Genomic DNA, 115,976 nt, shown 5'->3' with positions numbered 1-115,976 from the left:
TCTTTCAACGTGCCGGGACTCGGATGGATCGTAAAGGAATGTTTGAAAAATACGCGTGGAACGATAGTTAAAACGGCAGCTTTTCCGCTGCGCTGGCGTATCTTGTCGAAGAGCGTCGGTATATTTTTCTTCCATAATTTAGTTCACCAGACGTTGCAGTTCTTTTAATCGACGCCAATTTTGAGCCCGAAATACTGCTCCAGTTTCATGGAACATGGAACATGCAACGTGCAACTCCCCCACTGATTTTTACATTCTGGAACGTATGTTTTCAATCAGTGGTACTTGGCGCGGATTCTATAAAACCCGGGCCGTAAATATTTATGTACAACATAAAAAGAAAATCGATGGACGCGATGCGAGCCGAATACGGTTTTATTTCGTTGGATAATAATATTAGCATACATCGTTCGACGATATAACCGCGTACGTGCGATCGTCGATACACAATTTAACTACCGTTACAAGATACTCCGGGGAGGAGGTTATGTCGGTTGAACGAGGAAGGGAAAAAAAATAGAGGAGAAGAAAATGCATGCAGAAGCGCTTGCACTAGAAACAAAATGCACGCGTCAAAACGTGTTACAATTTCACGCACGAAAAGTTTCAACGAAAGGTTCGTAGAACGCGAACACGGGTTCAACGGATTACGGGTCGTGTACGAGGCGCGAATCGATCGCGGATAACGAAATCGCAGCACAGTGTTTTAAGTACGGATCGCGTCGTTGCTGGGAAATTCGAAAGAAAGTAAAGCGGTAAGATAGCAGCGGCGGGGAAGGAAGAAAGGAAGGAAAGAATGGAATTTTATTCAAGAAACGCTCTAATACGGGAAGTCCGAGTTCGGTGATTTCCGGATGCGATCGGTTGTTTCCGGCACGGCCGCCCTCCCGAACTAAACCATTCATTCGACGGAGCGAGAGACGTCCATTCGACGAAGAGGAGGCTAGGAAGGCGGTGGGTACGAGAGAGAGACGTTGGTGGAACGAGAACGGGAATATAGAGCAAGCGAGCAAGCGAATGAGAGATGCACCGAGGGAACGGGACGAGGAAAGGAGAAAGAGAGCGACAAAGCTAGGAGGGGCAAAGGGGGGGGGGGGGTAAAGAGAATACACGAGAGGTAGGCACGGCCGATTCGAGAAGGCTGGCAGACTGGTAGGCTGGCAGGCAAGAGTAAGAAAGCGAGGGAGCAATACTGACTGGCAGGCAGACTGGCCGGCCGCGCTGTAGTTCGCAGAGCACTCCCAGCGAATCGGCAGCAGATGTGGCCAGTTAGCTCGGTGCTGTATGCTCGTCCGGATCTCGGAGTGCCGTGGATTTTGATGCACCGACCGAATCCGCAGTCGACAACAGCGACAACGATCAGTTCACGAGCGTGACCCTCGCCGCGCGACGAGGGTTGAAAGAGATGCGAACGTAAACCGCTTCGAGGCCGGTGACAAGTCGTTGCGAAACGGAGAAACTCGTAGCGGAGGGCATTGACGTAGTTACGAAAAGGTGACACGGGGTAATAAGGACGGTGTCGAGGACGATTACCGGAGGAAGAAGAGGAAAAGGAATCGAATGGAACAGTCGGTCCCGCGCCAGATCCAAGAACGCAGTGACCGTCGTACCTGTCCGTCGGTGGCCGAAGACTTGCCCGATCGAGACTCGGTAGTAGTGATGTGGCAACGTTGCTGGTGGCTCGCGAGCGGAGGAGTCAGTCGTCGTTCGACTGTTCTGTCGTAGTCCGTGTCTGACAGTGCAGTGTCGCTGCCAATATAACCGCGAGGGCCCGTCAGGGCCCACGAGCAGCGCGAATACACCGCGGTGTCACGATGACATATTTAAGAAGATCGCGTACGAGCAGCACGAGCATCGCAGAGACACGTACGTTGCTGCTACGATAGCGCGTTCGTATCCGTCGGGCTCGATATCGTTGTTAAATAGCCCATGGGAGAGGAGAGAGTTGGTTCGCTCGTGAGAGCAGTAACAGTGTCGAAGCGTATAATCGTCGCGCGGTTGTGTCCATTTTCCGAGCTTTTGCATCGTAAACAGTTCCTAAAGTGCCGCGCGTTCTACGCGTATATCTCGCGAACGTCGAGAAACGAATGAGTGCGTGAATCGTGACAACACGTCGTGTCGGAGTGTGTACGACGAGAGAGAGAATCTCTTGGTCTCTTTCGCTCTTCCCTGGTCGGACTTTACGCCGTCGTACGCGCTTCACCCCCCTCCCCTCGTGCGGTTGTTCCTTTCTCCTTCTCCCTCGCTCTAAGGCCCATTTATCTATCCCGTATCGGCCGTACGTCTGCCTCTCGCAGCCTACCAACATTCCGTCTGTGTGTGCGCCTGGTAGTTTTCACTGGCGCGACACGGCACGCGCGCACGCCGCACCACCACACGACCACACGACGACACGTAAACGGAACCGATTGTCGGAGAGACGAGAACACAGGAGTGTCAAAGATCCGAGGAAAAATCACGGGCATGGGAACAGTGTGTGCCGTGGACTGAAAAACAGTGCGCGACCGACCGGTTGTCCCGTCCGTTCGCGGTGGATATCTTTTGCTCGCTCGCTCGCTTGCATTTCATCCGGTGTGCCTGTGTGTCCCTTTACCGAAGGAGGAAGAGAGGTTAGGTTAGGCTAGGACTCGCGTCACCCCCGGCACCTATATCCGTCCTTGTCTCGCACGCTCTCACTCCTCTTCCCCCCTCTTTCTCTGACATACACGAAGAGGAACGCAGCAGCACGAGAGACCGACCGACTACCACACGCAGGACAATCGGTGAAAGAGAAGGAAAACACAAATGCCGATCGCCGGTGGAATTCTGGTCGCTGGAACCGCGGCTCATTGCCTGTCTTCCGCCGCTGGCATGCTTCGATTCCTCGCTAGACTTTCAGGTTAGCACGCAATCATCTCTTACAATGCTCGACCGTAAAGTCTGGTCGCACACGGCCGCGTAGTCGACCTTTTTTTTTTTCCATTGGGAAAAGAACGGTGCATGGGAATAGTGGATCGCGATACGCGTATCGATGCCACGAACTATTCGTCAACGAGATCGTACTATCGATAGTGCGTCTCTGATCGTCCGAAGTTTGACCAATGGGAATAGAAATGTATCGCTTTTCGCCTGTTTCCATGACGTTTCCTTACCATTTATTTTTCGCAGACTCTCCCCTCGCTTTCTCAGGCATATTTTTTTTTCCCCCCCCATCGTCGACGTCGCGTGCCGTTTCCGAGATTCCTCTCGTAAATATCGCAATATTCTCGACGGCGTCTAGACGCGGGGTGTCGGAGAATCCGTGCGGTTTCGATTCTCAGACTTTCGAGTCGGTGCACCGCTACTGCTAGCCGTTAAATGTAAGCGTACAGCAGCGGACGACGTAGACAGAATAAGAGGAACAAAAACGAGAGACGGCCTCGCTCGTACGCGCGCGGTATTATACGAGTCGCGTGTATATCCCGTGTAGAGAGGATTGACGCGTATCGACTCGGATTTCCACCGTGTCGTGTGAAATTAACCTACCCCGTTGCCCCTCTGTAATCCGTGTCTGTCTAGATCGTCGCTAATACGGCCTCCTCGTATTTCGCGAATTTTTTCCGCGACGAACCTTACGTGCCCTCTTCCGAACAATTATAATCAATTTTAACGCGTTCACTGCCATGTCGGTCACTGGTTACCGACACTTTAAGTCTACACGTATCAATGGTGTTTACAATAAAGAGAACACCGATACTTATAAAAATTGTAAATTACCCTACTTTGATCCTCGTACCAAAAACGGGCTACCTGGGTTCATATTTCATTAAAGATCTTTTAATTTTCTTGTCAACGCGTTAAAGAATTTTGCCGACAGACGATAAAAACATATCGAAAGCTTTCGCAAAATTCGAATTAGGAAACATTCCAATCCCGTTGCGATGCAATTTTCGCGTATCCAATGCCGATAACGATTCGCGTTTATTGGGATTAACCTTATCGTTGGACGATTCTCAGTAAACAGAAAGAAAATCTTGATTACCCCGTTTAGTTATTTATATCGATTACCTGCATTACTTTTCGAGCGATCAGAGTGTACGTTGAGCAATTGGTTTTTTATTTGCGAATTGATCAAAGCCGGATAACATGTAATTCGAATAATTTTTATTTTAACAGGTAAAGGGGGAAAAAAGCAATCGTTTGGCTTTAGCTCGATATTCGGTATCTTATCAGACGGTCTGGATAAAAATTTTTCGTATCAAATTTGAACTCATTGACGTTAAAATAGAACGTCTTGCACGCATTAACGAATATGCCCCGCACAAAATAAATAAACAGCGATTCATTCAGCCTCTCGTAGTCCTCGAACGCGAAACATTTTGGTAACAAGTTCCAAGTTTACACGCGTGTGTTTCGAATCGGTTCGATCGAGCGTCGTGAGAGACAACGCCCGAGTCTCTCTCTGTCGCTCCGTCGTGTATTAATTCATCGACCGGTGAATGAGTAAGCTGCGCGCAAAAATCGGGCGCAAATACATCAAAATATAAATAGAAGTGTCCGAGACACTCCGGCGCGGTGTCGACGTGTCGCCGTTACGGGCACGGAACGAGCCACCAAGAATTTACCGTCGGGTTCTCTCGAAACTCGCGAAACGCAGTCAAAGAGAGAAAATTGGTGGTCTCCTAGCACGGATAGCGGGGTCCGCAGCGTCGAACCAGGGCGGTTTGCATCGCCGGCTGGCGCATCCGTGATATCGTTCCGCGCTTACCGAGCGCATTTTGTGCATTCGACGCGTATCGGCGAGCGCGGCGAAATATATGGAAGAGATTCGATGCAAATCGCGGCAAAAGTGAGAGTAGCAATGAGTCAACATCCGCGTCTGTTATTTTCCAGCCTTCGTTATATTCCGAATAGAACCGAAGTCGACCGCATTTTTCAACGTTTTTGTTTTCTTCTCTTTTATCTTTTTTTTTTCTCTTCTTCTTCTTCTTCCACGTCCTCGTCTCTCTTTTGTCGGGGCTGTCGACGCGAATCGAATCCGATAGAGCGGATGCATAGCGAGCAGAAGGCCGATTTTCTTGTTAAATCGCTCGCAGACGCTTTATCTTTAGAAGCCACGGAGACAGACAGTGCCACTGGTTTTTTTCTCCTTAACGGAAATAGCTATCATTCTATGCGCCTTAGAATGAACCGGCAATACTCCGCAAAATTTATTTTCGTGTAGGTTTACGTATCCGCCGTCTGGCCGGGATATCATCAAAGGGGCCCCGATAAACGGGGAAATTTGCCGAATTTCGATTCTCGCGCGATGTCGTCCACGCTCGAGAGCGTTGTAACTTTATTGCCAGTCGGGGCACGAACCGTTCGATGAAACGAACGATCGAAATATCATATTTGCATATTCATTTGTCGTCAATTATCAATTTCTTTCCAAGAGTTGCAAAAAATTTGCTCGTATTGCGAAAATATATGAACGAACGATCTTTTTTTTTACAATCGTTGTATTTTGCTCGGTGCCTTATCGCTGGACGGACGAATCGTAAAAATATGGGCGCGTCTCCGTTCGCGAACCCGAACGTATCGCGTATCTCGGCGGATCGAACGGTTATTGGCGGTCGCCGTGTGATCTAGAAAGCCTGTTTCGTCGATATGATTCACGGTGTTCCGGTTAATCGATCGCGGCGATTAACCACGGTTATACGGACCGCGGACGAGCGAGCTTTATTCGACGGGTTCGCGCGAGCGGCATATGAAATTTCGCGGCGTTAGACGTTCAAGAGTATTTCTGTCCCCATTAGCAAATAGCACATGAATTATACATGGCGGTCTGTTAATTAGCGGCGATGTGTTATGTGTCGGGTTTATCGAGTTGGAAAATGAAATGGTTCGATACGCGCGCGCGTATAGAAACGAAGAGAGGTTTGAATCCGCGGTATGCATCCTGGCGTAGGGAATCCCTTTGCTTGGATTTCCATTGTCCGATCGTTTCGAAATTTCTGTCGAATTAAACCACCTCGTTCCTATGGTTCGCCTGGAAGCCACGTGAAATAGATCCACCAGCGTTTCGTTGCTAGAAACTTCAAAATTTCAAACGAGACGATCGTTTCTCTTTGATGCGCAAAAGAACAACAAGATCTCGCTTATTAAGTAGACTCGATTCGCGAAAGAATCCACTTTCTAAGTGTACGGACTAAGAAGATTGCACTGGCACAATGAGGCTCGTTAAATATCTACTCCCGCAGAAATTAAAAAATTCTTCGAGCGATCGTGCATCGTCGGTGCACAAAACATCGTTTCCCTTGTTGTGGAAATCCAACGTAGACCCACATTAACGGGAAAAACATCACCGCGGGGCCTGGTAGGGATTGAAATCTCTGGAATTTCATCGTTTAATAAAAGTCATCCTGCACACGGTTGCATCCGGCTGTGGTGCACCATTCAGGTCTCGTGCGTACTTACACTACCGGCCATATGAATGACGACTCTATATTTTGCATTTATTGGACGTTCTCGCGAGACTATGCACGTTCTATACATAGAACGACGATGGAATCGATTTATATAGAGTAACGTGCAGTGGTTGTAACTGCATCGAAGTATCTTTATCTTAATCTTAGAATGTCGGTGTCTATATTAACAGTATATTCGATCTCGTTAACCAGGGGGGGTAGGATCCAAGGGCGACAGTTCATTTTCCCAAGCACAATTACGATTTCTGCTTTCCTCTGAAAGTCGACGTAAAGCCTGTTTCTAAATGGTCGAGACGGGCGTGGGACTCGTCGATACACCGAGTACCGTTATTATTAGGTTTCCTGGACAAACAACTGTCCACCAGTCGAGATCCGTCCTCTTTCGTGCAAATCGTCCATCGAACGCGAGGGCAAAAGCCTGGATTTCCTTGCATTGTGAAAGGCTTGGAGCCTTCGTCTCGTTGCTCGTTGTTTGTCCCTTCGTTTCTCGAATCTGGGGGATTCTCGAGTCTCTTTTTGTATTTTCGAAACTGCCCGGAAAACGACGCTCCAATTGTGTAGGGAGTAATCGTCGACAGATCAGGATCAGGATCAGGATCTCGAACCTGAGCGTTCGAAACTTCTCCTGTTTGCGCTCTTCGCCGTTAACAACGAAGATTAATTCAGTGGCTAGGTTCCAGCGAGGCAAAATTTTTTCAAAATTTATTCGAGTATTGTTAATTGGATTATATGCGTTGATTACTGTTACTCCAGATTTCGAATGTTGCGTGTTCCTTATTAGAAATTACGATCATGAATTATTTACTTAAGTAGATCAACGATACGTCGGATAGCGCGCGTTGAGATAATCGGTGTGGTTATTCCAAGTATTGTAATCAGATAACTTTGTTTACGATATTATATTAGTAATGAAATAGAATAAAATGTAGGTTCACGAGGAAACGAACGTTGTAACGACGCGCAGGATCGTTGGAATAATCATGGACGGGTACCGTTGTCCGATTCGTTGGCTCTCTATTGGCATTTTGACCGATTCGAGAGCCGCTCGATCCGGAATTCACGAGGTGAAAGGGCGATTTTGGTGTTCGTTGTCGCTAACGAGGATGCTTCTGTGACTATGCTAGCTGTGTATCCGGTATCGTGTCCGATCTCGGATGGTGAAAATCGTCGGCGTTAACGGTGGACTGCGTCGCATACGCGACTGTGTCTCTACCTGCTTGCCAAACAGGAGGTCGTAAAATCCAGTGGAAACCGCGCTCGCTACGCTGAAAAGCCTCTGTCGGGATGGATTTGGTAAAATACTTCCCTTCTGTCTGGTACAGACTTGTTCGAGGACTCCCTGCCCCCTTCGAGAAGCTCTAGCTCGGAAGACGTTTGTTAGAAAAAGTCATGGCTAACCTATTTAATAAAGGATAAAAATAAAATAACACCTTATCGGTGCAGAGATTGAAAATCTCGAGATTGTCGAGTGCTCGACCCCGTTTTAATATTCGAGCCAGGGTTCGTTTCCGAGTATTCGAACAGGTTTGCTCGGAAAGGGCGTTTTACGTTAATTTGTCGCCAAGGCTGGTTCGTAGCGGAGAAGAAATTTTGTCGGTACGCGTTAACTTCACGAGCTGCACGGGTACAGTCCTTTCCCCATGAATATTAACGTATCCTCTTCGGCGAACGATTTTACCGCGGCTCTTCGATTTACGTCCGGTGTGGCACGTGAAAGGACGATCAATTATTCGGGCGCGCGACACAAATGTTATTCGGTGCATCGCGCGGTGCTTTTAGCGTCGATCGTCCGCAGTTGCAGAAATACGCGACGCGCGTCACGTCACTTTTATCCACTCTCGTTTTTTATTGTTCGCCGTCGCTTCCGCGCGCAGCTTGTTCGAACGAATTCATTTGCACGATTGGCCCCAAGTACTGTTTGATTTTCACGATGGATTACGATCGACGCCCGGTGAAAGGACGATCGATCACTGGATCGCACTGAACGCGCGACGATTAGCGATTAGACGCCTATAATTTATCGATGATATCATTCGAACGCCGACAGTGCGAGCCGGAGATTAGCGAGGCGAGGTATTTTTATCATTTCCGTCGTCCTTATGACATTTACAAAAACCCAGCGGAGGTTCTTCACTCCCGTTAACCGGTACACGTCCGTTGGAAACAATTCCGGACGATGTAAGTTACTATCGTGCATCGATCGATGTTCGTACAACATTATATAATGGTGCCTCCGAAGCATTGTTATTCGGTGCATCAGGTGCAGTGGGCCGCTGCACTGCGTCCATTGCAGGAGTCCCTGGGGGTGTAAAAGCCGCGGTCGGTTGCGGAAGTCGTGGCTTCGTGGAAATAAAGTCTCGTGCAGGTGGGCATCGCGAGGTTAAGAGCCACGATATATCGCCGCGGCCTGATTTCATCGTGGCACGAAAATCAACGTTTTCTAGCCACCGAAACTTGCATACAAAGCGGCTCTCGTTAACCGATCGGCACCATTGCACGGAAGTTTCGGAAAAAGTCGTATCTGGGTGGGATCGTTTCCAAGAGCGCCGGTTATTGAATTATTTTTAATCGTTCGATGAGTTTCCTCGAGGTGAAATTTGTTCCTGTATCCTCGAACTTTCGATCACTTAACGAGGGAATCGGCCTGTATGCGCGAGCGAGCACCTGCAGCGTGAAGTTATGCAAATTCGCGGCGTTCGTGTGTCAGGTGTCCGTGTGTCTTTCGTTCGTTCGCTCGATGCAGTGGACCTTCCACGATCCCCATTCGACCGCCACGCCACGAACTATGTGGCACGAACGCCGCCACTTTTTTTCTCCGCCGAAACGACGCTAATGCTAAATTACCACTCGCGATCACGAAACCCAATGGCCGTAGCGCGGGACCAGAGTTGCGCCATTATAGAGCGTTTATCGAGCTTGCGTACGATTCTTCTCGCCGAGGGGACAGAAAAGTAGGGTCGCGAGCCTGCGACGGGCGTTATTACGAAGGTGCTACATTGTTCGAGAAATTGCGAACGTAAAATTTATAGTAATTTGGTTCCTCGAATCCAAGGTGTTCAGGTGTCGCGTTTGGGACCGGTCACGAGCTCCCTCCCGCCAGGGCTTAATGACCGTCCCGAAGATTTCGGCAAAAAGAGTCTAGGGAAGTCGGCGGGGGGAAAAAATTTGCAACCCTTTTATCCCGGGATCTACCCCTCGACGGCGGACAAAAGCTCTTTGTCGTCGTACGGGACGATCACGCGAATAGCTCGTAACGCGACTGCATATTCGTGAATATATTAAATTTAGGCCGTCGTTCCAAGGATATTGACTTTTTTTTCTTTTCTCTCGTAGCGCGTGCACGTGAACGCGCGCGATACATAAAAAGGCATGGAATTGCATTCAATTAGCGATACGTAACGACCCGTCGAAACGCGAGCGACAAATTGTCGCGGTGACGACGGTTTTGCGAAACGCTCGCCGTACTCTGTCGGGAAGTTTGCTTTCACCGTCGAATCGCGGGGTCCTAGATGCGCAGAGTGTGAAAAATTAAGTCCAACGGCCTTGAGAAATCGAGAATTAACTAGCGTCACACATGCGAGTACAACGGCGTTGTACGCGACTGATGTGTCTACTGCGGTTTTCTATTTTTAAAGTTTACGCGGAATATTTGTCGCGCAACATGTGTTTCCCATTTTGCGCCAGTCTGGATTATAAACTTGAAAAAAAGTATACGGGATGAACATTACCGTTCGTAGCTTCCTGTAACGATACCTTAACTTCGAGACTGTTTTGAAATATTTATGCAGTTGTTGAAGAACTCTGATATGTATTAGGGCACTCGTGTGAAACGTTGCCAATCTTTGGTCTATCGTGATCTGCCTGAAATTTATTTTAAGGGTTGAAACATCCACGTCGACGTTTCTAAGTTGAATTTGCTCTAGGATCCTTTTAGACGAGGATATTGTAAGGAAGGGTTTAAAAATAATAGAGTTACGTGTCACGATGCTGAAATTTACAACTTCGTAAAAAGGAATCTAGTCCGGTGGATGAATTATGGCCGAGGGACGTTTAGTAGCTTCCTGGTTTGGGTTAAATTGCCTATGTCAAGAGATGCACGCTCCGCATCAGTGATTTTGCGGGCAGAAAATCGCAGTTGCACGGGGACGAAGGGGATGGAGCGGGGGTCGATTGCGGCGAGAGCTATGCTAATTAAGCCGTTGGCGGTACGTCTAATTGCGAGCGACTAATGAGAGGAAATTTCGGTTGGAAACGTTCGCCAACCCCTTATCCCCGTACAGTATATTTCATTCGATCTTCGATCGTGATTCTTCGATGAAAAATTGGATAGTAAAATGGGGTTACTAAGAGACTTCAATGCCTGTAAATAGCATGCATTTGGAATCGTTCGCGAAGCTATAAAACCTAATGGTTAAAATCACGCAATATCTGCCTCGATCTGTTCACGATCAACGCGACAAAGAATTCGTTTCCGGTACCACGGTGGTTTCGTATCGTGTAAAAAGCGTAGTCTAGCGAACGCATGCGAACTTATAATCGCGAATGCGCGTGTATCGTTGCAAGGAGCCGTAATTATCGACCAAAATGATAAAGACAAGCGCGTAATAACGATGCACGGTTCGTAGCGAAGGATTTAATGAGTCGTTAATAGCAGGTCCTTCCGTTTCGCGTGGAAATTAATAAGCCCGACGTATCGATAGGTCTCTCTCGAGGTAGTCTTAACGAGCTTACAATCGTAAACGGACGGTATTTATCGTATCGCGTATCATTTCCAGCAGAAAATTGAACGTCGGTATTTTTGCGAGTACCGCATCGACTCGTATTCTTCGCTGGTGTCTCCTCTATCAGCGGTTACCAGGTAAATTTCACTCGTCGATAAATATCGATAACGGTATCGTTAGCAACACCTCTAGTCGCCGGTAATCTATTCCCGAGCACCGTAATTGCGATGAGTCTCGCGATTGGAGCCGCTCACGGTTCCTCGATCGGAGATTATATTTTCATCGGGCAATTAACCGTGCCGCGCGAGTCCTGGCGCGTTCGCCTCCGTTCCCGGTCGACGATCGAGGGATCCCCCGGGAGGCGGAGTCGATGGCTCGCGAAACGTTCGTCGCCCGGTTGAGGCCGAAACCCGGTGAATGTCAGTGCCCTTATTTTCGCGGTTTTAAGTAGGATTCTATTTACGCCCAGCCGGGGCAGTTTTTAGTTGGCCGCCGCGCGTCGGCCCCGGGGGTATTGGTGAATCGCGGCGAAGGCAGAAAAGGATAGCTGGATAAAGAAAGACGCGGGGCAGAGACGGAAGGAGGAGAGAGGACGGTCTTACGAGCGTCTCGCGTCTACGAGCGTATCCCGCCTTGCCGGCGCGTATCCAGGAAGTGACGTCAGCCGACGACGTTCTTATGAATTAATTTGCGGAAATCAAGCCTCCCACCTACCCCTTTCTCCCGCGTTCGCCGCGTACAGATCCTAATCCTTGCGGTTGCGCAATCCTAATACCGCCTACACGCGGCAAAAAGTGTACGCTACTAAACGCTCTTTGTGCGATTCGTTCCTTCGTTCCTAGTTCGTTTCCATCGTGTCGAGAGTAGGTGCCGATAGATCCGTCGTTTGTCATCGCCCCTTCGTTTTTCCTCGACCCCTTGCCGCGTCGTATATCATTTTTTCCCTCCATCGATCGTTTCCCAACGATCTCCGCCGTTCCGCGAGCGCCACGAAAAACTGTTCGCATTGTCTAGCTCTACCGTTAGGATAACCTACATCGATGGAATCGGCACCGGCGGTTTCCAAGAAAAGATTTTGCATCGCAAATGACCGGTCGAGGACCGGAGAAGCCTCTCGACGTCGATGACTGTCTTCACCCACGTACCTCGACGAACAATACCTTAAATTCGACGATACTCGCCTCTTGGATGCTATTTTAGGACCGTTACCGAACGCGACCGTGATCCTCCGATCCGAAAATCGCTGCTTCGTCCCGAGCTCGTCTAGTCTGCCTCGCGAATCGATAGCCTGTTCCCTGCAGAGGTTGTCGGTCGCGAGTCACACCTACGCTCGCGTTCCTAGTCGAAGCGCCGAGAGAACTCCGAGCCGGGCGTAATTAGCGGTTTGCTATAGACGCGATCGTTTCGCGGTGAGTCAAACCCAACCGCGAGGGTGTCTGGAACAGTCGAACACTACGGGTTTTCGGTGACTCCTTCCTCTAAATTCATCTTTCGGGCAACTAGAAAGTACTTTGAAGCAAGGAAACTCGAAATGTGTTGAAAGTTTTAGTAGCGTTCGAACGCTATCGTGAGTCACGACGTCCACACCCTAGCCAGAGAACATCACCGATTCGTGACACGCGTCTATCGGACCTGATGGTTCTAGGTAGACTGTAACGATCCACACCTACGTACGTCGAACCGTATACTCGTAGATCCTATCGCTACTTTTCGCTCTTTCTTTCGAAAACTGGATCGGGGTCTATTGAGCGAGCGTCCCCGAACGGGGTGAAAGAAGCTAGAGTTTTGACCGTTGCCAGGGCTCGAGATTCGATTCCGTGGACCGATAGCATCCACGGTTTGCCCGGCCGGCAGCACCTGGATCAATGGAGCCAGCCAGTACTGTCCAATCCGTCTCCTCTTGTCGGATATAGATATTTTGTCCGGCGCATAACAAGCTGCTTGACGTGCAAAGATGGCCCTTGGCGTATGGGGCTAGGGGGATGCCAATGCAGTTTAGGATAATGTGACGAAGATCGGTAGCACGGGGCAGACGGGAGAGCACGGGACAGCCAGAGAGGAGAGCCAGGTGTTCTGATGGGGTACCATAGAACGGAACCACCCCCTGCTTATGCTCCCTCCTTGCGGCCAGAGACCGCACGCTCCCTCTGCCTCTTGCCTCTGCTTCTTCGACGCACCCTTTATCCCTCCTTGTTCCTCATCCGTTTCGTGTCCTTTCTCGCCACGTCTCCGTCCCTCTTTTTCCTATCCCCTAGCTCGACCTCCCACCCTGTTCCCTCTCTCGCTCTCTAGTTTCGATTGCTCCTCGTTATACCGGGTGTCGCGTGACGAATCCTCGCCAATCCGACCGCTAAACGGCTCGAAATGAACTCGTTTGCCACAGCGTCTTCGAGACGGGGCCTGAACATCGATTGTACGAAACGTAGATTTTTGACTCGTGTACTTTTTACCTCCATGGGAACGGTTGCTCGTAGGATCCCTTCGAACTCGTATTCCCGTCTTTTGTCGAAGGGGACTCGTCTCCGGGACCACCGGCGAGACGAACGACCCCCCTCGTTGACCAATTTTTCGCAATCCCGAGCCGTAGCGCACAATGACCGTCTAATATTCCTGTTATTGCCGCGTAGGGAGCCGTGCACGGTTTGTAAAGAGCCGTAGGTCGTGCACACGTTGCTCGTCGCGCTCTTATTGATCAGCGGATAGCTCGAACAGGATCGAACGGGAGCAACGACGCGCTCGAAACTAGCCGACAAAGGCGAAATCGATATATTTCCGTCCGGCGTTGGCGGGATCGATCGAAGCCACCCGGTATAGCAGGCGAGCAACGAACACCCAGAAGTAGAGTCCTAGTGCCTCGAGCCCTGTAATATTATACCGCCCGGACTCCCATGCGCGCCAGTTTGCGTTTCTGCGTGCGTGAATAGACGCCACACCGTGGCTCGTCGTCGTCTTCGTCGGCGTCGACCTCGACTTTCCGGCTCCTCCGTTGCTCCTCTTCGTCGTCCAGCTTCCATTCCTGCCTCGTCGGTCCTTCCGCGAAGTCGAACGATGACCACATCGACGTCGTGTCTCGATCCTCCAGCCTCGATCACGCGAATCCACGGTAGACGACGATCGACGCGGTTAAATTGGCGTCGAAATTAGCATGCCTAGAAGCAGACGTTTCATCGTCGATGATATCATCTTTTTTATTGCAAGTACGCCTGACCTATTGCACCGCGACGCCCGTCGTTGTCGGTCGCGGCGTTTAAGCGGCAATTTGCACCTCTTTTACGCCGCGAGATACGACGGGCGTCGAACAACGATGTTCCCCGGTATCGTTCGGTCTCGCGCGTAGATCGTAGATACTCGCGATTTTTGTTTACAATATTTTAGTTTGAAACTACGTTCCGAATCTCTATCGTTTCGAGCGAGATAAGGTTTTATCGCATCACGCGCGGAGAAGCCGTTCATATGCTTTCGAGTTAACACCTTTGCCATCAAATGTAGCGTCCCCTTCGCGAACAAGGTATTTCGGGCTTTCATGCGGCTTACAGAAGTAGAGATAAACGTTATCGTATCGAGTGTCTGTAAATCCTTGGTCGGAGCGCCATCGAATGATGATTCCTGGGCCGCTGGGACTTGTCGCAATCGCGAGACAAGAGCCAACAAAAGTTCGTTTCCTTTGGAAATCTTTGGTAAATGAGAAATGTTTAGTCACGCAGATCCGCGAGATAAAGTCCACCGGTTGTTCGAAGTCAAATTTATATCCGAGTCACCGTCTTTTTATTTGCTTGGACTCTTATCGTGTCACGTAAATTCGTAACGATAGAAAAAGTGCCGTGAAAACGCTTTACTCGGATCGGCCGTTATTAAGTCTGATCCGCGATTACGGTTCTGAGCGAATCGATCGAACGCTCTGGCAATCGAGGACATTTCCTTATCGCGTACCGCTGACCGATCGCGATGCCCCATTTTTAACCGTGTCGTGTAATTTTCCGCGCGTTCGGAAAAACCACGCGTTATCGACGTGGCTCGTTATCGTCGAATTACGATTCGAGGACAAGAGGATTCTCCGGCCTGGAGCGTTCTATTTTTTCCGCTTGTTCTTTTCGCTCGAACCTGTTTCGACGGGAAACTCAGTCGACATGGAGGTCGATTAGTTTGGAAAGGATCGCGCGATGTCCGAGGAAAGCTATCGATGCTAGTTCCTCGCAGCCCGCTAGAAAATTCCAACATTCTTCGGGCTTCCATATCCATTTCGAGTTTAGCGAGAATCGATATTTGGCGTGGCCTTCGTGGCCCGGCCAGGGTGTAGGTACGCATGAGGTTACACGCGTGTGTCGTACTCGACGGATTTTCTTTCTACGCCGCGATGGGACTGTAAAATGCCACGAATTCGCCATTGCGCAACGAACGTTTAACGCCTTCGGTGAATCTGTTAATTGAAGGTGTTCCAGTTTCGATGCCCCGGAGAACACTTGGTCGCCTCTGTTTCGAAACGCCTCTGCTTCGTTTCCACCCAAGTTTATTCATCCCTAAAGTTATTTGGTTTAGGCAATAAAATTTTAGCCATTGCGTAGAAATTAAAAACAATTAATTGCTACAGTCTCCTGTGATTAATATGCGATTATCAGTCGCTATATTGGTACAGTGTTCCTCGATTAGGTGTCGATGAGGTTTTCCAAGGGAGAGTACGGGTGATCGATTCACCGATTGTCGCGGTCAGTTCGGTTGCCATTCGTTTTCCGTTACAGATCAATAACGGTGTGCGTGTAACGACGGAACGGTTCGTAAATTTTCCCTTATCTTCGGGCAAAAATCTGTCTCGTGCCGTTGGCTAATGCAGACATTTTTTTATTATGCACGGTGAGCCGCGTCGCCGGGACGCGGACACACGTAGGCATGGCGCTTTTACGGTCGTCGCGTGAACGTGTCCGTCTCTCCAGGAACGGGAGCCTCGTAGATTTTGGCGATCGATAATTTCTCGAATTTAAAATGGAAACGATACGTCCCACCGTTTTAACGGGCACGAAAATGCGCCAGATTTATGGCCCCGTAGATTAGATTCCGCGATTCTCTTTGTCCCGGTTGTCGTATCCGCGACTCCACCGAATTACATTTTTCATCGGGCCATAAATCGCGTACACGCTTCGCGTTTTCAACAGTTCCGCGAATCGTGCTTCGTGATCCGACTGCGTTTTTATCGCCATCGTCCGAGCGATACGTTTGCGAGCTAGAAAATAAGTCATCACTGGTCTCTCCATTTTCGAGTCTCTAGAGGCAACAATTACAAAAAAAAAATTGTTTCCCAAACGTATCGATCTTCAAATTATCGACGTATCGTCGCCGTCTTAGATCCTGGAACAATGTAACCTCCCGGGACGTTTCGTGGACGTTTGTTTTGTCGTCTGGCGGGAAAAATGCACGGATTTCGGGCGGCATCGATCGCGTGCACTGTACATTCTACGAGGCAGACTGCGGCTGCTCCTTCATCTCGTTACATTTATAGACTTACGGAGAAGACTTTCGTACTTTCGAGACACGTCTCGGCTCGAGCGCGTGTCTCGCGCGCGTCGCGACGCGGCTTACATATTAGTCATCATCCATATTTCCGATTAACGAAACGCGTCTACGTCGGTGGGGAAGTCCGACGGCCGGCTAAAAATACACCGGGGGAACGATACTCGGAAACGTATGCAAAACCACCGGGCGTGTTCCCGCGGCCAGGTATCCCGGCTGCACACCTCTATTAACGCAACTGGGTCAATGGCGTTACTGACCGTTTTGATTTACGAGCCAGCGCCGCGGCGGCACTTCTGGGTGGGGGTCAGGGACACCGCGGCAAACGTTGACCACCCAGAAACAAATCGAGGGGGTGCGAATTTTTTCGGTCCCCGCCGCGCGTCGTTTTCTCGACGACGTGTTTCCAGTTCTGTCCCCTTTTTTTCTTTACCCCTCGGTCCCGACCAGGCACAATTAGCGCCCACTCTTGGCTCCGCGAGCCTAGACGCTCGAACGAGATGCTCGTTGGCCACTTCCGAAACTTTTAGATACAAAGAACAAGAGATAACCGATGTTCATGAATTTGAAATTATCCTCGGTATTTAACCGAATGGGTCGTTCGTCTGACCGAGAACCGCAACGACTACTCGGGGAAGTCTCCGAGCGAAAGTTGATCTCGCTTTCGTTTCCCCCAATATTTCCCCCGGATCGTGGGAGGCTACTTTCGACGTCCCAACGATCGAGGAGCGTCGGTACGCTTTTACTCGTGGTATATGTCGCGCGCGAGGTAGTAAGAAAACGAGTCTCGCGTGGGAATTTCGAGTCCGAAGGGCGTCGCGCGTTGCATAATTTATGGTAAATCGATGCCGGGTCGACAGAGCTAATATCTGGTGGTATCGAGGTGGCCAGGGATCGACGTGTTCGCTCGTTAACAGTCGCGACGCACGGGCCACGGGAAACCATAATTTCCGCCGACTATGTTATTAATATTATCGTCCACGAGGAACGGTCATTGCGGAGGAATTATAAGATAGACATCGATAAGGATTCCTCGGCTTATACTTTGGGGGGTTAATATTCATGAGTCGTTCAACCTCTCCCCCGTCGCCACTGCCGGAATCGAGCTTAATCCTTGCACCGATCGATGATAAAGCGGTCGATTCTCTGCCGAGAGAAACCAGTCCCTTCCATCCGGACGCGAGCAAGGGATACTTTGTATGCCCGTGACTGACAATGACTCACGGGAGGACGAGCTTGTTAAGCGCCTTCTCGTACGCGCGACACCGATTAGTATTAATCCGTGAACCGCACCGAGAATAAATCCCCAGGCTCCCATAGCCGATGTTAATCCCATTTCATTCGATTCCTCTCGTAAGAACCGTCATTACGGTCGCTCTTTACGAGTCCTCGTAGCATTTATTGGGCAATCAAATTCCCCGGTGCACTCACAGAAAATAAATATTTGATTTCGTGTTCGCTATTCATCAAGTAGCTTAGGAAATTGGACGTTTCTTTGTTCCTTGGAGAGTTCGATGCTCGTTGAACGACCCTCGCGCTTGGTCTGCAATCTCAGGGTCGTGTCGCCGAAATTCCACGGTTTAGCGGTCGGTCTCGTTGCAGACAGTACTTTTAATTGGACTTCCGAGAGGCGGCTCGCTTGTGGGTCAAGCATCTCTCGGTCCACGGTAATTTGCTTCTCCTCGTTTCGAAGGGAGGCCGAGATCGGTCGCGTTGACGCTCGGGCCAGACTGGTCGAGGCTCGGGGATCCGCGGTAGGTTTCGTCGGAAGGTACGAAAAGGGCATTTCGGAGGAAAGACCGGCGGGAAAGAGAGAGCGAGAGGGAATGACCCCCTTAAGGACCTAATCTCTTAAAGACAAGGCAGATTATTCCGCCTCGTTCCGCTCGCTCCGAAGAGTCAAGAGTCTCTCGGTGGCTCCCTTTAATTTTCCCGCCGTCCAATTATCTCGGCATGGCTGCCTGGTAGTAATATCCATCCGTCGGCTGTATACACACCGGACCGATCGAACGTTTCAACGACTTCTCGGTTCTGGTGCTCCTTTTTTCCACCCGTCGCTCGGATCAAGATGGATCTATGCTCTTAAGTATACACCGCGTCTGTACGAATGCCGACCCCGTTGCGTCGAGCGTTTTCAATTAATTGGATCGCGATTATCTCGTTGGAAATCATGGAAAAGCCAGTTTCCGTCCGTGGGACCCCTCGGACCACGGGTTTCGCGTACGTTGGACGCGAACAATGGACGAAACGAGTACCCGGGGTACCGATTCCCGGGGGTTTCCCATGCGCTCCGGGCGTGCATCGTCGCGAAACGGGGAGTGGATCGAGAAGAAAAGGTGAGCGGCGAGAGGCGATCGGATCGGTGCATCGTCTCGTCGTTGGGTCCCCCCTTCCCCCACGATTAGCAAGAGAAAAGCCTAAACGAAAAGTAGATTAGGCTATTGAATTGGGTTACGCGGACAATGAGGAATAATAAACCGGGCGCGCGCGGACACACACCGGTGCGGCCAAGAACTCGCAATCGGCAAATGAAACGGAATAAGAGGATTGGCTCGTCGGCAGTCATCCCGAACAAGATTGGCCGGGTCCGTAGGGGGTGGCCAGTGGGGACAACGAGGGTAGCCCCCGAAACGAGACGAGATGGGAAGAAATAAGGAAGATTCCCTCCCTTTTTCTCTCGCTTACCGGTCGCTGGTGCCTTCTCTTTCTTCGATCTGTGTGTCCTGCCGGTTCTGTATTGTCGCGGGCCCACCGGAGCGGGATGGTGGAGCATAATGCCGTCGTTTGTCAGTTCGCTCCGTCTGTCCGGCTCCTCCGGCTACGTGATTAGTCGCAGCCTCGACCAACGGCATTGAAACGCGCACAAACACCAACCGACAGGGCCCCGCAACAAACTACATACCAGACGACGCGCCAATTACTATCGGGGACGGTCTTTGAGCGCGCTTTTCGGAGCGGATTCGCGACCCTTAACCAGCTTTCGCCGTGATTGACGCGACCGTTCGGACCTCGTTGCGTCGCGCCTAGCCTTTCGATCGAGTTAATGGCCCTCCTCTATTGTCCGGACGAGGCTGCACCGGCCAAACAACGATTCCATCGTCCGAGACTTTGCAAACACGACCCCAATTTCGATAGAAACTCGAGCTCCTCTCGATCTCTCGTTGTTATCGAACCTCCACGGACCGTCAAGCTTTTCAATTCGCTCCTCTGGGCTTTCCCGCTGCGAGGAAATTGGATTTTTTTTATTTCAATAGGAGAGGTGTATAGGCTTACTCCTACACATTGCGTGCGTCGATCTGTCCTACATTAACTTACAGCGACTGGTTTCTGCAATCTTTTCAACACCTGTAATTCTCTGTATCTCTGTCCAGCGAATAAACGAATAAAATAGATAGGTTTTAATGGGTGGAAGAAACAATTTGTAGAAAGGCAAACGCGCGCGGTTCGGTGGAGTGTGTGTACCTTCGAGCCGTTTCTCGGTTGGATTGAGCAGCCTCGGTCGCTCGTCAATTTTGCGGCGAAAATTGATCGAGAAATACAACGTGCCCTGCCGCCTGCTCCCGGCATGCTTGACAAAAAACCATAATCGTGTGCCGCAGGAGGAACCATCTGTGGCTTCGAAAATCATGATGCGGACCATGTGCCGCCTGCCAACGATACCCTTCCAACGCAAGGGCTCCTTCGTAACCTGGCTGCTCTCGTATATTTCACGCACCTACGTGTTCCGTCGCGCGTGTGGGTGTCCGTACATGGCTTTTTCGCCCGCGCGAGCACCGTGCCTCCGAGCCAGGAGGCTCACCTCGATGCCTTCGAAACCGCGGCGAAAAATTGCCCCGATAATCCTATTCCAATTTTTTGCTCGATTCCTCCCGCTCTCGATGGCTTAAACAGCGACCTCGGGCGTCTTTGCTGAACTTTGCCTCGAGCAATTTCTAACGCGTCGGAGGGATTAGCCTCCGCAATTTTCACAAAACCGTGATCGAAATTAATATTTGGAAGTTCAACTCCCAGCGACTATATTCGTATCGAATATAACGATCATTGTTCGAAGTAAAGATGCACTTGTACTCTTCGCTAGAAAATAAAAAATTTGGGACCTTGTGGAAGGTGTGTTGTACGCTAAATTGCATCAAAGAAACCGCGATTGTTGCGTGAATATCATCGCGATAACACCTGGAGTAACAGACGAGCGGTTGAGCTTGGAGAAAGGTAAAGTGTAAATTTATGCCCCGGGTAATTTGAAAAGGTACTCCATTCGCAATTTAGCGACAGACACTCTCGTTGTTCCGTTGTTTCGCGGGGTGCACGGCGGTTCAATAGCGAAATTGTACGATGACGCACCTGTCGTCGCGTCGCGTGGCACTTTCCTACATCCTTGAGGGCCCGAGATACGCCCGATAGCTTATCGCGAAGATTCCACATGGCGGATACAACATAGAGAACGAGCAAATAAGATAAACCAAACGCGAATGGGCACCTCGTGCCTCGTGCGACGCTCGGAATTCCGCTTCCACGAAGTGGAACATCGCCGCGTACGCGAAGTTTAGGTTTCAGGACGAACGACGAAACCGAGGCTCGCGTTACCGCGCAGCGTGCGTAATCCCCTTGCTAATTAAACCATTTACATCCGTTATTGTTAATTAGGGGGACACACGGCACCGCGATACCGTCGTTTCGCGTTGATTCGACCCGTTTGGAAGGACCTCGTGACCGGTGCTCGTGAAAATTCCGTGTCGCTGGTCGATTTAGCGACCGCTGTGTGTCGAGTCGCTGATACGCTTAATTACGAGTCGATAAGCTTATGCTTTTTATACTTATTCATAGCGTTTACTATGTAAAAGTACGAAATTGTTGGGGAACAATGAGCAATAATAGGCAACAACCTCCTCCTGTGAAATAGAAACGAGACTAATGCACGTATGGCCCTTCTCGAGTTCAAGGGAAACAATAAGGCTTCCAGGCGTACAGTATTGCGGCGATGCGTCGAATGAGAGTAACAAAAAGGGACCCGCTCATTATACCGAAGCAATCGAGGCCTTGCTTCGGGAAAGAGTACAAGTGCCAAAATAATAAGCCCTTTTTATGCTACGAACGCGATAAAAATGAGTATCCTTTTTTACCGAGGAAACGAACCGATACATTTTAGCGTCTTTCGGGGAAGTACGAACTCAAGTATAGCGTAACCGATTTCGACCGCGAACTGATAAAATTCCAAGCATCGACGCGACGTAAATGGAAAGTTTGGAATCGTTGCCCGATGACACGTTTAATGTTCCTTTTGCCGGGTCGACGTTCTCCATCATAGATGCGTCAGGCAACGAAAATAGAGCCTGATGGCGAACGACGATTCCGCAACGCGTTACAAAACTCCCGGAATCGTCTTCCGCGCGGGAAAGTAGGGCGACAAAGTACACAGTTCGTATTGTTTCCCGTTTCGAGCGATCGGTATGGAGCGAGAGTCGTTGCGGAATTCGCAATTTCCTACGTCCGACTCGTTCTATCCGAACGTTCGATAGTCGTACGCGGTTGAAAAAAAAAAGGAGGAGAAAGAAAGGATAAAGAGACAAAATGCCGCGGTTGTTGTCCGCGGGTCTGTGGAAACGGGCCGCCGTAATGAATAGCGGTTCGGATTCTCTCTTTCGTACGGGACAATGAGTTTCTGAAAAACCGAAAGAATTCTTACGCGACCGCGGAAACAATAGGGACGAGATTGTCGGCTGTAGGCGCCCCCCTTCGCGGCGTATTAATTTCTATGGCCTCTTTCGAATTGCGACATAATTAACGGCCACGCCAGCCGAGCACAATCGGGACTTTTGTCTCGCGTTGAAAAGGACTCGAATCGAACGTCTTCGACGCCCTCGATCTTCGATCTACGACGATCGACACTTGTTCCACCAAAGTTGAAATGTAAGAAGCCTCGTATCTTCCATTGAATTGCAAATGTGTATTGAATATGGCGCAATCGTCATGGAATTCCTAAAGTCAGCTAGCGATGGTCAACGATGACCCCCGATTGAACTGTTTTGGCACATCTGGCGCGCATCTGTTGAAAAAATCTCGGTTTTACGAGCTCTCGGTAATAAAACAATTTGTCGGGTGCGAAGGTTTTCGGTTTTCGGTGGTCTTTGGGCCGCAATATCAGGCAACCTTCGGTCGAAACATTATTCAATGGGCTTTGTACCGAGGTTTTTGCACTGCTGCGACTCACTCGGAGGAACGTTTCGTCGCACAGCGGGGTGAAACGGTCAGAATTCAATTTCTCGGAGTTACAACGCTATTAGATAACTCTTTAGAGTGTACAGAACAGTAAAAATTCGTGGTATAAAATTGAATCTCTTGTCGTTGATTTCGGTGGACTCGGGGTGGATTTGGTTCCATGCAAACCATATCGTTGTATTATATTTAATTGAAACCGCGATATGGGTCATTTTTGCTATGTTTGGCCAGTTGAGTCGTATTTTGGGGTGTCGTCTGATCGAAACGTTGATCGTTCCGGCGTGGAGGAAGCTGTGGAAATCGGGGGTTAAGTTCGTCGAAAAGGTGGCCGCAGCCTCGGACACCCGGAAGCCTTATTATTCCGTTGGAGTGGTCGAGCGAGCGAGCCCTTCGGCACGCATTAGTCCCGCCTCGATTTCGGGGTACATTTCGTAGTCGGTCGGTCGCGCGCTCGCCGGGCGCGTGCCCAGACCGGGCGTAAACGAGCGAGCGTTGCGAAAAACAGGTAATGGCGTTGAAGTGCATTCGGCAGCTGCACGCCATGAATACCGGCATGAATACCCTACACGAGGTGAAGAACATGTGCGGGCCCGTCTTCTTTTGGACCCATGGTCGCACACACGACGCTTCGGGCCCGAGCCCCGGCCATAGGGCTCTCCTCGAGCCCTATCAAGTGGAAAAGATACGTCCTGCTCGTCTATCCGCCCCGGTATTATGCTATCGAGAGCTCGTCGTTTTTTATCTCTTCATCGATCGTTCGCCGGCCGACACGTCCATCTCGTCCCGTCCCTCTCTCCCGAAAACGCTTCTTTTTCTCTTCTCCGGTCGCGCGTTTGCGACCCTTCGGTCACCTCGATGGATCTTCGTACGCTCGAGGGCCGTATAATGTTTCCCGCTTTTGCGTCGCGTTGGGTTTCTCGTTTAATTTCATTTCCCGCGGCCCGACATCTCCGCCCGAACGATTCCACGAGTCCTATCGTTGGTGCACCGAATATGGCGGACGCCTCGACTTCCGGTTCGGTGGAACGCGTTCAGTCCTCCAAATCGTTCGTGGTAGATTTTATTTTCTCCTCCTTGTTGGTCACCTTGTTGAATCTTCATACTATCGGTAAAAATAGCATCGACCCGACAGTCAGTGTTGGTCCAAATCGTGGATTCGTTGCATTTGTAATTTCGAGATTTACGACGTAAGATTCTATTTAGATTAATTTGATTTGGATGTAACGCGGTGCCCCGAAGGGTGAAAGGAAGACAGTAATCTCCTTAACGGGACGATAAATGTCCTCGTTGGTCGGCCACGATGTTTTTTATACCGTGGCACGAACCCTTCTTCAACCCTCTCTCGACGCGTCCCTTTTTTCTTCTTTATATCTCTCTAGTGGGCCACCTCGTTGATCTTCCTTCGGTGAAGAGGCGTGTAAAGCATCCCTCTTGAGGATAATCTGCGTGATATATCGAGATTATCCTATCGTCGGATGTTCGTACGAGACGAGACACGGTCTCTCTCCTAAATTGATTTCGATCTGTTTTTAACAGAAGCCCTCGCGCCACCAGCATTCTCTTTGAAACGATGCTCCTTCTTGGTCTCTTCTTTCCACTCGACGCGATCCTCCTTTCCCCTTACCTTTTCTAGTGGGCCACCCCGTCGATGTCGTCAAGACATCCTCGTCGAGACTCACCGTGATCCGCTGGTGGTCGTCGTTCCCGGCGTCGATTTCATTTTCAATATCCGTTTCGCAACACGCCCGAGACCGCGAGATACGACGATTTTATTATCGCATTTAATTGCGTTTTAACGATGAGAATCGGCTTTAAAGCCGGCCGAGACCTGTAATGCGCGTGTCGTTAATTTAGCGCCGTTTCCTGAACGATCGAAATCGGGATATGAATTATGAGCGGCGTGACGAAAGGTTGCATCGCGGCGTGAAAAGTAGGATAATATTACCGGCGAACGGCGATTAACCAGCCATCGATTTCTGTCGATCGTATCGCCGCGCCTCGGAGATCCATCCGCCAGCTGGTCGAACCGTCTGCTCGCGCGCCCTGCGCCCGTTTTTCGTATATTAAGAATCGCGATGCGCAGTTGGCGCAGTTTCCCTATTGGGAATTATAATCGATGTAATTTCTGTCGGTCTTCGACCAGCTCGTTGAGTGACTTTGCGTTTTAAAGTTGCTATTAGCGATGGACTGTAAATAAAGCCTAGAACACTTGATAATCTTCGATATCTTGATGGATTTGGGATCAATGAGAGTCGATTGAAATATAGAAAGTCTGTAGGTCGTAACGTTTAAGAATGCAAGGCGGATACGAGTTTGGAGGATCGAGAGTCAGAGCCTGTTGGTCGTTGAGATGTTTGTGGAGGTCCAGACGAGGCTGAGAGAGGAGAAGAGAGAAATTAAGATCGGGGGGTCGAAGAGATTTCGGGCAGAACGACACGGGGCAGCTGCTCTGTCTGCCAGGACGCTCACCCCCGACGACGCATGCAAATCGGGCAGCGATTCTCGTCCAACGTTCCTGGTACTCGTCCTTGCTCGTAGATAATGCAACGGTAAAGGGACGAGGAAACGCAGACGCTGGGGTAGGGTAATTAAAAAGCAGCTCGAGGTATTTAACCGCGGACGTTCTGCCCGGTCGACAGCTGAGGGCGTCCCCGGACGAGAGGGTGGCCTCTCCGGGTGCCTCTCGAAAACGCTCATCGCGTATTGCCGCATCATCGGCCGTAGTTGAGACGCACGCGAGGCGAATTTAATTTCCGAACACCGAACACCGAACACCGAATACCGAAATTCCGAGCAATTTGCGGACCGACGAAATTAGAAGAGGGAGAGGAAAACGGGCCGATGGACAGGGATGAAAGGAGTCTAGGAACGAGCGAGAGGAGAGAGAGAGAGAAAAAAAAAAGTAGACTGTCCGCCGCGTGCACGGCGGGGAGGAAAGGAGGAAGAAATGGGTCTCTCCTTGAGCCTGGTTCCGAGGGGAGCGGAATTTTGAAAACAGGTTATGGAGGCAAGAGGCGCGTGCCTGCCGACGTGTTCCACGAGTTCGGCAGCTGCGACCGTCTGAATGGGACGTGCCCCGAGCATGTGCGATCCACGGTTTTCTACGGAGGCATATGCGTGTACGGCTCCGTGAACCGGTGGTGGCTCGAGCCAAATCGTACGAAAGATTATGAAAATATACACGACTCTCTGCCTCTTTTTCTCTCTCCACGCTGCTCCACCCTCTCAGCCTCTCGCCCTCTGACCCCGCTCCGCGCCCCGCTGCACACTGTATACTCTATATTGTCGTGTCGGTCTAGGACGTTATGAAATCTGCACCTCCCACTGCTCAGGCTTTTCTCCGTCTTATTCTCTCGCTCTATCGGTCGTTCCTTCCATTGCTATGCCTCCCCTAGACTGTATCCGGACGCTGGCTTAGCGCCTAGCCGCACCAGGGGCAGCTGGCCGCGCTCGCGGGGGTGGCAACCACGACTCGAGACACGATCTTCGGGTGGCATCTTCCACCGTTTCATTTCCATCGATTCCCCTGCCCTTTTACCAGTGCTTCTCAAACTCCATTCTCTTTTTTTTATCGTTATTCAACTCCCTGCGCGATTATCTATGCATACGGATTGTTACATAGATGCAAGATACAATAACAATCAACAGGCAACCAACAATAGAGAAGTCAGATATAGCAGACATGATCGTAGATTAGGAACGGTGATTACTTTTGATCAATTAATTGTTACTAGAAATTATCTACAATGTTGTACCTCGTTTCCTCTCGCCCGGAGCACAGCAGCGACAAACTAGGCGTGTGCAGTTGCCGTAACCTCCCCTCCCCGCCGATGAGGTCATATTTTACCGCCAGAACAGTCATAAATGTCGCCTCAAAGTATAAAGTTGCGGATTAGCGAGCTACGCAGTTGCCGCGTGTGTTCACCAGCTTCGAATTGATTCCTCCCGAAGATTAAGTCGAATGAAAATTAAAGTCACGGACGCGTTGCTATTGCTATCATGCAAATTTTCGAGAAAATTAAGCCACGACCACCCGCTTGTACGGAACCAGCGGATCGTACTCTGAGAATGACTGATATAAAGCAATCGAAATTGGAATCTTTGGGGGTTGCTGGGCTCTGGGGGTCCTGGTAACCCCTGCAGCGAATGAATATTTTCTTCGGGAAGTGGATTCGTCTTGGGGTGTCGTTTCTGGGACGCTGGGGACACGCGAAGCGTCATTGATATTGATGGGAATGACGCGAAGCGGATTATTGATCCGCACGATAGTTGGGAGTTATTACGAGGGTTGTTTGGACCAAAAGCCAACTATTTTCAGTTTTAACTAACTTCTGTATTCCATATTTGACAATTAAGTATAGTAAAATTCCAATTATCCAGCATATTCGCGACTGGGGCTGAAAAATCAATTATGCTGGATAATTGGACCATGCCTGGGGTAAAGAATTTTTTTCTCGAAACTGTGTAGGAATTCGAGGGTATGTCTATAGACAAAAAATAATCGTAATGGACCTCTGCAACTGAAAATAATTTTTTTAGAACGATTCAAAATTTTTTAATTTTGTCGAAAAATTTCACACCTACTCGAATTTTTTTCTCGAAAGTGGATAGGATTTTGGGGATATGTCTATTCACCAAAAATTATTATAATTGACCCCTGCAACTAAAAATAATTTTTTCAGAACGATTTGAAACTTTAATTTTGTCGAAAAATTTCGCACCTACTCGAATTTTTTTCTCGAAAGTGAATAGGATTTTGGGGGTATGTCTATTCACCAAAAATTATTCTAATTGACCCCTGCAACTAAAAATAATTTTTTCAGAACGATTCGAAATTTTTTAATATTGTCGAAAAATTTCGCACCTACTCGAATTTTTTTCTCGAAAGTGGATAGGATTTTGGGGATATGTCTATTCACCAAAAATTATTCTAATTGACTCCTGCAACTAAAATAATTTTTTCAGAACGATTCAAAATTTTTTAATTTAGTCGAAAAATTTCGCACCTACTCGAATTTTTTTCTCGAAAGTGGACAAGATTTTGGGGATATGTCTATTCACCAAAAATTATTCTAATTGACTCCTGCAACTGAAAATAATTTTTTTAGAACGATTCAAAATTTTTTAATGTAGTCGAAAAATTTCGCACCTACTTGAATTTTTTTCTCGAAAGTGGATAGGATTTTGGGGGTATGTCTATTCACCAAAAATTATTATAATTGACCCCTGCAACTGAGAATAATTTTTTTAGAACGATTTGAGATTTTTTAATTTTGTCGAAAAATTTCGCACCTACTTGTCGATTTTTCTTAAAAATTTGTTTTGTCGTAAGTATTGTATGCCAAGTTTCACAATGGCGACACTACACAAAGGACTTAGAATTCTAATACTGGCTATCATAGTCAACGAAGAGAAAGATTGATTAAAGGCAGTCAGTCTTGTGGCGAGTCCTCAGGATGTAGCCTTGTGGCCAGGCTGTTTCGAGTTCAGCTGGTGGCTGGGAAGGAGGCGCACGGGGGTGGAGATGACGGGGTTTCGGAGGGGTCTGAAGTTGGCTCAGACGCGATCTCTCCTGTCCTATCTCGCCCCCTTGGTTCCCCTTTTGCTCGCAGCAGACAGGACGTTTTTTCAATCTCGGGGGGCACAACATACTCGGACTTATGAATTTCCGTGTTTAAACGAGGCGCAGCTGATACCCGGACCGGTCCCGGAAGGACCAGGGGGCTCCTCCCGTTGGAAAAGTTGTCTCTCTCCTCCCTTTTGCCGTTCCCTGTCTCGCCGAAACGGAGGCTGCAGCTTTTCGGAGACACGTGACCGGGCACGCCCAGAATTTCTTGTATAATTCGAGAATCGCTGTCGGTGCCTGTCTCGATACATTTATCCCGTCTGCAGGAGGGTTGGCCCTCTCTTTTCACTCGCTCTCCCTCCCTTCGAAGAGGCGCGCGAAGAGGCCCTTTGACGCGTACCCGCTTAACAAATTAGGGGTTCGCGCGGAAACGTTAAGTCGAAAACAGGACGCCACGTTTTAAACGTGGTCGCTCGTAATGGAGATCTTCTGGTTTCGAGGTCGAGAAAAGCGATCTTTCGGTCATTCTTTCTTCCGGTGTTTCTAATCGTGGTCAGCTTTTTTCGACGTTTTGGAACACTGACGGCGTCGGGAAAACCCGCGAGTAGCAATTAACAGCGTATCGTGTGATTACGTAACGTCTCGTTGAATCAATCGATATTTCCTCGGTATTCTATTTATACGCGCGAATTTCTCAATACTTATCGGCTTGTGAAACTCTTCTCGAAGGGAAATCTCTCTCGCCAACTCGCCGATATCTCCAGGTTATCGGTCTTAACGCGAAATTCAAAACACATTGTTTACTTAGTTCCCCTCGCGATTATTAAAGTATCTATATCCGCGAAGCGTGTTGCGCAATGGAGGAAATCGTCGATCCGTGTAGGTATTTTTATCCGTTTGTTCATCCTCGGAATGATTTGTTTTCTCCATGCATGCGATAGCACTTGGAATCAAGGTTGGATCATTTAAGTGCCCTTTTCCTCGATGATACGGAAAAGGTTAAAGGGGCAAGTAATTCTGGGTCTAAACCCATTGGTGGCGTAGCGACCAGGGGGTAGATTACATGCTTGTGATCTCTCAGATCACGTTAATTGTATAATGTAAACAATGACAGACCACGCTTACATCGACATACAGAAAACAGTTATAAAACGTGGGGGAGGAATAATAATGTCAGTGTCCGATTCAGGACACTTTCCAGGACGTCTGGTTACTTTATTGAAACAGTATATGTTAGCATCGGCGCCTTTTTGAAAAGAATACCAGCGGCGTAAATTTCTTCTTAAGAATAGCTTATCTCGACGAGCCTGAACTATAAATATGTCATCGAGGTTTACGTTCAACAGCGGCGATACTCTGATACGTTATAATTTCGGCGCTAACAGTATATACAACACCGATGATCCGATTTCATCGATGCCTCGTAGCACAGCGTTCAGCGATTCAAAACAAACGATCTACAAAGCACCGAAACGATGTTCTAATTAATACAAATGGTAATCCAATATCGGTTCTAAGTAAATTCTGAAACGGTTCTATATCTATTCTATAAGAGTTACGAGCCATGGATAAATTTCTGTAACAGTTACTCGAAATAAAAGTTTTCCATAACTGTTTTACAAACCGGAATCGACAGTATAACAGTTTTCGATCCTAGCTAGGAATCCACCTTGAATAAAAACACCAGATAAGATTGCAATCCCTCGAGAAGAGTTTCGAGAAACTTAGAGAACTGGATTTATCGAGGGTCTGGTTCTCCGAGATCAACTTTCATTCCGTAATACCCGATAAATGTCAAAGACTATCACGCGTCGCGGGAACGCGATCGCGTTCCTCCGCAAACGGTCGAAGAATGTCGGCGATAGAATCGTTTCCACCAGTTCGTCGCCTTTGCGGGCATCGAAGTCACTAATTACCAGCGTGACTGGCCGCTCGCGTGCACACGATTTCGTTGGTTCGATGCGCTTTCCGATCGAATCTCGGGGAAAGAGTCGCGCGAACAGAGGGGAAATAATGGTTTCCATCGACGTCCAGAGACGAAATTTTATTTGTAACTAGGTGACACGTCGGTTGCGTTGCACTGACCGGTGACTTAAAGTACGGCCCACGTGGTCTGCTCTTGATAATTGACCATTTCCCTCCTCGACGCGCTGTTAAACGCTTCTGCTCGCTCCTCTTTGCCTTCCTGGCGAGATCATTCTTAACACGAATCGCGAACTGCCTTGAATTTAGGTTATTTTCTAATTGCACGCACTTTACCGTAACTTCCGGCCTCGCGGTGCGGCGAGCGCGAGCTCTCGCACGGTTGCAGCTTTTTTCTGCGATTTTCGTCGCCTACCAGTAAATTTCAACGGATCGGAAACAAGATACGCGCCGGGGTACCGTTCCACGTATTTATCGAATGTTTTTGATGCACCGCGATCGGACGGGATACGCGGTTTCTCCTTCGATGCACATGGTGGTATCAAAATTCTGCTGGTATTTATTGTTTCGAACGAACAACTGTGGCCTCTTTCCTACAGAACATTCGGAAACGAGGTCTATTATTAGGCTGAATTCCGAATTTAAATTCCGTATCTGTTGCAGAGGACAATGCACGATAGTTCTTCGAAATAGTATATCCTTAGAAGAGTCTTCCATTTGAATGGTATTGTTGCAAGCGTGAATTAAAATCCGAATCTTTTTATTATGCAAATGGCGAGGTGGACGGTTTCGGTCGCCGATATCTCTCCAAGACACGATCGTCAAAGGACGTCGTCGATCCCTCCACATTGCGAGAGTACGATAGTTGATTGTGAATGTTCCAGCGTCGATTGACGTCACATTTGACGCAAAACGTCAGTTTTGTGTGTCGCGTTTAATATGGTAATCGAACCGGAGCGCCCGGAGACTCGAGTTCCGTGAAAATGTTGCGATATTAAACGGTGCTAATTTCCCCCCTGTAACGGGCGCGTATCGATTCTATGAATCACGATAACGTTGATAGGCAATTAAATCGGTCGTGTCGTTTCGTCGTGTTTCCGTGGCGATTCTTTTTAAAATTTTATCGCCTCGATTAACGCGAGCGCGATCGTTGCGGGTATATTTAGAGTTTTCCTGAATAGACGATAGAAAAATCCACGGCAATTAACCAGATCTTTGTCGCGGCGCGATATCGTACGCAGCTTACGACACGGCTGTTACTGGGACAAGGTCGTAGCGAAGTCTGGAATGTCTCCTGAAAAACAATTCCGCGGTTTAAGATCGTATCTCGATCGAGCGCGTTGCTGGTAACTCGTTTTCGATCTGAAAATCGATCGACGATGCGTTTAAGAGTAAGAGACAGATTGTTCTTTTTACGTAATGTCGTTGGTCGCGATTCTTTTCTAAAGATACGTAACAAAGTAGGTCGTAGGTAGCCATAAATTACCCTAGATTTAATTCTTGGCCGCTGCAGGGCAATATATTTAAAAATAAAATAAATTGCCGGGTCGTGGCCGGATCCAACCCTTATAAATAAAGGGTTGGAATGTAGGTCGCGGTGTCGTATTGTTCGTGCAGTGGACGATATCGTGGCGCACGCTCTCGATATGATGGCGGAAGTCGAATCGCGTCACGAAATCTCGCGAAAAAGCGGAAACGAGAGCGGACAGAGTCTGCAACCGGATCCCGATCGCGGCCGGGAAATAATCGACGACGGGGTAGCAGATGGCACGAAACAATTTCTCTTGGTGGCAAATATTTTACCTTCAAACAGAACGCACAATGGCGGCCGGGGGTACACAATAGTTCGCGTTCCTAACAAGGAAAAGCCTGCAGTTTTTGGAAACTCTGTTGACCGGTGTTCGAGGGGGTTGCCCCGACCACAAAAGTATCGCATTCGCGCGGCCGTATTCTGGTTTACGTACCACCCCCGGGCCAGAAAAGGCGACAACCCTCGAAGCTGTGCTATCCGTCGTACAATATTTGCTCGTCGATATTTACACCGGCCCTCTCGACGTTTGTTCCGTTGTTGTAGACGTTTGTCGGGATATTTATCGAATCTTCAATGGCGCTTTAATAGCGTAGGGGCATATTCAACGGTACTTCTAATCGTTTTAACGACGTAACAGAGGAAACCGGGTACAATAACACTTTTACTTCAGAGCACGATCAACGCAAAAACTATTCCGCTAGCAACAATTTCGAAGAAAGTAAATAAAAAAAAAAATAAAATGTGTTTTTGCACAGTTGGTATTTGCTGAACGGATACCGTGTACAAGTATAAGGGATCCCTTCTTACCACGCTACTCGTAGGATAACTGACCAACCTTTTCAACCCTCGTGTCAATAATCAAAATCTCTACTGATCAAACACCTTCCGTTTCTCATCCTTGTACTCAACGTAAATTGTTATTGTCGAAAAGAGCAAATAACGGGGATTCGATGCGTTTGCGCGTGAAAAGTTTTTTTTCAACGATACATGGAAAAGTAATTGACGCGAGGGTCGAAGAGAGCTGGCCAAAAGCGATTGGTACATTTTACCCCCGGAGGAGGGGGGAAAAAAAAAATGTCAGGCGTCGCGTGGCTGCTCGAGCCAGCCAGGATTCCTTAGGAAGAGGGATATTATTCGGTTGCGGAGTGGGGTCGCGCGTGGCCACACAGTGTGCGTTTAACTACCCTCGGCGGCGGCGTGTGTGGGTGTGCGGATGTGTGCGTGTGTGGATCAGCCGGCTAGATGAAGTAGAGACCGGCCGAGATAAAACACACTGTAAACGGCCGGGTCTGGTCGGATATTTGGTTACAGGGAGGCGGCGGCACGTGCGTCGGAGCTCCGGCGGGCCAGGTGGTGGAGCTCGTGCCGTTGAAGAAACAGAAGAGGTCGCGGGGGTGGGAGGTTTAGGCGACGTCGGCGCCGAAGGAAGGGGAGTAGGAGGATGCGAAGCGGTAGGAGCGACCGTAATCGAGGAGGTTAGTTCACCGGTGGCGGATGGCGAGGTCTGCTGCAGCGACAGCAGTACCACCAACTACCACCACCGACGTCACCATCACCTCCATCATATACACCGTCGCCATAGTCATCGTCACCAGCAGCGTCGCCGATGTCACCAACGAAGGGACGGCGTAGCAGCGGCTAGCGACGAGCTCGTCGTCGACGAGGAAGCCGACGATGAGGCTACGTGTAAGGGCCAGCCTGCCGACGCTCGTCATCGGGACATCCACGAGCTACGTCATCTTCATCATCATCACCACCATCACCTGCGTCACCTTCACCAACGGCTGCGGGACGACAGACCTCCTTGCGATCGGAACGACGACGACCGCGCCGTCGATCGCATCGTGCGAACCACCGACCGTCACGCGGATGGTACCACCGCCACCGACAACCCTGCCACCGTCACTGCCATGACGAGAGGATGCAGGATCCCACCCTACCTCGCCACTCTGCTCATCCTCTCTTACACTCTCTTCGGTATAGCAGGTTAGTGAATTTATCTTTAACATTTCGTGACCCCCGTGTGCTCTCCTTTATTCCCTTCTCTTGACAAACAGTGGCAAGTGATATTGTGCACACTGTCCGTAGATACGGTTCTCGATTCCATGATCAATAGTGTGAACTCGTAATCATTCGCGCCTGGAGGCGACTCGAGTCCGTCAACCACTTGACTTTTAAGTGCTACTAGCTCTTCGTACGTGTTTAGTGTACAGTGTTCTTGTAGAAGTCAGCCATAGATCGTGACAAGTCAGTCGATACGTTTCGATGGAGATTTTTGGTCGCCCGTGTGACTTCATTCTTCTCGTCGGAGCATGAGTCAGCTCCTCGACGATGATATTTAGCCGCTCGAGAACGGAGGAATTAAACGCTGTAAATGTTCGCGCCTCGAGTTGTCCTAATTCCTTGATCTACTCTAGAAAGTTGTAGACTGTAGGTGGTGTACGCGTCTCGTTTGGAATATCAGCGATAGAGGATTTCAGGTCGGATTTGACACAGTGTGATATAGACGTCTCTGTTCAAACTTAATTTAAAAAAAATGAATTTGTTAGGAATAGTTTAGAAAGGATAGAAGAATTTCTGATCGAACAAAAGAGAAAAGTAGTCTTTCGACGATGAACTTGTCTCGTCCCAAGGTATAATATCGCTTTGAATGGCAAAATTGCAGTACATGTACGCGAAAAAGGATCCCAAACGCGTCGAGATAAATCGCCACCGTTTTCGTTCGTGAGAAACAAGTCCATTGTCCGTGTTCCTAAAACACGATCTCGATCGAGCGTGTACGGCGACAGATTGTAAGACTTGCCACACGTGCGTCGTTGAAACACCGATGACCGGTGACGATTACGTGCATACCGGGCGAATTATTCGCTCGAATTTGAACACATGGTACTGAATGGCGTCGAATCCCGCGCGAAGGGACAAAGGGGGCCGCAAAGGGACTCCGACGAGGGAAGGAAAAGCAACAATTCGGACGAATTACAATGCTAGCTGCTGTAACGTTGCTTCTTGAAATAACCGGGTACCTCAGGATCGATTAAACGAAACTGCGTTATTAACAGTTATTTCTTTTCAAAATTTCAGTATAAAATTCGAAAATATTCAATAATCGTTCTAATGACACTGAAATTATTTGGAAATCTATAAATATTTAAAGGAACGTTTGTAAACTTGCAAGTGCAGAGATCATCGCTTCAGCTTATAGTTTGAGAACTGTCAGGTGGTTCTGTATAAAAAAAATCATGTAGCTTAATGGGATTACCTGTAAATGGCGGTGGCCAAGTTTCGAACCGATATCGCGAGTAGTTTGTAGTTTTAAAAATGGTAAAAATGGTCTAATTCGGATGATAGGGTTAGAAGGGCTTAATCCTGAGGCACGCGTAGCATCGTGGAACGTTGATCCCCTTCGGGCCGTACGGCAGATTGCAAAATTATAACAGGTGACAGATAGCGAAGTCTCGCACGGGCGGCTGCAACGAGCAGCAGCAGTGTTGTGCACAGGAACGTCGTACTCTCGGGCTAATTCTCCTCTCTCGTGTTCGCGCTTGACATGTGCAAATATTTCGGTGTTTCGTGTTATTCGATGGGATGCCCGATTAACAGGATGATTTCAGGTGCCTGGCATTCCTGCGACCACTTTTTACTCGTCTGAATTTCGGACATTTGCAAAATCTTACCGAGGCGGGACAAAAAAGGACACACTGTCCGTTAAAGTATGTCGATCACATCTTGACTCGTGTCTTTGAACAGAGGGTACCGGAGTACACGTGTTAGAAGAAAAGACAATTCGATTTTCGATTGGACAAACATGGAATAACGCTCGAGCAAATATTGAAAAGTTCGAAGCAAGAAGGAGGAAGAATCTGATTAAAAAGTGAAAAGTGTTGGAGTTAATGGCACTAACTTAAATTAACGACGAAGGGAACGTCATAAAAGGTTGGCAAGGATAACGGAGGAATGCGGGAAGAAAAGAAAAAGAAAGAATGGTTTTAGAGTTAAGTTTTTAAGGTAGAGGGGGCGAATCGAGCACGAGCACTTAGGCCAGCCCTAAAATACGGCCGCCCTTTGTGTTTGGTAAACCTGGAAGCCGTCGGAATTTCTAAAGCACCCATTCGACAATTCGCCTCTCCCTCGTGCCGGTAATGGGATAAATGATGCTTGGCCTTTAGTCGTTACACAACTTAATCGAGCAAATTTGCCGCTCAGCCGCTTTCGCGCCGAGCTTTTATCGATCTACGGTTAACAGGACGATTGTGATTTTGCATGGACAATAGGGGGCTCTTTTCAGCGCGGCGACAAGGTCCGTTTTTCTCACGAAATCCCATCTTACCGAAAATGTTTGCACAAACCACCGCGTCTGATCGACGGTTCGAATTTTTCTATGGAAGTCTAATTTCCTTTGTGTTTTTGTCAACAGACGCCTGTTCATCGCGGTCGACGCCGAAGCCACGGCCACCGACGCCGACGCCTCGACCAAATATCACATTCCACATGTACACGTGTCCACCGGATTATGCGGAATGGTACTGCCTGAACGGTGCCACATGTTTCACTGTCAAAATCGTCGATTCCCTCCTTTATAATTGTTTGTGAGTACCGAACGCCGCTCTATCTTTCCTCTTATCTCGTTGGTGTATCGCGGAAGTTTAATTTGCTTCCGATTAAAAAGACGAATCCACGTTGAAGGCTGGATTTAATCGAACCGAAGTCCCGCTGCTCGCAATTGTGCGCAAAGTGTACGCACGCATGGGAACGCAGACGTACTCGCATACTAACGCGCACTTGGCGCAATTGCGGATATTTAAATCATGGCCGCGTTTGACTCGCGTGTTTTCGTGACCAATAAAACAGCCGTTAACCGATTATTGCTATCGCATCTATCTACCATGCGACGTTCCTGTTCACTTTAGAAATCTACCGTGAATAATAACCGCGAGTTCTCTCGGAGACTGGCCGAACGGTATTTGTTGTATCGAGCTCTTGAACTTTAATTTATGCCGCGTTTAAATGTTCCTTCGCGTGATCGTGACGGGGAAAAACGGATTTCTCTGTTCATCGACTGTACCAATTTGCAAGCTTCGGTGTGCCTAATCGTACTCGACCACACGTCTTGCTTTCAAATTCTAATAATTTCGGTTTACACGTTCGGATAATCGTCGACATTTGAAAGACAGTTTCCGCGTAATCGACGATGTCCCGGATAATCGGCCTTTAACCGCCGACTTTCGACGATTTAGATCGGCCGCGATAGAGACTCGTTGCGTTCTTTCGCTCAAAGTACATTTTAGTGTCGTTTTCGCTGATAATCATCGAACTGCCCACCCCTACGTTTCAGGTAACCCGGGTGTACTCGTACCTGTGTTTCGAAGTCTGATTCCGTATTTTCGAAACGACCGCGTAAATCGTGGCTCCACGGAAGATTTACGAGCTCGTAAATACACCGACGTTCGCATAAATGTTTTCGATACTCGGTGTTCGTCTACGCGAGCACACGATCCCGCTAATGGTTTCGACGCTCGAATTCCCCGTAGGAAGCCTAGAGTTTCGGTTCGCAGAAAATTGATCGAGGTTTCGCGAGTTTCACGTTTCCGCGAACGAATCCGGATTGCGCAAGATCGTTCCGCCCTGTCGTTTCACGTTTAAAATCGACAACGTGGCTCGCGGAGATAAGATACGGGTCCTATGAATCGACGATCGAAGCAGAAAAACCCGCTTCGTAATAGAACGATTACGACACCTCCGCATTATGCCGGGAATTTCAACGTCGCGAAGACGCTTTGGAATCTTGCGTAATGAGAAGACACTCCCTTTGTAAATAAGAGTCGGTCGGGCATATTAGACGAAAATACTCGGCCAGCAGAGACAGCTGATCGTGAGAATCGAACGCTCGCTACTACGAAACCTGAATCTCACGAATTCTTAGCGCAACTCTATCAAAGAGCATGCAAACAACCTCCACGGTAATTTATATACAAGACGATCCGGGAGAAAGCACACCCGGGTACTATGTCAATGAATTCTATCGGATAACTAACTTCAAACTATCAACCGTTTGCAATCGACTTTCACACGAAATAATCGCATTCTCGTCGAAAGAAACGCGCGCCGGTGGACGGATTCCCAGAATTTCCAAAATGTCCCGGACGAATGCCCGGCCGCGTATACGAGTCAAAAGGTGTACGAGGCCGGGGAACATTAGACGAACCGACTTTTTTCTCGCTCACGCGCACCCTCCGTGACCCCCCATTGCCGTGGGGTTGAATCCGTCGACGTGGGTGGAACAATCGCGAACGATACCGGGGCGAGAAGGTCGAAAAAGGGACCGACCTTTCGCCCCTGCCGACGCTAATCCTCGGTTGCGCCTCGTCGACACGTACGCCGAAATTCCTACGGGTACCACCACCATTTTCCCTTGGTCCCGTGATCATGGGTCGACACGTCCCTGGACCACCGTGTCTAGGTCGATTCCGTGGCCTTTGAAGGGACAGGGACTCGAGAATTTGTCGAGTCGTTGGAATTCCTGAAGGACGTAGGAGACTGATTCCTCTCGCGAGGCATCGTGCGTGCCACTTTTTCCTCGTTCGCGCTCCCATAATTTCCGCGTAGCGAGCACACACCAGTATTCCGCGAAACGGACGGAGAAAATTCTGGTCGTGGAAAGTGCTGGATAATAAGCGTTTCCACTTTCTTGCGTCCCTCGTGCTCGACGAGGACATTTGCCAACGATTCCGTAGCGATCGGGGGTCGCGATACGGCGGTCGTCGCGAAAAATCGCGATTTTGCGTAAGTTTCCTTGCGTCGAGCAATGACGTCAAAAGTGAGAAAACGCTATGGAAACTAGATTTACGCGATCCGGACGCGAGTAAATCTCTTTTCATCATCGACACCCATATTGCTATAATTAAGCGTAGACGGCTTGGGAAATGTACTGGAAGGTCGTCGATCAGATCGATAAACAGTACTGAAAGTAAGCCAACGGTAAATCATTGCGCCACGTACTCGCAACTGAATTGTCTACCTACACGGTATTCGTTCGTTTGTTTATTTACGTTGACACGCGTTGCCCGTAAAAAACTGTGCCTGCGTGCAAGGCTCGGGTATGCATACTGTCGTTTTATCCACGCTTCCGGCTTGCACGCCGTTCTCATTTTCTTTAACGATCTATCAATTTCTCTTCGGGCTCTTTCGCATCCTCCAAGCGTTTCTGTAATTAGCAAAGCGATCTAGATTTCCATTTCGCGATTCAACCCTTAAGTGGACTCTCAATCTCAACCGAATTATTTTACTTTCAAATCTACCAATGGAGGATTACATAATTTTTGAAATAATCACGTTCACATATACGATATTAGTTTAAATTTGTGAAGGAGCTCCGATAATCCACTCAAGGATTAAATAATATTTCATGTACAGTGTCATCGAGCTGGGTTCTTGTATTTGCTCTGGTCCGGAAAAGTGTGTATTTACGTGAAATCCGTTGTAAAAGCACGGTTGGAGAACGGGGTCTCCCGAGATCGGTGACGGTTAACGTTTCGTCGCGTGGGAGTAACGGAAGCGTCGCTCAAGTGCTCGGTTCCGCGAGCGAAAGAAGCGAACGGTCAGAAACTCTCGGCGAACGAAAACGATGGAAAGCCACGTACGTACGTGCCGGTTACCAACGGACGCGTCCGTGAAAAAACAATTAAGCGTGAATTCGCTCGAATACCGGCGCGGCGCGGCGCGGCGTTCCCGCTGGTTCGACGGCGATTTAAATTAATCGTAAATCTTTTCGGGTTCTCCGCCGACCCTTGTTGGAACCGTGCGTTCGGTTAATTATTCCGCTCGAAGGGGGCCATCATCGCTGCTCGGTACCGTTCGGGCGAAATCGACCGTGAGAATCATTTTAATTATCGCGTAATTACGGGGCCCTCTAAACCGATACGTTTATAGGCAGCGTTTTCTTCGCCTTCGTCGACGTGTTCCTTCGTTTTAATAATAATTAAGTGTACTAATTGGGTGGTTCGAGCGACGGCGTACCTATCTGATTAATGCCCGATACTAAAAGCGGTTCGTGCCTAAAGAGCAGGTTTTATAACTTCCTGGATTTCGCGCGGCGGTTTTGCGGAAGCGCCGCGGAGGAACAATAAAGTCGGGCCGCTCGCGATCTAGCGCAACACCGGCCGACTTTAATCGTTCATTTCTCTCTTTTCTGTATTGCAGATGCGCCAACGGTTATATCGGGCAGAGATGCGAGTTCAAGGATTTAGATGGTTCCTATTTACGTAAGTACCATACACGCCTCGATAAGATACGTATTCTCTACGTTGTAACGAGATATACCCCCGGGGGCCGTTCTCGACCCGGATTCACCGGATCGTTCGTGGCTTCCTGGACGCGAGCTTTGTCCCGATCCAGAAATCACGGAACGCCGAACGGTTTTCGAAGTTGAAAGGGACACCGACTGCACCCGGAAGCCCCGAACAGTGTCCACTTTGCATACGTTTCGTGAAATGGCAGCCGACCTGGCGTGGTCACGATCGTGGAATTAGTTCGCATTCAATCCGAAAGGCATTAGGGCTAGTCTGAGAAACAGGAAACCGTGTCTGCTAGCTAAGAACCCTGATCTTGTGTTACAGCTTCCCGGCAACGTGTAATGTTGGAGACAGCCAGCATCGCCGGCGGTGCCACGATAGCAGTATTCCTCGTCGTTATCATTTGCATAGCGGCTTACATCCACTGTAAGCGAAAGCAAAAGGAATTGCGGTCGAGGTATGTATCTCATCCGCCTTCTTCGTTCGGGAGTTTCCAAACTTTTTTTCTATTTACGTTCGAACGTTGTTTGTTCCTCGTCTTGTTGATTAAAAATTGCATAACTTCGTCCCTGAGCGGAGTCTGTTGTTTCGTTCGCCGCTGGTCAGGATTTTGTATCAGATCGATGACTAACGGCATCGCTATCGCGAAAACGCAATCTGACCGAGAAGACTGATTTTTCTCGCATCGCGAACACCGCCCAAGGGCGTTCTTTATACGTGGCACCTTCTCGACGATCGGTGCCAATGTCTCGCCGGTACATATTAAAAAAAGTATTCTCAACGTAGTTTCTAACGTATAAAAACATTCTATTGCGCCCGAGAGCATATTACGGTACATATCGGCAAAAACAAAGACGGAATTTCTTTTCCATTCAAATTCACGGGACCCCTCTGAGATCTATCAAACCCCATAGAGGTCCGTGAACCCTCGGTTAAGAACCCCTCTGGCTCTCAGTCGTTGCCTATTCTTCTTCTTCGGCCCAGTCTGGCCGGAGAAGCAATCGTAAAGCGCGAAGACCTCTCAGACTCCGAGTCCTCTTTAGAAAAGAGCTTTCCCCGATTTGCAAACACGTCGTAGATATATTCGCGAATTTCGTCCACGTACCTTCGACGACGAAATTTCACATTCGACGTTATTTCTGTGGTAACAGTAACTGCGTCGACACGGTGGATGGTCCTGGCCGAGATCCGGAGCTGAGGCCGTTTAGCAACCGCAGCCGCTCCCTCATGATCTTCATGACCAAGAATCCTAACAGCTCGGTAAGTAAAGAATACGTGTACTAACATCGGTATTCGTTCGTCGACTCCTCCCGCCCCGACGATCGTTCGAATTCCTGTAAACGATTTATTTCTTAGTCCTATTTATTACTCTCCGTTACTTCTGTCGATTCGTCTGATCGTTACCCGCGCGTTATTTTTAAATCTTTGTTTCATTGAGATTGGAATCAACGTGCAGGCGCTTAATTGTTTCGAAAGGTTTTACGTTTCAAAATATTAGGTTGCGGAACAAGTCCGTCGGCGTTTCTTTGTGCGAATATTAAATTTTCTTGGTGAAATATCGCGACTGTTCTTGGTAAAATAGATCATCCGTGAGGTTTATTTAGACCGATATTAGGGGAAAGTAAATCGTAACGTGTGCTCGATGTGTTCTCAGGCGGCGATAGAGCAAACAAGAATGCCCGGATGGAACTGCCCGGAAGCGGAGTCGATGAGAATGGCGTCCATCAGCGAGGGCAAACGTTCGAATCAATAGTAGCCAATCTCGTGCCTAATTCCACGACACGAAACCCGAGGCGTCTAGGCCGTGGGATCGTCGACGAACCGCGCGAGACGCGTCGTCGACGGGAATGGATCACGATACTCTCATCATCCAGCTTTCAGTCTCCGTCCATGGGGCCATGTTTCGCGGCGGCGTACGAAGGAAAAAAGGAAATATTATCGACGGTCGAACCGCGTGTATCGTCTTTGTTCCGTACCTGTCGCGTCTTGCGTTCGCGAGGAGTCGAGACGTCGAGACGCGGACCGGATCCAAAAAGAATCGTCGATCGTCGGCCAGCGACGCATCGAATGAAGCGAACGAGATATCGAATCGATACCGTGGATCGGGAGATTCCCGTGGAGACCGATGATCCCGCGAGAAACAGCGGGAGAGCAACGTAGGATTAAAAAGGAAGTACGTAGCTTAACTTTAAATAGCTGGACCTTTCGGAAGAACAAAGGACGAAGATGGTGGAAGAAAGGGAAGCTTAAAAATAAAGCTCGCCGATCTGGGCGAAACTCGATAGAGAAAGAGAGAAAGAGAGAGTATTAGAGAAAACACCGTAAATAATTGTTCCTATCCGACGAAACGAATAGTTTAGACCAGACAATAATAATCAGAAAATAATCAGTATAAAAATCAGTGGAAGTCAGTTGTTGGGGAAAAAATCCTACGAGTCGCGTAGCCGAAACGTTTCTTTTCGCGAAATCGTTTTCCAATTTGTTTTTCTTTTGTTGGTTTTTCTTCTTCTACCGATCGTCGAAAGTTCCGAGTTCGGCGCAAGTTCCTCAACGCGAATCATCGCCACTCAAACGCAAAAAATAGAACGATTCGCGCGTCGAAAATACTAGAGATACAGGGCGCTCTCGAAGCTTCCGAATCGCCGAACGCGTTCGTTGCCGCGCTTTTCGCGAGAATCAAGAACCCCAAGAGAACACCAAGGTTCCGCCGTCTCGGAAGTTCCGGTTTAAATCGCTGGTGAACGATTATCACGAATTTCTGTTTATTTCAGAGACGCAGACACGAGGCTTGCTCGCAAGCAGTTTCACTTGTAAATGTGTGTATAACGCGTACTGTCCATTCAATACAGACGTTATTTATTTATTTCAGTCCTACGTGTTAAGGTATACGTATTTTCGTCCGTTTCGTTCGCACAATGCACCGCAGCCGGTCGAAACTAATTAGAGCGATCCTGTCGATTAACTTTAAATTATTGCGCGTGTTAACGCCGCTCAAAAGAGTCAGAGGATCGAGCGGCGAATTGTAAAATCGTTTAATTTCGTCCGAAAGCTTTCGTTTGTTCCCCCGGTCGCGCTAGATCTTCTAATTATTTTGAGCATCGATTGTACAGGTTTGATTCTCGAAATAAGTCGAACGCTTTAATTGTTTCGAACGGCGGTGCGATTTAGCGAGATCGCGTATCGAGAGTACGGAAAAGACGCTCGATGCGTGGTCCTCCGTGTGTGGTCCGTGCGGCGCGGGAAACAAGAGCCTCGGTACGGTGTTCGTTAACTATTAATCGGTTAAATTCTAATGGCGGAAAACGGGGGAAACGATCGGTGGCGTGGTCGCTTCGAGAAGCGGTCCCGCGCGAGCTGATCCCGCCCGCTCGCCCTTCGCTTGTAAATAGTAAATTATCCGTGCAAGGGCCGCGACCGTTCGATTCGTTCTCCGTTGAATTTATCTGACGAGTAATTATCCCGTTTGTAGCGGACAAACTACAATCATGACGCTCTCGTTAAGCTCTCGTGTGTGACGCCTGTTAAGTGTGTTCAGTGTGACGTTCGACGACAAATAAATTTATCGGGAGACGAGTCGACCGGGTGACAGGGTTGATCGCTCGCGCGACGGGACGCGTCGCGACGCGGAAGCCGACGAAAATAACCGCGCGCGATCTCGCGAGTTTCGAAAGACACCGAACGCGAGATGTTCCTCGCGCCACGCCGCCGACGCCGACGTCGACGCCGACGCCGTCTCGAGGATAGAGGAGAGGCGCGAGCGATAATCTTCTCGTCGTTCGTACTCCGACGCACTCGAGAGAATCTATCTGTATTCGACGGCGATTTGTATATTTGTAGATACCGCGGAGTGAAAGAGAAGCTTCCAAACGCTCTATGCATCGTCTTGCTCCTCTTGTGTCCAACGCGTCGCGATCGGTACGACCGCGCTTATGGTTTCGCGTCGTTTCGTCGGTCGTTCCCTCCCGGGTTTTACAATGGGAAAATTGGAATCCTGAAGAAGCCGAGATTCGACGGCGGGACGAGACGAGTCGCGACAAAAGAGGAGCGTGGCCTAAGAGAGAAGAGTGTTTCACGGGGACGAAGCCCGAATAATTTATAAATAGTCCTAATTAACGTGGAGAAACCGCGTGATTCTAATTTAATTCCTCACCCCCTTCGAAAACACCCCCCCGACCCACCCCCTCACGTCGTACGTCTCATACTTTGTACTTGGTTCCTAATTTATTCTTATTTTCGTAATTATTAATTGTCACGATTTAACTATTATTACTAATCACGATCATTAGTTACGATCGAACAATTTATTCATTTTTATTATTACTATCGATCGTTCGATTAATCAATTAATTCCTAATAACTAGCTCGCGTATTTGGTTAACGATACGTTTTAAGGACACGATTTATTATTTATGGAAATAAAAAACAAAAAAAATGAGAAAGAAAGTAAAAAACGGAAAGAAGCACGCAATATACGACGCGAGTGCCCGGCGAGCTGAACCGCGATCGAAGGAGGCATCGGAGGCATCCTGTGTTGTTCTCCAAATTGGAAAAGCCATTATCCGGTAAAAAAAAAAATAAAAGAGAGAGAAAGAAAAACGATCTTCCTTGCGGCGGCGCGGCAAAATGCAAAACGAATTCGTACGATTCGTCGAACGAAGCTTGTCCGGGGGGATCTAACGTGTTCGAGTAATTGTTGCCGATCGATGATCGTCGATTTACCTTTATACTTTCGGAAACGAGCCGATCGGTTCGCAAATTACGAGAAAAAACTTCACCGTGAACCGACAATTACTCGAACGCGAGCAGCGGATGGCCGATCGCTGAAATTTCGCAGAGCGATCGAAGGAAGATCGTGGGTGAACCGACGATCGTCGGCTGGTAGCGTAAAATATCGTCGTCGCGAACGAGCGATTGCCCGAGACACGACCGTCCCTGGACTCCGTTTCTTCAATTCCCGTTAACCGATCCCTCGGAACAGATCCGCCCGCGTTTCTCTTTACTTTGGAAATCGTTATTCGTTCACCGCGGATCGTTGGTCGAGTGCAATGGCTCGGGCTCTCGATACGACGATATATCGTTTAAGCGTGCAGACAAGTGGTGGCATTTTAGTACATCAGACAGCGCCGTAGCCGTGTTATCGCGAAGATCAAGACGAAGAAGAGTACCGAGGAGAGGGAAGGAGAGAAAGAGAGAGAGAGAGAGAAAAAAAAAATCGGTTGGTTCAGAGACGAAAGAAATTCAAACAATTTTCTTTGGTACGCGTCACACGCCGAGTAGAACTGTCTTTGAAAGAAATTTTGGGGGTTTGTGCGTGTGGGGTTGGCTGTACCGGTCGATCGAAACGACTCGTGGACGTCGGAACCGTTAAATTCGCGACGGGCTCGTTTCGTCGTACCGATCGACTCCGTTCGACGATGTTTATCTACCCTTTCTTGGTTTGCCTCTTTGCGTTCCCGAATATCTCTGTCTTCTTCTTCTTGTTGTTTTCATTTTGCATTTTCCTTTTTTAATTTCCGGACGGAAATCTTCGCGCCCAAAGACACGCGGAAGGTTTCCAGACGAAATTTCTTTCGTGAATTGCGTGCGCTTTAAAATGACGGCGGATGGTAGGTACCCCCGTCCGACATACCAAATCCGTACTCTATCGCGCGGTATGCTGTTCGTTGTAAATGTACCAAAGACAATGTCGATTAACTGACAAATAAGTAGTTTATTTAATGAAAAAGATGTGAAAACGGAGAACCGTGAGAGAAAGAGGCGCGCTCGCCCGCGTACGCTCTTTAGAAAGGGCAAGAACGATTAAATGCGGGACACATATATGTATATATAAATATAAATACGTGTATGTATATTTATATATATGTATATACATTATATACGAAAGTTATCTATCCAAAGGAAGCTGCTAAAGTGTCATTTAGCTAGACGAGATTGATCACTGGATCCGCAATGTTGCATCGAAACATTGTTATTATTTTTGTAAAGAAAACCATGTACATGTATTAACTTAGCGTGCTCTGCGTATGGAAGCTTACGATATGTTGATTATTATTATTATTGCTATTATTATTATTATTATTATCTATTTTTATTATTATTATTATCTATTATTATTATGATTATGATTATTATTATTATTATTATATTGAAAGGAATAAAAACTTGTAATCTTGTTTCCCGAAATGTTTAAATAGCATAAATATCGAGATCTTACACGTTACCATTTTTATGCTTCATTCGTTTTTCCCGCCCGCCCGCCTTCGTTCGACGTTCAACCAGATATTCGAACCCTGACGAGAAACTGGTTCGATTTTCGGTTTCATACAGGAAAGATCGGAGCATGTTGATATATTCTTCGGTTTTCAATTTCTGTAATTTTAATTCGAGTTAATTACTTTATTCTAATATACGGTTAACCTCCTACGATTCATCCCCCAACGAAATCTAACCATGCAGAAAAGGTTAAAGAATCGATCAAAGAAGCTAGACACGCTTAGTACAAAGAGATATCGTAAAAAGAAGAATAATTATGCAGTACTAGAGTTTCTATTTTTTATCTTACCGTTTTAAATACACTATCAACGCGTTTTTGGAATTTTTCCGATTATAACAAACCCAAGTACTACATAAATCAAATCACTTTTAACTGACTTGACATATATAATATTAATATACATAATTGATTCGTAGTTTTTGGACACTGTTAATTGTTCGCGCATTTTTCTTTCACTGTTCATTTCTGAAAGATTACTTAAATTTCACTTCACAAATTGACATGTAGTTAATTTTAAAATGTATTTTGACCAGCTTTTACTGTGCGTTGCCTAACTAAAGCGCGGGCAACCAGTAACCATTATGGCGGCCAACTTCGTTAGTCAAGGATATGTCTAAAGGGAAAACTAGTGTCAACGTATTAAATGACAATTCAAAAAATAAGTACTTGAAAAAACGACTAAAAATAAAATAAATAACGCGTAATAAGCGTAGAATTTCTAATCAAAATATATAATATTCTATTATAACATTTGATTCGCGTTTGGACCTCGGCAGTACTTTCAGTGTAACGGTTACTCAAGCGGGAGTCTAGTCATTTAATTTCGAATAAAATGTTAAATTGGTAACGTTATACATATATGCCAGATTCATTAAAGAAGTAAGGTGAATTATAAGTGAACGGAATTTAACTTACGAATTGAATGCGAATATAATGGTTGAGAATATTAAGTTACGTCGAACCAGCAAATTTCAATCTATTCTATCCGTGCACCACCAGCAGATTCGACTTCCCGTGGCGGTTCAGAAAAACGTTCGCTTCATACCGGCTAGAAATTGCTGAGCTATGTAAGTCCATACACTTCCTAATTGCTATTTAATGTTCATTACTCCGATAATGAACGCTATCCTGAGACCAGGTCAATGGTCTTATTCGCGCGATAGACCGGAATCTCATGAATATTCAATCGCCGGTCCGACCAATGTTACGTTTCACTGCATCTTTCCCTATGCAGATTTTCTGTTCGAAATGTTCGAGATCGAGTTATATAACTTGTGCAATTATAAGTTGTATAATATCAGACAAACTTGGTTACTAAACGTACGAAAATATCAAATTCAAACACGAAGAAATAAAAAGTCAATTTTTAACTTTATTATATAATAAAATGATTCCTTTTTTTATGGCAATATAAAGTAAAACCACTAGGCTTCAAGCGCAAAATGTAATTTATCGATATTTAGAAGCATGCTTCCACTTATGAAATGCTCTCTTTGGTATGCCAAAGTTGTTAGTCTTTTATGTTATTATGTTGACTTGTTTGAAATATGCTGTAAATTTGTTCTTAACGGGACGCATACAAACAATATACATATATATATATATACATACGTAATACAGTCGCACTTTAATCTTAAAAAGAAGATTAATTATATAAAAAGTATATCATACGCTTCAACAAACAAAATAAAGGAACTTTTACAATAATTGTCACGGTTAAGTGTTATGATAACGTTAAAACCATTACAGTAGTTCTTCAGTTTTAAATGTTATAGAAACATTGCCAAGATTTTATTCAATTAACGACAAAGAAATAAAAAGTTAACAGAACATGAACATAAACGTTTAAATTTTTAAATAATATCAATTATTTAATCAAATATCACAAAATTCATGTCATCTGAGTTAGAAAGAACAGTTATGTTTTACATTGTTTACGCGGTTGCTGTGAGGATAGTTTCTTTTTTAAATAGCACGTCCAGTATTCCAATTGACGAGAATTGAATAGTCTATTGAGCTGTACTGTAGTTCGAGTACAAAGAGGTGCAGTTGGGGTCCAATCCATTATAGTATACACCACATCATTGAATCTGTGTCTAGACAAGCTCAGCAATGCTGAGACTATACCCTCTTGTTGTTCTTCCGATCCTAATTAAAAATACAAACGGTAAAACATTAGCAGAATGTTCGGTATTATGTGTGATGTAAATACAGAATTAATTAAATGAAAATACCTTCGCCGGATTTGCTTAAGTCACATAATTGTTCTATAATTCCACAGACCACATTATCGTTGTCTGCTAATGGAAACGCGCGCATAAGATTACCTAAAATAAGAATATTTCGTAACAAATGAAGTTCGAATTTAAACGTTCAGTCTCATTTTATCGAATGCGAGACTTACCAAGCAAACAAAATGCTCTGTACGTGCTCGGTAGTTTATTATTAATTATCATTGGTAATAGTGCACTTTTAATGATGTTCTGGTACGTCCACACTGTGCCTTCTTTCTTCGCCAAAAGTAAAATGGCTGTTTCCACTTCAACGCTAGACTTTTCTAGGAGATTAATTGATTCGAATTAATTTATCAATATTAAATTAAATTTGAAATAAAATAATATTTGTTTACCTTGAAGAGCTGTTAAAAGTTTGTTCAACACATCTTTCGAAATTGTCCCCATTTGATATTTATAAAATACTGATACTAAATTCTTCAGAGCATTGAGCTTGGGAAAGTTCTGGGCTTGTTGCGACATGATGAGATGCGCCATGCATTTTGGCAAAAGTTCTGTAAATGATAAACAATAAATATAGGACAATTCATTTCTAAATTATTCGATCTCGCTTCCAATTATTAAGAATCTATCCTAAAAGTTGTACGCACCATTGTTTGTTTCACTATTTGGGAATACTTCTGGCCAACAGGTGAATACTGTATATAAAACAAGTATTGCATTAAGTCCCAAACAATACAGAGCATCGCAACAAAATATCCTTACTCTTTCTCTGTCTTTCTTTATTCGCGCCAGAACGGTGTACATCCTGGCAAGTGACTCCACGACTGACTTCTAAACACGCAAAAATATTATTATGAATTCTCTTATCAAATTTAAACGCAACAGATTAAAATGCCCAAGAAAAATTGAAACCTCTATTGTCTGGTTAATTCTATACAGTTTGTATTCTATGCCAGCCTGAACAAACTGAAAAATCATTGGCTTTGATCCTTCTAAATCAACTAATAACGCAACAATTCTTTGCTGTGTTACTGTCATTAACGGTGCAGGCGGTGTGTGAGTGTTATCTAAACTCTTCTCGCATTCTTCCAGTGTACTTAATAAATCCACGATTCCCCTAGAATTGTATAATATGTTAATAGTTGCTTGCATCGTGTTTATTAAACATTTATTGTTGCGGTTATACTACGTTACTAACTTTGCTATGATACGAGGAGTGCAGGTAGATTTCAATTTTTCAATTACATCCCAATGTACAGATGTTTCCCAGTCACCATCCACAAGCCTCTTTAATTGCTTTTTTACAAATTTATCTAAAATAAACATAATATACATATACTGACTGCATACTATTATTTTTTAAGAATTAATTGACAAAAGCACTCTTACTTGTTATCGAATAAATATGCAGATGTTTTTTAAATTGTTTTTTACGGCTCTCACTTTGAAATTTACTTTCACTAACATACTCTTTCAGTTTCATAAGTGGATGATGTGATGTTAATGTGATCATTGTATTGGAATTTACTTGCTCTGTACAGACATTGGTTGCATCTTCGATGTTCAAGTTTCCTTCTTTTGTATCATTTTCTTGATCATTGATCGATTGTATACATTTTGAATTTGAAAACGAATGAATGGAGTCGTACGAATGCTCGATCTTTATAATATTTTGGATACTCTCGCTACATATTTCCAAGTCGGGTTCAGAATCAGCACGACTTCCATTGTAATTACATTTGTCATGATTAAGTTGAAAGTCTACCTCGCAAACAGATTCTTTTCCTAAATTGCGAGGTTCGTTAATATTTGAATTTTCAGTCATTTCAGCAGTTTGCTCATTTTCATTCTTCTCTTTTAAACTTTCGCGCTCCTCGTTCGATTCAATCTCCATTTCATTTAATTCCATTATTTTTTTGGGTCTATCATTCATAACGGGCTTAGAAAGGCTAGTAGAATTATCAGAACAATCCACGTCTATACTCGATGAAGTTCGTATTTCCAAATCATTTTCGGACGAATGTTTAATGTCAGCAATAAATACTTCATCAACATTATTATTTTTTATAACATTTGTTATGTTAGAATTTATTATACTTACACAATTTGGTTTTAACTCCTCTACTCCGTTATTAGATTTCTTTTCTAACGTTGCATTACCGTCATCCTTTTCAATTCCCTCCATAGCTGAAAATGGCTCATTGAATGTTTGCTCCATCGTATTTGTATTAACTTTAATACTATTATCAGCACTGACTTGTGATGTCATTCTATTTGTTATACTTTTTACGAAACATTTTCCGACCTGTGAATTCTTTTTTTTGTTTATTGTACTTTTAGGTATATGTGCGATACGAGCTCTTTTTATAGGTATACAATTATTATTGTTACTAGACACTGTTTTATTGGCTAAATGATTTTGTTTTTGCGGAATGTGAGGCTTTTCGTGGTTACAGTTTTGTACTTGAAGGTTCGAAACATTCTGGTTCATCTTTTTAATTTGACTGTTCTTTCTTAAATTTCTTAGTTTTGTAAATAAATCTTTTCGGCCGCCACGCTTGTTCGAGTCCTGACGTTCGCTCATTTTCCTCTTTCTGGTAGAATACACGTCGTTGAAGGTAGATTTAGTTTGAGATATTGCACCATTAAAATGAGAATCTTCTGTTTCTTTTTCATCCTCCGTTTTATCGTTGCGTTCATCTGAGTTTAGTATTTCGGAATTAATACTTGTGTCTATTAGTTCATTAGATTTAATTACTTTTATAGGGGATTGCTCTGCAGACCGAAGCTTTCCTGACTTAACATTTTCAGTGAAAAATGATATATCTTGTACGGAAGACTTTGCTTCTATCATATTGTTACACTTACTCGCATTTGAACATGCGCTTACATCTAATTCCAGTTGTTTAGAAGATTCGATCGAATCTGACAATATTCCTGAGTCGGTTTCACCTCCTATAGATTTAACAGACTCAACAGAGTTTCGTATGGCTTGTACACTTCCGGGTTCATCTACATCGGTAGACTGAGTGGAACATGTTGCTTTCAAACGATTTTTAGATTTCGAACGAGTAGTAGGCAATTCTACACGCGATACATTTTTTCCCTCAATTTTCACATCTGTATCTATGCGAGGACTATCGTCAAATAAAACATCGTATGAGTCTGTATCGGAATCAGTAATTGACTTATCTAAATCTTCTTCTTCATTTGACAACAAATTAGATTTATCGAGCAGCGTAGAATGCCGATGTTTACATTTCTTTGACCTCTTTCTGTTAGGACTCGGTTCAATTTTTTTCACAACTGACTCGACTTCCCAAGAACCAGTATACCCACTTTGCAACCTCTTTCTAGGTTTTAACCGAGACAATTTGTATTTATTCAAATTTTTATTACTACGCTTATTTACATTAAATTGTCTCTTCGCCTTGTTATCATAAATATCGGACATTGTCTTCCACATATCGATCAAATTCAACTGCATAGAATTATTAGTGTTACACATATAACAAGGACTTGGATGTTTGTGTTGCCAAAAGTTGTTGCTCTCTTCCAATTTCCTTTTATTGAATTTCTTCTTCACTTTTATTTCTAGCGAGTCTATCCTCTTTTGTAACGAAGAAATAAGCGACAACGAAGATGCTATATCTTTCGAATGATTGTTTGGTTCGGTTATATTCGGGTTTGCCAATAACAGAGGATTAACCGGCATCGATCCAATGTAATAACTAGCTTGATTCATTAAATTGGAACTTTGAGGGAAATTATTGCAATAATTTGCATGGTTTAATCCAATTGGCGCGTGAGAATGTAAAAGGCTTGCATTCATAAAGTCCGAGTCATTGTTTTGATTCTGTAAATGCGGCGGCGGTGTTCCAGACACTGGCAATAAGTTTTCAGTTTTCCAGTGTTCGTTGTTAACTTCTAAAATAATATAATTTTATAATATTATACTTTTTTCTATGCGAACGCACTTTAAATAACACCTTACCTGTTGATATTTGTAAAGGTGGTGGCGGTTTTTTGGTAGGAGAAGAAATTTGTCCGATAAGCCTAGGACACGATTTCGTCATAATATTGCATATTTTTTCAAGGGGGGCTGGTTCCAATAGGACTTCACATTTCGCGCAAAATATGGGATATATGTCGTCTTTTACTTTATAAAATTCAGCGGTCATTATACATTTATCCGCGACTTCCGGCTGTTTCACTATTTCGTCATTAGCAGCTATTGTATTTGTTCCAATGTCTTTCATTTTTACTTCTATAAAAAAAAATAGAATTACATTTATATTAATTTGCATTACTTTCTGGTTTTGCATGGTTCATTCAACTTACTGTTGTTATTATTGTTGCTACTTTCTACGGAAATTTGTTTTTCCATCTTTTTGATCTTCATATCATAAGATTTCTTAACACTTTTTAGTTCCTGTTCTACTTCCTTAACTTTCACTGAAAAGGAAATTTTATGTTTTGGAAGTTAAAATGGGCATCTGTAATATATATTGTTAAGTTCGAAATTGGTTAGATAATGGAACTGACTTTGTAAAGAAGATTTTTCTAAATCAAACTCCATAATCTTTTCATTTTGTTGTCCATCTGTATCTTTTATTTTACATACTAATTGTTGTATGTACTGTTGGTCTGCTGCTGTCTTTATTTGATATTCATTCACTTGTGTTGCCAAAGTTTCAATATTTTTCTTATACTCTGTATTTTGCTAGAAGAAAGAGATTTATCCCACAAAAATTAAAACATTATTCTAGAAAGAATCTTTAGGAGTTGTGTAGCATAATACTTACAAGTTCCAATTTAATAACTTTGGCTAATGTAGAATTATAATTACATGTAACTTTTTTTGTTTGCTTAGTTGCTGCATCTAAATCTGTTTTTAATCGCTCGCATTCTTTCAATTTATCGTTATATTGTTTAATGACTTCGCTATAAAAATATTATTTTTTTAATTTTCTCGTATAAAATGATATACAGGGTGTTCGGCCACCCCCGGGAAAAATTTTAATGGGAGATTCTAGAGGCCAAAATAATACGAAAATCAAGGATACTAATTTGTTGATTGAGGCTTTGTTAAAAAGTTATAGAAACATTTCCGGCCACACGGTATATTTTCATTAAAGAATTTTTTTCTCGAAACTGGGCAGGATTTCGGGGGTATGTCTATTCACCAAAAATTATTGTAATTGACCCCCGCAACCGAAAATAATTTTTCCGTGAATGATTTCAAATTTTTTATTTTAATTTTTTAATAACTTTTTAACGAGGCTTCGATCAACAAATTGATATTCTTGATTTTCGTCTTATTTTGGCCTCTAGAATCTCCCATTAAAATTTTTCCCAGGGGTGGCCAAACACCCTGTATATTGGGTATCTCAGATTTCAATAGCAAAATTTTGTCAGCATATCTTTTAAATAAGGCTTTAAACAACATGTTTATACATTTTTAAGTTAATGTTTTGTCATTAAAATCTGGGACACCTTGTATGTAAATACATATAGAGAACAAGTGACTTTTATTTTAGATATCTTACTGTGTTTTACAAATTTTTTGTTTTAACAACAAATAAGATTGCGTTGATTTTTCCAAATTGAAATGACTATCCTGTAAAGAAAAAAATGTTTACATTTAGAATTCTTGGAATTAGTGATTTGATATGGTACAATAACAGGTTAATACTCTTATTGCTTTTGCAAAAACATTAAACCAGTTAGTATCACAGAAATATATATAAATAAAATAAAAGAGGAACATTGCATATATAGTATTAGGATAGTATTTTCATTGTAAATTGCTGTTAAATGTACAGGCAGCATAACCTCAAAATAACCTAGACAAGGTGTGTTATTAAATTCAATACAAAGGTAAAGTTTGAAGAATAAAGTGCTTACTTGAACAGTTTCGTTTACTGTTAAATCCGGATGATTATTGTCCATGTTGGCTTAAATGACATCGAGTACTATTTGTATAAGAATTATTTTATTTCGTCAAACGCCGAAAGTCAAACACGTTTGTATGGTGTTTCGCTTTCATGTTTATAGTTCCTGTTAGTGGTGACGTCTTTTCAATAAAAAATTACCAAAGAATGTAAGTCAGTCTTTTTGCGAGCGTTGATTCTAATATATTTGCAAGAATAATATCTTGAAAGCTAATTGTAGTATAACGAAATTATTAAAATCGGCTAAGAAACCCTTAATGTAAATAATTACCAAAATATGTATAGTGACTTTAATTATAAAATTTGAATAGTACTATCTTGCGTTTTCATCGATGTGATTTTCACGAAATCGTGTCACCCAGTGTATTTGTCCAACGGTGTCTGATACTGTGTAATGATAAATTGATTATGTGAATATTAGCAGTTCAGTTTGTACGAAAGAGGAAAAGAGTGAAATTTATAGAGTGATTGATTAATCATGGCAAGGGAAGGAGACAGGTATCGAAATTTATCCGCGAGACTTTTGGTCGAGGATGCTACATTAGTTGTACTGAACGTACCGAGCGGTACAGAATTTGGAATCGATTTAAAATCGTGGAATACAGATCATAATTTTAAAGGCATAAAAATGATTCCACCAGGATTTCATTATGTCCATTACAGGTAATTATATGACATTTAATACTTTCGCCTTCGTTGCAGTAATTATGTTTATATACCTTTGTTAAAGTGCTGTAAATGAATTTGGAGAAACAGCACCCAAAATTGGTTTTCTTCATACATTTAAGAAATCTGAATTTTTAGTCAGACGTTGGGATACAAAAGAGGAAGACCTCAGTTCAGAAGGTATAATAATATTTGGTACATATTTCACGTGTCGAGTAAGTGAAACATTTACTAATAAGATTAAACCTTTTATATAAAGTTGTACCAGAGGAATTAGTTCAAAAGCTAAAAGATAATTTGAAAGAATTAAATAGGTATCTGGGTTCTTATCCTTTTGATATATGGACCCAATGGAAAGAATTAACAAATCATGTTAGTCCTTCGCTAATTGAACGTTGTTCACCCATATGTGGGTATGTCAATTGATATTATAAATTATTATTATCTGTTATTTAGATTTATTTTGTTGTATGATAAAGTCATTTATCTTACTTCAGTTTTGTACGGTCAGCATTAGAATTAGAGCCTTGTAGCGATGCTATGAGACCAAGAGGTGGAGTGTCATACCCAAAAAAAAGAAGAAGTGCAATCACTACAGAAGCAAAAGAGGAAGAACTACTTCCTGATTTGAAACCTAGACCTGGTACAGAGTTGAGACTGTCCAAATTGCCTGATAAAAATTATCCAGACGGTGCATCTCCTACTGAAATTACAAGGCATTCCCTTGATTCCAGTTATGCATTAAATACTCTTATCAATACATTAACAAAGTAAGATTAGTAATTATTTCTGTTGTGAATTTAACTTACAATTGTATTATTGATTTCTTTCTTCCAGACCTATGGAGATCATTGGTGAATTGCAATTGGTATTTGTTTGTTTTCTGGTTGGTCAAAATCTCGATGCTTTTGAACACTGGAAAAAGCAAATATATCTTATTTGCGGTGCCGATTCCGCGATATCGGAGCGTCGCGATATTTATTTCGAATTTATGAAAGCAATAGAAATTCAGTTAACGCACGTGCCCGAAGATATGCTTTGCGATATTGTGGTTAATAATAATTTTGTTTACTACAATCTACGCATACTGTTTGCAAACATCGAGATCAATTCCGAAGTGGATGGGCATTTAAAGTCTTACGCCTCGCGATTCTGCGAACGGCTAACTAGGAAGTTCTCGTGGGATTTTTGTAATTTACAGGATGAAAATGAAGATGAAGCGCCCGTGGTAGTTTCCTTGGAATAAAAATCCGTGTACGTTTGTAACATGAATGAAGGTATTACCAAGAATTATATAAAACAGCACATACTCATTCTCTGTAAATATTTATTAAAGTGTACATAGGATACTACATTAGAAATTATAATCCGTATTTTCACATGTATTTTTTAATAAGACGCGTAGAATATTAAAATGTATGTCAGAGTACAAAGTTTAATATACGAATAAATCAGTCCATTATTTTGAATTGCGCTTCTATGGACGCAGGCTGATGACGAATATTTCTTAATGATTTTAAACAGATGTAAAACCAACAATTTTGAAATTTTTAAAAATCCTTCGAGATACGTTTATATATCACTAAAGACTACAACATATTCAAATTAGAACACAATCCGACATAGTCCTCCGAAAGATGACTGACGTGGCATGGAATGACCCTAACGGGGTCTGTAACCAGGCCATGCTTCAATTGGTAAAATCAACTAAAAAAATTAACAGAAGGTTTAATGTAGACTTTCTTGGATTACTCGTTGTATACAAATTAAATTATATTTTGTAAACATTTACCGGACGAACTGTTTGATTACGGTTACCAGATTTGTCTTCCTCTTCAGCATCCCGGCGGAGACGCTAAGAAAATTAACAGAATGTTTAATGTAGACTTCTTTTGGATTATTTGTTATATAAACATGAAGTTATATTTTGTAAATATTTACCGGATGGGGTGGACGTGGAGGAGGAACGTATACTGGTCGGTTAGCGGGGTCGGCTTCCTCTTCAGCATCGCGGCGAAGACGCTAAGAAAATTAACAGAATGTTTAATGTAGACTCCTTTTGGATTATTTGTTATATAAACATGAAGTTATATTTTGTAAATATTTACCGGATGGGGTGGACGTGGAGGAGGAACGTATACTGGTCGGTTAGCGGGGTCGGCTTCCTCTTCAGCATCGCGGCGAAGACGCTAAGAAAATTAACAGAATGTTTAATGTAGACTTCTTTTGGATTATTTGTTGTATAAAAATGAAGTTATATTTTGTAAATATTTACCGGGTGGGGTGGACGTGGAGGAGGAACGTATACTGGTCGGTTAGCGGGGTCAGCTTCCTCTTCAGCATCGCGGCGAAGACGCTAAGAAAATTAACAGAATGTTTAATATAGACTTCTTTTGGATTATTTGTTATATAAAAATGAAGTTATATTTTGTAAATATTTACCGGATGGGGTGGTCGTGGAGGAGGAACGTATACTGGTCGGTTAGCGGGGTCAGCTTCCTCTTCAGCATCGCGGCGAAGACGCTAAGAAAATTAACAGAATGTTTAATATAGACTTCTTTTGGATTATTTGTTATATAAACATGAAGTTATATTTTGTAAATATTTACCGGGTGGGGTGGACGTGGAGGAGGAACGTATACTGGTCGGTTAGCGGGGTCGGCTTCCTCTTCAGCATCGCGGCGAAGACGCTAAGAAAATTAACAGAATGTTTAATGTAGACTTCTTTTGGATTATTTGTTGTATAAAAATGAAGTTATATTTTGTAAATATTTACCGGATGGGGTGGACGTGGAGGAGGAACGTATACTGGTCGGTTAGCGGGATCAGCTTCCTCTTCAGCATCCCGGCGGAGACGCTAAGAAAATTAACAGAATGTTTAATGTAGACTTCTTTTGGATTATTTGTTATATAAACATGAAGTTATATTTTGTAAATATTTACCGGATGGGGTGGACGTGGAGGAGGAACGTATACTGGTCGGTTAGCGGGGTCGGCTTCCTCTTCAGCATCGCGGCGAAGACGCTAAGAAAATTTACAGAATGTTTAATGTAGACTCCTTTTGGATTATTTGTTATATAAACATGAAGTTATATTTTGTAAATATTTACCGGATGGGGTGGACGTGGAGGAGGAACGTATACTGGTCGGTTAGCGGGGTCAGCTTCCTCTTCAGCATCGCGGCGAAGACGCTAAGAAAATTAACAGAAAGTTTAATATAGACTTCTTTTGGATTATTTGTTATATAAAAATGAAGTTATATTTTGTAAATATTTACGGGATGGGGTGGACGTGGAGGAGGAACGTATACTGGTCGGTTAGCGGGGTCAGCTTCCTCTTCAGCATCGCGGCGAAGACGCTAAGAAAATTAACAGAATGTTTAATATAGACTTCTTTTGGATTATTTGTTATATAAAAATGAAGTTATATTTTGTAAATATTTACCGGATGGGGTGGTCGTGGAGGAGGAACGTATACTGGTCGGTTAGCGGGGTCAGCTTCCTCTTCAGCATCGCGGCGAAGACGCTAAGAAAATTAACAGAATGTTTAATATAGACTTCTTTTGGATTATTTGTTGTATAAAAATGAAGTTATATTTTGTAAATATTTACCGGATGGGGTGGTCGTGGAGGAGGAACGTATACTGGTCGGTTAGCGGGGTCAGCTTCCTCTTCAGCATCGCGGCGAAGACGCTAAGAAAATTTACAGAATGTTTAATGTAGACTCCTTTTGGATTATTTGTTATATAAACATGAAGTTATATTTTGTAAATATTTACCGGATGGGGTGGACGTGGAGGAGGAACGTATACTGGTCGGTTAGCGGGGTCAGCTTCCTCTTCAGCATCGCGGCGAAGACGCTAAGAAAATTAACAGAAAGTTTAATATAGACTTCTTTTGGATTATTTGTTATATAAAAATGAAGTTATATTTTGTAAATATTTACGGGATGGGGTGGACGTGGAGGAGGAACGTATACTGGTCGGTTAGCGGGGTCAGCTTCCTCTTCAGCATCGCGGCGAAGACGCTAAGAAAATTAACAGAATGTTTAATATAGACTTCTTTTGGATTATTTGTTATATAAAAATGAAGTTATATTTTGTAAATATTTACCGGATGGGGTGGACGTGGAGGAGGAACGTATACTGGTCGGTTAGCGGGGTCGGCTTCCTCTTCAGCATCGCGGCGAAGACGCTAAGAAAATTAACAGAATGTTTAATGTAGACTTCTTTTGGATTATTTGTTGTATAAAAATGAAGTTATATTTTGTAAATATTTACCGGGTGGGGTGGACGTGGAGGAGGAACGTATACTGGTCGGTTAGCGGGGTCAGCTTCCTCTTCAGCATCGCGGCGAAGACGCTAAGAAAATTAACAGAATGTTTAATATAGACTTCTTTTGGATTATTTGTTATATAAAAATGAAGTTATATTTTGTAAATATTTACCGGATGGGGTGGTCGTGGAGGAGGAACGTATACTGGTCGGTTAGCGGGGTCAGCTTCCTCTTCAGCATCGCGGCGAAGACGCTAAGAAAATTAACAGAATGTTTAATATAGACTTCTTTTGGATTATTTGTTATATAAACATGAAGTTATATTTTGTAAATATTTACCGGGTGGGGTGGACGTGGAGGAGGAACGTATACTGGTCGGTTAGCGGGGTCGGCTTCCTCTTCAGCATCGCGGCGAAGACGCTAAGAAAATTAACAGAATGTTTAATGTAGACTTCTTTTGGATTATTTGTTGTATAAAAATGAAGTTATATTTTGTAAATATTTACCGGATGGGGTGGACGTGGAGGAGGAACGTATACTGGTCGGTTAGCGGGATCAGCTTCCTCTTCAGCATCCCGGCGGAGACGCTAAGAAAATTAACAGAATGTTTAATGTAGACTTCTTTTGGATTATTTGTTATATAAACATGAAGTTATATTTTGTAAATATTTACCGGATGGGGTGGACGTGGAGGAGGAACGTATACTGGTCGGTTAGCGGGGTCGGCTTCCTCTTCAGCATCGCGGCGAAGACGCTAAGAAAATTTACAGAATGTTTAATGTAGACTCCTTTTGGATTATTTGTTATATAAACATGAAGTTATATTTTGTAAATATTTACCGGATGGGGTGGACGTGGAGGAGGAACGTATACTGGTCGGTTAGCGGGGTCAGCTTCCTCTTCAGCATCGCGGCGAAGACGCTAAGAAAATTAACAGAAAGTTTAATATAGACTTCTTTTGGATTATTTGTTATATAAAAATGAAGTTATATTTTGTAAATATTTACGGGATGGGGTGGACGTGGAGGAGGAACGTATACTGGTCGGTTAGCGGGGTCAGCTTCCTCTTCAGCATCGCGGCGAAGACGCTAAGAAAATTAACAGAATGTTTAATATAGACTTCTTTTGGATTATTTGTTATATAAAAATGAAGTTATATTTTGTAAATATTTACCGGATGGGGTGGTCGTGGAGGAGGAACGTATACTGGTCGGTTAGCGGGGTCAGCTTCCTCTTCAGCATCGCGGCGAAGACGCTAAGAAAATTAACAGAATGTTTAATATAGACTTCTTTTGGATTATTTGTTGTATAAAAATGAAGTTATATTTTGTAAATATTTACCGGATGGGGTGGTCGTGGAGGAGGAACGTATACTGGTCGGTTAGCGGGGTCAGCTTCCTCTTCAGCATCGCGGCGAAGACGCTAAGAAAATTAACAGAATGTTTAATGTAGACTTCTTTTGGATTATTTGTTATATAAAAATGAAGTTATATTTTGTAAATATTTACCGGATGGGGTGGTCGTGGAGGAGGAACGTATACTGGTCGGTTAGCGGGGTCAGCTTCCTCTTCAGCATCGCGGCGAAGACGCTAAGAAAATTAACAGAATGTTTAATATAGACTTCTTTTGGATTATTTGTTATATAAACATGAAGTTATATTTTGTAAATATTTACCGGGTGGGGTGGTCGTGGAGGAGGAACGTATACTGGTCGATTAGCGGGGTCAGCTTCCGGTTTAGCTTCGCGACGAAGACGCTGAAACGAAAAGAATTATTGGTTACAGATTACTAAAACTGTTACGAATTAGTAATTTGGTATATGAATATATAGAATACTTGAAATTTATTTTACCGGATGTGGTGGACCCGGTGGTCCGAGTTCCGTGATCTCTCCAGCTACCATCGTCGTAAGGACGATGGCTAAAATTGCGAATACGATAGATTTCTTCATGTTGAACGTGTATTTTTCACGCCAATACGTATTATTTCCACCTGTATTCAAATAATTCGTTATTCGTTACCGAAAATCAGTTGCATTAAATAAACAACTTCTTCGACGAGATACAATGTTATTTTCAGATATAAAATAAATGTTTTCTAACAATGTGCAACTTGTGCAACATGCAAAACGTGTAGTTAATATCTTACCAGTAACTGCTATTCGATGGATGTGATAGTACCGCAGCTTTGGAGAATTTGATGTCTAATGCACTCAGTGGCACAGTATTTATACAAAATCTTGAACATATCGTGTGCAAAAGTTCAAGACTTGATGATAGTTATTGGGGTATTCACCGGTTTCGCGATTCCTTACAATTAGAGTGTTTTCATTGATTTTCCTCAAACGATTTTTGTCGACGAAGCATAGAGTTCACGAATATTTATTATTTAGTCATCAAATGTTATTGATCGAAACTGTTGCAGATATCGACATGCTTTTTTTTTTTAAATTAAATAATATACAGAGGTTAATCATTTCAAATGATAAATAGTCGAGGATTGCGTCACTGATTGTAAGCAATTTAAATTCAATGCATCGTGAAAGCTCTTTGTCAAGCGGGGATTACTGTGAAACAAAAACATCAAATATTATTCATGCGATTTCCGTTAACGGATTCCCCGCTGATGTTTATTTAACACTCAGCTGATTCGCATTTACAAACAATTTTTACTTTAATTCTGATATTTGACAGTAGTTGTTTTATTAAAGTGCAATTAAATTGTGTAATCAATTTTATTTAAATAATAAAATTATTACTATATATTCCCATTTTTCTTAATAAATACAAAAAAATGTTTCCGCCCGGGATCGAACCGGGGACCTTCCGCGTGTTAGGCGGATGTGATAACCACTACACCACGGAAACCGATGAAATGGATGATATTTTAACCGAAAGTGTTGAACTTATCGTTAAAGATCAACGAGTATGAAATAAAATTACGCAGTTACGTGTTACTTGCAACAATTTTTATTTTATACAAATAAATGTAATTACAAAGTAACGCAGTTTACTGTTTCTAATGGAACTTATTGGGGAACAATCTGCGCGCTATTTTCGAGAGCTCGCTTCTCTTCGGATAACAAGATGACCTTTTCTTCGTACTTCTCTCGTAGATCTCGGAAGAGAGAAAGCTGCGTCTCGTATTCTTTCTTCAGGTCCGCGTTCAGTTTCACCGCGGCATCCATTTTATTTATCATCGTGGTGTATCGATCTCGTTCGTCGGTAATTCGAACTTCCATATCGTCGACTTCGGCCTGTAAAAACAAAAAGGGGGTAAAGTAGAGGATCGGTATCGTTGAACATTCGATCGATTTTGTATAATAGTCAAATATTCGATTATCTAGCTTCACAAATTTATAATTTAAACGATTTACCTGTAGGTGCTTAACTTCCATATTACGGATTTGCAAAAGACTCCTGGTAAGGGACTCCACTTCCTTCAGAGAAGCCACTTGGCTGTTCAATGCACTGATTTGTTTCTCCTGGTTGGAACAAGTGCGGATACGATCCTCTAATTGCAACGAGGTCTGAATCAGTTTACCTTTTAGTTGATCCATCATCCTACGATGCAAGACTTCGTCGCCGTCGCCTTTCAACAGTGCGTCGTACGATGCCTGTAACTCTGCTAGCTTCTTCTCTGTGCTTTCTAGTTTTTTCCGATAGCAATCTCGTTCCTCGGTCGCTTTCTACAAACGGAATAGAAATCATTAAAAAGCATTCTATATATCGAGCTCAGACCTGGTTATTACACGACGCTTCCTATTCCTCAGTTTTACCTGCGCTTCCTGCTTCAGTTTCGATATCGTAAGTTCATTGTCGCTTACTTTTCTGTCAACGTCCGCGAACGAGTTTTCTTTCAATGTCGACGCTTGATCGGCTATTTCTTTATCCGATTTTCGATCGTCGGTAGCTTCGTCGGGTTTCACGACGGGACAAGTATCTCCGGCGCCTATGGACGGCGGTTGTTGAATCTCAGGTGCACACGGCTGCAACAAGTTAAATCGTTAAGCTGTCTCTTATGCAACAATTAAATCGACGTATCTTGAGGTTCGAGAACAAATGGAAATGATTTGCAAAAATCAAAACGCTTCATTTCAAAGCAAAGAAGAGGGTAGCGATTTGATAGTTTGTTAAAATTACCGGTTGTTCGTTAGGTTTGCTCTCGGGAAGCATAGTAGCATTGTCTACTATACCCTTTGCAGATTCAGTTACGCATTCACTTTCGGTTACAGTTCCATTCGTAGGTATATTTTCGTTAACAATCTCCGGTGTGCCTGTTGGGCCTTTCAGAAGGGTATCTGCATTTTGATTTTCCGATTTATGTGCAGCTGCAGAATCTGCGGCCTGTACAGTTGCATTTTCGTTGTTGGTTTCAGGAACGACTGAATTTTCTTGATTGGGTTTCGTTATTTCGGATACACACGATTCTTGATCCGCGTCCAATTTAATCGCCTCCGTGTTTGACATTTTTGTCTGCAACAAATGTCACTGTTACACGATGCACACGTATTAAAACAGAAGAAAAGCGAATTTGTTTCTTAAGTATTTCCACTGCGATATAAACGAATATTTGTGGGTCTGAGTATTTCTGAACAAAAACACGTTTCGCGGCTCCGAACACTGTTTTAAACGACGGTAAATTTCTGAAAATCGTGATCAACGATTCGCTCGCTACTCGCTTACGAGTCGTGTATAGTTAGAGACTGTACACCATATTGCACGTCCCACTATAAGCACGGGAGCAACTATTAAATTTAAGATTACCGAAAGGTTAGAGAGAGCAATGAGAATCGCTACTCGAAACGCGGTGTTTCCTTCGTACGCGTATTTTGCTTTCACGCAAAACGGCTGGATATCCAGGACTAACTAAAAGTCCGATGTATTTTTGGACATTCGAAGGCTCATTCTATTTTAAACTATCGTAGACGTGTGCGCCAGTCGAATGCCCAACAAACTGAAAATCGTAACGCATTTGACGCGAGTATTTAACAGAAAAATTCTTGTCAATCGTTTGGTTGGGCATTGAAAATGTTGTTGCTTACATGACCCATGCAATAGAATATAATCCTACCGAATCGTGGACGATAATTGTATTTCAAAATATCATGTAACGCGGCTTCGAAGTCGTATTATTCGTAATCAAGAAAGGTGTTAAATGAGAATGAATTGACAAAACTGTCGTTGAAATTGCACGAATTAATCATGAAAAATTATTTGCGGCATTAAATTGTCTCGTAACGTTTTGTTCTTTACGATGGTGTAAAAGTTTGTTTGAGTAAGAAGATTCTTTCAGTATCATAGTTACGCTCGCTGCGCCCGTCACAGTATCGTGCTTGAGGTATCTCGTACCTCGGCATTCGAGGTACATATTTAAAACAATTTAACAGTAAATACGTAGAAATGTTTATATCGACACATTCGCAGTAGCTATCTTGAAAGATATTCGAAGATATTTAGAATTGTTTTGCACGTGTTCACTAATTATGCACGAGGATTTAGTGTACATAACCTCATTTACATTACACTATTTATCACGTACATTTTTATCGCGATCTCTTGAAGTATATACGAACGAATTAGTTTTATTTACTATGAATGGTATGTAGAATTAAATTAAACGTTATAATAAAGATGAAACGAAATTAATTTCAAAACAAACTGTAAAAGTACCAGTGTTTAAGGTTACTTCTGAACAATATCGTGAATCTTTATTATTTTAAATGGAACACTTCGCTTTTAACAGAAAATTGATTGAGGTATGGAAGAATATGCAAGAGAACCATGCCCTTGGCGTATAATAGATGACTGTGGTGGTGCATTCACGATGGGTGCTATCGGCGGCGCCGTGTTTCAAAGTATTAAGGGCTTCCGTAATGCACCCAGTGGTATAAACAAACGATTTCTTGGAAGTTTAATGGCCATTAAACAACGATCCCCCATTATTGCCGGAAACTTTGCGCTATGGGGTGGTATGTTTTCCACAATAGACTGTACATTGGTTCATCTTAGGAAAAAGGAAGATCCTTGGAATTCTATTATCAGTGGAGCAGCTACCGGTGGTATACTTGCTGCAAGAAATGGTTTACCAGCAATGGCTGGTAGTGCGATTATTGGTGGAGTGTTATTGGCTTTAATAGAAGGTGTAGGAATATTTTTTACTCGTATGTCCGCAGAACAATTCAAACCTGCACCTTTTACGGACGATCCGTCGCATCTTGGCTCGCCTACGCAAGGTTACCCGGCGTAAAACATGTATAAATATTTTAGACATACTTCAAATAACACGGCTAATTAAGTACAAATGTTTCAATTTCTTTGAAACGCTCGTAGTTGAAAGATACTTTATTCCCGGTACAACAAACTTGTATAGATAATTGAACTCCTTGATTTAATAAATAATATTAGTTTGTTTTTTTATTCAAGACTGTTACTTTCTGTATTTTTCTGATATTGTTAAAAGACAAACGCGACAGCCAGGATAAATATATTAACGCAATATATATTGGTAAAATAAATCATCGATATATTAAGATCAGGTTTCATTGTTTCGACAAAATGAGCTTTAATAAAATACAAATATTTAATTCTGTTAACTATCATCGTCATCGTCGTCGTCTTCGTCGTCGTCGTGTTCTTCTTGGAAATATTTAAAGTTTGATGCTATGGATAAGTCTAAAGATTTATTTGCAGAGTCTTGCATGTTGTCTTCGGATTCGTGTAATGGTGATTGTTCTTCTGAATCCTTCAATGATTTGTTAATTAATCCCAGTAAATGAAGTTGTTCTACCTAAAAAGTTTAATAACGCATTACTTTGCTTCAAAAGTGATGATACATTTTATCTAAAAATATTTACCTGTAGACTATGCACTTGGTTATCTATCTTTGATAATATTTTTTTAAGAAGATCCTGTTCTTGCTTTAATTCTTTTTGAAAAGCAAGCAGTTCGTTGGCATTCATTTTTAAGTCAGCTTTTCCTATGTGATCATCCATTCGTCAATAATTTTTTTACTACTTAAAGTTATTGTTTTTTGTGAATTATACTTTTACTTTTTGATTTGATAGATTGTTTTATTTGCCAATTATTTCCTCCGAGTAGCAAACGTACAAATTACAATACATAATAGATACGTTTAATCCGATATCAAATCAAGAGATTCATGTTTTTATTAATCTTTGTTATGAAAGCACAATGTTGCCAACTTCACGTGTTGACAGTGTTACCAGACAGTCTGCAGTCTGGTGACACTATGCGTTAGTGACTTTAGTATAGTTACTTATTGCTATAAAGATGTTCGTTTTAGGAAGTTAGCCAGCCTGAATTTCAAATTTATTACTTGTAAGTAAACCTTTACATATTATAAACTATAAGAACTAATAATTTTCCCTGCATAAGAGCAACAAGATTTCTAATCATATAAATAGAATTCTACATGTAAATTTACCGTTTCTAGGGAGTTTTTTAATTTATTGATGGTACGTATTTAGATTTAGAGTTTCGAGTGTTTCAAGGATTTCGATACCTCGCAAAGTTTTGAATTCGGGTTTTGCGAAACTAAAAAATTACGTTTCGATCCATTTCTAATTGCAAGATACAGCTTTATTCCTATATGCTGTAGATTTACATGACTTCATTTGTCACTGGAATTATAGCAGACGTAATATAAGCATAGGTTGAATGCAATACTTTGAGCAGTTTCAGTAGATTTTATAAGTTTTCATCATACAGTAATATAATAATACTTTATTCTTTCTATAGAATTCTACGTAACACTACAGATTAATCACAATTTATCATATGTGAATTTATTTAGGTACAGAATTTTTTTATGGATCAATACAATCCATACAATTATATGATTATATTAATTTGTAAATTTTCGAGTGGTCAAGTCCAGTTAAATATAATCAATACTAATCTTGCCATTCAATGACTAGTTCATTATACAGTACAGTTCATGCATTTCCACTTCGTATGATCAGCTATAGAAGAAACGTGTCCTATGACTTGTCCATTTTTAGTTTCGTAATTCATTAATGTATAATGATATACACTGCCATTGATGCAAGACTTGCATTAGATTTTATATACATATACATACAGAAGATATTCAAATTGGGAGCACAACTACTGTTATCATGCTATCATTATGATATGGCTATAATATATTCGTGCGTTGACACAGTTACGAAGATCATCCTTACTGTTTAGTTATATTTTACAGTAACACGAGTTTCAGAATAATCTTTTAATATCTAATTATTTATCTTTAAAAATACAAAATTTACAAAGAATGCTCGAAGCGACTTACGGTTCTTGAAGTATCTAAATTTTTTTCCTCACGTTTTATTTTACGTTTTTCAGGTGTACGAGATACAAACTATTTACACAACAGAGTAGAAATGATAACATCAAACAACAATTGTCCTCGCCAAAAAGAAGATAAATTTCTAGATGCAACTGGTAAGCATCCAAAATAGTATTTTCACAGTTTTTATTTTTACAGGATATACTGTATTTAATCATTGGTATTTATAATTACATATATAAATATTGTTATACCATTTACACAAACTGAGGTATATGGTAACCTTGCGGGATGATTTCAACGATCAATCTCGCAGATCGATTCTATTAATATTGCCGTCGCGGCATACACAAATTAGAAACAAAATAAATAGCTCGTACAGTTGTTATATATGTCGTTGAATCTCTATTCTATGTTCGATTAATTTTAATAGTTGATTTGCAAGATCATCGGGAAACGGTGTGTTACATTATTACAAGAACGATTCACGTGTAGCCTTTTAATTTTGTTATAATTGATCGTCCGTCCGGGGTAGCGATTATCGATCGTTGCTGCAGCAGGTGTACCGACTCGAATTACCATTCGACTTGCGGGAAATTTGAAATAAGTTAATTCTCTTTCGACTTTCACCAATCGTCGCTAAGTCGTAGACCATAAATTCGTTCATTGCTGCAGCAAAGAACGCGTCAATCTTTCGTGGAGGAGGGCGGGGATTCCCGACTATTGTCGCTGGTAAAATTCGATAAACCAAGACCGCCGGCTTCGTGGCTAGAAGAACTAGTCGGCGAATTACTGCTACTCCTGGCACCGCCGAGCGGCGCTATGGTTGCGTTCTCAGCAGGTATCAGACCCTCCTTCATTCTTTTTTTCTGCTTCATCCTTCTGTTCTGGAACCAAATTTTCACTTGCGTTTCGTTCAGTTGCAGCGCCGACGCTATTTCGATACGCCTTGCCCTGGTCAGGTACTTGTTGAAGTGAAACTCCTTCTCGAGTTCCGTAAGCTGCTTGTTCGTGAAGTTGGTACGGCCGGTATTGTTGAATCCACCTGCAATGCCGACCAACGGACCGCCGGTAAGGCAGCTCACGGGACCGTTCGTGGTGTTGGAGTACGTGGATACGGTCGTACCCCTGATCGTGCTACCACCGAACTCGCCCACATTTGGATTCGTCTTTCCTGCTGCAACAGAAAATGTAAGTCTCAGCCTTTCTCATGGTCTCGACAATAACTTTACGGTCGATATTATTTATGCAATGTTTTATACTTTGGTATTCAGGGTAAGTTTAGTAAATTATTAATACTCGGATATAATCAATTTTAGCGCGAGTATACGTTTGGCGATGTATATAATAGCAGTACCAGGGGGGGGTGTTAGTTTAATTAAGGTTTCGAAAGGTCAAGAATTCAGTGAATAATACTCGCGACGCGTAGAGGGATGCACGTTTGGCTTACGTTCCTGCCCCCCAGCCTCCTTATGGACGTTAATTCCCGATGTGCGTGCCCAACGTGTCCATCGTAAAGGTTAGAGGCAATATACGCGGAATTAGGCTTAACTCTGCTCCTTCGACGGACAGCCGTTTGTTGTTCAACACAGCTGGTCAGTGTCCACGGGAGCAAACCTCTCCGACTAAGGTGGACCGATAGGGTTAAGCCCTAAATCTGTATCAAATTGCGTCAGCTGTTAACGTAATGTCAAGGGTAGATCGTTACGTCATTTTACTTCGCCCGTATTTATCGACCGGCCACGTTGGTCATCGACCAACCTACGAGGAGGTTCTGGAAGGCGATTAGAATTTTCCAACTTCACCAGGGCTTGTTTGCGCGTCTTGGTTGTCGCAGAGCTTCGCGAGAAGACGATGCAGCGGTAGAGGGTAGCGAAAAGCAATGCGTCCCGATGAAAAAAGGTGGCGTCGTTTACGCATTATGGAAATTAGATTGTTATTTAGTCCGCCGGTATGTGGAAGTCAATTTACTTAATGGCAGAGGGTGGACGAAACTGTCAAGGCACCGCCTTAGAGCCACATCTTTTTTACCCGGTGTTTGCCGTATCGTTTCGCGTGCTCAGTTCGTCGTAGATTATGTTTTTACATTTTAATTTTCGCTCGAACGATGCAACGAACATCGGAATCGCGAGGATCCTTCGAATTAAACGAAAACATCAGTCACTTAAACAACGCGTTCGCAACTTCGCCCATCGCCATTAACCTCACGCATCTTCGAGCCCGAATAATCAAGTTGGACAAGTTCTATTAGCCAAGGCCGGCGCGATACGATGAAATGTTTCCCGTTTTCGCGACTCATTCATCAATTTAGCACCTTAACGGGAGAACAGAACGCGTTCCCGTTGATTTTCTATGGATCTCCCTAGCCCGGCGTAGTCGGGAATCATTAGCCTCGTTGGAACTTTCCTTTGGACTTTGGCCGTCGCGTTTTTATTTCAGGGAACGACTTTGCCTCAAAATACACTCTTGCTCGAAACGTAGTTCCCTTATCAAAGGATCGAAACGCAACAAGAGGATACAGATTTATTTACGAATGAAATTTTATTTGAAATATCATCCCGAGACGCTGTACAATATCGATCGCTACGAATTAATAATAGTTATAACGTTTCAGCAGTTTTCTTTTAGCGCGGGGAAGACGGTGTAGAAGCCAGAAGTCGTTTAACTTGTACACTGTCTTGTCACCGAGTACATAATCGATAAAACTCGCGCGACACACGCCCGTGTGCTCTTGGCTCGCGATGCAATCAGCTCGTACATCCGATTTCATTTCTGAAAACACAGATCTCGAGCGTCGGGCCGATCGTAGAAACACTTACTCGAGCGGAATGAACAAATCACTTTCGATTAATCGCTACCGGGGCTCCGCGGTAATTAGAATTTCCCTCGTTACGACAGACGTTAATAACATCCGTTAAAATTATTTAGCATCGCGGCAGATGCAAAACGCCGCGATCGTTCGGCGCTATTTTCTGTTTCCCCGGACCAATATTTCCAGTTTCTGTAAAACTTGGAAAACAATATTTTTATTCACGTCGGCGTTTAAGGCGGGATTACATCTTCGAATTCTATAATTGTAGGAGAGTAATACATGTTTTCGAAAGTCGTATCTTGCTCGGAGGATATAAAACGTTAAATGGCGAACGTGTATCGGGGGTCGGAAATTATTCGTCCTGGAAGCAAATGGGAACAGGACGACGCGTCGAGGAAAAGGGTGAGAGGTGACGGAATAAAGGAATAGACAGATTACGATGGATTAAAGACCGCGATAACGCGAAGGGGCTCTTTGACAATGTTAATTATTTTTCAAGGGGTGGTTCTACATGCGCTTTCTTCGCTGCTCCGATCGGGGCACCTCGTGAACCTTGTTTAAAACTTACGATTAATTTATCCAAGATGTCATCGGAGCTCAGCCCATGAATTTATGCGTATTTTTAATGTTTTTATTCTCACGTCTACGAGAGAACAATCTTTTTTCTCGAGAATAGGCTCCGTTAAGATTGTATTAAAATTCGATTTGTGTTTTTATAATTCGTTCGAAAGAACAAACCATCGTATCCCACGTTACCAAGTACACTCAAGCTCGCCGTCAAACATGAATGTGATTCTCGCACACGTGCGTGTGCAACGGTAGATTGTGGGCGTGCGCGCGCGCGAGTTAACACACCGGTAACACCAAGCTGCGATTTCGAAGCATGCATGCCAGTCCGGCTTCGTTCAAAGGCCCCCGATTAAATCTCACCTGGCTTAATATTATTATTTTACGCGGTGCCTGCGAGTGAAAACGACTGAAACGATGAAGGGAGAGAGGGCGTAGGAAATTGACGAGAGAGGGAAAAGGCACGTAGATTACGCTCGCGGACGTCAAATTGTACCGCGCGAACAATTTCCAATTTTTACACCTCGTTTCGAAAGGGAACCCTGCCTCTGCGCCAGTTACGCTCGAACGCAGACTAAGGGATATATTTATGGAAAATAAATAACGAATTTGTTCACACGATTCTCTTGGTTTTACCAACGGAATTTAACACAGGCATTAGTTACAGCTCCCCTTAAATATTTCGACTCCTTTTTTCAGCTGTTTTCGTCTGATTTGGAGAGATAATTTGTCATTTAATTCTGATAAATGGGGCACAAGTTTGGTACTTGAACGATTACAGTGATGAATACACCAGTACAAGGAAATTGTATAGAAAATTTTCAGCGAGTCCTTTAATTTTGCATTTTTAGTCGCGAGCATCGTGGTTGAATTCCAGTACGTGAACGTACAGTGGATACTGTCTTGTATATCCCTTTTGCGCTGCGCCGACGATCGAGAATCTCACTGAAAATAAAAGTAAAAAAGAGAGATCGAATCGGAGGAGGGTTGGACACAGAAGAGGAAAGACGAATCGAGATCGAGGCGTATGAAAACATTAAGGCTAGTCTGGCTGTGAGTTACAGTTCCTGCTCGCGATCCGGTTCTCGTCAGGACGTGCTTATTAAACGAAGAATTCGAATTTATTCGTACGTTGAAAAAATACAATAAGTACCATCTAGACGTACAATAACGTCGCGAGTAATATCTTGCGCGGGATTATAAACGATTTCGACCCCTTTGGGGCTTCATTAAATTTTATTCGCCATCTGGATTCTTCGGGGAGACATCTGTGTTCTGTAATAGAACCGTATATCAACGTATAGCTCGTGTAATTTTATTAATCGCGAACTTTTACGATAACTACGTAGATTTTCGTTTTTGATTATATTAACATTATTTATATCTAATTTACGCGGGGCACTAAATTTTACAGCGGACGTTTAATTCCAGGCGCTCCGAGTATCGCAATATCGCCAAGGGCGTAGTCAGAATTAATCGACATTGAATTTAGAATTTATTTATAAACAGCCGGGGGGAGACAAGTGCCCCATTTTGTTCCGTCTTGGAGTTACGCCCTTGATGAAATTATTTCTTGCGACGTCGTCAGACGAAACCATAATATTATTTGTTCCCATGGCAGCTTTCTTAATTTCCTCGATAAAATCGCATGCCCGAAAGAAACTAATCCGTTGATCACACGGGATCATCTGCCCCTTATGCGGTAACGACCCCCTTTTAGAGGAGCATTACGCAATTCAAATATTATTCAAAGGCTAAAAGCCAGGAGGCACGGTGCAGATGACGTAAAGGAGCAGGGAGCGGGGGATGATTGTGTGTGCGAGCAACCACAAGGTCCTTCGGTATTATGTTACCGGAAAGATGCTTCTCGATCGGGGCACCGTGATCCCTCCTCGGATTTTCTTCGTTTCTCGAAAATTTCCGCCTTTTCGCGAGCATCGTCGTTCTCGTTCAAAAATTCTAATTCGTTACCTTGAAACGTTCGTTTCGATATCGAGTTTTATACGGTTACCCCAACAGGACATTTGGAGAGAAAAAACCATGAGCCCGTCAGGATCCAGCTGTATTTGAACCTATCTGATTTCCACATCCGATTACACGCTATAACGCCAACCGATGTACCCCCCTTCTTTGGATAAATATTTGACACGGTAAAGGTAAATTGCATAGAAGACAAAAACCGAAGTATACGATCCTCGAAATACAGCTGTTTGCGTAAATAACATCTGATTGCCCGACAAACGCGATAACGTATCGTATCGGTAAGCGATTGCAACCAGAGGGTGAGGAATTAATGGATCGAACGTTGTAATTAAGGAGCGTCGGGCAGACAATTTCAAAAATACTCGAATCCTATTTCAACTCAGTCCATGAAATACAGTTGTAAACAAAGACTTCTAGAAACGAACTTATTATCGTATCTTGATAACGAGCTTGATAAAATACTCGAACGGTCCTAAATATAGGAACGTCGATGTCCATACGGAGTGGAGAACAGGTTCGATTCGAGTTTGTTAGTTGCAAACGGAATTTATCGCTCGCTAACCAACGGGCGAGCGTTTCCGCGAGCGTCCCGAAGAGCGTCAACGTACGGCGAGGAACTTTATTACAAAGAACGCGCGTAACAGTAAAACACGATAGCGCTATTGATGCCGTTCAAGTAACAATAACGGTTTTACGAGGCTCGTTAAGACTCCCGATATTCCGTATTACCGTTCAACGGATGCCTTGTTAGTCCGCAAACGAACGAGCCGGGTTTCGCGACAGGCTTTCGCGAGCTCGGTATTAAATCCGCAAGCGCGAGAACTGCGCACCCAGGGTACGGCTATATCGCGAATTCCTAGAATCACGAATCGCTTTCCAGCGAAAAAGAAACGATGTTTTACGATATCGTTACCGTCCACGGTAGGCGTGAGAATCTATGGAACGGTCGACGATTAAAACCAATAAATTCGCTAACTTATTACGCGGCCTGAAACATCCTTAATAAGATTTCCTCTCGAGTTTACCTCACTCTGCGAGAGACGGGCACTGTTCCGATCTCAGACCGCGAGATCTCTGTGAAACGAAAACGTTTTTATCATCTTTATGAATATTTTTTTCGAAACATCATCGACGACAGTTTTTCGCAATGTTTGCATATTTATATACGCTTCAAGAACAAATCTTTTTTATACAAATATATTTATTAACTGAAAAAATATGTTGATCGAGGAGCATAGTTTCCAGCGTCCTCGATTTTGTATTCCCATATAAATAGTATCGTAACCTTGTCTGTAATCGTAAAATTTTTTATTTGGTTTTGATCGAGCCACCTCCGTTCTGTTTTAATATAAAGGGTGGACGTTGGGTCACTTCTGACCTGTAGCAAAGTTCTTCAAAGGCATAACTCTCCCCTCTTTATGCTCGTCAGAGCATAGTTGGTACTATAATTAAAAATGCAGAAGTTGCATTTAAAAAAGGAATACCGTTTATCTCAGAGTACACTGGAGATTCACATTGGCCGTGTTTGCGATACGTAAACGGCAGCGTGCGTGTCCTAGCAGCGCTACAAGCGTTTCCCGCTGAAAATTAGGCGTATCACGATTTGCATTTGCTTTGTCGATAACTTCCACGACCTTTCTCCTCGTGAATTTGCCCAACAACTTTTTCTCACAGAATGCACTGTCGTTCGAGCTGCACAAACTTGGGAATAAACATATTTTTTTCGGCGACGCGAATCGCCAAAGAAATTAATTTTCCGTTATATTTGGCTCTCGCTGTGGTCGTATTTGACTTTTGCTAAGGTCGAAATTTGAATTTCTCGCTGTGATCTACGTGCCGAACGATTGCGTGCAGTCAACTTTATTTATGGCCTCGAGGCCAGTCGATTTGGCATATTAAGAAATTCATTTTTATTGGCCTCGGCTCGATCTGTCGTATTTGCTCGGGCTACGTTCACCTGCGCGACCTGTTTACTCGTACGCGAATCAATTTCAACCGACCGAGTGAGAAATCCCGAGCAACAAAAAAACATTCTTAGATATCTCGTGACACGTGCATACGATGGACATTAATTTTTTTCAAGGCCAATTTCTCAACTCTCGAAGGGGGTGGCTCTATTTTCAAGGACCTCCGATGATAAAACAAGCTTCTATTCAGGTTGCACTCTTTTATTTATTTCCCAGAAACAGTTATTACTTGCCCCCTTCCCTGGTCCGGAGTCACGTATCGGTAATAAAAGAAAAGCGCGTGTACGTGTTCTCCTTTTCAAGTTCGGCCGTTTCGTCAGCCGGGAGACGCCAGGCGTCCGGGTACTGGTTGGGTGACGACGCGTATCAGCGGCTGGTAGGCGCGAAGTTTTTTCGTCGGGGCCGTGTGCCTCTCGGGGTGCGATATATCGTCGGTGAAGTGCCCGCGGAAATGAAAATCACCGTGAGCGAGACACGTGGACAGGGTTGGTGATTGTCAGACCGGTGGCTGCGAAGGGGTGCGCGGTGGGCGCAGGTCGGTCGGTCGGGGGGCTCGAGGTAGGGCCGTAGCAAGGGAGAGTCAGTTACTTAGGCAGGCGGCAGGGTTGTTGCGGGAGTTGCGGGATCCGGGGTTGCCAGGTTCGGCGGGTGGCAGCCCGGGTGGAAACACGCGAACGATCCTCTGATCCCCTCGCGAGATATCGGCCACTCACTCACGCGTCCGCCGACGGCCCTAGCTGCGCCGCAACACGCTGCCTGCTTGGCTTTGCTTGGCTTGCTTGGCTTGCTTGGTTTCGTCCGCCTGGTCAGTCGCTCCACGCTCTACCTACGCTCGCAAAACGACCTACCTACTCTCTTCATCGTCTTCTTCTTCTTCCTTCTCTTTATTTTCCCTTCGCGGCCAACCTCTTTACCTCACGCTCATTTTCACTTCGCTTCTTGCCTCGCCTCGCCTTTCTTTCTCCTACTCGCGCGATTCTTACAGGCTAACGTTTTTTTTCCTTTTTTTTTAGTCCTCGAGCATAACTCCGTATGAGGTCTGCGGGCCTACGGGTAATTGTTTCTCCAATACTCGATCGCCAGACTCTCCGAAAGGGAAATTTTTGGTCGTGACTCGAAACGATCGTTCCCGACGTTTTACTTTTCTTTTTGCCCCTGATACATTCCCTGATACATTCTAAGAAACGAGACTACTGTGTCGGTAATCATCAATTACGCCGTGTTTAATATCCGTTTAATTGCATTTACAATTCATCAGGAGTAATAGTAGCGACGGTAGCGGGCGCTAATTAGTACGGACATCGAGCACAATTAGTAACTTTTTACGGTTCGAGTTAAATGAATCGTCTGTAATTGATCGTGCTGTATCTTCTAGTATCAAACAGTGATTCACAGACGAAAATAATTCGATATTTTTGCAATCAATTTTGTATTACATTTCACTGTTTCAATCGCTTCTATATCCTGTTTGACAGAATGTTCAGAGTACTGATCGGTATTAACCCCTAATATCAAGACGATCCAGACAATCCAGCGAGGCTGTTTTTTATTTTTTAACAATTCCTAACTTTTTACTGTTTGAGTCAAACGAGTGCTGTATCTTTGAAACTCATAGAACAGGAATAATAGTAACGAATGCAGCACTAATAAATAGTGCACGAAACAATGATCCGCGGGCAAAAATAATTCGATAAGGCAATACAGACAATCCAGCAAGGCTGCCTTTTATTTTCCAATAATATTCTCGATACTAATTATTGCGAATACTTGATAACAATGAGGACCGTATTATCAAGTACATCCCCTCGCTAGAAACGTCGAAACGGCCAGAGACGAGCTCAAACTACACCTTGAGCCCCCCTCGAAATTCGCGGTCGCGATGCACAGCACTCGGGCTGATTTTTTTTATAAAAAATCCGTGCGATTGACAAAGCCAAGTTGGAGGTTGGCTGCGATACGTGACGCGACGTCGTAAAGCAAGAGCCCAAGCGGGTGTACGCGATCGAACGCGAAACGACCGACGCTCGTGGACGAACGAAAAGCGTGCAATCGAGGCGGTTGCTTGTTCTATTCATAAGTAACGTGAAATATGCCGTAAAACTGGTGAAATGGCACAAACACGTCCGCGAGGTCGACGGGCATAACTTGGCCGTAACTGGGCTCGTACGCCTTCGCGTGATACTTAATTCACGCTAAACGCGCCGGTAAGTTCAAACAGTATCAAACGCAGGGATGAATATAACGAATATAACGATCGGTACCGGTATAAAGAAAATATGCATACGTCGCGAATCGAGTGAATGACACTTCTCCATTTCCATCAGGGCGTCGTGAATGCGTGGAATTACGAATTGCTTCGTACGAAGGGTCGCTTGTTTGTTCCGCCCTTTTTTCTCTCCTACGCTGTATCGCCAATCTCGCTATTGATTATAGGGAGAAGAAATCGAGTCTCGTATGATAAATCGGGAGGGCTGACAGCGCCGCGACGCTCGTCTCTCCTCCGTTTCCTTCTCTCGCCCTTCATCCCCTCCCTTTTTCTCCCAGTTTCCCTGACCCCGTGAAGGGTGGTCCGCGTCGGGCGTCCCCATAGAGACCCTCTATTCTGGACCCCCTGGAACACATTATGGAGCCACGGAGGGAAAAAGCAGACCTATTGTGAGATCCTGGCCAACCAAAAAACTTCACCAACCGAAATCTACCGAAATCTCCCCACTTCTCTGCTCCGCCCATCTTGTTATTTCGATTGTATCAACCCCCGCGGCTGATTCCTACGACGCGGACACGAGAAATAAATTTGTAAAGTTGCCGTACATTGAAATCCTCCTTTCGACTATCTTTTACAGCCATATCTATGAACGTGTAACGTTCTCTGGCGATTAAAATACAAATTGCTCGTTGTTGCTTCAGATTTAGTCGATCGGTTGATCGGTTCGAGGGGATCTTATTGTAATCGGGGGGAAAAAGAGCCTCTCGAGCGGTCTCGATACATCGATAATACGAAAAATGAATCGTAACCGCGAATTACGGCTATTCGCGTTGGCGATGAGTGTCCGGGCTCATTCCGTTTCTGCATGCGAATAAAAAACGCAGATGGAAAGTAGCCAGCAAGATGGAAAAGAGGTTAGGTCTGGAGGCGGTACACTTTCGTTTGCATGTTCTGGCGTAATAAGCGTCACCCTCTGTTACTTCTCGACTGGTATTATTAATTTGATTATAATGAGCTATTAAGTGAAACGCTGGTAATCCTGACAAGCTCCATTCAACGGCTAGGCTTTACAGTCACTCTCGGAACCCGGCGATTGCCTCGAGCCCCGTAGCTGTTAAGCAAATTAGCACCGAGTTAGGGGAACCTCGCCTGTCTTCCCGCTTTTCCAACGATTCGCGATACGATACTTTCCTCTCGTATCTCATATCGCGTCCCTAACGATCCCACGACGATCCGATCGAACGATTAATTCGAACATCAGAAACGATACATTTAAAATCCTGTTACCACCGAGTTCAGCTGTTTTTCTAATTACGAGCGAACAAGCAATTGTTTTAAACGTTGCACAATTATTTACGCGTGTCGTGACCGCGGACAATACGTTAGTTATGCGTGTTATGCGTCGATCGTGCGCGACAATAAATAATAACTTTCATGGAACCTGTTGTTGGTTCGATTATGTTCCCCGCCGCATGTAAAATAAATCTATAAAACATACCTGTTGATACGCGTTCGATTAACATATCGATATTGATTAATCATTAAAATTCTACCGGTGCAACGTTAAGCTATCGTATTCCAGTTTCTCGTTTTATGTAAATGGTCGTTAAATTGCCGGGGTTATTATGTGCCGTTAAATGTTCGACGCGAAAAATGTTTTTACGTCTCGGCGAGCGACTCGATCGGGCGCGGAAATCGCATCTAAATCGCCGGAATTTTAGCGATTTGAACGCGATAACGAGGGTGTTTTATTTATTCATACAGTCTTAAGGATTTACAACTGAACTTATGTTCCCCACCGGATGAAATGTGTTACGCTTCGACGTTTATAATTAGATGCGTTTGCGCAAATTACAGACGTTCTACCACTTCGGTAGCCAATGCTAATACGACGCATTCGGTATAAATCATTTTATCTTATTCCTTTTTTTGTTCTCAGACAAATGGACATCCAATGATAAAGTATTTTCAAAAATTCAGCAAAAGTGTATCGCTTTTTAATTAAAACTTAGAGGCGCGCTATCGCTTATCGCCTCGCGTCTCCCGAAATAATCTGATAATTCGAGTGCAAGTATTTCGTTCCTAAGCGCGAATCTTATCAGGGCTTACCAATATCTCCGTAACTATCGTTAAATCCAACGTAAGCGATAAATCGTGTTTGTACGCAATAATACTTTTCCGCGAGTTGATCTTCGTATTTGTAAACAATCTGAGATCGACATTTTCGTAGTATTTTTGTTAAAAAATTCCGAGGCTCCTTTTACGCGATATTTTGCTAATAAAAGTTTCGAGCATTGCTTCTATATTTTTATAATACAGAGATACGTGACCAGAAAATATCTTAGGTTCTTTAGACCGAAACTTGAAATTTTACGAATCACTGTCAAGTTAATGAAACGTTGGACGTTTCTACTAATTAGTTTTATAATAACTTGTTTGTCTGCTTTTCTTGCAATCTGATATGGAATAGAAAGTCTCTTGATATTTTAAGCCGATAATTTTTCTTGAGTTTTAATATAGTTTTCACATCCAACGATAAAAGTGGTGTTTCTAATTAAATTGGCGAGCAGAAGACTTTGTATTTTATAATTAGTACAGATGTACTCGAAGTAATTAGAGGTTTATTTTCCCAGATAATTTTGACAAGATCAGGTTTAATCCGTGTATCCACAATTCTCGAGTAACTTCATTCTTTTACAAAATTTTTCCTCCATCAAGATTTGACCAAAAGCTTCATACTCGATGGTCGGAATTGAAACGTCTCGAGTATGCCTATCCTACTACGGTAATCAAGTCGTTTGTAGGCAAAAGATAGGCGACGAGCAGTTTGCAAGCGGTTGATTTATGATCGTCCCAGTACGATATTCTCGTAAAACCTCTAGTATCTTCCTCTACACTGGTTTCGTGTGCATAATCTTATCAGTCGCGTTTACGATTGTCGTATAGGCGTAAATAGGAGCTAAACAACTCTTGAATGGGTGGGGGGGATGACAGTATAAATACCGATAAATTTTCGTCGTATCTCAGGAAAAGCCTCTTATCATCGAGTGTATCGAATCTCGTATATAATGATTCGTACTCGGTTCAACGGTTGTCGTGCCTTTTTCGTACCCGGGCATTACTCGACCCCAGCATTTACTTATTCCTTGCTACCGTTTCTCCATTTTCCTTACGATTTTCAGGAATTTTTCAAACATCTCGAGATTCGATCTCTGCCTCGATAATGACCCCTTATCGATCCCTCTACCGATCGCGAACGTTCGCCGATTCCGATCGTTTGATCGCTGGGAGTGAAAGGTACGGGTCCCGGTTAAAATGTTTACAAATAACCGGGTCCTATCTACGACGAGCAGATCGATAACGATAAATAAAGCACAAAGCAACGCGTAACAAAGGATTAATCGGCGACCGTCGCGGGTCGCGATCGAAAAGCACGTGCAGAATTAATGACTCCGACGAACCGGAATTACGCGTCACGTTTTATTAATCTCGTTACGTATGGTGTGCGTTTCAAAGGCACCAGGTCGTCGGCCAACAACGTACGTCACATTTCAGTTGTCCGTCAATCTTAATTGAATTCACCACCCAAGCGAAAACCACTGAAGTTCGATTGGGGCCCGTGCTCTATGGACGAGCTCGCGTAAAGTGTCCTCAACGAGCCACAATTGGGTCGTGTCGCGACTTAAACGTTACAAATTGCGCTTCCAAGAACTCCCCGTTGACCAACGGCAATCGACTCCAGAAATTTATGGGAAAAAGAAGGTCGCGTTTCCCTATCGATTCCACTCGCGGCGATCGTAAGAAAACAGGTTCTTTTCCGACTACCCAACGGCTGTGCATCGATATTTTATTATTTAAATACCTAAGTCGAATTGAGAGGGCAGACAGCTACGGAGGAAGCACGGATGAAAAAGGGGCGAGATTGACTCGTCGACGCGAGTACAAAGGGATCTCTTTTCGACGTGTCCCGATCGACCATTAATTCCCAGGTAGATAGCGATCGAGAGAGTGGACAGGCGCGTCCGTACGGTCTAAAATAGCCAAAGGATAAACAGAACTTAACGACCGGCTACCGGATCGCCCTCACGGAATATTAATTTCCTTGGTCCCCGGAACTACGTATAAATCATCGTCTACGTACCGACGGGCTTCGGCACGTTCCTCTTCACCTGCATCCACTTGTAAGTGGGTACGTGTAGCTGTTGCTGTTGCTGCTGCTGGGGAGGATGATGGCCGTGGGGATGCTGTTGATGGTGGTGCCCGTGGCCGTGCTGATGGGGATGCTGGGGGTGTCCGGGTTGTTGTAGCACGTGGTAGGCCGACGGATCGGCGTTCTCCTCTTTATAGTGACCAGTGGCGTGGGTCGAATAGTCGTTCTGTCGGATCTGAGAGTGATAGTGGAGGGAGGAATCTTCCGCGGATGGTAGCTGGTGGAGATAGTTGGTGGTTCCGGCGACCGGGATCTGATAGTCGGGCTCGTGGTGATGGTGGTGATGGTGGAGGTGATGACTAGAAGACTGATGATGCAACTGCTGCTCGTGATCCGTTCTCGAGTGTCCGCCGGGTACCATCGGATGGTGGTGATGATCGTCCCTGTACGTCGACTGCTGGACATGGTAACTCTGGTGAGGATCGATCGAGCCGTGGGATCCGTTCGCGTGTTGTTGCTGTTGCGGCTGACCGGAGTAAGAGGAGGACGAGGAGGACGCGTAGTCCAGGTTCGTGTAGCTCAGACCGTTCTCCGAGGAGATGATCGCGGTGGTGGAACCGTCCTCGTGCAAGACGCCGGCCGTCGGTGAGTAGAATCCTTGGGGCGGCGTGCCGGAGGACGCGGCGGACTCCGCGGCTAGGAAGCTCTCCGAGGAGGAGGACGAGTAAGGCGACACGGCGGTCTGAGGGAAATAATGAGCCGGTGCGAGTTCCGGCGAGGCCGGGACCGGCACGTGCCCACCGACGGATACGGGCTGATGATGATGATGATGATGATTCCCTTGGCCCGTGCACATGTAGTTCGGGTATGAGTCAGGCTTGCCGTAGGTTCCGTACATGCCCATGTCCATCATCATCATCCTCGTAGCGGTGAGACGAATACATCAATTGACCACCTGCTGCTGTTGACCACCACCGTTTTCCCGGGAACAGAGGAGGAGGGACGCGTACGTGGACGCGATTTACATCGCGGTGACCCGCCACCGATCGACCCTCGCACACGACGATCCCAACGGCCGATTCGGGACAAGCGACGCACGATATCACTGACCAGACACACTTATCTAGCGAGTCGTTCCGCGGCGTACGGATCGAACTACGTCACTCTGGATGTGGAATGCATCACCGGCGGTTCGCGATCGATGGATCCTGGTGGGACGAGTAACTACTGTGGACGCGGGCGCCAGCGATCCCGAGGCACCTCCGCGAAGCGGCAGTGGACGCGGGAACGGACCGTTATTCGCGAAAATAATAGAAAGAGCGGACGCGTAGTCGTCGATCCGGTCGACGAGGGTCGCTGGAGTGGACTGGCTAGGTGGACTGGCAGAAGGCGGCACGGTCGAAGCCTGCACGCAGGTGAGACCGAGCCGCAGGGGTCTGGTGTGTCCAGGTCTTTTCGTCTCTGTTCCTCCGGTTCGCGTCTCTCTCGCCCCTTGAGCTTTGTGGCAAAAGCAATGCTCTACGTACGCCTAGCCGGAGAAGGTGCTGCCTTCCTCGAACTGGGCGTGTTCTCGATATTGGTCACGTGAACGTTCCTGGGCGGAGTCAGCCAATCCTGACCGGGCCTGCGCGTCCGGCGCCCGTAGCCTCATGATGGATCACCGGGGCTAAATTTTATTTTTCGTTCCTTCTTTTTTATCTGGCACGCTGCAGTTGACACTTATCGTAGCGGGTAGGTAGTCGAGTATTATATCTCGGTACCCACCTTCCTGGATACCCTGGGCCTCGCCTCCGTTTCTCCGCCGCGGATACGCGTCATTCTCCGCTCGCCTGCCAGCGCTCTTTTCTCCGACTCCTTTTTTACTCGCAACCGGTCGGTTTTCTCTCTCTCCCCCCCTCTCTCTCTCTCCCTCTCTCTCTCTCTCTCTCTTCGTGTACACGCGTGTCCCACCTGTCTCCGGACACCGACGTCCTGCGCTTTCATTAAGCTCTGACGGCTGATGGGTTAATTACGGCCCGCAAGATCTACGCCGTGAAAGTTTGTCGCGTGGTCCGTGCCGAGTCCGGAATCTTGCCGAACCTGCTCCGATTGTGACAGGATTAGAAACGCGACTCCGTAATCCACCGTGGACCGACGAAGCCGGATATCGGCTCGATAACGCTTTAGATCTCGTCGCGACTGGATCTGTTCGATCCTGGATCTGCAACTGAGTAGCTAATAAAATCCTGATCGAAGGTAATCAGACTCCCGTTGCCTAGCGTAATTAGCGGAGGATCGAGCCGATCAGGCTACAGGCGTGGCGTGAAATTAAACTCGACTTGTACAATTTCCGACAGTTACATTATCTGTTAATCGCCTCGTATTTGCTATACGTCATTGTCGAGTCTCCTAACTATGTAGACAGTCTTTTGGTCGACTTAGATCACTTTTCGACGCTACTGTTCTTTAAAATTGAAAGACTATTCGAGCAAAATTCATCTGGATCAGGGTCGATCTTGCGACTGGGTTGATCCCAACGCTGAATTCGTTGTTTACGCGAACGCTGCGAAGACGTTGGATCGATTCTCGGTTGCAACTCGGAAATTTTTTAATATTACGTAATGGCGGGGCACCGTAGTGACGATCATCTTCGAGGGCTGGATCTCGGGGAACCGACAGAGAAGAGTTCGGTTGAAGGACGCGTGACGGGCCCATGGGACGTCTCGTACCCCATGTGGGTTCAGTGACAGGATGACACATTCCGCCGTGAAAGTTTTAGGAGAGCGGTCCCGTATCAGCGGTTCAGTCAGAAGAGCTTATATCGAGGGCGCCACCTGCGGCCACCCGCGACATCCGTTCTGTCCCGGGCATCAGATCAGGAAATCTTCATCTTGATCGAACTTCCCTGACGTCTCATAGTTCTGATTCCCACTGTCGGCCGATCTTATTCACCTGAACGCCCTCGTACATACTTTATGCTCGTCGGCCTACATCCGTCCTTTTCGCCGATTTAATTCGTCGATGCTCGTTAATCGGTCGACCGTCTCCTCGAGCCATTGATAAAGTTGTCAATTGGCATCGATATCGTTTGCACCGCGGTATTCTTTCGAATCGTGTCACGAGCGAGATTCAGATCTTACGGTGTTCTGGCTTTGAAAGACTGCGATTCTGTTGAGGATCTATAGTTATGAAAGATCGAACACAACCGCTTACATGCAGAAGAAAAAATGGTTTATTGAAAAGTATAATAATGGATATTACAAGACACGGAGGCGAAAAACTAAGTGAAAGGCTTTCTCCGCGGTCAGGGTTGTCGCACAACTAACTCCAAACGGAGAAAAAGCCCGGCTTTATAGGCGTCGCCAAATGATCGGCAGACCTATGGGTTTTATGACCCGACCTGGGTCGACGTCGAGCAGAGAAAAATCGCAATGCTAGACATTGAAAATATATCTATTCTCAACAGATTCATTTTTTATACACGTTTCATAAGAGGTTACCTATTTGGTATTTTTAACTGATTTGCCTGCTAGTACCGGACAGTAGCTCTATCTTTAAAGTGTGAAATAAACAATAACAGGGGTAGAGTAAACAATGATCAAGTCTCGACATGTTCTAGTCGCGCGTACACAGCTAAAAAAATCAGTTGATTGTTGCATCTAGTGTATCGTACAAATTATAAACATTCCTCCTAATTTTTGTAATGAAAAAACTCGTGACTGGTATTATTACATCTTTTGGTAAATACTTTCTTAATTATCTTTGCAATTTGTATATGTAGTGCATTGGTTTTCTATAAAACAAACTCTTTTTTATGGCTTTGCTGTCCACTGGTTCTGGATAGATCATCGTTCCCTATTATCAGACACTACGAATCTTTTTGCTCGTTCGTATTCGTACCAATGGCTTCGAACGTACTTAGGAATTTATTCTCTGGATAGGAGCATATTCTCAGTATGTGTCGTCTGTATCGTATCGAGAGATTCGAGCGTGCATCGGCGATAGAGGGAATTCTCACGGCGAGAAGTCAGGACCGTGGAGTAGCACAAGTCGGAGTCCAGGTCCACTTCTTGGACAAGGACGGGACACTTCTGGAAGTAAGACGACGAGATGTTGTTGGTCGCAGATAAAAGGGAACTGCAGCAAGGCGACCGCGCGGCTTAGCATGACAATGCAGGTGCCTCATCCCACGTCAAAACCCAGCGTGGCGCCACGACAAGATAGGTACCAGACCGATCGACTGGTTTTGTAATTGTTTAAGAGGATTAGCCCGGAGCAAAGTTTACGCGTGTACCACGGAGGGTGGCACTGGCAAAGAAAGCCGAGCGCTGATATTTATCCCGACATTAGACTCGGCTAAACTCGAATTTGCTCCTCTGATCCCGGGGAAATTCCATTAAAAAGTCACTAACCGGGTGTTTGGACGGGGGAATCACACGGCTCATCGGGCGACAATCGAGCGACCGACTCTCGAAACCGTAATCTCGGGCCAAAGAGCCCAACGCCACTTCGCCGGCCAGAGACAAGATCCGTAGGAGATCCGAATCGATCCTCCGTTAACGTCGAATCTCTCCCCTCCGGGCCGAAGATGGATTCTGCAAAACGTCATCCGCTACTTGTTTAATTTTCACGGAGAGACGAGCACGCTGGACGGGCATCTTTAACCGAGATAAAAACAACCTTTTCTCGTTCGTTTTGTGCCCGACGCAACCGTCCTCGTTTTTAAGGGCCTATCCTTACTCGCCGAAGATATTCCTCGTAGATTTTTCTTCGACGAAACTGTGGAGCACTTTCAAGAGAGATAGAGACGTTATTAAGAAAATATTTCGTCGGTTATGCGTATCAGTGGATCCTTCTCGTCGACAAATATTTGTTCGATAAATTCCGTGTGATTGGCGATGGGAGCACGGCAGTTGACTTCGGTTGAGAATCTTTCGAGCCCGACGCGTCAATCGGCCACCAAGACGTTTCATTTAAAGAACGAACGACAATAATTACGGTGGGTCAACCGAGAGTGTCGCGTTTTAAGCGTCGCCCTTAGTGTCTGGTTCTTGTCAGTCAAGCATCCAGTCACAACAATCCGGCGGGTGGTTGCTGATGGACAGACAGCTGTCTATTCAGCGGGAGAACGGACGATTCCCGGCGAAACGTTCGTCTTTATAAAGGATAGATAGCGTGCTGCCAGCGAAAGGTCGTCTCTATTCTGCGAGGAAAACGTAGGAGTCGAGGAACCGGGCGAAATAAAGGGAGGAAAGGCATCGATGGGCGGAATTTTTACGAAGAAGCTGAAGGTGTTCCCTCGAGGAACAGAGACCTCACGCTTCTTCCCGCGTCAAACCTGTGCTCCGCCCGAATTTCCAACGAAAGTAACCGTTGTTTAGCTCCTATTTATCGTCCTCGACGTGTCTCTTGAAAGTGGACCACGGATTTCTGCCTCTCCTCTCTCCCCCTCTGGCCACCCGTGTCAATTGATCGTGAACGAAGCATCGAAGCTGCAAAATATCTCACCAGCTCTGCGCAAACTTCAGAAATTAAACGAGAAATTCATAGAAAAACCCATCGACGACTCGAGAACTCTTTTCTCGAAGCCTTATCGCGCATAAAGTCTTATCGTTCTTGAAATGTTCCAACGTATCGTTGAATTTGTTTTCAATCAACGATAAAGCGTAGTCGATAAAAATCGAAAAGATTCTTGAGAATGTTGATTCTTGGTAGATCGTTGAAGAATATTCGTCCGGTGTTTTGAACTGGATATCCTCGCGCGAACGTCGTCCAGATGGTTTTCTCGAACACTGTCATTGCGACTGTCGTCGAGTCTAAAGATCTAAATTCAAGGGGTATCGGATTGCACGCGAACGAAATCTCAGCGCGGACGAGCCGATCGATCTTCCACCCCGAATTTTTCCATAATTCCGCCCATTTTCGAAATGGCGCCCTGCTTTTTGTACGCTGCTCGTACGAAATCGTACCAGGGACATGGGAAACCCCGCACAATGGAGTCATCGATCATTCAGCATGAGAGTTGCTCGATTGCTGCTCTAACTGTGCGGGCTCTTACCGCTCGACGAACACCGACGCCACCGTAATCGAATATATTTACGAATACGACGGAGATCTCGTCGCAAATGCACGCGTTTCCCATCTCCTTCTGTTTCCCCATGGGGTAAGTGGAGAATCTAATTCGGACATTTTCCCTGCAAGTTACGAACACCGTAAGAGTCCGAAAGAGGGTTGGTAAACGAAAAATTTAGCCTCGAATTTCGAAGTTGCTGACGTATTCTATTTCGGTGAAAACGTGTAATAAAATGGTGTCGCGGGGGCGTGAAAAGGAGCAGCGTGAATCGTCGGAGGCAACGAAACTGTTCGATCGTCGGGGAATGACTTTGCAATGCTCGATATGCCGTTTCATTCAACCTGACTCACGGGGCTGGCTCGGTCTACATGTTGATCGTATCATCGTAAATATTGAATAAATGTAATTAGCCATCGTAGGTGGAAGGGTGCGTGCAAACGGTAGCCAATGTTCGACTCGCACGATTTCAATCGGATTAGAATTTCTTCGTTCGTGCTGCTGCACAGCGATTCGAGCGCTTCGGGATCGTAAATTGCCTTTTTCGAGATGGACGATTGCGCCTAAGTAGTCTTTTTTAAGCAATGCGAGCCGTACCATTGGCAAAAATTGCTTCGGGTGTTTTAAGTTTAAAGGAATAGACTCGCACGCTCGCGTGTTGTTGCGTTCTTTGCGCGCTTTTCTTGCTTCCAATGATTCCTGGAAGTAATGGTTCCGTTGAACTCGCGTACCTAAACGTCTATAGTGTTCCGCTGACAAATTTCTCTAGTCACACATTGTGGCCCGCTTAAATATTTTTGTTACGCCAAGATCGTTATGAAAAAGGAAGTGGAATATTAATTTACAGGGACGAATGTAAATATACGTTGTTTCGAATAACGACTCGAAGCGTTCGATAAGATTTTTAAATTCAACATCGGAGGGTTGGTGTGTTTCCCAGCGAAGGGGTACGCGCTCGATTTGCCCTATGACGCACGAGTATCATAGCCCGGGCAAGGAGAGCGTGTATCCGCAGTAATAAAGTTAGCGCGGTAATTATGACAGGCTCGTTACCAGCACGTCGCAACGGGATATGAAGTGTTAATGAATGGACGCGTCGAACCAAGGGGTGGCTGGTACCGCGGTGTAATTTTCGTTCCTTCGCGAACAAGCCTCGAATACACACGTTGATCGTCGATTTCGGGTCTGTTAATAATAATATCGAGCACCTTATTAGTTCTTCCAGCTTTGGATACGTAGCCAGTTCCACCACCTCGATTTAACGCGTTAGAAAAATTTGTTTCGATAAAATCAACGAAGCGTTAAATTTAGTTTTAATCGAAATATTGGGAATGTTGTTTTCGATCTGTAATTTTCGTTGAAACCACCTGCCGTGGAGGCATTCGCGGGTTTCTTCAAGAAATATCGCATTATCAGTAAGCGTTAAGATAACGGGAAGTGCGCAGTGCCTCCGATAAAGACCGATTTTAAATTAATCTACGCCTGCTAAGCTTTCTTAATTCCTCGGTTCGATAGTAAACGCCGAGATCCCGGGTGTGTTTGCGGATAATAGATACGGCTATCTCCGTTCTCTCGTAATCTTCGCCGATCTGCTGATTTCGCGTTCCTACCGTTCGCCGCATAGATTGCAGGATTATGGTTCTCCTGTGTTCACCGTGCGTTGTTTGCACTCCTGTTCGAAATTTGTACCGATAGCGAGCCGAGGTACTGCTCGATGCTTTAGAGGAATCGTAGAAATACTGAGCAAACAACAGAAGAATCTACTATTCCTTTGCTTGGTATTCCTGGAGTTTCAAATCTTATGTATTAAAATCAAATCTTTTTCGTGGTCATTCCTTGTGAATCGTAGGTCAAGGGGTTAAGTGTAATAAATTAGTAACAACAATCACCCCTAAGACAGAGGGATGAAATTGACCCTTAGAGATGTCTTGGAGGAATATCAACAGAGTTAAGGAACTGTGCGATAATTTTTCGTTTCCCATAGAGCTCGAAATGTCTTTTCGCGGAGGGGCGAGGGTCGAAAGCTCCGAGATGGTCGTTGGCAGGGATAACCGAGGGTTTCTACCGTGGCTTGTCAAAACGGGGCGGCGGGAGGAGGAAGAGGTCGTCGTTCGTGGCCGCTGATCTGTCGCGTAGGATCGCGCGACGTGGTGGTTGGGGGTGGGTAAAGTTAGATTTCCGCGTCATTACACAGGCGTGGCGCTGGTCCCCGAGTTAATTGAATGCAGCGTGTGTTGACAGGTAGGCATATTGGCAGGCAGACACGAGAGAGCCGGAGCAGAGAGGTAAGAGAGAGCTCGGGTACGAGACGAGACGACGGGGCTGGCCGACCATGGTTTGTGTCAGATGCGGTTGCGATATCGGCCCCACGTCCACGGCTCTTCGAAGCCGTGTACCTGTCATTTTCGGTGACCGTGTCATTCAGCCCCTTCTTCCCTTTCACGGGATCCCTTTCTTCTAACTAGCCACGTTGCCGGCAACGGGATCGCCGCGATACGGGACGCATCCGGCCGACCCGATACGACTAGACCCGCGTCCAAGATAACGCCGGGATACCTGAACTCGATCTACATATGCCTCGTACGTGTGTATGCCAATGATCCTCGTTCTAGCGCTACGGCCACAGAAATTAATCAAGAAAACAGACCGCGGGAACGTTTTTGGTCAGCCTGCTCTTTTACCCGTCCGGGATACATGATTTCTTGATCCTCGATACGCCATTGCTCGGGACCATGCAACTTCACGACACGAGAACGCTCCGTCGATTCGAACCGGGGTACTCCCGATACCTTAACACCAAAACTCTACCTTAGGTGTATACTGATAAAAAAGTCTGTGGGAGGATAGGTTCTATAGAGGATAGGTTTGATCCAGAATAGAAGTCGACCAGACAAACATAGTATTTCAAGCACTTTGATATCACAGTTTTAGGTGGTCCGAAAATTCATAAAAAATTTAGCAGAAAATTAGATATACCTACTCATGAAAAAGTCTGTGGGGGGATAGGGTTCTATAGAGGATAGGTTTGATCCAGAATAGAAGTCAATCAGACAAGCAGAGTATTCCAAGCACTTTGATATCATAATTTTAGGTGTATACTGATAAAAAAGTCTGTGGGAGGATAGGTTCTATAGCGGATAGGTTTGATCCAGAATAGAAGTCGACCAGACAAACATAGTATTTCAAGCACTTTGATATCACAGTTTTAGGTGGTTTGAAAATATATAAAAAATTTAGCAGAAAATTAGATATACTCATGAAAAAGTCTGTGGGGGGATAGGGTTCTATAGAGGATAGGTTTGATCCAGAATAGAAGTCGACCAGACAAACATAGTATTTCAAGCACTTTGATATCACAGTTTTAGGTGGTCTGAAAATACATAAAAGAATTTAGCAGAAAATTAGATATACTCATGAAAAAGTCTGTGGGGGGATAGGGTTCTATAGAGGATAGGTTTGATCCAGAATAGAAGTCGACCAGACAAACATAGTATTTCAAGCACTTTGATATCACAGTTTTAGGTGGTCTGAAAATACATAAAAGAATTTAGCAGAAAATTAGATATACTCATGAAAAAGATCAATCATCAAAGATCAATCAGACAAGCAGAGTATTCCAAGCACTTTGATATCATAATTTTAGGTGAACTAAAAGTATATAAAAAATTTAGTAGAAAATTAGAGCTATTTATAGAGGAATTTCTGATCAAATCCTTTTTCGAAGTTGAGGATAGAAACAAAGTGCAGAATCGATCAGAGGTATATCCGAATTTTAGTTGCTTTAGGTACATCGAGCATAGATAAAAAACCTAGGTAAAAATCTGATAGGAATGGTTTTCGAGACCCGAGATTATCAGTCTACACCTTTGTACTAGTCTGCAGATAACCATAGAAATAATCGTCGACGCGAATTATGTTTAATATCCTGTTATCGAGGAAACGTGATTAAACTTGGCACGTTGATCACAAAGAATAATTATCGAATATATCGAAGTTCGCGTGCATCGACGGTTGTTTATTGATCTCGGGAGAAATTTGGATGCCGGCGTGGGCGATCGCTCGATACCGTCTCGCGATATCGTCGGGAGTATTTGTTGTTTTCGGGTAGACGATCACGTATTCAGAAAGTGATATTTGTGTTCTGGTTTGTACGCAAAAAAGAGAGAGAAAGGGCAGCCCGATCGACGAACTGACCTTGGTTTCGTTTCGAGATTGTTATCTAGAATGTTAATTAATCTCACTTGAAGATGCATGAGAAACCGCGCATGCCATCGAAAAGACAACGATCCGGTTTTGGACCTCTAAGTTCGTAATTTTCGAGAGTCATCGTCCCTGCTCCTTTTTTAGCTCGTTCGACGTTCTTCGAACAAACTTCAAAGTTGCCATCGTCTTAAGAATAGTATCTTTAATATCGAAGGACGCATAACTCTTGTCACTTATTTTAGATTACAGATCCCAAGGGTTGTCCTCTCCGAAGTTGCAATCCTCAGGTCACGGTAACTTGAATTTGACGATACATTCTTAAAAAAATTGTTCCGAACTGAAATCGAGAAGACAATGTTTCGCGTTTAGTTCCAAATAAAGGTTGCTTCCTCTTCGTTCGGGGAGGCCAGATTCCACGTTTGAAATATGGATTCTTAATGCTGTAGTCTTGTCCGAAATTCTTCAGTCCTGTGGGCATGTTGGACCAGGTACGAGGGAACTCTCTCGAGAGTTCCAACCGAAGGTACCTACATGATCCTACACTTTGTGCGACCTCTTGCCACGTCCCCAAGGATTCGTATTCCTAGTCACGCGTTTAATCCCTGGAAACATGCAACCGCCTAGCAGTCCTTTGTACCGTTGCAGGACCAAAAGTATCTACTATTTTTCAAAAAAATACAGAACAAAATAGCATAGCAACTTTACCAGCTTCTGCTTTATTTGTTCTGGTTGAATTCCTGAAATTGAAATTGATTTTTTCCAAAATGTTCCTCGATCTATCGGCTAAATTAAGGAAGGATTTAAATTTCCTGGAGGACCAGTTACGTTCCAAGTGAGACTTTCTCGAATAAAAATTGAAACGCGTCGCGGAGACTCGGAGTTTCTCGTTTTCGAAGGCGACGTTTGCAGATGGTCCCAGGAAGTCCTCGGGTTTGGGTATCGGTGTCGCGTCGAATACTTTGTGGCGGAGAACACGTCGAGCGAACGGAGGTGAACAGGTTGTCAATGAGAATTTCTGGACGGTCCTGCGCGGACGTCTGGTCCTGTAGGCATCGGCATCAGGGGTGTATCCTTGGGGACAGATGCGTCACGGCGAACAACGCGAGTGGATGCTGATGTCGCCGTCGCGTCTGCCGCCGTTCCTGCACCCGTGTCCTTCTCCTCTTCTCCATCCAACTCCTCGTTTCTTTTCCTTTGCCCAATTAGTATCTATCCGTTTCCTCGCGTATCTACCTATCGCGGTCTCGAACTCTCGTTTCGTTTCAACCCCTTGCTCTTCCTTTTTGTTACTTTTGCACCTCATCCCCCTAGACGACCTTATTCAAATCTGTAAATCTTACAGCGAAGAATAGAGATTTCTCCACCACAAATCCAAGTATTTTTTATGCAGCAACCCTCTCCAGAGACCAACAATTTCTCATCTTACGTTAACTGTTAGAACGCACGATGCAAGTAGAAAATGTGGTTGTTCCGTGTGGTGGATCGAACACGTGGGAGTGTGGCTTGAGGTAGCAGCCCCGTGGAAGCCTAAAAAAATCTTACTCCCGCGAAACGTAATAACGTTTCCTCCCGTCTTCCTGTTTCGTTCGTGGCATTTCCTCTCTTGGTTCGCGTGGTATCGCTACACTCGCATATTCCGTAGCCGCGAGGCGGTACAGAGGAGGAAGAGCGGTGCTCGATCCATCAAAACTGTGTGTCAGTAGCCATTAGCACGCTCCCAGCGGCGCAGCATCGAGTGCCGCCGCCTATATACACCCTGGATCCACTGAATGCTCCCGGGCTTAGCGGCATCCGACGCGTACCTTGCACCTACTTGCGAGCAGCAAAAATTTGTTTCTCCGCGGGAGCCCGTCTGGCCGATTTTCTTCCACGATCTGCCTCCTTTCGCCATTGTTTCACTTCCCTCCGACCGCTCCCGTTCCGTCGATACCAACTCGAACGCTTCAACCCCCGTCTTCGACTACTCTCTATTATCAATACAGATAGTTTGTTTCCAAGTTTATCTAACACCTTCTTCCAAAACTCGACAAAATAGTAATTTGATATCCCATGCTCATCGAATGTATTCTCTATCCAATTTCCACGGTGGAAAAAAGTCGATCAAACTGTCCAACCAGAAGGAATTCCGTCCCCTAAAATTCCCTGTCCAACACGCGACGTTGACCAGCCCGTGAGAGGTTTTTACAGAGGCTCGAGACGATCAATTCGTGGCGTTTGATCGCAATGAAACGATATTCGGTACTAGAAACGACACTCGGATTACAGATTAGACGGTACTGATCCGTTCGTCGGGACGAGAATTAAAGGCGAAATGGAATAACATCGGCCAATGGAGCGTTCAGGGCGGTTTGTTCCGTGTTTTCAGCAACAGAAGCAATAGCAGCAACAGCCATTCCGACGGCAGCAGGAGCAGCAGCAACGGCAGCTTTAGCGGACGGTCGGCGATCATCCATCACGAAGGTGTCAACCTCCCTCCTCGGCCAGAAACAACTAGCTATGACATTCTTCGCGCTGCTACTGCTTCCTTTTGCCTTTACCATTCTGTACGTCCGTCTATTCGTTCGTTTTTTCCGTTCGATATCTTTCCCAGCAGCTTTTCCCTCTTCTGGGAAGCCTGGGAGGATGGCCAACGTCGAACCAGAACTTGGAACGCTTCTCCTCAATATCTGATACAAGGGGTTGAGTCAAAAGAAATTTAGATCGCGTCATACTTCATATTTTATTAATACATAGTCCTATTCCAAACTTAAACTTTTGCACTCCTGTATCGAGAGCGACTCGACATCTGTTTTTATCTCAGGAGCTCCTTTTTCAAGTCCAAACCAAAGAGACATAAAACAGATATTTAATTGTAAATTGCAAATAAAACACTTAAAAGCGTTGGGGGAATGCTGATAAATCAGGAGTGCAGAGGGTTAATACTAGAAACGAGTCTTTTCAAAATGGAGGTCTGGTGCTGGTACAGAATGGCGTTTGTATGGTGTAATTCCATCAGATGCGTTTTTCGAGCGTTGACTGTAAATTAAGTAGGCATTTCTCAGCGACTGATTCTTTCGTCGAGGACTTTTGTTCCGCTCGTTGGCAAAGAACTTGAACGCCAAAAAGAAAGCAAGGAAGAAACGCGGAAGCTCCGCGGGTCGCCGGGACGGCGTTCGCGTTTCCCGACCAGAGGGTACGAACGGTAATGTTTTAATTAAGACAAACGCGGCCGTTAGTAAATATGGTAACGACCGCTGTCCGACAATGAGAATCAATCATGCCACTTACGCGTGTCGGCCGATCGCCAGGCGATAAAACAACGCGTGGCTAGGAGCAACGAAAACGCTCGCTCGTTACGTGCCGCTCGGATCTTTATTCTCGGCCATTACAATTCACTGGTGTAGATTTCGCTCCACGCATTATGATTTATTTATACACGCGTTTCCCCTTGTATCTTATCGTTTGCAAGTTGTAAAACGTTTTGGAGCGCTGGATGACCGTTGCTCGCGCCTTTGGATCGCTATCGCCGTAGCGAACACGATCTTCCACCCGTGAATTAATTACATTCGAGATTGTTTCCTTTCAAACTTATTTACCAGTTACGATCGACGAACCCTTCCTCTCCATTTTCTTAACGAGTTCGAAAAGACGGGGGGAAGGTCGAGCACGGTAACCGATTTCTGGTGTCGGCCATTTTGAAACGACTCCGGCCATTACGTTTGCTCGAGAAGCGGTGCATCCTTCGAGAATCGAACCCGACGACACGGCGAGTCGGAGTTTATTTTGCGTCACGGGTAAATTTCGGAAAGAATTGGCGAAGATCGATCGGGAGTAAGAAACGGCGAAGTTAAGGGGGTCGCGGAGAAGTCGAAGGATTTAGGCGTAACTTGGGAAAGGGGCTGCTGACAACGAGCGGCAGTTGTGAAGTTTTTTCGGGGAACGTGGGCACGGGTAGTAGGGTAACGTACAATTCTATTTGTTGGATGATTGTACCGCTGCGAAATCAAGTCTGACGAAGATCGATCGGACAGCGTTTCGGGCGTCAACACACAGGATCGCTGGTTCCCCTGTTCAACCCCAGTAAGGTCGGGTCTGCCGTCACTCTCCTGCAGATGCTGCCAATCCTGACTAAAGTTTCTATTAAGAAATTCCATTTAATGAAAACGTTCCCGTGCTTCTGCTGCTCGTGAATGAAGCCGACACAATGGTAGCTCGATTTCGATCTTGGCACTGAAATCTGTCCTCGACTCGGTGGACGTTTCCACGCCTGAAATAAAAGTATCGCTTTATTATTGAAAGGATTCTTTATTAATGTAATTTATAGTCAGGAACAACCAAATTGTTTGCCCGAAAGTATGTATAAATAAGAATACCAAGAGAGGAAAAACTACTTTTAAAACGATTCCAAAGCGAAGGTCCTTAGAAAAGAAACGAATCCAATTTTTATGCTACTTATCATGAACTATTTTTCTTGTACCAACAAATAATTTCTGAGGGCAACAACTATTTTACTGTCCGTTGGAAAGTCTTAGTTATTGATCGATAGATTTCTCGGAAATGTATTGGTTGTAGATAAAAAGGTAACTGCTGTACCTATTGAGCACAGTGAAATCAATGGCGAGGAATGAAGAATATTTTCTACGGTGAAATCATTTTCTAATACGAACGAATAACGTTGAAAGTAAGATCACAAACGAGATTTACGAATAGATCTTACACCTTATGGAGTTTTCTGGGGCTCTAGAGCCTCATTACCATTTTCGTGTCACTCGCAACATTACCAACAGATTTAGAAATTAATTTTAATCTTTCCCGAATTTTTTGCTCGGTATAGCAATTGTTCGAACTGATGTACAAAAAGACAAAAATTAACGAGATACACTCTTCCAAAGAGGAACAAACTGTTAAAAAGATCATGTATCAAATTGTAAGGGGATCCTCGTAAGAAAGCTTTAATCGTTTGACGCTTGAATCGATGATCAACAATGACTAGCTTATGGTCACTGGTGGTCAGCAGTGAGGTTGATATCAAAGTCAGCGATCCAGTGAAGATCCAGAAACGGTCAAGAGGTGGGACCAATCGAAATAGTTTCTTCGTAGACAGGACAGTCTTACCTGTTAACTTCAACTTTGGTTCTGACTGGTCTCCCCACCCTTTCATCACCTTAATCATATAAGCAGGGTCTCTGCGAAGAATTCTTCAGTCTCGTCGCGGATTCGGGAGTGGGCAAATAGCCAGAAGTGAGCCGGGGACCGCTGATGACCGCTGATGGCCGCTACTGACCAGGGCTGACCAGGGATGACCAGGGCTGACCAGTACTGACCACTACTGACCAATACTGACCACTACTGACCAGTGCTGACTCTCGTTCCTGCCACTACTGACCACTACTGACCAGTGCCGGACGGTGATGACCAACGGTAAGAACTGTTTAAAAATTCTCTCCCCTCTTCTATTCTATCGTTTGATGCCAATTTCGCTTGAATGAACTGATTTTGCCTTGCTTGTCTAACTGATGTTGCTATAATATGAATATTTTCTTACTTTACAGCTGGCGCAATGGTAACTACCCTATGTACTGACAACAAGTAGTAAGTCCACTCCACTTATTTATATTTTATTATTTTTATTTGTTTGTTTGATGTGAATTCAACTTCATTTATCTATCTAATTTTATTTGGTTACTATGAATGTTCTCTCTGTTTCCACTTTTACATTGTTCTTCGAATTCATGTGATTGCTTCGATATGTATAATATTGCAGGATATATTAATTTAACATTGTTTTTAATCCTATACTATATTTGTTTCTATACAATATCATGAATTTGTATTTTTACGTTTCAGCTTAAATTCTTGTAACATTTTGCTAACATATTCTGTTCAATTCCCTTTAGTTAGGTGATAGATCATTTTTAAGTGTTTAAAAACCTCTTTTTTAATACCTTAGCTTAATGATGTTTCAGAGACGTGATGAGTCTACCAAGATGTCTCAGAGAAGTGATAAGTCTACCGGGCCAAACCTTGATGACGCTTTTGGCACGCACAGTTGGAAATTAAATCGTAAGGCAAACTTAAGCATCGGCTGGTTGTATACGTGCTTTCTTTGGCAAGTGTAGTTAGTACCTTTTGCTTAAAATTATAATCTTCTTGCACACCGCGATTTTTAAGATGACAAATGTCATAGTAGATTCATTTTTAATTTGACACTCGTTTTAAAATGAATATATAATGAGTACATATACATATATGAGTAGTTCACTTTCTCTCGTCCGCTCGTTCTCTGGTTCTCGCTTTCCGAGATTATGTCTCGACCGAAAGGACCGGAGAGTTTTTTGCTCGATCACCTCTGTTTGATAGAATGAAACATGTGACACCTGTGTATTAGGTGTGATAGCTCTTACCGCTTCAACCCCGGTGCAGCTTGGTTCAGCTTAAGTGGGGCCTCGCCGAGCGCATATATTCTCCTCTTTATACGGAAAAGAGAATGACCTCCGGCGAGAGTCCTTGACCCATATCCGTTCTCGAGTACTAAGCGGGTCCTGTTGTGATCTTGTGTCCTCCAGGACCCGGCGGTTGTACGTAGAGAGGTCCGATAGACGTGGGTCAGGGGCGCGACTTGCTTTTCTGATAATCAAGGCCGGGGGGGATCAATCTGATACCCACACTCAATGCACGCTATGAGCACGTGTCGCGTCGCGTCGCGTTTTATTTAAGCGTGCGATGATTTTTACACGCCGCAATTTTTAATATGACAAATATCGTAATATCGATCGAAAGTAGAGTCATGATTTTAATATCTTTTATAATACTTATAATTATATTAATTTTAGAATGAGTGTCAAATTAGTAGCTTCCGATTGTTCTTTACATTCTTCAATAATTAAATTCACTTTCATAATTCAGTTGACGGCTTTGGGTATCCTCGATATCGAAGATACCCAAAGTCTTTCTTTACTTATTAAAATATATCATTAGATTGACGTGCAAGAAGATATTTCACGACGAATATATTTTAGAGTCAAAGTAACCTCGTATATTATGTACTATTTTTACTTTCTCACTGCACTTGCCTGTAGTTGTAGTATTTGTAGTTTTACAGATTCAGTGTTTTTCTCTTACTAATCTATTAAGCAAGTTTCTGTTACAGATCAAATTCCTACGAAAGTTTTAGGTTTATAGAGGTAAAAATTAAGAATTCTTACAAGTTTGATTGATATTGCTTTGTTTGTGTTTCAGGAAATCATCGTGGGATAAATAGAAGATAGAAGAAAGAGTAATGTATGTCATGTATTTTGTTTCAGATTGCTTAATTTATGTTTTAATAATTTCGATTTATAGTTAGGTACAATATATTTTCTATGTATTTTGTTAGATGATTAGATAGGTAGGATGTAAACGAATTTAGATTTATAGTTAGGTTGTTTCCTTCGTTGGTTGCACTTTCGTGTGTTTCTTCTTCGACCAACGATTGTTGGTCACAGATCTTTTTTAATGGAGGGTGGTTGGGAATCGGTTAGGGCGGGTCTCCATTCGCAGCAACCTCCACGTGGTGAGACCTGGGTAATGTTATTTAGCGTTTAATTAATAATCGTATCACTCTTAGCTGGGTAATGCAATTATTAATTAAAAACTAAATAATATTAGCAAATTGGCTGCGATCCGCCTTGCATAGGTCATCATAAATATAGAGCTTTTTCAGTAGGTTAGTTTTGATTCTCATTGATTCATCAAAGATTCTAGAGTATTGTCACACATGAGGTATAGAAGTAGATCCTTCATCCAATGTATTTTTGCGGCCTATTTTTATGGAGTCTCGAAACCCCATTACCATTTTCGTATCATTCGCAACGTTACCAACAGATTCAGAAATAAATTTCAATCCCTTCAATAGTCAATTCACATGTATTTACGTACCACTGTAGCTGGCTGCCCATCAATGCTAATTCAGTGAATAGAATCTGAACTGACCACCATAAGGTATACCTTTCACCTTATAGACTTTCGTGGCCGAATCTGACTGCCATACCGACCTGAAAATTCGGAGGTGATTTTAGCGGCCTCTTCTCATGGATGGCGGTCAGTTGAGAAACTCACTGAATTAGTGTGATAGGCAGCAGCTAGTGCGTGTAAATGCATACGAGTTGAAAAGTACGAATTATTCGCGATTCCTTGACCAGTTAAAGTTGTAAATAATTTACTAAAAATCAGTCTATCCGCGGTTTCTATCCGAGGTATCCCTCGGGTTCGTAAACAAGCTTCGCGAGACATCGGAGCTTCCCCCACCCCGCCGCCTAATTCGCGAGCGTTGCCGAGCACAGCGGACGGCCATCATTCATACTTTGAAAATAAACATAGCAAGACGTGTCAAGACGTATCGGCGTTTCGCGGACGAGGTGCGTATTTCTAACCTGTTTATCCTTTCACTATTACTACTCGCGTATTACTACTTACGATCTCTTGCAATACGGTTTCGATTTAATCATTACTTAATTGTAATAATCGTTTGCATACTTTAATGCATCGTTATTTCGTTTCTGTTACAGTCTCTTATTGGAACTCGAAATTAAGAAATAATAAGACTTGTTGGAACCTGCCAAGACGTGTCGGCATTTCGCGACCAACGAGGTACATACGTGTTTCTAACCTTTTAATATTTCTTCATTATTATCAATTATTGTTTAATTATGATTTAATTTGTATTTCATTTCTGTTGCAGTCTCTGATTGAAATTCGACGCCATGGAAAATTTCATTGGCTCGTAAAGTACACCATAACAGATGGCAGGCGAGTCGACAAATTTTGAAGGGTATATTGGTAACGTTTAAATAATTACAATAAAAATTGACATCCATATTAATATTTATCGCTTTAATAAGTTATCCGTTGCAAGCATGATTTTAATTTTGTAATCGATCATTGTTAAGATAAAATATTAAAATAGTTAACAAACTTTCTATCTACTTCGATATATCGAAGTATACAAAAATGGCGTCGGTAGATATCAACGATAGATTGCAATAGTTTATATTAGACTGTATTCTGATCGCGATTAAATATTTATTCAATTGATTGTTTATATTTCTTTATTAATTGTTGTAATTGCAATTTACATATATATTTCGATGCAAGTTTAAGAAAATGTAGTAACTGCGGCGTTGAAATATGCTATTCGAGCACAAATAACCAACGAACTTTAATTCTTGCAAATTTCGGAATATTTATAAAAATTACGGGATATTCTAACGTTCGAGAAAGTAAACATAATCATGCTTACAACTCTAACGATGAAACTTAGTGATATAATATTTATAAATTGAATAATTACTTGTACGTAATTATTTTCGTAGATAATATTTTATCGTTGAAATTCTCATTGATTGAGAATATTTCGCCTTCGTGGCAATGAACTTTTACGTGGCAAATTATGTATGCAATAGTATTAAGTAAAGCAGTATTTCTGTTGACGAACTCTTGTAAGAAGATGAAAAAAGAAAATCGATAGGCTAAGCACAGGTGTGGTTGTTGTGTTTCTTGTCTCCTGTCCCTTTCTTTTCAGCTGTTTTCTTTCCAGGAAATTTGTTGGCCGCGCGCAATGCGGCCGGTAGATTCAGTGATTGTACGTAGCAACAAGTTTGTTTCTCGGGGCAAAGTGACCCCGAGTACGTTGTCGTTCGCGATGTTAGGCAAACGCGAGAATAGAAGCAGTGTTTCTTACGCGGTATTAAATTATTTCCAGAGCATCGTGGCTCTTTCTGTTTTCTGAATCGCGATAATAGAATCATTTGTTCGCCGATTTCAATCTTCGGCCGCGGTAATCTAATTTAATACTTTCCAATCAAATTAATTATTTTTTCAATTTGAAATTTAAACTCCTCGTTACCGGATTTAGAGTCAGTGCATCACCGAAGAGGACTATTGGGCGATGCTCCACGAGCAAACAATGTAAGTATAAATTTATACTTTGAAATTTGTTAATTAAAAATCTCTACAGTTTTGACGATAGATTCTAATTGTTTTCTTACAGTTTTCTTACAGTTTCTGAACATGATCCTGGGAACCAGCAGCAGTACCCGGGGGGGTATCGGGCGGTGGACCACGAGCGAACAACGTAAGTATAAATTTATACTTTGAAATTTGTTTATTAAAAATCTCTATAATTTTAACAATCGATTCTAATTGTTTTCTTGCATTTTTGTTACAGTCTCTGGACCTGAATCTAACCAGCAGGACCATGCTGACTGATGGATGACTGATGGATGATTTCGAGGACGTCAAGTCATCACTGGTAAGTCGCATGCTATTTTGTTTCCTCTGGTCCCCAACCATGTTGTAGGATGAAAGATCCGAATCAACACGGGTGACCAGTTGTATACTTGCTATTTTTGACGAGTTAAGTGAATATTAACATCAACTGTTATATTTTTTAGAGCAGGTTTTAGGGTCTTCTAGCACTCGCGTTTCTTAATGTTACAAATGAATAGTACACATTATGATTATTATAAAATTTTTACAAATATACAATCTTTATAGAATATATGAAATATTTTTCTTAACTTTATACGAGTTGTATGATCGAATAGAAAATGAATTAATATAATGTGAAAACATTATATTTATCATGCGATTTAACGTGCAAGAAGGCATTTCGCGACAGGTCGATTTTTGAGTCAAAGTAACATGCATTTTATACTAGTTTCATCTTTGACGACAAAATCGATCAAGGATAATTGAATATTTTGATTGACAATTTAATGAGTTCATTTCAATTTTTAAAGTAAATTCTTTTATCATGAAATCTCAAGTAGAGTCTTTCATTTTAAATAATTCAATTTCAATTATAATAGTTTTATTGAATAGTAGTATTTTTCAATATTATCGTATTTTATTATTGATATATTACATATAACAAGTCGAGTCATTTTAACTAACAATTAGATACGAAATACCGTTTAGCTATTAACCAGTTTTTCTAGTCAGGATTTTCAGACTAATTTTTCCGTGTTCGTTGCCTAAGTTCATGCACATGCCCAGGTGCTATTTGCATGAGCGAAGGCAACGGGGCACGATGAATTTATTTATAACAATTCAACGACATATCGAGGACTGACATTGGCTAGTGAATCGTGCGCGACGTACTGTCCACATGTGTGTGTGTGGTTAGGTTGTGGAAGTGCGTCGTTTCAGATGTTTTATGATTGCAATTTACATACAGAATTTTATAACATTAGATTTTTATCAATAATAATATCAAATTTCAATTTATCATTTATTTGAATACTGTTGATCTTAATGGATTTGAATCTTAATATTTTTCAATCTTGAATGATACATCCATACAATAGATTTTATTAAAGACTAGATTCCATATATTAAAACGTTCTATACAAACGTTTATCTATATAATATAAGAACGCAAAGATCACTAGCCTTTGTCAGTCTCAGAAACTAGTAAGTCCACAATTAGAGTGTGAATGAAGTGTTATGTCCGGGTGTCGGAGGAACCCCCGGGGAGTCCTCTCTAGTTTAGGTCGCGCCCGGACATTCAGAATGAGAACCGTGGAGTGTTTGTTTGGATGATTGAGTTTTGCAATTTTTTAAATATAGGGTTAGGTAGGTAGGTAACTTATTCTCTGGTGTGTGTGCTTAATCTAAGTAGGTAGGGTCAGGGCAGGACTGTCCACATTAGTAATTCGGGTAGGCGCGTTTTCGCGTGGCAGTTCTGTTCCTGTAGTTACGATTTCGAGAGTAGAAATCTTGCTGATTCAAACGGTGCACTTGTGCTGTTTGTTTCGGCTTTATTTTCGACTCCTCGAATCGCGCGACTCTTAAAGTCGCTCTCTCGCGCTCGCGGTCGTGATTAGGTCCCTTTCGAAACGTTCGTCCCGCTCGAGATTCACCACGCATGCTCTTGCAACAATTCGTATATTGTTGGAAGACTACGTATTGCACAAAATCTCGAGCCCGGTCTTTCGTAAGTTTCAGGCATCGGCAGGACCGCCGAAGAAAGAAAAGGCTCTCGATGAGCCGAAGAGGCCCTGACAAACTGTTTCAAGAGTGGGCTACAACAAATGGCTTTTCATCTTCATCCTCGGATGAAAATGGAAAGTCATTCCTGTTACTATTTTGTCACTTAACTCGTCTGTAGTGTAGTTAGTTTATTTTTCTGACTGGCTCACGTATGCATGTACCTGATGGTACATGATTGCACCATACATGCCAGCCATCCCTCCCCATAACTCGCGGTTATGATATACATAGAGTTGCGAATATCCAATAATCGCGTTTGCTTTTAGAGTTGCGAATTCCTATTTTTCGCGTTTCCTTTTCAGGGTAGTGTTGCGAATAATTACCATTCGCGATTGGTTTTATGCAAACTTAGGTACCGGGAGTTTGCTTTAAAAATAGCGTTGCGAATTATTGATAAACGCGATTGCTCGTAGAGTTGCGAAATACTATTTTTCGCGTTTGCTTTTCAGGGTAGTGTTGCGAACAATCACGATTCGCGTTGCTTTTTTACTCTTTTATATATACAATAATAATGGATGTCAACCGCGTTTGTAATTTTCATGTTATAAATTAGCGTTGCGATCTTGATCAATCGTGCGATTTTTTATTTAGCGTTGCGATATTTTCAATGCCCAAATTCTACCCCAATTGTAGTACTAGTAGTAGTTAGTTTATTTTGTGGCCAGTACATGTCTATGTACATGTACCAATAGCCCCTGATTAAAGTTAGAGTTGCGAATAATATACAATGTTCGCGTTTGCTCGTAGAGTTGCGAACAAATATTTATCGCGTTGATATATCAGTGCTGCGAATAAATACGATTCGTGATTGTCTTTATGCAAACCTAGGAACCGGGCGTTTGCTTTAAAAATAGCGTTGCGAATTTTTAGTAAACGCGATTGCGAATTAGAGTTGCGAATTACCATTTTTCGCGTTTGCTTTTCAGGGTAGCGTTGCGAATAATTACCATTCGCGGGTTGCTTTTATTCTTACAAGTCGCGTTTGGAATTTTTTCTATTATAAATTAGCGTTGCGATTGTTGATTTATCGCGTTGTTGCCCCGTAGTGTTGCGATATTTAAAACGTCTAACTTCATCCCCATATGTGCCACTCTATTGTAGTTTGAAGTAGCTTGATGTAGTTAGTTTATTTTGTGCATGTATGTTTACAGCTACAACCGAAAACGCCAGCACCTGATGAAGCGTTTTTGGGCAACGCGATTTGCATTAGCGTTGCGAAACATAAATGTATTTCCATTAAAGATAGAGTTGCGTATATACAATAATCGCGTTTGCTCGTAGAGTTGCGAATTCCTATTTTTCGCGTTTCTTTTTCAGGGTAGCGTTGCGAATTCCATACGCGATTGCTTTTATTGTTATTTAAGAATAGCGTTGCGAACGTACTGATCGGTTTGTTCTTAGCGTTGCGAATTACTATTTTTCGCGTTTACTTTTCAGGGTAGCGTTGCGAATAATCACCATTCGCGGTTGCTTTTATTGTTATAAATCGCGTTTGGAATTTTTCTATTATAAACTAGCGTTGCGATCTTGTCGCGTTTTTTATTAATTAGAGTTGCGATCCAATGCCCAAAAGCTGGTCAAAACGCTGCTCATTGCACCAGGATCATCGAGAAACAAGCTGGGATTCTGCAAAGCCTCGAATGGCTCAACATCATTATTAAAATTAGTGTTGCGCATGATTGAATATGGGTGCACGCGATTTAATTAATAAAGGAACTCTGTATGGTTCATTTTACGAATAACTAGCACCATTCGCGTATAGTTTTTTATTTTATAAATTAGCGATGCGAAAGAAAGAATGGTCCACTCACGGGTTGTTTGAATTTAAGACGAGTGGACGTTTATTCCAATTATGAGTTTATTCTCAAAAGAAATACTGCTTGAAAGTACTGTTGCGAATAGACCAATTGTTTTATTCTTCATAACGTGTTAAAGTCTGTAATATATAGGAATGTATTTTCATCACAGATTTGTGATGCATTTAAAAATTCTATATTATGATTAATTTTATTGTAGATTGAATTTATGATTGCAATATAGATATCTATATCACTAATTATTCATTCTTAGAGTTGGTAATTTTTACGGGATATAATAACGTTTGCAATCCATTTGTTATTTATAAATAGTGAATTTTTTATAAATATTCTGTATTCTTTGCACAAATCAAAGTTTGTTCGCGATCATTGTTTTAATCGATGGAAAATAGAATGCTTGCATCAAAAGGGTATGCAAATTGCAATTCGATATTTCATATTGAGAGTTAATTGCCGCGTAGAATCGACATTTTCGTTAGCTATTGCTTTTTCTATATGAACCTAATTTAATTTTGAATACAGTAAAATATAATTATTGCAATGTATACGTCTTGAAAAATTGTTTGTTTCATAAAGGAAACGAAAAATAAAATCTACGGGTAACAAATGAATAAAATTTTCAATCTATTTCGTATTTATCTTAACACCGAGGCGAATTTTCATTCAATTTCACGTAATATTTATGGTTTTAAACTTTTTAATATCAATTTTTACTCGTGGAAGCTCAAATATTAATTTCATAATATCACTTTTTCTATGATCGATTACCATTAGTCTATCTTGACGGTATATAATTATTTTTTTCTGTGTTCATTAATACACTTTCGTTTCAGCTTTTAATCCTTTGAACAAGTTCTTGTTACAGAATATATAATCATCGAAGAATGGAATTGGAAATGGTACACGGATTCCATCTTGATCGCTCTTAGAGAAATATTTCATACAATTTTATTTATCGTCTGATTTATGTTTCAGGGAAACATCGTGGGATTAATCAAGACACCAAGAAGAAATATTTTTTCATATTTATTTGTTTTATGAGTTATATATTTTATTGGATATGAGCTTTTGTTTCAGGAAAATATCGTGGGAGTGACAAAGACACCAAGAAGAAAATATTTCCTCATATTTCTTCATGTTTCTACAGATTGCGTTCGAATATAAGTACAAATGTATATAGATTATAAGATAAAAAAGCGTTCTCCTGCCGTTTATTAAATATTACCGAAACGTGTGCGTAAATTTAAGTGGGAATGATTAATATTAAGATACATATTAGTATTCTAATATGCAAGGTCCATACGTGCAGTTGCACATTTCTGGTTGGATCTTCAGGATCCTTTCTTCGTTTTGTACGAGTGTCTTGTTAGGCACTGTCATAATGCAAGTATTTATTTAAGAAGGAACAATTAATAATAAAGTACATATTGATACTTTAGTAATCAGGATTCATACGTGCAGTTGCACATTCCAATTTCGTTTCTAGAAAACATGTGATGGATTATTTCACATGTATTAACATTTTGTTAGGTTTTTGATCTCTTCATCGGTCAGAGTTCGTGCGTGCAGTTGCACATTTCAATTTCGTTTTTAGAAAACATGTGTATCATCTCACATGTATTGACATTTTGTTAGGTTCTTCGTCTCTTGATTGGGCAGTTCTTTTAAGAACTCTCCTTTTCTAGCTCGTTTCTAACTTTTCGATAGCTTCTCCCTTGGATAGGTATTCGAATTCCTCGCCAAAGGAAGGGTGGTTGGGGCGAGGCTAGGGTGGGTCTCCAGTCGCAGCAACCTCCACGAGGTGAGACCTGGGGATTATTATTTACTATGTAATTAATATAATTATTAATTACATAGCAAATAATATGAGCTAATGGCTGCGTTCTTCTTATAGTTCCACATACCTTCTTCGTCCTGGTGTGCGGTCTAATAACACTGATTTCGAGTCGCAAATACGTTTTCGCCGAGTTAGTTTTTAAATAAATAATATATTACAATTTAAAATAAAAAATAGAGGATTTCCGGTGTATTTATCAATGAGATCCTTAGGAATTTTAATAATTTTGAAATCTTTAAATAATCTCGATCGATTGGTTGTTCCAATGAAATTAATCGATCGATGCTCAATTCTGGACCATACAGCTTTCATTCCGTTGAAAAATAATAAAATTTATGTAATTTTATTTTCTGTCTCACTTCCTCTTGTGTTAATTTCTAAATCTGTTGATAACGTTGCGAGTGACACGAAAATGGTAATGGGGTACCGGGACCCCAGAGAAACGGGCCGAAAAAGTACATTAGGTGAAAGCACAGACAAGGTATATGAATATGAATATACCTCGTCTGTGTCCTGTGGTATGGAGAAATCCCGATTGCTGGTAACTGTTGTTGCTGCTGTTGGTATGGTAGGGAAGTTTCGTATGCACAGTCGTAATGCAAGATTTCTGCATTCGACTGCCCTACTATTGGTAGAGAGAGAGTACAGTCTGTAATTTGAGATGTGCAATCACATAGCATAGAAGAGAAATAGTGGTTGAAAATTGTTATCGTAGATGGTGCTTGGCTAGTTTACTTTGCCATTTCGATAGGAAACGAAACAGCTGTTGTCCCGAGTTTGGGGGTGGTATCCACTGTCAGATGCTCCGCCTATAAATCAACCGAGCTCATGGGGGAGACAGGCCGACGCCATGTTAACATACATAAACAAACCTTGCGCGCCCTAACTGATAAACGGCGAAAGCTACGTGCAACAAGCGATTGCACGCGAATAAAGTATCGTCGGTGTATTTATTACGGCAGTAAACAAAACAATAACGCGCGCAAATAGAGATAATACCGACGATATAATTTATTACGAGATAACGTGATCGTATTAGAACGATCGTTTCGTACGAAATCGTTACAGGCGCTTTGGGATTATTCGGCAAAAGGAATACAGCGGAATATAGATTGCATCCGCGTTCGATGCCTCGCGGAAGAAAAATTGTACACCGTCCGGCGATAATTAATAAATGTCAATCAGTTACGTAGCATCGGAGGTGTCGGTAGAAAGATACGAGCTAAAATGATTTTATGCCTGTCTTATGAACAATCTAATGTTACTCGACCGATGGACAAAGATCATAGGACGGCTAATGGTCGAAGACCCGTTCGTCTCGAAGACCCCGAGACTAATCAGCGCGAGCATTAATCTTCCCCGTGGATCCTCGACCCAATTTTCGTAAGGTCAAGTCGCAATGGAGACGTTGATTGGATTCTACGTCAGGCCAGAAGTAAACACGTTTTCTGTCGTATCGTAGCGTACTTTACTTTTTCTAGCTCCGTAAAAGTAATTGCATATCTTTTTTTTCTCTTAAAAAATTACTACCTCCATGGTCAAGACTGCCTCTTCTGGTTCGACGAACGAAGGATTTCTTAAAACACTGAAAATTTATATCTCGAGGGGCGAAACTCTCGAGTCCCAGAAATCTTGGATTTTTTAGTTACTTTAGTTACCGTCGCTGGTAAAGTTTCTCGCGACAGTGAAATCGACGGACCACCGGCCATTCTTAATGCGGTTCGTCGTAAAAATATTGCTGTGTAATTGTAAACCGCAGCCTCCCGGTGGCATGGACCGTTTATCATCGTCTCTATAGGTCGTTGAGTGAGGTTCGGGGGTTCACCGTGCTAAGAGTTAAAACCTCAGCATGACTGGTGGCCTCGGTAGCCGATAGACGTGTCATTTACGCGTCTACGAATCAATAGCCGCTTCACTTTACACCCACCTTACATCATTAGTCATTTTATAGGGCCGTTATACAGTGTGCCCTCTTTACATGCTCGAGGAACGCTTAGTTCTCCCCCATGTGTCTTTGGTTATTGCAATCTGACGCTCTTCTGCTTTTTTCAACCCTTTTGTGCAGGATAGGATAGGCATAGAATTTCAGACAGACTCGAATATAAAGAAATAAGATTTATTTACTTTTCAAGCATGGTATGGTACAATCAGATAGTTGTTCTTCATTTTTGTAACTCTCTACGCTCTCGATCCCGTCTGTTTTCGCTCGTACTTGTTTCGTGGATGCTAGAAGGTAGTTTCTTCCGGCGATCGTGGAAATGGACGGATCGGACAACAGAAATTTGAATAGAACTCCGAGGGACTTAACTAAAGACTCCGAGGGTTACCCGTTCGATTTGACACGTTCCATAAATCTTGATGGGGTAGGACGAGAGCACTCGACCGGTTGGCCGGGGATCGCCGTAGGGTGGTAGATCCGAAAATCGAGTGGTAAGCGTGCAAAACCATCGGACGTTTCTTGGTTCGAGCGGCGACCTGGCCAGGGACCTGGGTCCGCGTTGCACGCACACGACGTGACGCGTGTGTACGTGCACACACGGGATCGTTATAATGATTAGTTGCCCCGTGTCACGGCAGAATTCGAATATTAGTCGGGCAGCATCTCCTACGCTAGACACTCCCCGATACACTTTATTAATTGTTCTGCATCTGGTCTCGCCGCTAGCCGGTTCCCGGTAAAAGGCTGTCAGATTGCGATTCATTTTTCAAGGACTTTTCTTGCCCTCCTCTCGATCCACTATCCTTTTCGTTTATTTATTTATTATCATTGTGAACGGTTACATACGTCGGAGCAGCTCTTCAACACTCGAAACAAAGAGAAATTTAAATACACTTTCCAATCTTTTTATTTCATTACAATCATGTTCGTACAAAGAACACAATTTTTATTTGTGCGATGTTGTATTTAGTAAGCTTCTAAATACACGTTCCAATTTTTATAGGATTTCATTACATCAAAAGGAACAATTTTCATCCTTGGTCGCCAGATTTCGTCGTTTGTCTTTGCCACTGAACGAATAATCTCGCGATGTTGTATTTAGTAAGGTTCTAAATACACGTTCCAATTTTTGTATGATTTCATTACATCGAATTAAAAATTACGCACATCAAAAGGAACAATTTTCATCCTTGGTCGCCAGATTTCGTCGTTCGTCTTTACCACTGAACGAATGATCTCGCGATCTTGTATTTAGTAAGCTCTTAAATACACGTTCGAATTTTTATACGATTTGATTACATCAAAAGGAACAATTTTCATCGTTCGTCGTCAGATTACGTCGTCCGTCTTTGCCACATTATCCACCGAGCGAATGATCCCGCGACCCTGCATTTCGTAACCGAGTTCGGCCGTAACTTTCGTTTCATCGATGATTTCTTTCGATCGCGGAGGGGAATAGAAGGGTAGAGGACCGGCAGGAGGGCGACTGTTAATCCCCCGTGTCCGGTGGTTCGAGCACGGGTAGCGCGTGGCATGTAAGATTCTATTTGCGGTGACCGAAGAAATTAACGAACGCGAGCCGCTCGCAAGCAAGGTGTCCCCGCGGTGAAAACTTAACACCGTATACATGTACGGTTTGTGGACGCGTGTAGAGCTGCTGCCGCTTCCTTCATCTATCATGCGAACCATGACAAACCGGGGCTCAAAAGCAGCCGCCAGCGTGGCAGTCGACTTCTTGCCTTCTACGCTTAGTCTCAGGTGAGCCTCTACCTGTCCGTCTACGTGGGATCCTCTTCTTCTCTCCCGCTCCATCCACATTTATTAACATTTAAGCGTTAACGACATTTCTCTGGCGTTCACGGGACATCGAAGAAACCGGAACCTCTATGCCTCTTCTCCCCTGCTCTGCCCTCTACGACCATCCGGATTTCTTTACGCCGGGATGCCCGAAATTGGATATCGTTTCGAAGACGTTTCATACACCAAAGCTGCATTTATTATTTCGTAACGTATCGCGAAGAAAATTGTTCTCTATCGCGTCCGGTAACGCGTGGAACGGGCGTTAACAAAGCGGTACGAGTTTCTTGCGAATCAGACGCCGGCAAACTGAGTGGCTGTTGTTTTAAGGACGAGATAGCACCGCGATCGAAGTATCCATCTGCGTCCCGCGTCGGGTCGAAACGATTTTTCAAACGGACGAGCGATCGTATTTACGGGCGCAGCGGGAGTAACGAAGACACGAGTCTCGAATTTACATACGACGAGATTAGGATCGCTTGTAGAACTAATCGGGGGCTTCCGCGTTACCCCCCCGGCTCCGAGATATTTTTCGCGAACTCTGGACGCCGGTCTTTTCACTTTGTCGTCCATTGGCGACCCGCTCCCATCGAAATATCGAGGATACAGCGCGAGTTACAGAATTCGCCACGAACTTTTTTGCCACGGTCGTGTTTTTGCGCAGCACCGCGTTATGTCTTTTACAGTTTAACTTTCTACATTACACGAAATCCCCGGCGTTTCATCACCGCGCCGGTGCACCGCGAGATTTCACCTCTGAAATGAGTTTCTCGTTATTTACGTTTTTGCGCGGGCCCCGATTACGCGACACTAAACACCGAACCGGCGCGCGTTTTCTCTTAACCGACATTTGCTTTTCGTCGATTTCCACCTGTACCGGTCTTTTTCCCGGCTCCAGCCACCGTTCAAAAATCACTCGAACTTCGTGAGAGAGAAATGCAAACGCGTTAAGCGTTTTCTATCGGTGCTCGATCGAGCGGTGGACGCCTACAGGCGTTTAGAGAACAAGCGTTAAATTCGAGGTTGATTTTTCACGATTCAACTCGGACATTTCCCCTAATTGTGAGAGACACCGACGTTGAAAAACGTAACTCGGTATTTTTCTGTGAATATATAATAAATCAAGAGCTCTCGACACGATATGCAAATTGCAGTTACGTAGGCTCGTTACGAGCATGTCGGTATTGATTGGGAAATATATCGTGTTGTCGGTGGTCACTGGTGACCGGCGAATCGTTCTAAAATATACTCGTTCTTTCCTTATGACGATCTTACAAACCTGCAGTTTTATTAACCCTTAAGTGGATTACTCGACCTTCCACAAGTTTCAACCGATATTGTAATATTGAAAATTTATGTAATCCTACTTTAACACTAGATATACAGGCATTGATCGCACGTATATTTATTGATACCTTTCATGTTGACGATTACCTTAAAATTTTTCTTTGCATCAAATAAATTCAACATAAGTTGTTGACAAATAATATGTATGCGTTCTGCAATTTTAAATATGGAATCTGACATCGTTAAAGGAAAGTTCATTTGGTAAAATAATTGAGAGTCCACTCGAGGGTTAAACTGTTGTCGAACGAACGGTGGGCCATCTTGGAAGAAAGAGGTCTCGAGGAGAAATAGTTTGGATATTTTACGGGGCAGTCATATTTTTATCGCGTCGCACGGTCACCGGCAGAGTCGCGTCGAGGGTGGACCACGGGAAGTCAAGGGTTAGTAGCCCCGAGTCGTGCAATGTTTGGCCTCCCCCGTCCGACCGTCGCGACCATAAATCTTACGATCGTCAAGGGACGACTCATTCACGCCACTTTGCTTTCCGACCGATATCCGACCAGCGGGAAACTCCTGAATTCCCGCGACTTTCAGCTTGATCAAAGTGGTACGGAAGATCCCCGGGTGTCTTCGAGCCGTTTTTCCTTTTTCCTTCGCTTCCCAGCGAAAGATTTCTCCGTCGTTGCTGTTGGCCTCGTCGAGAACAGGCTATTCCAGGACGATTGTAACGAAACAGATCGTGAGAACCACTGACTAAATTTGCTGGAAGAATTTAGAAACTAGATAACGTCGGTAGTTTCTTAGATACTCTCCAAATGTGCTGTATTTTCTTTGGTATTAGAGATTCGAGGGGACTGGACAGTCAGACTGAGCCTTTCTGTAAGGGCTTATTAAAAAAGTTGATAAAAATTTTGGTAGCTTAAAATGTATACGAATGGAAAATTTTGTATCAAATGTTGCAAACGACTGATTTGCACTGAACCTATTAACAAAAAACCAAATTATGAAAATAGCGGAAAATGGAGATGTTAAATTATTAACCCTTTAACGTTCATGCCCGAGTCTGACCGCTTCGAAAAATAATATTTGTTTAATCCAACGGTTTAAGGGATGATAATATTTGTTTCCCTTCAAATTATACGTTAGATACAACATTGTAATTAACAAAAACCGTATTTTTAGAAAGAAATCTGATCATTGTTGGTTGACCCGAAAAATATGAACGTTAAGGGGTTAAAGCTTTCGTTCAAGCATCGCTCAAGTAATCTTCATAAATGGGACGTTATCGTCTCCCCCAATACTTATTTTTAAAAAGAAAATCGATTTCTGACCCCTTGAACAGTCGGAAAATAGAAAGATGAAGGAACAAGAAGACCAAAGGGTCGTAGAGCAGGGTGTAAAAATAGGAAAAGTCGTACAGGAGTGGTAATCGTGGAATCTAAGAAGGAGGAGGCGCAGGAAGTCCAGGGTGGGCAAAAACCGTCGATCTTCGGATTCGTCGAAAGTGCAATTCCCCCGGTTTTCCAGTTTTTTCGGCAGGCCTGGTCGGAAGGCCGGCGTTTCCAGGGCAGAAAAAGTTAATAGCGTGGAGAAATTAGCCGCGGCGGGGACGAGGGGGCGGTTGAGGATCGTTGATCGGGGGGTTGCGTTTCGGTGGGGTGTTCTGCACAGATGCAGCGATAGCAACAGTTCGGTGTCGGCTCGTTCAGACAGGAGGCCACATATGAGCTCGGAGCCACGGCATCGTATGGGCTTGACTCACACGCATCACGCGCAGTCATCCATCATTGTCAGTCACTTCACTGACACAGCCGTTCGTCCGGTCTACGGACGCGCGTACGGGACTCTCTCGATTCCGTGACTCTTCGTCTCTCCTCCGTGTGTTCTGATTTCCCGCGAAACCGACGCTGGAGCCCCATAAACTTTACGCTGTTACCGATCCTCGATGCACTTACCGAGCAAAGATTCCATGCACCGTTCGTCGAAACGCGGCTGCAAGGTCGACGGTGCGTTTAACTTTTACGCGGCAGCGTGGTTTGCTAAATCAATTAAGTCGAAGATAAACTCGCGGCGTCGACTTTCGTCTTGAAATTGATCGATCGAAGATGGCGGCGCAAAGCGAATTTCTCGTTACTCGAGTGTTTGGATTTCGAGCACGGTTTTGGTGGCGTTTAAATTCGACACAGTGTACGAGGAGAAAGGGCGCCTCAAAGAGCGGGATTTTTCGACGACGGCGCACAATTTGCGCGCGCAAATCAATTTTAATAGGGTGATAAATGCGGCGCATCGCTCCGGTAAAATATGGATCCAGCGCGGCGCGAGAGGGCCCGCGCTAAAAATAATATTTCAGTTCGATTGCTCTGATATTTCGAGTCATCCATCATCGTCGCTTCCTTCGTCGACGCCGGTGCTCGCAGGAAACGGCGATCCAAATACATACATTTCAGCAGCCTCCGCTTTCCGAGTATGGCCACGATTTTCCATACAAAATTCAGACGTTTTCCCCGATGTTCCGTCAGAATATTTTGATCGACCCGTCAGTCGCGCGATATCGTCCGGAAAAAAAAAACGAGGAAAAACGTCGAACGCTTGGAAAATGTTTTCCGCGTCTTCCTCAGACACTTCGTGAATCCTCGAATATCGGAGCAAATTTTTGGTGGAACGGAGGAAACGGAGACAAGCTGGTGGCCAAAGAAAAGACGAGTCCGCTTTTAAGTTTGGTACGACCTGTATTTTGCGTCGGTGAACGAATGTACACGTGTGCGTGATGATCACGTAATTTTCTCGATCGAGGATCGGCGTCCCCGCGGAAATCATACATTCGGAATAATCAATGTGTGTGACGTGTGTGTACGTGTGTTCGTGTAGAATGTGTACGGTTACCGTAAGCGCGCTATGTACAAAGAAGTCCTCGTGTAAACAACCACGGCTCCTAATGATTTATACAAACCAGACGACGGCGTATTAAATATTATTCCCGCTGTTCAGGTGAAAATCAAAGATACACGTCCGCTAGCTACGCTTATCTCGTATTTTAACTATTCGGTTGATGACGACGATCTTTATTTGGTTCGCTTAAAGTAGAGCCTACGGAGCCCGAAGAGAATCAATTGCTCGTACATGGCTTACGTAACATTTCGAACGGACAATCGAGCAGAAAATCGAGGGAGCCACGAACGATCCGATCGATTCTGTCCGGACTGCGGTAGAAATTACGATCGGAAACGCGCGCGGGCCGTGAGAAAAGCGATCGGATTTCCTTCGAAAAGCGTCGCGCGAAACGTCCCTGACGCGTTTGTCTCGTTAACCCTAAGAGAAATAAAAATGTGTCCCGTGTACAGTAAAAAATAAACATCGTTAAAATTAACGATCCCCGAGCGTACATAACTAAAAGACGCTCGACGTCGAACGGATGATCGCCGGCGAAATTAAACGTCGGAGAGGTTTGGAAATGTTTTACTTT

At 43.9% G+C, this 115,976-nt stretch overlaps 8 protein-coding genes and 1 non-coding gene across 62 annotated transcripts; 3 read left to right on the top strand and 6 right to left on the bottom strand.

Annotated features, from left to right (window-relative positions):
- The first annotated feature begins 1,163 nt into the window (after positions 1-1,163).
- LOC122395940 lies at positions 1,164-46,200 on the top strand. Its single transcript, XM_043393939.1, has 7 exons — positions 1,164-2,878; positions 33,199-33,873; positions 36,302-36,473; positions 40,084-40,145; positions 40,500-40,632; positions 41,327-41,435; positions 41,830-46,200. Exons 1-7 carry the CDS (start codon positions 2,785-2,787, stop codon positions 41,926-41,928), a joined length of 1,344 nt encoding a protein of 447 aa, XP_043249874.1. The 5' UTR covers positions 1,164-2,784; the 3' UTR covers positions 41,929-46,200.
- Positions 46,201-48,367: 2,167 nt separating this feature from the next.
- LOC122395895 lies at positions 48,368-54,729 on the bottom strand. The gene is made up of 15 exons (XM_043393808.1): positions 54,594-54,729; positions 54,236-54,306; positions 53,492-53,630; positions 53,232-53,409; positions 53,028-53,141; positions 52,681-52,953; positions 50,784-52,613; positions 50,076-50,729; positions 49,885-49,999; positions 49,599-49,803; positions 49,334-49,517; positions 49,079-49,237; positions 48,854-49,006; positions 48,684-48,776; positions 48,368-48,597 (listed from the first exon to the last, which is right to left on the bottom strand). The coding sequence occupies exons 1-15, from the start codon at positions 54,636-54,638 to the stop codon at positions 48,368-48,370; spliced, it is 4,443 nt and encodes a 1,480-aa protein (XP_043249743.1). The 5' UTR covers positions 54,639-54,729.
- A 272-nt stretch (positions 54,730-55,001) lies between these two features.
- Positions 55,002-56,847, top strand: LOC122395941 (protein AAR2 homolog). Its single transcript, XM_043393940.1, has 5 exons — positions 55,002-55,303; positions 55,371-55,486; positions 55,566-55,719; positions 55,804-56,076; positions 56,144-56,847. Exons 1-5 carry the CDS (start codon positions 55,119-55,121, stop codon positions 56,550-56,552), a joined length of 1,137 nt encoding a protein of 378 aa, XP_043249875.1. The 5' UTR covers positions 55,002-55,118; the 3' UTR covers positions 56,553-56,847.
- Positions 56,616-61,865, bottom strand: LOC122395937 (probable antibacterial peptide polyprotein). Of its 50 annotated transcripts, XM_043393888.1 has the most exons (29): positions 61,729-61,865; positions 61,433-61,572; positions 61,256-61,336; positions 61,089-61,169; positions 60,922-61,002; positions 60,755-60,835; positions 60,588-60,668; positions 60,421-60,501; positions 60,254-60,334; positions 60,087-60,167; positions 59,920-60,000; positions 59,753-59,833; positions 59,586-59,666; positions 59,419-59,499; positions 59,252-59,332; positions 59,085-59,165; positions 58,918-58,998; positions 58,751-58,831; positions 58,584-58,664; positions 58,417-58,497; positions 58,250-58,330; positions 58,083-58,163; positions 57,916-57,996; positions 57,749-57,829; positions 57,582-57,662; positions 57,415-57,495; positions 57,248-57,328; positions 57,099-57,161; positions 56,616-57,013 (listed from the first exon to the last, which is right to left on the bottom strand). In XM_043393888.1, the coding sequence occupies exons 2-29, from the start codon at positions 61,529-61,531 to the stop codon at positions 56,969-56,971; spliced, it is 2,232 nt and encodes a 743-aa protein (XP_043249823.1). In that variant the 5' UTR covers positions 61,532-61,572; positions 61,729-61,865; the 3' UTR covers positions 56,616-56,968. The 50 variants fall into 50 exon arrangements, with proteins under 50 accessions (XP_043249823.1, XP_043249824.1, XP_043249833.1 ...); XM_043393889.1 differs by lacking the exon at positions 57,248-57,328; XM_043393898.1 differs by lacking the exon at positions 57,582-57,662.
- A 509-nt stretch (positions 61,866-62,374) lies between these two features.
- Positions 62,375-62,447, bottom strand: Trnav-aac. Its single transcript has one exon. It is a non-coding gene; the product is annotated as a tRNA-Val (tRNA).
- A 138-nt stretch (positions 62,448-62,585) lies between these two features.
- LOC122395517 lies at positions 62,586-64,541 on the bottom strand. 3 transcript variants are annotated; one of them, XM_043393138.1, is made up of 5 exons: positions 64,347-64,541; positions 63,723-64,055; positions 63,407-63,568; positions 62,957-63,268; positions 62,586-62,836 (listed from the first exon to the last, which is right to left on the bottom strand). In XM_043393138.1, exons 2-5 carry the CDS (start codon positions 64,047-64,049, stop codon positions 62,609-62,611), a joined length of 1,029 nt encoding a protein of 342 aa, XP_043249073.1. In that variant the 5' UTR covers positions 64,050-64,055; positions 64,347-64,541; the 3' UTR covers positions 62,586-62,608. The 3 variants fall into 3 exon arrangements, with proteins under 3 accessions (XP_043249073.1, XP_043249072.1, XP_043249071.1); XM_043393137.1 differs by lacking the exon at positions 64,347-64,541 and adding an exon at positions 64,135-64,308 and having other exon boundaries at positions 62,588-62,836; positions 63,359-63,568; XM_043393136.1 differs by having other exon boundaries at positions 62,592-62,836; positions 63,359-63,568; positions 64,347-64,536.
- A 202-nt stretch (positions 64,542-64,743) lies between these two features.
- On the top strand, positions 64,744-66,047 carry LOC122395518 (mitochondrial import inner membrane translocase subunit Tim17-B). 3 transcript variants are annotated; one of them, XM_043393140.1, is made up of 2 exons: positions 64,744-64,944; positions 65,307-66,047. In XM_043393140.1, the coding sequence occupies exon 2, from the start codon at positions 65,341-65,343 to the stop codon at positions 65,827-65,829; it is 489 nt and encodes a 162-aa protein (XP_043249075.1). In that variant the 5' UTR covers positions 64,744-64,944; positions 65,307-65,340; the 3' UTR covers positions 65,830-66,047. The 3 variants fall into 3 exon arrangements, with proteins under 3 accessions (XP_043249075.1, XP_043249074.1, XP_043249076.1); XM_043393139.1 differs by having other exon boundaries at positions 64,747-64,944; positions 65,326-66,047; XM_043393141.1 differs by lacking the exon at positions 64,744-64,944 and adding an exon at positions 65,071-65,180 and having other exon boundaries at positions 65,326-66,047.
- A 52-nt stretch (positions 66,048-66,099) lies between these two features.
- On the bottom strand, positions 66,100-66,753 carry LOC122395520 (unconventional prefoldin RPB5 interactor 1-like). The gene is made up of 2 exons (XM_043393142.1): positions 66,437-66,753; positions 66,100-66,369 (listed from the first exon to the last, which is right to left on the bottom strand). Exons 1-2 carry the CDS (start codon positions 66,572-66,574, stop codon positions 66,172-66,174), a joined length of 336 nt encoding a protein of 111 aa, XP_043249077.1. The 5' UTR covers positions 66,575-66,753; the 3' UTR covers positions 66,100-66,171.
- A 1,336-nt stretch (positions 66,754-68,089) lies between these two features.
- On the bottom strand, positions 68,090-82,825 carry LOC122395565 (homeobox protein Hox-A1a). The gene is made up of 2 exons (XM_043393238.1): positions 81,567-82,825; positions 68,090-69,067 (listed from the first exon to the last, which is right to left on the bottom strand). Exons 1-2 carry the CDS (start codon positions 82,492-82,494, stop codon positions 68,577-68,579), a joined length of 1,419 nt encoding a protein of 472 aa, XP_043249173.1. The 5' UTR covers positions 82,495-82,825; the 3' UTR covers positions 68,090-68,576.
- Positions 82,826-115,976: the final 33,151 nt, after the last annotated feature.

Source organism: Colletes gigas, unplaced genomic scaffold (genome assembly GCF_013123115.1).
Source record: "Colletes gigas isolate AHSC1104 unplaced genomic scaffold, ASM1312311v1 Colletes_gigas_Sc00006, whole genome shotgun sequence".
NCBI lineage: Eukaryota > Metazoa > Arthropoda > Insecta > Hymenoptera > Colletidae > Colletes > Colletes gigas.
The sequence above is the reverse complement of the archived record's forward strand: the minus strand, read 5'-3'. Positions and strand labels throughout refer to the sequence as shown.

Bases quoted from the DNA above. Each gene is read 5' to 3' on its own strand.
- LOC122395940 (XM_043393939.1), top strand. From the start codon at position 2,785: ATGCCGATCGCCGGTGGAATTCTGGTCGCTGGAACCGCGGCTCATTGC. The intron at 2,879-33,198 runs GTTAGCACGCAA...ATTTGGTTACAG, and splicing joins ATTCCTCGCTAGACTTTCAG to GGAGGCGGCGGCACGTGCGT. The intron at 33,874-36,301 runs GTTAGTGAATTT...TTTTGTCAACAG, and splicing joins CACTCTCTTCGGTATAGCAG to ACGCCTGTTCATCGCGGTCG.
- LOC122395895 (XM_043393808.1), bottom strand. From the start codon at position 54,638: ATGGACAATAATCATCCGGATTTAACAGTAAACGAAACTGTTCAA. The intron at 53,142-53,231 runs GTCAGTTCCATT...TTTCCTTTTCAG, and splicing joins AGAAAAATCTTCTTTACAAA to TGAAAGTTAAGGAAGTAGAA. The intron at 48,777-48,853 runs GTAAGTCTCGCA...TTCTTATTTTAG, and splicing joins CAGAGCATTTTGTTTGCTTG to GTAATCTTATGCGCGCGTTT.
- LOC122395941 (XM_043393940.1), top strand. From the start codon at position 55,119: ATGGCAAGGGAAGGAGACAGGTATCGAAATTTATCCGCGAGACTTTTG. The intron at 55,304-55,370 runs GTAATTATATGA...CCTTTGTTAAAG, and splicing joins TTTCATTATGTCCATTACAG to TGCTGTAAATGAATTTGGAG. The intron at 56,077-56,143 runs GTAAGATTAGTA...TCTTTCTTCCAG, and splicing joins CTTATCAATACATTAACAAA to ACCTATGGAGATCATTGGTG.
- LOC122395937 (XM_043393888.1), bottom strand. From the start codon at position 61,531: ATGAAGAAATCTATCGTATTCGCAATTTTAGCCATCGTCCTTACGACG. The intron at 60,669-60,754 runs GTAAATATTTAC...TAATTTTCTTAG, and splicing joins CTCCACGACCACCCCATCCG to CGTCTTCGCCGCGATGCTGA. The intron at 58,331-58,416 runs GTAAATATTTAC...AAATTTTCTTAG, and splicing joins CTCCACGTCCACCCCATCCG to CGTCTTCGCCGCGATGCTGA.
- LOC122395517 (XM_043393136.1), bottom strand. From the start codon at position 64,049: ATGTCAAACACGGAGGCGATTAAATTGGACGCGGATCAAGAATCGTGT. The intron at 63,569-63,722 runs GTAATTTTAACA...AACTTGTTGCAG, and splicing joins GCAAACCTAACGAACAACCG to CCGTGTGCACCTGAGATTCA. The intron at 63,269-63,358 runs GTAAAACTGAGG...TTCCGTTTGTAG, and splicing joins AACTGAAGCAGGAAGCGCAG to AAAGCGACCGAGGAACGAGA.
- LOC122395518 (XM_043393140.1), top strand. From the start codon at position 65,341: ATGGAAGAATATGCAAGAGAACCATGCCCTTGGCGTATAATAGATGAC.
- LOC122395520 (XM_043393142.1), bottom strand. From the start codon at position 66,574: ATGGATGATCACATAGGAAAAGCTGACTTAAAAATGAATGCCAACGAA. The intron at 66,370-66,436 runs GTAAATATTTTT...TAAACTTTTTAG, and splicing joins ACCAAGTGCATAGTCTACAG to GTAGAACAACTTCATTTACT.
- LOC122395565 (XM_043393238.1), bottom strand. From the start codon at position 82,494: ATGATGATGATGGACATGGGCATGTACGGAACCTACGGCAAGCCTGAC. The intron at 69,068-81,566 runs GTACGTAGACGA...TTTCTGTTGCAG, and splicing joins GAACGTGCCGAAGCCCGTCG to CAGGAAAGACGAATCCAAAT.